At 35.6% G+C, this 122,807-nt stretch overlaps 1 protein-coding gene across 1 annotated transcript; it reads right to left on the reverse strand.

Annotated features, from left to right (window-relative positions):
* Positions 1-4,787: 4,787 nt before the first annotated feature.
* IFT80 (intraflagellar transport 80) lies at positions 4,788-110,237 on the reverse strand. Its single transcript, XM_063102998.1, has 18 exons — positions 110,006-110,237; positions 101,680-101,790; positions 100,086-100,154; positions 88,960-89,069; positions 85,210-85,299; positions 83,966-84,103; positions 50,125-50,304; positions 43,181-43,299; positions 39,179-39,253; positions 36,150-36,313; positions 30,044-30,108; positions 26,888-27,023; positions 26,327-26,474; positions 25,038-25,209; positions 24,019-24,108; positions 23,539-23,711; positions 13,869-13,992; positions 4,788-5,047 (listed from the first exon to the last, which is right to left on the reverse strand). Exons 1-18 carry the CDS (start codon positions 110,235-110,237, stop codon positions 4,937-4,939), a joined length of 2,307 nt encoding a protein of 768 aa, XP_062959068.1. The 3' UTR covers positions 4,788-4,936.
* Positions 110,238-122,807: the final 12,570 nt, after the last annotated feature.

Consider the following 122,807-nt stretch of genomic DNA (forward strand, 5'->3'; position numbering starts at 1 on the left):
GAGCTCTAAATTCCCTCCCACACTGCCCACCCCCCAGACCTTGCCCTTCCAATTGAATGGACAGCATCCTGTTTGGAAGGCCAACACTCTAATCCAAAAAGGAAAACAAATCAGCTTGGCGGCTGCATTGCATACTATTTACTCCTTTGTTTGAGTTTTTACCAACGTATAGGCAGAGGCCAATGGCCTGACCATATGGTCAGGAAGAAGGGCAATGGAAGATTGACCTATTAAAGGAATGTCCTGATGGGGCATGGCCCTGTGGAAATCACTAGGGGAATTTGAGAGATGCATCAAAGTAGGACATGTCAGTGCCTATCAGGAGTATTCCATTCGAGGTGATTGGAATCAACAAGCAGATACCCCAGTGTGTTCACTTACATAGCTGCCTGGGTCCATAAAATGAAAGAATTTGGAGGGTTGCAGCAATGTAGAGATGGGCTGAATATAAACATGTTCCTCTTGTATCCTCTAAGGAACAAAATGCTGATAAAAACTGTTCTATCTGCCGACAAGAGAGACAGAAACTGCAGATAGATGGCTATGGAGCAGATTCCCCAGAGGAAAGGCCCTACATAAAACAAGTTGGACTGATGACAGCAGCTATGGAGGGGAAGGGGCTACCAATGGGTCCTGACAGGAACAGACACCCTGGACTGGGCTTTGCTTACTCAGTGATAGTTGCAAGTGCTTAGAGTACTATAAAAGAACCAGAAGAGAAGAAATTATACCAATTTGACCACCAAGTCACATTTCTTCAAACCAAAGAACAAACTTTACAGCTTACAATATTCAACAATGGGCAGGGAGATATCCTCTTCAGAGGAATAGTTTGATAGAGAATTGGAATGTGCAATTGAAAAGTTAGTTGTCTAAAACTGGGGGTGATATAGGCATGAAGGGCTGGCTTACACACCTTTATTGTAATCGTGTGACCAATTCAAACAGGGGTCCATTGTTTAACCATGGCTTAAGTTTTCCTGCAGATGGAGTTGAGCCAAAATTTGTAGCTCATGCAACCAGGTATGCACAATAAAAGCTTTGACATACAAATAGAACCCAGAACCAAGTAGGCCAGGACATGAAAAGAACCTGAAGCACCAGAATTCTTTCAAAAGCAAGGCGTCTACTGCCCACGCAGTTCCTGGGCTAAAACTCACCACTCTATACCTTACCAGAAATGGCCAAAGTTAAAGCCCACCCAATCAAGACTTGCCCTGTCAGTGCTTCTGCATACCAACCTGTCCCCTAATCCATTAAGTTGGACCTAACTCTGAATTGGGAAGGCAGATTTGAGCTTGCCTCCTGTCTCCTTGCTGGTCAGCCATGCAGCAAAGCTCTTCCTTCTCACAAAAGCTGGTATTAGAAGGACTCACTCCTGGACTGAGGGAGTGTGTACGTTAAATAGATTCCTGTTTTTCTGGTGGATATGGGGAAGAGAGGTTGGGAGAGGATGCTGGTATGACTATGCAATTCACAACTATACTTTTTTCTTTCTTTCCCATGTTACTTCAGCTTTCTTTTTCCTACCTGATGCAGTGGTCCCAGGACCCAGGCTACAATTACAAGTGTTGGAAGCAGGGATGATTCCTAAGAAAGAAACTGTAAACATAATTTTTTAAACCTTTTTTCAGAATTCCTTAGTGCCTGATGGGGTGGGTTGTGCCTTCACCCCATCTGGCAAAACGGCCAAACAGTGAATACAGTTATATTGCTTATTGGTAGAGATAGCCCACTAATTCTGTACTTATGTAATCCTACTATATGTGGAGTGGACTGAGGGAGAGGTACTTGCTAAACTAGTATTGTTGCCTATAATCTAGACAAGTAAAGTGGCCAAACCCAATGTCCCTTCCAAAGGTGGAAAAGTTTGGGAACAAATGTAGAGAAGGAATAGTAGCTAATGGTAAAGGAATGAATAAATTGATTATGCTATGAGGGAATTCCAATTTTACATTAATGCTTCAAAAGAAGCTCAGGGGAAGAGATGATATTGTCTCTTAGCTCAATTAAACCAGATGCCTGAAAGGGTGAAGCCATGTACTGCTGATATCACTTCTGCTTTTGGAACCTGACAAGATTGAACGGAAGCCTGCAAACCTGAGTGACCTCATCCTGGGAGACATTTTGGTCATATGATGATGGCCTGGATTTTAATTAGAGACTAGATGGGACTTTGGTAATGTAACAGTATCTTTATAAACTCTGATTTCTCAGGCTACATCTACCATAATGCGATATGCTTATAGTGATATTCTCTAACACTACCATTGTTGGTAAGATTATAAGGCTGATATTGATTGTCAAATATTTTGGAAAATTACAATTGTAATTTGTAATACACATACCTAACACTATGCTCAGTTGGGTATTATCCTTTTTCAATAACAGATCCTATGGTCAAGGACCAGGAGGTGGCCTATGAGGTACAAAGAATATATCTAGACTTGGGGGAGGAGGAGGGCTCCTGGCATAGATCTTCCAAAATCCTTGGAATTTCCTTAGTGTAAAACTATCTTTGTTATGCTAATGAGGTGACTCTTGGGGGAGGGGGCCTAGATAGCTTCAGGATGGGGGCTGGTTGCCAGAAAAACCAACCACATGGTTAGAGGGCTGGAATTTCAGCCTCAGAGGAGGGGACGCTGGAGATTTTATGTAATGAAACACTGATTTTAAAAAAACTCAGGACCAGCAAGGCTGGGGGAAGCTTCCTGATTGGTGAACACAGTAATGTGCTGGGAAGATGACATACCTGAATTTTGCACCAGAAGAAGGTGGAAGTTCTGTTCCCTTCCTCTTCACCCCCACATCCCTTCTTTCTCTCAGACCTTATCTCTTCCACATGGCTGTTCCTGAGTTGTGTCTTTTTAATAAAACAAGTAAAGCATTTCAGTGAGTTCTGAGAATCATTCTAGCAAATTGATCAAACCTGACTCTGAGTTGTGGGAACCCTCAAATGTATAATCAAGTCAGACATAAGTGCAAGTAGCCTGGGGACTCCACTTGCAGCTGGTGTCTGAAGTAAGGGCAATCTTCCTGGGGACCTTGCCCTTTAACTTGCCATATCTGAAAATAACTCCAGGTAGTTAGAGTCAGAATTGACCTGAGTTGTAGGATATCAGAGAATCGTTGCTAGAACAGACATATTTCTTTTTAAAAAATTTTTTAGTACACAGACATATTTTTTCTTTTAATTTTTTTATTGTGCTAAAATATACATAATATAACATTTACCCTTCTAACCTTTTTTTCTTTTTATACTTCTTATTGAAAAATAGCAGTAAAGAAAACATATATAAACTTAGAAGTACAACTTAGAAGTAAACTGCTCAATTAGATTTCACAAACTGAACACAAAGAAAAGAACATTTCTGTAAAAGAAACCAAGACATAGTAATAAAAATGGGAGTGAGAGAGGTTAATTCCTTTCCCATGTATATATACGTACCTACTCTATAATGTACCAATTCCAAAAATGGGTTCATGGAAGACATTCTAAGGGGTATTTGTGTTATTGTTAAAAAGGTTTTGTAATAATAATAATCTTGGGACTTACTGAATTAAAGCTAGTCAAACAGGTTTATCAACTAAGGAGATTTTCACAAATTCAGATGCCAGGGCCTAAAGCCTGAACATTCTCAAGTCAGGAAAGAAATGGAGAAAATACTTTTTTAAAAAAATTTTATTTATTTTTTATTGGTTATGAATATTCATGATACAAAGCTGATTGTCACCCCTCGTGCCCAAGATGTGAAGGCCAGATCCATACCGGGAGCATGCCCATTACCACAAATTGCAATTGTACCCAATGCCCCCACCCAATTACCCCCATCTCCTCCCCTTCCCCTGCTACTCCACTTTGTATCCCAAGGTACGTTCTCTCCCTCTGCAAGTGCAACGCACCACTATGGTCTTTCTTTCCTTCCTTCTTTCTCTCTTAGACAATAGCCAAGCTATGGAAGAAAATACTTCTTGCTCGTTCTATATATGTAATTTAAAATTATGGTTGTTAAAATATACATAACAAAATTTACAATTTTAAATCATTGGTTTACAGTTCAGTGGTATCAACAGTCACAATGTTGGGCAACCATCACCACTATCCATGCCCAGAACTTGTTCATCCCAAACAGAAACTCTGTATCCATTAAATAACTTTCCCTCTCCCCATAGTCCCTGATAACCTCTATTCTCCTTTCGGTCTCCGTAAATTTACCTAATGTAGGTACCTCATGTAAGTGCAATCATACAATATTTGGCCTTTTGTGTCTGGCTAATTTCACTCAACATAACATTTTCATGGTTCATTCATGTTATAGAATGTATCAGCACTTCATTCCTTTTTAAGGCAGAATATTATCCCGTTGTATGTTTGTTCCACATTTGTTTATCCATCCATTTGTTGACAGACATTTGAGTTTCCACCTTTTGCTATTTAAATAACGCTGCTATGAACTGTGGTGTAGAAGTATCTGCATTGTTAAACATTTTCACATATCTATCCTCATGTATTTTTGTGGCATAAATAAACTTTTGGAGGCACTTTACAATTTAGAGGTCAAATAGAAATTAATGATAACATACATTTTAAAGAATCCAATGTTTTATTATCAGGAGTAATATTTGTTCATGCTGAAGATTCAGGGATAAAGTAATGGACAAAAAACTGAAATATAATCAACACTACAAAGATATATCCTAAGTATATAGGAATATTGTCCTAATATTGTTCTAATTAGTAGAAAAATATAAACGATGGAATTACATTAATTACTTTGTGCTTAATCTTTCTTAATGTAATTTTAATATTAAATACATAGAAAATGCTTATACTTATTTAAAGACTATGCCTTTTTCTTTAGCAACTAAAACATGCTTATCCTTGGTTAATCAGAATTAGTTTCAAAAGAAAACTTCTTATAGGTAAGTATGGCATTTAGTGCATTAGACCCATACTCTTACTGGACTGGCTGCTTGATGATCTCTCTCGTTCTTTCGTGATTTCCATTTCAATTTTGGCTTTGATTTTCTCCCAGTCTATTTGAAGCTGCAACAGAAGAAGACACACGCTAATACAAGGGTACTTCAAAGAGTTCATGGAAAGATAAGTAACCAATGGTAAAAATAAATAGAAAGTATGACTTCCAAAACATTAGAGAAAAAGAGGGCATCAAAAAAAAAAAAACTTTAACAAGAAGAAGTACTAAAAAAAAAATGAAATAGCTTTAATAATAAGACCAAACAGATAATTATATAATAAAAAGCAAAGACTCACTGTGATTCAAAATCTAGTTGCAGCTATTTATAAAAGGCGCATCTAAACAGTTCCATGGAGGCTTAGGATTCTGCATAGGTGCTCAGGACAAGGCTGGGGAGAAAGTAGCCTACTCTCCTCCAAACAAGAGGAAAAATGGACATAACTCTGGCCACCAAGCCATGTTTGAAACAGACTAGTTCTTCAGACCTTAGATACTGAGTTTTCCATAGAAGCCTAGCTGTGAGGAAAGATTGGGGAACATTACCTTCCCCTGAGCATATTCTGCAAAAGTGAGTCCCTTTCAACAACTCTTAAAGTGAGACAGAGCCATGTAGTCTTTAAGACAACGATGAAAAGATTTTTTTTTTTAGAGGAAACAGAGGGAAAGCTAGCCTTAGAGACACATAAAAAGTATAAATGAAAAGTGATAACATTTTTGTTTGCTTTCCTTCTATCTGCGATGCAGTCTCCCCTCCCCTAGCCCTGCCCCATCCCACTCTTAAGTTCATTAGATTTGATGCTAGCAATGGACTCAGCCCTGAGTTCTATGAGCAATTTCTTTAGGAAAAAAATTCCACCGTTTAACAAAGTTTGGAGATCACTAATTTAGGAATGTGTGTTGTCTCTGAGACAAGACATAGGAAAAACTGGTTCCTAGATTAAACTGTCTGATTTACTATGAAATAAACCCAAACCTCTGAAACTGAGACAAAAGTGAAAAGGTTTTCACCTCCATGCAGGGGAGTTGAATGAAGCAAATAGCATTAAATCAGACTGAGGTACTACTTGCTGCTTGAATAGATTTATCTTGAGTGACAGGTTAATTTAACATTAATAGAACTCCATACTTCCCTTATTTTGTGCTAGAAGTTGATGAAATTAAGTAGTTGGTTCTTTTCTATTCCAATATCCTATATCTAAATTTCTGTGAAGTAGTTTGTGGATATTTTTGGTCTCCTTTTTAAAAATAATAATTCCACTTACTTATCTATAATATATAAAATAGATGAATTAATAGAATTCCTTTTACTCATAGAAGATAACTGTCTGGTACTAACATTGAAAAGCAGAACAAATGTTAGGTTATTTGAAAGCCTAATTTTTCAATTAGGCCAAAACTTGCTATTTTTCAAATGGTAAAATACTCATTTCCATGTCTAACAAAACATTTACAAAGAGGAAGACAAAACTTGATGAATACCTTGGCATTCTTCCAGCCTTAAATTGATTTACATATGCTTCTCAAATCAGTCATAACAAAACCATATATTGATGCTACACTGAACAACTGTTGCCCCAGAAGTCCATCAAATAAATTGATGACATCTATATTAGTTACTTGTTATAATACAAATGAGGGTGTCAGCTGACAGTGATCCTAATGAAAATAAATGTTTCACTTTCACTTTGGCATTTATCCAGTTTTAGAACAGGGTTCTACAGATAATTTAGTCCTTGGATTCAAATACTTTTAATAGTAGGTTTTAGATAAGGATGTTCTCTGACAGCTGTCAAGTGACTTCTACACTAAAAGCCATCCTTTTCAATCATAGGGAGTGAGTGCCAATACTATTTGGCACTTCTTATTCTAATCCCTAGTCAATTTCTATTCACATAGAAGCAGTTTCAAAATCATACCAAATGGCTCTCCATCCTTTACCCCATCTCTTATTCTCAGCTGAAAATCAGCTTCCTACTTTACGGAGAACATAGTGCCCATCAGGCATGAATTCACTTAATTTCCCTTCCTTATACTCACAAACTTACCTATACCTGTACCCATCCTTCTCTTTCCCTTCTGTCTCAGGCCAACCTCCTCACATATATCCCTGATCCCATCTTCTTTGACTCCTGTAGGACATCAGCCTTCAGGTATTACTCATAATACCTTCTTTCTCCTGACTGACTCCTTCTCATTGTCTTTGCCTCTCTGCTGTCTCCCTGACAGCTACCACCCTCATTCTTCTTTTCATTCGTGATTCCCATTCTCTCCCTAGACCACTGTAATGATTGTGTTCCCACTACACTTCAGAAACTTTTCACTAAAGCCATCATCAGCTGTTTTCAGTCTTTATCTTGTATACCTTTTCAGAATGATTCAATTATTCATTCAACAAATATTTAGTGATTAGTATATGCCAAAGATTTCCTAAGTACAAGGATTCAGCAATGAACAAAAAAAATTAACTGTGTTCATAAAGAGATAATAAAGACAGATAACAGTAGAAGAAAGGTATAAACAAAAATAAGAATAGATATAGTATGTCAGAAGCAGTAAAGGTTTTGAAAATAGGGAAGGGAGATAGTGAGTACCAGGGGTAGAGTAGGAGGTTGCACTGTCATCAATTTACTTGATGAACTTCTGGTTGTATTTCAGATAGGGTGATCAGAGAAGCTGATGTCTCTGAAAAGGTGATATGAAGACCTCCTGAGTGAACCTAGGTATGTATCTGGGTTCTACAGATTGAAAGTTCCCCCACACTCAATGAAGCTTAATCCCCACTGTAACTGTTGAGGGTGGGAAATACTATTATGGTAATTGAAAGGTGGGGCTTTGAAGAGTTGATTAGATTGTGAGGACTGTGCCCTAGGAAATGGATTAATAAATTGATGGTTTAATGGTGGTCATCAGCATGGTTCTGAGGGCTTTGAAAGGAAAGCACATGAGATTCTCTCTCGCTCCACTTCTGCCATTTTGCCATGTGATACCCTGTGTTGGCTGTAGTCAACACCAGGAAAAGGGCCTGACCAGATGTGTTCCTTGGACTTTGGACCTCTCAGCCTCCAAAACTGCAAGCAATAAACTGTATCTTTACAAATTACCCAGTTTCAGGTATTTTGTTATAAGCAACACAAACAGACTAATATACTGGGGAAGAACATGCTGACAGAGGGAAGAGCAAGGCCCTGAGACAGGAGCATTCTCTGGACCTTGTAGACCACTGCTCTTTGAAAAATCTCTCATATTAGACAGTATATATATAATACCACTCTCTTCTGGTTTCTCCTCTCCTTGCTAAATGCTCCTTTCTTTCTCTTTTTTTCCTATATTCTTCCCCTAGACTATGTTGGGGAGGAAATATAATTTCTCCTCAACCCTCATAAGTTTGAAGTTGGGATAGACTCCTGTAATAAAAGATAGATTAAAAAGAGAAAAACAAGCAAGTTTATTAACACATCATGTAGGAGGAACCTCAGTGAAGGCTAACTCAAAGCAATGGCTTAGAACTTTGGCTTATATAGCATCTTCAACAAAGAACAATAAATTTTAGAGAAGTGACAAGACAAATGAAAGCAGTTTCAGGTTTCCAGAGGCAGGAAACTGTGGGAAGGTAAGTATGTGGGAAGAAACTAGTGGAGTAAGATTTGTTTGCAGATTCCTCTGGTAGCATCTCTGAGCTGATAAGAGTTATCCAGTAAAGGAGAATTTATATCCTGTCTTTAGGTGGAAAAGGGGAGGGGAGAGAGAGAGAGCTCTTCCTTTGTTTGCAGCTTCTTAATTACCTAAGTTCAACAATCTTATGTCAAAAAGGCATATTTTGGGGTGACATATTCTGGTTTCCTTCAACAACCTCTTAACTATTAATATTCACCAAAGTTTCAACTATATCTTTCTCACACTTTCCCTAGATCTTATCAACAGATATAGCTTCTACTACACCTAGATGGTCATGATAATAAATTTAGTTGTCTAGCCCTGATTTCTCCTTTGTCAATATCCTTTGGTGTTCACATTTATATTTCTAACTGCGTGAACACCCCACTGACATTTCAAACTAAAAAAAAAAAAAAAAAGTATATTTTCATGTATTCAAACACAAAGGTCCAAAACTTATATATTTTCATGTATTCTTTTTCTAGATTAATGGCATCTCCATCTGCCAGTTGCCTACATTAGAAATGTTGAAGTTATTCTCCAATGCCTTGCCTACCACCCCCAACCACAATTGTTCTCTTAATTTTACTGTTGAGTTCCTTCTTACATTAATTTTACCCTTTCTGTGTCCTTGTGGGACTATTATAGTAACTTCCCAACTGGTCTCCTACTCACCACCCACTAATCTACCTTTTACATCCAAAGTTATCTTTCAAGTCATTCTCTTGATTACAAACCTCCAAGTCTTCTCATTGCCTTCATCATGAAGCTTATTCTCTTAACACAGACCCTTCGACGTCTGGTTCTAACCAGTATTCCAACCACCCAGGACTCAAAGCAATCACTCAGGATTCCACCCCACTCTTTTAAGACTTCATACATTTGCTCTTATTATCATATTCTTTAACTGACTGATAATTTTGTCAAATCTTAAGTTTCCATTATTTTTAGGAATTGGGATTTTAAACGGGAAAAATGATCATGTTACTGCCTGTCAATGGCTTCCCATTATTTAATCTGTCCTATGAAACCCTCAAGTCAATCTCCTTGTTGCTTTTATTCTGTTCCACTTGAGGAACAGTTAGCTCAGTTGGTTAGAACACGCCCTTATAACACCAAGGACATGGTTTCAGACCCCAGAACCGGCCAGCCACCAAAAAAAAAAAAAAAAAATCTGTTCCACTTGAGAGCCTTCCCGCTGCCTGGAACATGTGCACGCCCTTGCTCCACCCCAACCCCAGTCAGCTTCTACTATTCATCCTTTAGAGCTCAGCTCAAATACCATTTGCTCTGCTTAGAAAAGTCTCTGCTGACTCCCCGACCCTAGATCAGGTTCCCCATTCATAAAGTCTCATGGCACCACATAAACTTCCTTCAAGGCAATTATCACAATCGAAATCACATCTGTTTGAATATAAACTTCATGATGCCAGGACCAGTGTTTGTCACCTTTATTATCATATCCCAAGAACCAAGGAGAGAACATTGTCCACAGGAGGCACTCAATAAATACTGAATGGGGTAAATAATTACCCAGCAAATGAGTTATCATTTCACAATTTCTCACTATTATAACGCCTTAAAACCTGCAAGTCAGCTTAGATAGCAGCTATGCCTGAAGTGGTTTGTCTTAACTAGAGTGCTGACTCTTCTGGATCTTCTTCAAAATTCTATACGTTCTGAAATTCTGCTCCTGAGTTTGATTTTTTAAACTCTTTTTCTTTTTCCTAGCTCAATGTCTTAAGTACTTCTTGAATCTTCTTGCACAGAGTATGTATTCAATAAATTGAATGTATTCCTTGACAGGATTTTATTTGCCAGATTTACAATTTATTTTACAAATATTTACTGAACACCATTGTAGATCAAATACAATGATTCTAAATAATAGGGTTCCTAGAAGATAGTACATCTTGAATGAATCCCAGATTTCCACATTTTAAATTAGAAATGCCCATAATAACATTTCAGGGCTCATAAACATGAATATATGTCAAACCTCTCACTTCTTCCGTTATAATTGGTAGATTCCATTCACTTATAAACTTTCACATAGCATGTATCACGAGCCCACCAGAATTCACCAGAAATCTAGAATAAATTCCTCAATGTCATTTTTAAATGATCCTTTTCTATTCAAATTTTAGTTCTGAAATGAAGGATTTATATAATCACAACTTTTGCAAAGACAGATAAGTACGGATGATAGATTGTGACTAGATTATAGACCTAAATAAAGCCAAAAGATCAGCAAGTAGCACAGGTATTCTCAAAAGCTATTCTCCTAGGGTTAAATTTTATCTCAATACTGGGAAATTTTTAAGTCAAAAATAGTTTTCATCTTAAAATACTGCTTTAAAATTTTTAGTTAACTTCCAAATGACATTTATGAAGAAAAAAAGTAGAAAACTAGAACATAGTGCATAGGGATTCAAAGTAACCTAGACGATTTCAGGATGAAAAGAAAACAAAGTATCTAAAAAGCCATGTTCTGGTTATTCCACTTTGGAAATTCCTGCTACTCTTATAAAACTGAAGTATTACATTTTGGTAGCAGTTGAGTACATATATGATGAAAAAGAAAATAAGAATGTTAAGTTTTTACTATCTAAAATATAATTTCCTATAGGGTAAGGAACATATTTTCTACGTTCTCAAAAGTACCTCATGTGAAAATATTGAAAAAATATTGATGATGATGACGAGGAGGAAGCAGAGTAGCATTAACCTGCTTAAAAATTATACAGTAAAATAAATTTAAGGTGGATGCTCAGTTTTAACATATGACCATATTTTCAAAACTGTGACAATGGGCCGAGCCCGTGGTGCACTCGGGAGAGTGCGGCGCTGGGAGTGCGGCAACGCTCCCGCCGCAGGTTCGGATCCTATATAGGAATGGCCGGTGCACTCACTGGCTGAGGGCCGGTCACGAAAAAGACAAAAAAAAAAAAAAAAAAAAAAACTGTGACAAAAAAGATCAGGTGATCTGGTGATTCTCTGGGCTGCTTGGCACTGTATTGGTGGTGGCTGCTGTCACGTTCTATGAATTAGGGCATAGCCTTACAGATCCCAGGGATACTGGGTTTTTCCTAGTGGTAGAGCAAGCCCTCATAGCCCAAATTCCCAGGATTCACTTCAGTACTTAGCAGTCTCCTACTGAAAACGAAAAAAAGTTTGTGGCACTTCTATAAAATACATTTCCTTTCTACCACAAAACCCACAACTTGTAGATCTCCTGGATCCAGAGGTTGAAGTTGCACTACTAAACTTTAAGAATGGCTCCAAAGGTCTCCCTACTCTGAAAACTGTTCTGCAGTCCAAAAATGTAGGTCATGACACCCAGTATTCTAAACATAAATGGATAATGTTAGCTTTAGCAGAAATTGTAGGTGCCTTCTCCCTCCCTTTTCTCCTCTTCCCAAGGTTCCTTTAACCTGCTGATAGAGTTTGGATATGATAGAGTTGGCCCCCCACAAAACTCATGTGGAAATCTGATCCCCAATGTGGCAGTATTGGGAGCTGTATGAGTCTTGGGAGCAGATCCTTCATGAATGGATTAATGCTCTCACTGGGGGGTGGGGATAGTAAGTTCTTCCTTAGTTCCCACGAGAGCTTGTTGTTTCAAAGACCCTGGCACCTCCTGTCTCTCTCTCTCTTGCTTCCTCTTGGCATGTGATCTGCTTGTACCCGCTGGCTGCCTGCCATTTTCTGCCATGAGTAGAAGTAGCCTGAGATCCATGCCAGATGCAGCTTTCCCAGAATTGTAAGCCAAATAAACCTCTTTTCTTTATAAATCACCCAGTCTCAGACATTCTGTTATAGCAACAAGAAATAGACTAATACACCTGCCCTGCCCATAGATGGATCAGAACATTCAGTTTCATTCTGTCCCTAGGAGTACTTCCACATAGTCTATGTATTCATCCTTTTCTGTTGCTTATAACAAAATATCTGGAACTGGATGATTTATAAAGAAAATGAAATTTATTGCTCAGAGTTTCTGAAGCTGGGAAGTCCAAGGTCCCTCTGGTGGTGGCAACAAGGACCCAGAGGTCTCACACTGCAAGATGGTGGAAGCAGAAAGAGCAGAGAGAATAACCTCTTCATCCCTCCTTTTAAAGCCTTTAGAACCATGCCCCTCACCACCATTATTAATCCATTCACTACAGCATGGTCTTACAATCTAATCACCTCTTCAAGGCCCCACCATTTAATTTCCAGAACAGGATTTCCCACCCTCTTAACAGTCACAGTGAGGACCAACTTTTTAATACATAAAACTTGGGGGACACGATTCAAGCGTCAGTGAGTTTTGGGGTGACATAATCTAATCCACTATAGTCTATAAGCTCCTAGCTCAGAATGAGATCTTATAACATTTTTTGAATAAATGAGTAAAAGGCTAAAGAAATGGTTCACAGGACCATAAGCAATGTTAGTCCTGCCTTGACATTACAGCTCTTGGGAGTCAAGCCTCTTTGTCTACATGGCTAGAGAGGGTGAGCTCTATTTCTGCTGTCTGAGCCTAGAGGGATCTGGGTAAGTGGCCACAATCAGTTATGCTCTAGGTACTGGGACAAATAGTACCTATAATCCTTGTGGACTGATATGTACTGGAATGACTTTCTTCTAATTGGAATGATAAAATCAGAGATTCTGGTAGGAGTTTGGGAGTCAAAGGTTGAGCATTCTCTGAAAGTGAAGTCTACCTAGGCAAGGTAGCTCTGTGAGGTACAATCTAGCTCCCTAGAATTCTACAAAGTGACAAAGTATGCCTTTTCTGGCCAGTGCACTCTCTGCTTATATACAAGGGGTCTTCAAAAAGTTCATGAAAATATTTGCATTATCTTTTAATTCTAGCTTTCCATAAACTCTTTGAAGAACACTTGTATTTCCCCTAAAGCAGAAGGGGCAGCTGGTGGAAGACAAAATTCAGGAGACAGAAGCTTTTATCACAGCCATCTGTATTATTTATCTAAAAAAATCAAATAGTATCCAAACTTAATACAAATTGAATAGTATGAAACCAGACTCAAATTAATCAAAACATAAAGATTCCAGAAAAAGGTTTAGTACAATTATCATATAGTCAAAATAAGTCTACAACATCGTAAGGCAAAAAGTAATTCTTTTAGAGAGTATGGCATGAATCATTCAATTTTTGTCTCATTAAAATGAATATTATGTATACTTATAAAGCATATACATTATTATCAAATACTATATAATACTTACTTCTTCTGCATACTGCAAGTACCGTTTATTAGTTTCCTGTTTACCAAATGTTTCCAAAAATTTTTGACGGTAAGCAAGAACTGTATCAACATGTGTTTTGTATTTTACAGCCAATTCCAGAGCCCTGTAATGAGTAATAAAAACAGATTATCAGCATTGCTTATGTCAGACAGTAGAGTTTTGGAGTGAGGGGGAAGGACAAATGGTTGTTCCTTCTGTTTATCCTGCAAAGTGAAGGTCATTTTCTACCTTATCCATCTTGTTAATGCCTGTTTATATTTCAAAGCCCAGATCAAACATGACTTCTCCGACCAGTTCCCCTTTAGAAATAAATGACTATTATCTTATCTATGCTCCATAGCATTTATACATACTATTATTACAGCACTTCTTTTTTTTTTTTTTTTTTTTTTCCGTGACCGGCGCTCAGCCAGGGAGTGCACCGGTCATTCCTATATAGGATCCGAACCCGCGGCAGGAGCGTCGCCGCGCTGCTAGCGCAGCACGCTACCGAGTGCGCCACGGGCTCAGCCCGTATTACAGCACTTCTTACAGTGTATTACAATTATTATTTATGAGTCTGGATCCTCCAGTATCCTGTATATTTACTGAAGGAAGATCTGGGTTTCATTTTTCTTTGGTGAGTACTACAGAGTGCATGTGTGGTAAATGTTCATTGAAAATCTTTTTGAAATCATCATAAAATTCAGGTGAATGAATTTCCCTACAATGTATGGGGTTTAACTATCTTGACCATTTTTATAAGTTAATAATGGATTTATAGAATTAAAAAATGACATCCTTATACTACAGCAAATTAAAAATCTTATGCAAATAAATTGAGGTTGAGAAAAGTCTGACAAAATGCCTTTTGCCATTTGAGTCTTAGAAAATGTTACTACCATCTAAATTTTATAATACAGTCAACTAAATTATTATATAATCTATGCAACTAAGTTATTTTTAAAAGTATTTTATTTAAATAGCAGATGAGAATTATACGAATTGCTAAAAACAGTGGTATAACACCAAAGACACAAAATCTATACACTGATGATAATCTGCAGGGAAATAAAAAGATTAATCCTCAATTCCAGGTTTACTTTCACATGTAGATTTTGCACAGCACCTCAGCCAATCCAATCCTGTGCATAACTCATATTAGCTGAATCAGGAACAAACAGGTGCATTATAGCTCTCTTACAATGTTCACTCTAATCTCATTTCAAAGTATGGATAACAGTCATCCTAATAGTCAAAAGTACATTATTTCTCAAGTTCTCTTGCTTTCTGATATGACATATGACTTATGAATAGTCCAATCATGATTTATTAGAGCCAACTATTACAAATTTTCTGTTTTAGACAAAGCTGACTACTAACTAGATTTTTTGCAGCTTGTGACTCTTCAGTAGGAAAATCTGGTTCATTCTTAGCAAGCATTGGTTTGCCATACTATTGACCATACTATAAGAGAAGGAGACCTTGATAGTGCAAAACTGGAAGTGTTCTAAATGAGGAATACATCAGCACCTACTCTGGGTTGGGGCTTTTCAAAAATTCCAAATGTAGAAAGAATGGAATATGATATCTAATCCTGCATTTAGATGCTAGATCCATTATCCACCTATCTATTATTTTCATTATGTACTAATTATCTAATGGCTAAAGGTAAACATTACAATAATATGTGTTCAACTCCGTTCCCCACAGATATGTACAATCAACTATGCTACAATAATAAAAAAATAAAGAAAGAAGAAGAAAAAATGATATGTGCTGTTTTCTAAAAGCATACACTGGGTAAAAAAATGTGTCCTTACCACATTTAGGAGGGAACTTACTCCAAATTATATAAGGGTTTTGGGAACAGAATGTCTCTAGTTTTAAAACTGTTATTTGGCAACCAAACAAATGTGACATTAGATTCTAGGGCTGGAATAAATTCATTTTAAATAGAAGGAAGTTATATAAAAAGATGGTGTAACTTCAAAATGCGATCTTTTGCATAACTTGAATGAAGCAAAATTATTTTGTATAACTGGTATAAGTTTATAAATTTTTTTAAAATTAATAATTACATAAAGGATCAATATGCATATTTGGAACTTCTAGGTTCTACCTCTCTTAACTTCAGTTTTTGAGAGCAGATTACCACCAAATGTCCAAAGTGGATATGAAGCAGATAACTTGCTTACCTACAACTCTTCAAGAGCTGCATCTTATTAGGTTACAGGCAATTTTCAAATACAAATATGAAAGATAGAAGCACAAACCAGCGAGACTGTGCTTCTCAAATGGAATAGCACATATAAACAAAATAAAATTTCTTCCCTCCTAGAGGATTTAAACAAATATAGAAATTCAGGGATCTTAAAGACAATCTAATATGAGGAATCTTCAAAAAGTCCCTGGAAAGATGCATATTATCTTTTAATTCTATTTTTCCATGAACTTTTTGAAGAACCCTAACATATTTATCATCCAATACTTAAATTTTATCCTTGAATGATAGAACTAGAATATCATTACTTTGTAACCCCTAATCATCAATGGCTGCTAACATCACAAAAACACAGACACCCAGTTATTATGGAAATATATACAATACCACCTATGATGAAGCCTTATCAAAAAAAAAAACCCTAAATCTAATCAAGTTTCTAGATTCAACAACCAGTTTGCAGCTAATTCAGGGGACAGAGGAACATGTTAAATGATACCACAAAGATGTAATCAATAGACTATGGAAAATTCTATAGCCCCAGTTTCTTCAATGGGAGATTGCAAGAAAACACAAAAAAGAAACAGGAGAACCTATAGATGAAAAGAAACTTAAGGACATATTAACTAATCACAATGTGTGGATCTTTTGGATCCTGATTCAAACAAACCACAAAACAAAACATTTACAAGATAAACAAAAATAAGAACACTGAATATAATTACTGTTCACTTTTTAAGGTACAATCATGGTATTATGGCTATGTTTAAAAAAACTTTTAGAGATACATACTGAAATATAAATAAAATGATATGGTGTTTGGGGTCTGTTTTAAAATAAATGGTAGGGGAAGGGTGGGGGAGGGGTAGAGGTTGTCCACAAATTGATAATTGTTGCATCTGAGTGATACCCATGGAGATTCATTACACTATTCTGTCTACTTTTGTGTGTGTTTAAAATTTTCCATAATAAACACTTCTAAAAATTCAGTCTTTTTGGTTCCTCCTGATTTCTTTTGCTGAATCTTCTTCTTAAACCAAATCCTTAAACACTGGTATTCAGCAGAGATCTGCCTGCTGCCCTCTTTTCTTTCCATACTTTAAGTTCTTGTAGTTAAACTTAGCCATACTCACAGCCTTGACTATTCTCTATAAGCTAATTCCCTCAGTGGCTTTCCCTCAATGTCTAGAATCTCTCCTGAATTTCATATTCATATATATATATCCCACTCTGTGCAGGGCCTCATGAACTAGATATACAAAGGCAATTAAAATTAAATAAATCCAAATTGCTGGACAGCTCAACTACTACCCCATACCCCGCCCCTGCCCGCCCCCCCAAAAAAATCTACCATCCAGTGTAGTTTTGGTCTGCACACATACCAAAAGTGGGCTTACCCTGCTGCTAAAGTATACAAACACATTCAAGCGCTGCCAGCCTTTCCTGATACATACACAATACCTAAACATTAAACAAAACAAAGCAAAACAAAACAAAACACTGTCTGATAATACAAGCCAGTTCTGGAAAACCTAGTTTATGAGAATGATCACCTACTCAGTCCTAGCAGAAAACAGAAATATATGTGGGGGAAAAAAAAAAAAAAAAGTACACCATCTACGTAGATAGCTATGCAAGCAGTCAATTAATTAATCACTCAATCACACAACTTTATCATTCATCCTATACTTGAACATCTTTGCAGATGAAGATTATTCTACCCTATAAGCAGGCTATTCCTTGGATTATGCTATTAAAAACTGATTCTTAGATTGAATCCAAATATATATTCTTACTTGTACCAGTGTATCTTGGCCATACCATTTAGAGTTGTACAATCATAATTGTCGTCATGGACATTGTTGGTTTTGTTCATTGCTGTATCTCCAGTGCCTAAAACTTGGCATACTGAAGGCAATCAATAAATATTTAAAGAATGAATAATAGGTGTCATTTATTGAAGGATTATTATGTGGCAGGCAGTATGCTGAGAGATTTTCACACACTATTTTATTTAATCCTGACAACAAATGTGAGGTTGTTGTTGTTATCATCATTTTAAACATTAGGGAAGTAGGCTTATAGAGAGCCTCAGTAATTTGTCCAAGACCACTAAGCTAGTAAGTGTAGAACTAGAATTCAAACCCAGGTCTGATTTGAAAGCCCTCATTTCTAATTACATTTGTCTTCTCCCACTCAACAGTCCTTTCCAACAAGAATTTGAAATGACCAGAACTTTATCACAGACAGTTGATTTTTTTAAAAGCATATCCTCCATGTAATATCTAAATATGCCTAATATGGTAGACACTCAATAGCTGTTCAACACTTGATAATTATTATTACAGAAAAAAATTTTCCAAATGGTTTCACAAATATCTATAATTACATATTTCAGAAATGAAGATAATACCTGTTTCTTAAGAGTTTCTTAGTAGCTATAACTACTTCTGCTGATTATCTGAAACCATTTCTCACCCAATCTTGATATTTGTGCTAAAAGTAATAGGAAACTATGAGTTTCATTGAATTAGGTCTGAGGTCAAGAGTGACATGATCAGATTTCTACTATGAAAAGATCACTATGATTGCAGCATAAAGAATAGGTAGGAAAGGCACAGAGTAGATGCAGGAAGATCAGTGATGGCATTACACAGAAAAACTTGGACCAGCTTAGATGAGGGTGCTGGTAGAGAAGTGGATGAATGACAAAAGGTATTTAGGAGAGAAATGGTTGATAATAGGGAGTGGGGAAGGGGACAAAAATGCCAAAAGTAACTCTTTATGTTTCCAGTTTTGAGCAACTAAAAGGATAAGATAGGTTACCCTGGAAGAGGACAAGGTTTATGAAGGAATAAACATAAATTTGAATTCAAACTTGTGAGATATCCAATGGAAATGTTGAGTAGGCAGTTGGATAAGTGGATTCCGGAAGCAAACATGGGCAGGACAGAGGGCTAGATGAGAGATGCTTATTTGGGAGTCTTAAGTGTACTGATAGTAATCAGAATCCTGGAACTAAACTCTTGGATCTTTATCATCTTATCAAGTAGATTTAGAGGTCTATCAGCAGTTGACCAACCCACTGGTTTATAATTAGATAAAAGTACCCGTGTCTGGCGCCCAGCCTGGTGTGGGGGTGATAACCCTACTGATGTTCACAGAGCTGTCTCATCTGGGCAGGACCCTGAGACCCCACAGGCTTGGGGGGACTGGCAAGGCTGGGGGACAGGGAGCAGCAATCATGAGCCCGTGTGCAGGTGGTAGGGCATGAAGGCCAGGCACTGTGCACCCCTACAATGTGGTCCTCATAGGTGAGGAAACTGAGGCAAAGAGTGATGGGATCTGTAGTTACAGAAGCAGGGTCCATTTGGGTTCCAGCCCAGGACCACACCTGTCACCCTTCTGCCTCAATCCAATACCCTCCCATCCACCAGCCACTCTGGGATCTGTGGAACCTGTGATCCACATCACCTCACTCACTCCCTATGACTTCCTCAAGGATTTGTTGCAGATGGGGAAACTGAGGCAGCCCCCCCCATCACCATCAGTGTCACCTGGTTCTGCCTCAGGCCCAATGAGAGTGGCCAAGTCTACTTCTGGCTGGCTGTTGACCTTGGGCAGTTGCTAACCTCTGAGTGCCTGATCCCTCACATGAGCCATGGAGGATAGTTCCCAGTCCTCTGCCAGGGATTGGAGCCTTGTTCTGGTTCATGCTCTGAAAGGCTTCCTCACCATGGGGGTATGGGAGGTAATGAGTAGCAGAAGGGTCACTTCATAGGTCCTTGGTCTGTGGGATTGTGTGTGGGTGTGTGCAGGTACAGGGCTGGGGGGTGTGGGACTGTGTGGGTGTGGAATGTGGTTTGAATGTGTCTCCTCCAAAATTCATGTGTTGAAACTAATACCCAACATGATGGTATTAGAGTTGGAGCCTTTAAGAGGTGATTAGGCCATGAGGCCCCTCCTCGTGTGAATGGGATGAAGGTCCTTATAAAAGAGGCTTTGCTCAGTGTTGGGCTCACTTGCCCTTCTGCCTTTAGTCATGTAAGGACCCAGGACTCCTCCAGAGACCAGACACCAAATCTGCCAATGCCTTGATCTTGGACCTTCCAGCCTCCACAAGTGTGAGAAATAAGTTTCTGTTCTTTATAAATTAAAAAAAATAAACAAACAAACAAAACAAAACAAAATATACACTCATACACACACACATACACACACACACACACCCACACAATTTGGATAAAAGCAAAAAGCACAGGAAAAGGAGATGCCCCGTAGACAGAAAGCATGAAGTAGCAACCAGGATTCATTCTCTTTCCTCATTACATCCTCTTTGTCCCTCTTATTTTTCCTCTCCCTGAGATCTAATAATCTTAAGGCAGGGTTACTTGCTGAGAATTGGGTGGAAAGTTGGGGAGACAGTGGGGGTGTTCCAGGAGCAGGATTACAGGATATTAAGCAAGGTTTGAAGTCTCAACAGAGAATAAGTATGGTCACATAACATAAGCCTCAAAGGACTGGAGATTTTATAAAATAGGGAAATAAAGATGAAGGAGGTGAAACAACATCCCACTGATTCCACTCACATCCAGATCCTAAGGAATGCGGAGTTGGAGAGAATAAATTGACTCCATTTGAGAGGACTGATAGACAGGCAGTATTCTCTGGTAAGAGGTAAGTTTCACTTAGATCAGGAAGTACAAGAAATGTTCAGAGGGTTATATTATAGGCTATCAGAGACAAATTTCCTCATTCTTCCTGCCATGACACTTACTTACTCAGTGCATGTATTTACAGTCAATAAATGTTTGAAGAGGAGGAGCACTGTAAAATGAGTACTGCATAAAGATTAAGAACATGAGTTTAAGTACCTAGTATGTATAGATAACATAAAATGTTTCTGTCCTTCAAAAAGTATATAATCTGAAAAAGGAAAGATGTCAAAAACATCTGTAAAGATAAATAAAGAGATAAGCAGCAATCCAATAAAACAACACTTATATAAGCAATGGTACTATCAGTACATGTTGAATTGCTTGGTGATAAACTGAGCTCCTCTTTGATATTAGAAGACTTGGGTTCAAATCCTAGATCTTCCACTTACTTATAAGTAAGCCTTAATTTCCTCAACTGTAAAATGGGGATGGGGAATACCTAATGTCATAGAGTTGCTGAGATAACCTAATGAGAAGATATACAGAAAGTATTTAGCAAAATTAATTCCTGGCACACCATAAGCACTCAGTAAGTGGAGGCTTTACTATATTAATGACAATAAAATGAAATTCCTAATTTGGTTTTAAGCTTTTTAAGATAAGGAACAGTAAAAAAAATTTTTTGTTATATTATACAGTGTTCAGAGTGCCATATGAATAGTATGTCTACGATTAATCAACATATTTTCTAAAAAACATTGGCTGTAAGAATGCTGTAAACACTATTCTTCCCTATTTCTCAAAGAACTCTGTTAGCTTGATGATGGTATATATAATTTTGTCTTAGTTATTTAATATAGTTTTAAAAATATTAGTCATACTCTACCTTTTTCCAAATTAGTTACCTCAAACTTTATAAATTATGAATAAACTGGGGATAAGAACAATGATCTATTCATTTTTGTAGAACCAAAAACATGTTTCATGATCCTTTATACAGCTAAGTAATGACAATGAATTTGTGTAAATAAAGAATAGAAACAGAGTGGCTGAATTATACCAATAATATAGATCATTAGGGCATAAATTAAACAGACTGCAATATATTAATCACAAAATTAACCATCTGCCATTTTTGTTACTTCTATTCAAGGAAAAGATAAAGAAAGGATATATATAAAAATTCTAATCTAAGGAAGTTATAAGTGAAGGGCCTTATAATTGAGCCCAGAGAGAAACAAAGATCATGAAAGACATTTCAAACCTAGAAGAGTATGCCAATTTCATAACACAGCAACTTGAGGAGTATTTGTGCACTGCAATTTTGTTCACTCAGAGACACATACCAGAGGGAACGAGCAGGAGGAATCTAATACAGTAGTACCCTCTAATCCAAAGGGATACATTCCAAGACCCCCCGCAGATGCCTGAAACTGCAAATAGCACTGAACTGGAACCTGACTGGAACACGTTTCTGTTCATGTCTTCCACCCACAAATTTAATGCCTTTTCAGCAAAACTAGCAGGAATTTCTTTTTCCTTCTTCACAATTTCACGAATAGAAGATTCATTCTAACTACATCTTAGCAACCTCAGCATACGATTTTTTTTCTTTCCTTAATAAGTCAAGAACTTTCATCTTTTCACTTAAAAGAAGCATGTTATGGCTTCTCTTTGGCATATCCAAATTGCAAGCATCACTACTCTTGCGCTTTGGAGCCATTATTAAGTAAAATAGGGATTAATTGAACACAAGCACTGTGATACTGTGACAATCAATCTGATAACTGAGACAGCTACTAAGTGACTACCAGGCAGGAAGTATAGACAGCATGGATATGCTGGACAAACGGATGACTCATGTCCTGGGCAGCATGCAGCAGAATGGTGCAAGATTTCATCATGCCACTCAGAACAGCATGCAATTTAAAACTTATGAATTCTTTCTTTCTACAATGTTCTATTTAATGTGGACTGCAGTTGACTGCAGGTAACTGAAAGGGTGGAAAGTAAAACCGCAGATAAGGGGGGACTACTGTATGTCATAGAAAAGAGCTGGCATGCCACTCTATGTCAGAAGCAATCTGTCCCAAAGCCTAAGGTAGGGGTGAAGGTTGTTGTTGACCACTCCTTACTATAAATCCTTTCCTCTTTCTTTCTTACCACCACAAGTCTCCCTTGGCTCCTTTCTCTACCTGTCTGACTATTTTACAGGATAACCTTTTGCTGGATTTCTCCCCTTTGACCCCTCCCATAAAAGAAGTCAATGTCTTCTCACTCCACACATTTCCTAGGCAACTGCAAACATTCTCTTGGCTTCGACTACTGTAGTCCATTTGCTGATGACTCCTAAATTTACATCTTCAGTTCAAATCATTCTCATGAGCTGAAAGTCCATTTAATTAACTAATATCACATATCTCTTCAAAAGTATTTCAAATTCAACTTGGGTAAAACTGAACTCACTATCTTCCCTACCATATCTGCTAAAGCTACCACCATCTCCCCAGTTACTGAAATCAGACATTTGGGATACATTCTAGACTCTTTTCTCCTTTGCACCCCAACTTATAAGCAATCACATGGTCAGAGAAGGCATAAATCTTTCATTGCAAACTACTCACAACTACTTTGTGACTCATCTTGCACAAATGTAAACTATATAAATATGAACAAATTCTTCTGGTTTGTTAGAAAACTACTAAGTACAATAGAAAATGTAATTTACTAAATGGTAGATGAACGAATACATTAAGGTTTTGAAATTGATGAAAAGCGTTTTTAATACCTTTCCCAATTGTAGAGATTAATATTGATCTGGATTGCTTGATAAACAAGGCCAGCCTGAAGAAGTACTATTTCAGCCTCCTGTATGTTCCCACTAAACATTAGTATGTGAGCCATTTTTGATTCTTTAGATGGAAGATTTTTTATAGAATTGATGTATTGAACCTTATCAATCTAAAAAAAGAAAAGAAAAATATTGAGGTAGAAAATAGAAATATTTACTATGGAAGGTATACACATTTATAGTATACAAAAAGATTAGGGATTCCTTCCTTCTGTTTGTCCTTTATCCTGAGGGAAGAGCTAGTGAGAGCTTCAGCTTTCATTTTTATCAGGAGAGAAAAGGACTCTTTTCACATATCTGCTGAATTAAAAGTTCTATTGTTAAACAAAAAAAAAAAAAAAAAAAAAAAATAGAAATATAATAAATTATGAGGAAAAAACACATATACATACATATATGCACACTCTATTTACTTACTTCACCAATTGCTGCATAGGCTATTTCGGCAGTAGTCATGTCTCGATTAGCAACTGCCATGGCAGCTAGGCAAGCCCACATGGTTTGTTCCTAAAGTGAAATGAGAACAATGATCTCAACTACATGGCTGAACTGCCTTAAAATAAACAGTGATTTAAATACTCATAATAAAATTATATTTTAACTTAAAAAATAAAATATTACTAATCATGGCAATGAAAAAAACAATAATTTGATAAATTAATTAATGTAGAAATTTCACTGTGGTCACTGTTGAAATATATTAATAACACATAGAGAACTGCTTTTGAATAGAATTTTCTAAAGATTTTCATTTAAATAAATAAAAAAATAATTTATTTTTGAATTTAATATAACTCAAGAGTATAAACCCTTCAGTGTTTTTGATGAGGTATCAATGAACATAACTTACCAGGAACAAGAGGAATAGTGAGATTCTTAGACAATGCTATTATGGCAGATTGCCACCAACAACCCATTGGAAGAAAAAGCATTTAAAAGTCATTTCACAAAGTGTATTCTAAGGGAAGTTAACTGATGTTCAATAAAAGAGATCCATAATCAAACATGTCTGGAAAATATTAGATTCGACCAAGCTGGGAAATGTTGATCCAAAGCAGAGATTCTTAAACTAAGCTTTACAAAAGAATCATCTAAGTAACTTAAAAAATATGCCCAGGACTCAACCCAGATCTAATGAATTAGAATTTTTATGAGGGTAGAACTTAGAAACCTGATTTTTAAAAAATGTTCCACAGAGGATTTTTTTATGTGCCAGTATGGAGAAACTAACTACTGGTCTAAATTACAGCCCCTTCAGAAAATAAACTACACAGCAACATCTATCCCACTATATTGCTCATGTCTTCATTTATAAAACAGAAGTCATGATCCTGTTCACAATTTTTCCAGTCCTTAGCTGTTATCACTATTCATCTTGCACAAAAGTATATTAACACACAATATATACATGACTAAGGATCTGAAATGCAAAGTACCTTAACAAAGCGGCAAAGTCTTACAGCATCTTCCCATTTTGAACTGCTTACATATTCATGGAGAATAGCAGGATATGGTGATATGCTGATGTGAATCAGGGAGCCATCAGCTCTTCTTATAGTTACCTGATTTCCAACAAAACTCACAATATGGGGATTTTTACTAAATTCACTGTTGAAAAAAAGAAAAGTGCAATTTAAAGTTATATTTTAAGCAAAAATTTTCACATATGCTAAATTTGGGAAGGGGACCCTGACATATTTATGGAGTCTCCAGTCTCCAAAATGCACTCCCCAAAAAAGTTAACTCTGGAAAGAATGTATATATTCAAATAAACATTTGAATCTAACTTGGTATATACACTGGAAGAAAATTATACAGTTTAAAGTGACAATTTTTATTACATATTTGGGAACTATTCCTAAAAGAATTTGAAGAGGCCTTTTTTTTCTGAGTTTTAAGATAAATCACATAAATGATTAAATAGCTTTAGCTTTTAAAAGTATTAAAGGGTAAACTGATAAAAATTAAGCTGAATTCCAACATTATTTTCTCATAATGAAAAGGGGTGAACTTTAAATAAAGAGACTAACTTCTTTTCTCATTAGTTTAAAAACTTTTAAAAATAAGCTGTTTTATTTTGATGCCTCTCTGGTTTTGCTATGGTTGTGAACATGAAAATAAAAAATGAACTCAAAACAGATTTGAAAGCTAAGCTAAGGTTTGGAGTCAAGAAATCTTTGTATTACTATTTTGCCAAGAGTAAAAGATCTCCTTGATATTTCTTAGAGAATTTAGGAATATAAATGTATTTACTTTTCTGAAGCATAATTTTTAAAAAAAAACACCTTTTTAGTAACCTTGCTTTTTTTCTACTTTTAATATCAACCAAAAAATTCAGTTCCTGAAAGTCTCAAAGTCAATGATCACCTGTGATGGAGCACAGTTGGGTAGTTGTCACAAGGTTGTGCATTACTGAAAAATCTTGAGAGAACCTATATTAAAATCACTAAATCACACTGAAAAAACTACCTGAGCTACCATTAAACGGCACTAAGCTTAAAATTATATTCATATAAGGGACAAATTAATAGTTAATATTATACAACACTTTCAACTTGATTCCATCACTTAAATCTCATTAAGCTAACTTTAGCTGAACAATTTACTTACTTGAATTTGATTAAAGTGAAAGATAACTTGCAGGACTGAAATCAGAGGCAAAAACATGACATTCTATTAGAGTTTTATTTATCACAATACAGAATTCTATGCAGTAAAATGTTACCTTGCATCCTTTTCACATAATGTTTTAGGCAAAATGTCTCTGTCCACGTAAACCGTATTGGGGTAATACCACAGTGTAAATCGAGTATCTTGAAGTCCACAAAGGATATTGCATGTATCACTCCATGCCAAAGTATGCACCATTGTTCCTTAATTTAAAAATAATGTTAATGTACTATTGGTTTCAATATATAAGAATTAATAATATATCTTTAAAATCAGCTGACAAGCAAGACTACATCTAATTTCTGGTATGTACAACTCTACTTTGTAGATCATATAATGGTGAAAACACATTAAAAATTTCACTTAAGCATTTTTTAAAATATTGGAATGCTTTACCTAGAACCATTACATTTTTAATTTGCAGGTATTTCTTTCAATGTCAGTTTAGCTGCAGCAGATAAAGACTTGCTAATAAAATGCTGTTAAATATCTAAGAAATGTGAGATCAAAACATTTTCACAGGTTTCTCACACAAGTAAACTATTTAATATATGACACAGTAGATCTAAGGAACTTGACGATAATTAAAATTTTAAATGTATTAAAATTATTTTACCAAGTTTGATAATTTGTTCTTCTTTCCCAAATCGTTTCACTGAGGTAATATAGAGATCTCTATTTTTATCAATGAAAGCAATTTTTCTGTCATTGGTAAGTCCTTTTTGATCCAGAGCAATTTCTAAGATTTCATTCTAAAATTAAAAAAAGAAAAGTAAATACTGGATTAGTTCTAGTGCTTGACATAAGATCATTTTAATTATTTAATTATAAGAGCATTTCTTTCTTTAAAGATAAATGTTTTTCATCTATTTATAATGATAAAATTTTCCTGTTAAATAATTTTAAACTCCCAATATACTAATAATTCAAAAGCTGCACTAAAGTGTAGTTACTTCACCTGAAATCCAAGGGAAAGATGCACCTTAAAATACAATAAGATAATGTATACTTTTATACTCTGTAAGTTGAGAAACATTCCCATCTGTCGACCTGTCCTACCTTTAGTAGACAGGGTGAAAGGGTGAGGTAAGTCTGAGCATCACATGAGAGGTCTATTTTGATTAACAAGTTCTTCATACCAAAACTTATTATAGATAGATTGCTTAACGCCTATATTTTAAAGATTCATAAAAATAAATTTCAATCTTTTGATGTAGGTATTATACTTACTCTGTGAATGAGAAGATTGAGACCCACAGTCATTAAATGATTTTGCTCAGAAAAAGCTATATACGCCAAGCATATCTAAAACTTATAACCTACACTCCTGACTCCAAGATCATCACTTTCCCCACAATAACAAAATATTTCTGGTATACAGCATTAATCTACTATACTACTAGTGAGATGAATGTATAACGTGGAAAGGGTTTAGTATGGATTCATTTCAATTTAATCCAAGAGGGATTTATTTACTGCTTACTGTGTCTGAAGACTTTGCTAGAAATTTTGGATTCAACAAGACTCATGATCACACCATCAAGTCACTATGTTTAGGTGCACTATAACACCTTTCACAACAAAACAAAACACACATAAACCTTTATCCAAATTGATAAATCAGTCACATACTAGTTCATAATACATTTTAAAGAATTCAGCTCTTCTCTGAAATATCATAATTTATATTTTAAGGAAGAAAGAAATTTTGTTCCATGTCAATTAAGGCATGCATGCATGAAATATAATTCTAGGAATTTTCAAAATGGAAACCTTTCAGAGAAACTGATCACTACAGTAAAGAATTGCTTATCATCACCATCAAAAGAATCTAGTATATTTTTTAAAACTGTTAAATAGATACAACTCTTCTCTCTAAAGAAATTCATAATCAAAGGACAATAATGATAATAATGCTTATGAACATAGAAAAAGAGGGTTTCCTCCTCATTCAGTAGGGCTTTCCCATTTTCTTCTTGTCTAGTCCTACTTTCTTACCCAGTTCTATTCCCCCTGGGTTACTCTGCAGTGGGACATGAAAGCAGTTTTGTGTTCATTAAAACCTTCTTTGCCCTACACTAAGTCATATTCATTTAATAATACACAGACTTGAATTCTAGTTTGGGTTCTGTTATTGCTTGGGAAGATCTTGGGTCTTAGTTTCTTCATATATAAAATAAAATAGACTGGGTGATTTTTCTGTTATTCTATAGAGTGTAAAATTTAAAAATCTCTGTTATATGTATTATACATGTTATATATGTTATATTATATACAAATGTACTGTGTGATTGAGCAAAGTGTGAAGGGGGAAGACATCACTTCCATTCTTATAATTAGGAATTTATAAATTTCTTACATTTAGGAAATCCTTACACTTAGGAAAAATGTTCTTGAAATAGTGTTCTTGTTTAAACATTTAAACAAATATTTATTTAGACTTGTTAAATGACTCTCATTTTAATCTGGAAAAGCTGGGAAATTTACTTCTTTTTATATGCTTAATCCTACTGAAAAGGAAAAATTCTGCTTCCACAGTCTTGATTTAAAATGAGTACAATGAAGAGGGATCTCCTATTACTAGTGCGAAGGTAAACTGATACTATCTCTTTGGAAGATAACTTGACAATACTTATTAAAATTACAAATGCTCATATTCTTTTGATCCAGCAACAACATTTCATGAATTAGTCCCACAGTTATACTAGTACATGTGCAAGAAGATATATATGACAGGTAATTCATCTAGGCAATACTGTAATAGCAAAAGACAAAACAAATGTCCATCATCTGGGTAAAGATTAAATACTGATACATCGGTAAAATGTTATACCATACAGTGAGGGTGGAAAGGATTGGGAAAGCACTTATGTATAGATATACAAAGATCTCCAGAAATGAAATATTATGTGAAAAAAGCAAGATGCAGAGCTATATGTTACATTTTTGTAAAAGAAGTGGAAAAGGAAATATATCAGTTTTGATTGTATGTGTACTAAACATCTCTGGAAGAATGTATAAAAGATTAATAGAAGTGGTTGCTTATTTGATGGACAGGAACTGTATTGATGAGTAAAAGGTGTAGTACAGAGACTTTTTCACTATATACTTTTAATGCTTATTTCTGAAACATATAAATGTATTCATTATTCAAATTTAAAACTAATAATTACTAAAAGAAGAAGATTAATTTAGAGTAATGCTTCACCATAAGTATCTAACAATGAAGTTAAAAGCATCTTTAGACCCACTTGTTTAGAAGGATAACTCAATAGAATGTGCTCCTTTGTTTATTTTAAGGCTAAAATTCAGAAACCAATAAACAATTCACAATTCAAGGTCTTTTTGTACTTCTATAGAAAATAACATTTTTTTCAGTTTAACTATATTCTTAAAACCTAAAGAAAATGCTGGCTAAGGACTAGTTAATGAGAAAACTGTAAGATATTTATTAATAGAAATAGATTTTATTTACTAATAGGAGCTAAAAGTTTAATCAAAATAGACCATGTTATTGAAAAGCAGTAAAGAGCCTGGACAACAGACTTATAAGAGACCCTTTTCTTCAATTAATTTGCATATGTAGTTCCTGTTATAGACTTTACCAGTGCTTAGTCTTTAACTGTGACATTGTTAGGCAAAATCGATAGAATGCACACTGATTTTAAATATAAAATTAATCTCTATGTTTTCCTTCTTAAAATGAAAATATTAATCTTAAAAAGGAAGTAAATAGTGGCTATTAACATTAGAAATAGCTCATGTCCATTACCTTATGAGAAAGAAGCTTCCCATCACCTAATGGTTTTCCAGTTGATGCCTCAAAAAGGAAGATTACTTGAAAAAAAAGTAGAACATTAATTAATATGTTGTATTAGAGTTTTTATTGGTAAATTTCAATGGAATTATCATAATCCTCATGAGAAATTAAGTCTTTAGACCATTGAGTATCTATCAGGACAGAAGAACAGCAGCATAAAATTCCTATTTATTAATGGGGTCACATTTCTTATGAAAACAGTGGAACTCATTACTTCTTCCTAAAACACATTTGCTAATTAAAATTGTTATTAATAATATAGCATCAATGCTCCTTAGGCTCAACAATGGCAAGTCCAAATGTGGATGCAATTTGTAATTCCGATGGCTCTGATTTAGACCAATGAAACATCACAGACAACCATATTCCACAAAGGAAAAATGTGTCCCGTGCCTACTATAACAGCAATGTGTTATGTGCTGTTCAGTATTCTCTTGTTAATACTGTAGTATAATAAATAATTTATCTGGTCTTTGTCCTGAGTTCCTGGTAGGGAGCTTCCAAAAGCCCTTAGACAGCTTTAGGATAGGGGCGATAATTAGAAAGACCAACCATGTGATTGGAGAGTTGGAACTTTCAGGTCCCTGACCTCTGGAAATGCGAGGGAGCTGGAGACTGAGTTCAACTGTGTGGACAATGATTTAATTAATCATGACTATGTAATAAAACCCCATTACAAATTCTGGATGTCAAAGCTCACTGGAGCTTTTTGGTTGGTGAACACACTGATGTGCTGAGAGGGTAACACATCCTGGGAGGAGAGGGAACGGAAGCTGTGTTCTTCCTAGGCCTCACACTATATGTATCTTTATAAAAAAACTGTAATCATAAGTATAGCTTTACTGAGTTGTGAGTTATTTTAGAGAATTATCAAATTGACGGGGTCATGAGAAGCCATGAATTTGTAGCCAGTTGGTGAGAAAAGCAGGTGTATTGTGCACTGAAAAATCTGTTGAGAGCAAATCTCATGTTGTGCTCTTATCACAATAAAATACAAATACAAATATAAATAAATAAATAACCTTTAATCCTCAAAATTGCTTGGAAGCCACAAAAAAGACATAAAATATTCATTAAGATGTGTAAATATAAATTTCACTATATAAAAACAAAATTTGGTAACATTTGACGTTAACAGCCCAATTTCCCTCAGATTTATCTCTAAACCTACTTATAATAGCACCAGTCCTCACCATACATACTCTGATTTCAGGTGAAGGAGTGTCTAGTGCCCATACCACTCTACCCCTACCACATTCTTTACCTGCACATTGTCATTCTACCTGCCCAGCTTTCTCCAAGATATTATTCTATCAACCCACTTAACAACCCACTTTCTCCTGTACCTTTTAACGTTCCTTTTCCTCTGGTTCATTCTCAACATATAAACACTTTGAAGTCACTTTCATTAAAAAAAAAAAAAAAAAAAAAATCCTTGCCAACCCTCAAGTAATCACTGGAAATGATTTGCCTCTCTTTAATTCTAACCTTCCTGAAACAACAGTCATTCCAGCTTTTACCATTCTTGACCACTTCAGCCTCACTACACTGACACAAAGGCTCTTGCCTGGATCACCAATGACTCATATCTCTCTCCAAATCAAAAAAACTATTTTTAGTTCTTACTCCAAGAGTCTACTCTTAGTCTTGACCTCCTAGCAGCACTGCACACTCCTGACCGTCTTCTTTCTTGAAACTCTTATGTAGGCATGTAGGCTATGTATAACATTCTTTTCTCCCAGTTCTCTTCTATTTTGGACAATCCCTCATTCTCCTTTGCTAGTTTGTCCTTATCTGGTGACCCCTGTTCCTAAGGTTTTGTTCTTGGTTGTATTTTCACAATATATACTTTCCCCAATATCACCTACTTTCATGACATCAACCTCTATCTAAATAATGATAAATCAAAGTTCTCTATTTCCAACCCCAGCCTTACTCTGATGTTCTGCAGTTGGTGAAGTTGTGAAAATTATAGGAGAAGGCTGGCTGGTAAGCTCAGTTGGTTACAGCACAGTGCTGATAACACCAAGGTCAAGAGTTCAGACCCCTGTACCAGCCAGCCGACCCATAAAAAAAAAAAAAAAAAAAAAGAAAGAAAAAGAAAAAGAAAAAAGTATTTGTAGAAAGAAAATTATAGGAAATAGTGTACTGAAGAAGCCTGGAACAAATGCTGCCTCTATCCCCTTCCTCTGTTTCACCAAGGCTTCTCCTAGTCTCAGATGTGACAGTGGATTGGTAGTTGTTGTTTTCTCTGTTGAAAAGATTGTTGAAAACATAAAAAGGTTGTTAGACTATTTTGGTGGTTCTTTTAAAGTAATTCTCAAATTACTTTAGCCCAAGATTCACCCTAATTGGAGTAATTTTATACGACAACATATACATATGATTACAAAAAATGAAAAGATAGACGTGTTAGGAGAAGACAGAAGTGGCATGAGTACTCAGCAAAAAAAAAAAAAAAACCCAAAAAACCAATTTATACAGATCATAAAAAATACTAAAATATGTATAACATGATATTTAATTCCAGAGGATTATACATTTAGTATATTAATTATTAGATTTTGGTAAACCATAGACTGTTGAGTTTGAGGTCACTGGGTATATTCATAGAGGAAATCAAATTGAGGTGGTCATGAGAACCCATGCCCTTGTTGCAACATTTAGTTATGTTCTAAAATTGCCAATTATGTTGAGAAAAATGAAAAAGAAAATACTATACAAATTTAAAATTAAGTAGAAACAAAAATCAGAAAAACTTGACTTCCATTTTAAAAAATGCTTTGGGCTTGGCTAAACTAGATTATCTTCATAACTATACAAACTAATAACTTTTTTAAAAAACAAAAGCTTTCCATCCTTTTGCTGACTGCCCATATTATGGAGAGCTGGGGGTACATGGATAAACTCATCCACTTTTTACCACAACTGTAAGTGAATCTGATCTACTGGAGACTGGACCTGTATTTCAGTGTTAACATGTAACAGAAACTGCAAGTAAAGGATGAGGGAGCTAAAAGAGCTGCTTCTAACCATAAGCAAGTATTCCCTAACTTCCACTCCCCCCACCCAGACATTTGTTTTAAATAATCACCCACATTAATATCATAGCATCTGTGTGGGGAAAATAGGATAATTTAATCAGGCTCTCTTGGCTCAGGTCTGGTTGGGGGGGTCAAGCAGCACATTTCTTGTAAACAAGTTATGTGTGGGTGGAGTTAGTGCGCATGTGCACCAATGTATCTTTTTAGTTAATTGCTATTGTGTGTTCTGCAGTTTGTGAAGGAGACTGGCCAGCAGAGAGAACATGTCTAAAAATAGAGCATGTTTACTGTGCTGGCAGCTGCTCAGTTTTTCTTTGGACTTTGTCTGTAGCAGTTGAGTTTTGAGTTTCTCTTTGGATTGCCTAGGTATTAGATGTGTGTGTGCTGAATAAAGACTATTATCTCTTCAACCTAGGCTCCAAGGACCTTTTTGATGGTTACCGAGCTTGTAGACCTGCGTGTGAAGGGTTAGTGGATGGGCTGGAGGGGTCTGTGAGCACCAGAGACCCAGCCCTAGCCATACAATCTGTGTCATGTGGATGGAGAGAGGAAGGAAGGCAAATGTAGTAGCTCTAATACTTAATCAATCACCCAAAGGAGTATTCAAATCCATTCAACATCTATCTATTGAGCACCTACTATAGTATAGAGTACTGTGCTGGGCACAAGAATCTTGCCTATAAAGGAGCTCCCAAATTAGGAAGGAATCACTGATGTCACATGTGAAGGCCAACTTCTTCAGGTTAAAGATTAAAAGTACTTCAATCGTGTTTCCTCTTGCTAGCATATACCTTTATTAAGCCATCAATGAATTCTAGTTTCTTTAAAGGAACTTAAAATATTTCCCCTCTCAATTTATGTAAGTTTTACAATAATTTTTAGTATTTTAAAATTTTTCTATTTACAACAACAAAACAGAACTTCATAATTATCTTGTTTAAAAATCAAAAATCAAAATTCATATAAGTAAAAGGATAATTTATTGGCACATAAATCTATATCTGTATACATTCATAATTCCTTCTAGCTCTTAAATTCTATGAATTGTCAAAGGACTAAAGAATAATGAAATAACTTTCAGATGTGAATTAACTACAGAGAAGTTCGGAGAATAAGATATATTCAGTTGGAAACACAAATACTTTATTAAAGTTTCTATCTTAAATATGTGGTGTTGAATGAGAAAAGTATAGACAACTCATAGTGATCACTAGGATTTTCAAATTTCAGTTGACTGAAAATAAAAATCTGACTTCCAAATTATTATTATTATTCAATTACACGGTCATCTTAATTCTGTCTGCTATCTGGACACTATTTTATTTCATTCTCTCTTCCTCTTTTTTAGCCAGAAAGGAAGTCCTTTAAAAAAAAAAAAACAGCAATTATCAAATGCGCTCTTCTCAGAGAAGGCCTAAGGCATGAAGAGACAGAATAGCTCTACTCAGGAGAGTTATATTTCCTACCAGTATGAGAGGTGATACTATCTGAAAGTACTGAAAATTTTAGAACGACAGTTTTCTAGCTCCTGAATTAGGTCTTCCATGGCATAAATTTACAAAATTAACACTCAAGTCATATTTTTTTGGTAATGTCACAGTAATGCACAATGTTTCACAATATGTATTAACAGAAAGAAAACATTATGTAATATTTAATATTTTTTCACTAGGCTTTAGAGATCACTTACTCTTCATGGTTTTCCTCTTATCTCAGTGGCTCCTCCTCCTCTTACCTATCTCTATTTTTTCTTTTCTTTTTTTTTTTTAGATAATTTGGATTTTATTAAAGTCCCATCTCTAAATATTCATGTGCACAGTCTTTGGTCCTCCTCTCTGTCTACACTCACTTCCCAGGTGATTGCATTAAGTGCCATGGCTTTAACCACGAGCAGTACACCAATGACTCCCAAACTTATAACTTGAGTCCCAACCTATCTCCTGAGCCCTGGGCTCATTTATCCTATTGTTTACTCTCCATCCCTGCTTGGATGTCTAAGAATCATTTAAACATACCATGACCAAAACAAGAACACTTGGTTTGCAGACCCATTTCAAACTTCCTCCTTCCCTATCTTCCATCTCATTTATCCAGGATAACAACCTAAAATAGGATGCTTGGCTCCTCTCTTTCCCACATGCTCACATCCTTACCATGGCCAAATCTTTCTGGTTCCTGCCTATCTCTCTGTCCTCTTGTCCTACCACTCTCTGCCTGGTTCATATTGACATAGTCACAAGACCTCTGGCAGTTTCTTTAACATCACAACCATTTCCACCTCAGAATCCTTGTACTTGATTGTCCTATATTTATTACCCTGTCTCACCTCCAAAACTATTCTGTCACCCTGCGTTAGTTTTATCACAGCATGTATCATTAGCTGACAATTTATTATACATACTTTTTGTTGGTTGTATATTTTTATTTGCTGGATTGTCTTTCTTGTTCACCACTGTATCCTCAACTTCTAGCAAAGTACTTAACATTGTAAGCACTCAATAATATTTGTTGGATAAGTGACTCTACGGTACAGCAATACCTTAATAAAATGGTTTGACTATACTATTGAATTTCTTAAGCTGTTCATACTTTTCTTCCACTTTATTAACTTAAAATATAAATTTAAAAAAACCAAAATAAATAGTACAAGAAGTGCAATATTTGCTTTGTTACCACATGAAGAAAAAGGGATTAAAAAAGATTAAAAATCCAAAAATTAATAAACATTTTTTAAACCACAATCTTGAATTCAAACTTTACCAACAGCCACGGAACATATAAAGATTCATTCCTTACCATTGATCTTTGATGTTGTAACACTATCTATTTGTTCTATCACTTGGATATATAGTATGACAACTTCAGTTCTTTAATTCATGTTGAGAACAAATTAAGATGCTCATTATTCTTTCATATAAAGTATTAACAGATGAGAAAATGAAAGTTAATTTATGAAAACTTTAGTGTTAAATTTCACAGAAATTTGACACGGACAATTATAAAAATGTACTTACTTTTTTCATCAGCTTTCTCTTTTATTGCTATGGTATCATTACTCAGAGACACAGTCTGTGCATTCAGAATATCTGTTCTCATTCCAGGAAATTTTGGAGAAGAAATGAAGCGCCCTTCATAAGAATATAAATAGATACCACCACCATCTACAAGAAGAAAATGCCTAAAAAATAAAGAATAAAAATATATTTGCAAATAGGAGTATACTATATTTTCATTTTTATATTAGAGAATAGTTTACTCTTTGGAAAAACCTAAATCTTACAACTAAAGTAAGTACATAGACATATAAAGAATGGAATATTTTAAAAAATTGAAGGTCAATGTTGGTTGTTTTGGTTTGTTTCCCGAGTTTTTGTTTTTTGATGGATGTAGGGGAAGAAAAATGAAAATGTCTGTAATCACTACCCTACATACTAAAATTGTGACTTCTTTTACATTATACTCATAATTCATTTTCTTGCCTAAAAAAGATCTCTATACAAAGGCAATCAGAAAATTTTATAATTTACAACTTAGTGATTTTAATGCCAGGTGCTGCTGTTTGTTTCATGAATATTAATACTTATTTCATAATTAAAGATTATGTTAAAGATAATTGAAGATTAAATACTGGTTAAAGTCTAAAACAGTGAAAATGATGCAAAAGTTAATATCAGGGCCAGTATATATTAAAATAAGACGCTTCTGACTTTAAAACCATATGGTAATTATCAATATGTCTTCATATCTAAAAACTCACATGTTTTGCAGCAACTACTCAGGTTCATTCACTGTGTTGACAGCTACATTCAAGGCTCTGTATAGCTAATCTTTTATTAACTGAAAATGTAAATATTTTATGGTTGTTATATTTTGCCTTTGAAAATTTATGAATATAGTAAAAAATAACTCAAACAATACAGAGAAAGCAAAAGACCTCTTGTGATCCTATTCCACAGGTAACTATGGCAAACAAAGTATGGATATACCATAACTTTACTTAGCTCACTCACTCCTGATAGATATTTATTTTATTTCAGATATAGTGTATATATATCTCTGTATGTCTACCCTGCTTATTTCCTTAGTACAATTTCTAGAATCACAATTACTAGATCAAAGGTTATACACTTTAAAAAATTTAATATATATTGTTAAATTGCCCTTTGAAAGGTTGTATTGATTTATAAGCATGCTCTGGTTATATTGGCGTGCCTGTTTCCCCAATGCTGAAGACATTACTTTTTCGAATCTTGTCTTAAAGGTCTTTATATTCTTGATTTAGAATAATTTATTGATACAGGAATTGCTAATTGTTCTGTCTTGCGATGGAAACAAAAAGGAAATTAATACCAAAATCAATGAAAGGTTAGTACCTAACGAATACCAGATGTACACATTTCAATTAAATTAACACTTACAGATAGGTAGGTAGTATATTTAACTGAACGGTCTGGCCCTTACGCATTAGTATGTGGCCATACACATTAGTGCATAAAAACAATATTTGCTAATCTTGACAAAGCAACACATCATGTTAGTATATATTCTTTCTTTGTCTCAGTACTAAAAGCATTCTAAACAAGACACTATAGCTTTTAAACTCCTTGCAGGTAGACACCCTGTTTCTAGGGAACAAACATCTCTAATTGTATAAAAAAGACAGGTGTGATAGGCAGTAACTAAAATAGTCTTTAATTACCTAATTCCTTATGCTATTAACATATGCCTTTAGTAAGAGCATATTTAATAAATACATTTATAAATAATGTATAAATATATACATTTATTTGGAACTGTTAGGGTAAAAAGCATTTCAGAAACACGGTTTTTTAGACAGCTGACATCTTACCTTTTAAATGGCAAAAATGACTTTTGTCTTAAAAATTTATTATAACTAAATAAATCATATATTTCAATTTCAATAAACAGATGATATAAAATTTGACATAACATTTTCTTGATTATTCAAGGTCATCAATATGATGATCATACTCTTCAGTAACTATTTAACTGATAGCTTTGATACTCATGAGAACCTGTTGGTGCTCAGAATAATTATTCTACTCAGCTACACAGTTCTGCACTTTTAGTTTTCTCTATGCTCCCAGGCAGTCATTTGTCTTCCTGTCATGGTGCCAGCCTCTAACAGCCCACCAGCACCATTTCTCTCCCAGTTTACTATTTATAAAATGCTGTGGGCTAGGAAACCTGACAATAAACACTATTAAGAGCTGCCTGGGTGATGAGTAAAGGGATGAGGAATAAAGTACATGGTTTTAGTGCAAAGGTTTTATGGGTAGCTATTTTAAGTAATTGTCAATTATATTTTCATACTTTATTCCAAGTTTTATTGGGTCATAGCTTTTAAGTCTGACCTCTGATTCAGTAGGGTATCAATATAGACTAATTGACAGTTTTCATGGAAAAATTTGGGTTCCTGAGAAGTAGTTATTCTTAATTTACTCCAGTTAATCAGCCTGGAGTTTCTTAGTCCTGTACACACTGAAGGTCTTGGTAGAGAATACTATTTTCACACTTCAGGTCACAGACCAGTATTGGCTCATAAAACCAATGAGTTTCAACCAATATTTAAGAACAAAAACAAAACTAAGCAGAGCAGAATAGAAAATAGGAGAACCATGGGGTCAAAACATTTCATTATAATTTGCCTGTTTCACTCTCATTCTCTCATGTCATATTCTGATGTTTACTTACAATGAGTTTATTCTCAGCATTTTAAATAAATTAGTAACTTTTAGATTTCTCAGTCAATTTCTAATACAGTAAATGCTGATATGTATATATAACCCATATATAACCTTCAATAACTTTTTAAGACTGTAAAGAAATTCTAAATCTAAAAAGTCTCAGAACCATGAATCTAAGAGGTTATTCTTTTTTTTTATTCTAAAACATATAATAGAAATAGATTGATTCCAAATGACTAGTGTAACATTCTGTAAACAGGATGTTTTAACAACTACTTTTACTGCTATTTGAAATATTTTAACCCCAATTCCAACAGTTAAACATAATAAATTACCTTTCTGCTTGCACAATTAAACTAACAGTTCCTTCTTTGAGATCAAATATAAGTGGTGTATTCCAGTTCTTCGTACTAAAAGACAAATAAAATGGATATTTATAAACATTTAAAATTCCGAATACTTTAAGTAGATGGGTACTCAAATAAAATGACTTTAGTTTCACAGTAATTGTGTATGTATTTCTATTACAGCACTTGGTGCATTGTTGTGAAATTATTCACTTACATGTCTGTATCCCTGACTAGGAAGCAGAGACTCTTGTGTCTCCAGCAAGACATTCAATAAATGTTTATTGTAGATACTGCAATTTGTGACTTGAGGAATCCTAAGTATAAGTCCAAGTTCTACTATTTATTAGCTCTGAGTTTGGGCAAGGAGTAGCATGGCGTAGTGAAAAGAGGATAGGTTTTTGCTGCACAGATCTGGATTAGAAATATGGTTTTACCACCTCCTGGCCATATGATCTTAACAAGCTTAACCTCCTAAGCATTAGTGTCCTTATTTGTAAAATGGGGATAACAATGACTAACATAAAGTATCTGGCAAACCGTCTGTTATATCAGGTACTGAACAAACAGAAACTATAATAAACAATAATATGATGAACATGAGCATTTAACCTACAGGTCTCCCAATGTTATTGTTGGGTCGAAAGAAAAAGATTTCTGCGAAGAATTCTGTAAACTATAAAATACTGTATAAATGTAGCTATGACCATAGATATTGAATAAATGGATAACTAAATGAACAAATAACTCCTTTTGCTTTTATATGGTAATGTGATCCAAAGATGGGATGGGGGGCAGGTAAAGAGAACATTTACAAATGGAAAAACCTATCCTGAAATAATCAAAGTTGTTTGAGAATTTAAAATAAGTTTTATTACTCCTATATATTCTGAATTTCTCTCAATAAATTTCAGAGAACCAATTCTTCAAATCAGATTAAAACTCATATTCAGATCCAGAGGGATGGGGGAAGGGGAAAGTTGCCATGAGTAGCAAACTGGTGAGCAATTAATCTTGGCTAGTGCAAAGAATCTGATACCCACTTCAGTAAGTAAACACATACATAAAGCAAAACAACAAACAAATTACTACTAATAATTAGTGATTAGTTATTACTAATTAGTAATTACCACTAGTAATTAGTCTGGAGTTCATAGGTATGATGAAGATACGTGCTTCATTACTTTAGAAAAAACATCACTGCATCCGTCATTAATTTAGTCATTAGAATTAACCTTCATTCTTTCTCAAAAAAGCTGATAAGAAAAGTAGTAATTATGTGATATTCTTTTTAATCTCCCCTTAGAAAATATGAGATTTCTTACAATTGAGATTCATATAAATGCCATAGAAATATAAAATCCCTAAGCTATAATGTTGAATATAACAAGGGTATTTTCAATACAATTATTTGAAAAATCCAATGAAAATTTAATGTAGAGTGCTCGTATTATTTTCTTTTTCTGGAATTTCTTTTGATGTAAACCAGTAAATTACTTGCATGTTTGTTTTAAAAATTATATTTTTATTACTAAAAAAGAAGCAACAGTTATATTAAGGACTTGGATTCAAATCCCAGATCTTCCTTTCGTAAAGAAATTAAATAATTTGACCTAAGGCAAGTTATTCAATCATTCTCTGTGTCCTTTAGTTTCTTCATCTTGTAAAATGGGAATAATAACAGTAAACACAAAAGATAGTATAACAATTGCTCAATAAATGACAACTGTTATTATCTAAAATATTATTAGGTTTTTAAATTTAATGAAATATGTTTTGTTGATGACAGATCTCAGCACTATTGCATTCTTACTACTGCTCCTTGGTATTTCACTTTAATAACTATTTTGCATCTTATTAAATGTCTTGGTAACCAAGAGGGGGAAGGCAAGGTCAAATCAGAAAAGAAAAAAAGCAACTTTATACTTTCCCACATATTAACTGGTATGGGAAAAGTACAGTAAAAAAAAAAAAAAAAGAAAGAAATAGCAGCTGCTAAACTTTTTTTTGTTGTTGTTGTTTTCTTTAAGAGTAATCAAGTGCAATAGTGAGCAGGTGGGATGAAAGAGTAGAACAAGGAGTTTGATCTGTAACTGACTGTGAGCAATCAATTGAGATAACTCACTAACTTTTGACCAGCTTTTGGTATTTTAAAAAGCAAGCTCTCTAATACAAGTTAACATCTAATGATAGTAATCCTACAGATTCAAACATGTCCTTGCCACTATAACTAACAGAATAAATCCCTCACTTAGGGCAGTTGAGAGCCCTTCCTTTTTTCAAATGAATAAGCTGAAGAGATCTCTTCTATTCTCCCCAACTCCATGAAAAATTAATAATTCAAACACCTATCTACACTAAGTGACTGTGAGAAGATTTTCTCACATTCTATAATCCCTTCCCTATATCTCAGCTGTTTAACCTGGTATCTTTCTTGACCTTTGCCATATTCTTACTGTTCCTCCTTCCCTTTCATGAAAAAACAAAAATTCACATAATTGAGCTACTTGTTTCTTTATTAACTCTCCTCTGCTTCTCCTATTTCATTAATCCAGACTTAGCTGTTTTCCCAAGTTGCAGAGTCTGATTAGTGGCAGATTTACACAGTGAGTGGGAATTTTTTAATATATACCTGTAGCAGTTGTTAATTAAACTGAATACCTTTGTGTTGTATATTACAACACTAGACTTTATGTATTTTAATTCATTTATTCATTAAAAAATAATTATTTATTAAGTACTTACTATGTGTTGGTCACTATAAGACACATATAGTCTCTATTCTCAATTTTACATTCAATGATTAAACTATAATCGCATAATGTTATAAATATAAGGACAAAATTTTAAAAAGAAAATCCTTAACTATTCACAACTCTTGAAGGTATCACAGTGGTTACTTGAGTTTTCTGAATAGTTGAGAGGAGTTACCTGGTTGTATGTTAGAGCCAGCTTGTACCAGTTGTTAAGTTTTCAAGAATTTTGTAAGCTGACTGTTAAATAAAGCCATTATTTACAATGAAATTATATCAATTTACAATCAAGCAAATTATATTAAAAACAAGGGCAATAAATACTCAAAACTCATTGCTTCCAGATTATTTTATTATAATTTACTATTATCTATGCACCTGAGATTATTTACATCTGTTGTATTTACATGGTGTCAATACTATACAATGGTTTGCTACTCTGCATTTCCTCCCAACTCTGCTTTCAGTGAAGTCACATTGGTAGCTTAAAATGTGTTGTGGTAGAAGTATTTACACCATGGAAATCAGCAAGCATGGCAAATCATGCTTGTTTGTTTGTTCGTTTCCAGAAAGCCAGTTGTCCAGCATTTTTCAGCATACATTGAGTTACCATTTTAAAATATCAAATACGTTTTTAAGTTTCAGGTGCAAGTTTAATTGGATATATTGAATCAATCTCTCTCTTCTAAAACAGAGTATACTAAATATATTTTCTTTCATCATTTCTGGACAACTCTGGGTCATCAATATGAACATTCATGGTTACCCTAAACTATGATATTAAGCCTAAATACCTCCTTGTGTCCTTAATGAATACCTGTCAGCCTGCTGTCAGGTTGCAATCTGTCCCCTCTTATAGTGGATAAGTGGTTCCATTTACCATCATTTATTTATGCACTCTTATAGTGGATAAGTGGTTCCTTTTATCATTTATTTATTTTGAAATCAAATTATACTAAATTCCTTAGAACTGTGAGTAAAGTAAGAGTAAACACTATCTCAGAGAAGGTATTTCCTACTATAAAGGTGAATATTAATCTTTGATGCACAAACTTTATGAGATCTATTTTCACTGCTCATAGCTCATTTTTTCTCACTTTCTCATTTGAGTAAGTTTAGGATAGGGTGAGGTTTTGAGAAAGTTAAGTTTAAGTCAAATCATGTTGACGTAAAAGCTTAAAGTAAATTCTTCATCACAGACAAAACCTTGGATTTTTAAGAAATGCAAGATGCTTACGAGAACACATAACATTGAAGAGACGTTGAAACAACTAAGTGTGCATAGTTCAAAGATGCTTTAATGACTCTATCTCGAAATTCCAGTAAATCCATTGCATCATTAAGAACGTTACGAACCTAAACAAAGAAAAATGAAATACCAACAGACAACATTAAAACACATCAAAATTTTAAGTAGGTAAGTTTGCAAGATTTTAAAACAAAAAAAATTTAATGCACTTTTCATTACCTAATTGTATAAAAAAGAATTCAATAGGAACTAGGCAAAAGAAGGCATGCTTGGGTATAAAAACCAACCAAGTACAGATATAGAAAATCTCATAAAAATAAGTAAGAAAAAAACTATAGAGATTTCTAACCTGCAAGTCAAACTGAATGATATAGCAATCAAGCAATCACATGAAAAATGCTGTAACACTGAGATATAGTCAAAGGAGGGTGGCATATAAAAGTTGGAAAAAGACTCTATGATTTCTGTCCAAAACAGTAAGAACGTCTCTTTTTAGGATTAGATTTTACTTTAAAATTAAGGTTCTAAAAAAAGACATAACTGCTTTAAAAATCAAAAGTGGAATAGGAGATCCTGGTAAAGAAGCTAATTGTATAGTGAAGAAACCATGCTGCACAGAGGGCAGAAGGTACTCCACATGTAAAACCACTGAGATAATATACAAGAAAGCTAACACTAACAAAGTGAGATTTGCTTGTGATAGTCAAAATTGTTATAAAAATTTGTAACAGACTTTGCAAGGCTTCTTACACTTAGCAACATTGGCCAAAAATTTTGAAGTTGATAGACAAACTGCAACAAATCAAGAAAAATGTTGTACAAATTAAACTTACCTAATGTCTGGTCAATACTAGAATGGGTAAGGCAGTACAGTAAGTAGTAAAAAATAGAATAAAAGATTGTAATTATACCTATAAGTTAATATTTCTTAAATTCTCAAAATGTAATCATTTTTCTAAATATAATGTGACAATTATAGTATTAATGAACAGTTAAAGGGTATGGAAAGAAAGAAAAATAAAGTTAAACTTATAAGTACTTCTTCAAAATACTTATAGCTACAAAGCATTGCTATGGTTTCAGTGTTTGTATCTCTCAAAATTTATATGTTGAAACCTAACCATCAATGTGACAGAATTAGTAGGTGGGGCCTTTGGGAGGTGATTCAAGCCCTTTAAAAGAGGTCCCAGAGAGTTGCCTTGCCCCTTCCATCAAATGAGGACATAGCAAGAAAGCACCAACTGTGAACCAGAAAGTGAGCCCCCACCAGACACCAAATCTGCCAGCACCTTGATCTTGGACTTTCCAGCCTCCAGAACTATGAGAAATAAATTTCTTTTATTTATAAGCTACCTAGATCATGGTATTTTGTTATAGTAGCCTTAATGAACTAACACAGGTATATTATATTTTTACTATCTGCTCCCAAACTCCCACCCCCACCAAAATATTATCACCATGCAAGAGTGATGGATTTTGGATGTGTTGTCCCCTCCAAAACTCATGTGGAAATTTGATCTCCAATGTGGCAGTGTTGGAAACTGACTGAGTCATGGGGGCGGATCCCTCATGAATGGATTAATGCTCTCCCTGGGGGAGGGGGGATTAATGAGTGAGTTCTCGCTCTATTAATTCCCACAAGAGCTCATTGCTTAAAAAGACCCTGGCACCTTCTCTCTCTCTCTTGCTTCCTCTCGCCATGTGGTCTGCTTGTACCCGCCGGCTGCCTGCCACTTTCCACCATGAGTAGAAGCAGCCTGAGGCCTGTGCCAGATGTAGCTGTCCCAGAATCGTAAGCCAAATAAACCTCTTTCCTTTATAAATTACCCAGTCTCAGGTATTTCTGTTATAGCAACACAAAACGGACTAAAACACAGGGTTATTTATTATGCAGCAATAAATAACTAATACAGTATGGCTGCTAAACAGCCAAAAGACAGACAAGAGTGAATATCAGTTTTTGTCTGCCCAGAATCAAATGATACCTTTTCTGGTAAATATGCCTTGATTTCTCTTTGCAGAACCACTTCTTCCACTATTCTTAGTGACTAAGTAGTTCAGATGGGGTTGACTAATTCCCCCAAACACTCCGTCTCCCTCAACTAAATTCACTTAACCTAGACTTAGCATATGAAACCCAAGGATAGGCCTTCTGCTGGAATTACTGGGAAGAAAAGCACTCTTTCTGCTGGACTTTAAGTTGGTAGAACGTAAAAGGTACCAAGGCCACAAAATGGAGAAAGCCTTTCTGAAAACAAAGCCAATTATAGAGAAAAGGAAAGTCAAGGAAGAGAAAGGGATGTGGTGCTATTGATATTTAAGCCTCTGAAAACAATAATGTATCAAGTCAGTCTAAGAGCTACCCCCTTCATTCCTTTCTCTCCCTAATCAGTCTTTCTCCTTTCTTCTTCTTCATTCAACAATATCAATTGGGTGACAAAACAACTTTGTAATAGCAGCCAAGCCAGAAAAGCTAATCACCTCAAACCAGCTTTGGCCAAGGAGTTTATGCACTGGTCTCAACTTGAAACTGGTGACTTTCAATCAAGAAATTAAGTTTGTTTCTCACTCAGCTTGCTTTTTGCCTTACCAGTAAAATTCCACTAACAAGCTATACCCATAAAATTACTGATCCATGCATAACTATATATTATAGTTGAGTCAAGATCATAAGATTTTCTTTCTGCCCTGTTCCTTAAGATAACATCTCAGACATTAATTTCACAAGTTGTTTGTCTAAGATGTTTTGCAGGACGCTTGGAGTCAAACTTGTCTGAACCAGCTGTGCCCACAGACCTATATTATGAGACTGTGTGATTGTCCAATGGATGAACTTTTGACAAAGGAGGGAAAAGGGCTAAAAACTCCACCTCCAGACCATGCTAAAGCTGCCATTTTTTGAACATGTGAACCAAAGAGAGGCATGCAGACAGCTTGCACATGTGCAGATAGCTGAAGAACCTCCTCAAACCCTTTATCCAGTCACTGCCACACATGATCCTCACTACCCCTAACCCGCTCCCCATAAATGTCTCTAGCTCCCTGCCATTGAAGAGGCAGATTTGAGATTATTCTCCCATCTCCTCGCTTGGCTGCCTCATGAATAAACCTTTTTTCCTGCTGCAAATACCAGTGTCTCAGTGTATTGGCTTGCAGCACATCAGGCAATGGACCCCATCTGGCTACAAACTCTGCCCCTAATTTTACCTTCTGACCACACAAGGTCAACCACCCTTCAGTTTAATCTTTAAATTTCCACCCCCAAGAGAACATAGGGAGCATATAACATACATGACACCACAACGTGCATGCAGGCTCATCCTCACTTAAATATGCATAGGAATAACCCAGCCTTTGTTAAATATGTACAAGTTCCTATAGCTAGATCCTTACAAGTTGTAACTCCTATCTGTTCAGGAAGCTTGGTTTATTTTAGGTCATAAGATTGACCTTGCTCCTGGTTTGCACAACCCACAATAAAACTCCTTTTTGTTAAATGCTTAGATCATTTTCTTTTGCGTTTCTAGTGACATACACAATAGAGAAGGACCCCGAAGGTGTTTACCTGAAACAAGTCTAGCTCTTGACTTCACATGAACCAACAAATTTATTCTTTTTTTTTCCCTTCATTTTTCACCTTAAATCAATTTGAGTTGAATTTATGGGGAAATGTTTTTTTGAAGATACCAACCTTGGAGGTCCATGAGAACAGGGTCCTATTGACTACTGTATTCCCCATTGTCTAGCCCAATGTCTGGCCAGTAAGGCTCACTCAATAAATATCCATTGAATGAGTGAATAAAATTATTCTAAGAAAAAACACTGAATCGGCCCAATTTAGCAAAAATGAAATCAAATGTTTTATAATCACTGAGAGAATAAAATTCCTTTTAAAAAAAAGTGTTCTAGTTCTAAAACTTTGAAAATTTATTTACAAACATTATGTTAAGTACAAAGATAATTTGGATTTGATAAGCCATTCAAAAACCTCCACAGTTATCTCACATAAAACAATCCTCTAATTGCTAGAAAGATTCCTTTTTATAATGAAAGAAAAACTGTTTTGAGATATAGTCTCATCTTGGGACATTTTTATAATTAAAGCTAGAACTTATTTTAGCAATAGCATATTAGCTAGCTCCCATGCACTATACAGACATAATAATTATGCCCCAAATTAGTTGACTGTAACTCACAATGCATTCTTTGTCACAGGCACATTACAGTTGGCACATGGAACCACACCTGCAGGTTCCATGCCTGCAGTTTCCACCAACCACGGATCAAAAATATTAAAAAACAAATAAAAAACGATAAAAGTAACAATACAACAATAAAAAATAATAGAAATTAAAAATACAGTGTAACAACTATTTACATAGCATTTGCATTGTATTAGGTATGATAAGTCATCTAGAGATGATTTAAAGTATACAGGAGAATGTGCATAGTTTGTATGCAAATAATGTGCCATTTTCTTCAAGTGACTTGAGAATCTGCAAATTTTGGTATTCACGGAGGTCCTAGAATAAATACCTCATGGATACTGAAAGATCAAGTATACTATGAATAATATATTAGTTCCCAGATTAATTTACAGAAATATATATTTACACCATTATCTAGATTCAACCATTAATTTACAGGAAATACAGAAGACAGAAGGGCATGTTAAACCACACCATGGTCATACAATCAGCAAAGTCCAGACTGTAAGAAAATCTACCAAACAATTTGGTTTCTTCAACAAATTCAGGGGGGGAAAAATAGAGCTGGAAGTGTAACCTATAGACTAAAACAGACTTAAAAGACACATCAACCCGCTGGCTGGTTAGATCATTTGGTTAGAGAGCTATCATACCACGATCAAGGGTTTGGATCCCCATATAGGCCAGCAGCCAAAAAAAACAACAAAAAAAGACACATCAACCAAGTGCAACATGTAAACCATTTTGAATCCTGACTCAAACAAACTTTTAAAATTGTGACATGTGGTAGACAACCAAAAATTTAAACACTCTGATAATTTCATATTATTATGGGGTGGTTATTATTTTTAGGGTATGCTACTGGTACTATGGTTATGTTAAGAAGAGTCTTATCTTTTAGCTGTATATACTGAAATTTTACAGATGAAGTAAGATGTCCAAATTTGCTTCAAAATAATTGAGAAAAAGGGAAAATAGAGATGGACATGGATGGGGCAGGCTTGATCATGGGCTGATGGTTATTGGGATGGGATGATGAACATATGGAAATCCATTACACTACTCTATTTGTGTATGTCTTAAATTCTCCAAATAAAAAGTTTTAAAAATTTAAAATAAGCAAACAGAACAAAAAATGCATAATGTACCTAATTATGATGACTCTGGTAATCATATTATCCAAATTAAAAAATCTCGATACTTGGGCTAACAGAATGTATGAAGAGACCTGCCCAACAAATCACATGATATATGTTTCCAAATTTTTATAGCAATCACAATAACATGAATTATAAATATTGAAGTTAGAGGCAACTAATACAGATAAGAGGAGGAAGAGGAAGAATGTGAGTCCCCCTTTCTTTGGCAGAGGATTTGCATTGGCATATTGTCTTTGGCTTCCTCCTCGTACTTTTCTTCAACTTTTTAAAAATATACTTGTTGAGTGCTTTTTATATGCAAGGCACTGGGCTAGGGGAGGCCTTATAAAAAAGACAAAATAGTACCTGTGCCCTTAAGAAACTTGTAATTGAGGAGATAACTCCTCCCACTGACGTTCTGTGACCAGTAAAACATTTTCCCCCACCTCCCACTGCCATATCCCAATCTTCCTATATTGATCTATCGAGTATTTCATTTCAAAATTACCTGTTTTTATTGTGATGGGGTTAAGGACACCAAAAGATGGCACCACAGCATACTGAATATTTTAAGCTGAAGGAACAGGGAAAACAGAAGATGCAGGAAGGTCACTCTGACCTTCACTCTACCCTTCTCCCTTGAGGCAGGTAATAAAACCTAGTAAGGTTTTCTGACCTTCCCCTGAGGCAGGTCATAAGACCATGTGAGAGGTGTCCTCCCTATACCAGGAGGAAAGGAACATCCTTATCTCTGAAGACACATGGACACAAAGAAGAATCAGAAAGAAAAACAGGACTTCTAAGTTTCCCCCAGTTTATTTCCATTAGATTTTACCTTTTCTGCCCTATCATATTTGTCCACAACTACACACTCTTCATCAAACCTAGCAGAAAAGTACATAGGTTTAACCATTTCTTTGGGTTTTCATTTCCTCATGAAGGCTCCCGTATCATGTAAAATTTATATTAAATAAATTTGTATGCTTTTCTCTTGTTAGTCTGTCTTTTGTTAAAGAGGCCTCAGCCATGAACCCAGAATGGGTAGAGGAAAAGATATTTTTTCTCCCCTACACCTCCTATCCCGCAATAAGAACTTCTTACAATTTCCCCATTTTCACTTGCCTTAGGTAATCCTTAAAAGGAAATTAAAAAAAAAAAAATCAGGTTAAATAAATTCATCCAATTATAAATAAGTAAAACAATGTAACCCTGTCAGTAACTAGCAGGTTAGGCCTGCCTTAGAATCAGCTCCAGGAGTTAAATCTAACTTGCTCCTATTTGTCATAGCTTCTTCTCACCTTCTAAACTGAATCCATATATTCCCTAAATGCTTAATTACACTATCCCTGTCCTAAACCCATAACCACAGTAGCTACAAGCATTCAGGTTCTATACCCGTGAAAGGTTCTTATCTTATGTCATAAAAAAGTGACTAGTGGTATAATTTAAATATTTCTAATGTGACTGAATTTTTATAAACTTGATTAAATATAATTAACAAAGATAATTCTTTATTCTATATATAGTAAACCAATGTTTAAAAAAAAAAAAAGCAGGTTTAATCAACCTTGGAACATAACCATACCTGCATGGTCCTTCTTTTAGTTAATGTTACTTGAAAATTTTTCCACTCCCAACGTTGCTCCACCAGATGTGCAAAAACAACATGTCCATTTCCACAGGCTCCAGCAATCTGAGTCCCGTCAATTGACCATGCAATATTAAATATGCTGCCAGTGTTGGGTTTTTCTAATGCATATGACCACTGGAGATGGAAAAACAAGAGAAAAATTGATTTATTGAAAAAAAATTTTTAACGAAGTTTTAAATTAGACACGTTAAAAGGATAATTTTTTGAAAGAACGTATATTTATTCTGGAATTATTAAAAACATTTTTCTTAATAAAATTATAGTGTACTGAACAGAAGATACAGATATAATTTTTAAAGTACACAGTAAAAAAAATGACAAAACAGTATACGAAATCTCTCAAGAACTGCAAAAAACCCACATTATTTCAATCTGCATTATTATTTTTAATAATACTGAACAAGTAAACACAAAGACTCTATAGAAAAAAAGACATCTTACTACTAATTCTTAAAGCTCTCCACAGACTACATCTATAAAATGTCTGATTACAATATTTCAAAATGTAACTAAAAATTGAAACTAAACACAATGTAACCAAAGCATCTCTGATACACATTCTAAATCATGAAAGTGTAGGTAAATGGATCTATTTCTTTTTCTTTTATTCTTTCAGGATGCAGTAAGTATAAACTCTCCTAGAATCTGTCTGAGAAAGTTATCTAGAGATATCAGTAAGCATCAACTAGGACAAAAGAGATTCTTGTGTGTGTGTGTGTGAATAAAAGAATAAGAAAAAAACCAAACTTTTTGATAGATGGTATTATATGCATTTTCTCCCATTTTTCAGATGCAACATATGTATTTGCTAGAAGAATAATTAATTTGACTAAACATACATATATTCTTGTTGGATTCTTCTTGCATTCTTCCAACCTTTCAGCCTATAGTTAAATTGTCTGATTTTTTTTGCTGTTGTTGCTTTGGGCTGGATATTTTTGTTTGTTTGTTTTACATTATTATTTTTTCAGAAATATTCATCACTAGCTATGGGCTCACTCTGACAACAAATTTGGAGGAAATGGACAAATATAAAGAAAGATTCACAATTTATACTACTATAAAACAAAACTTTAAATTCCTAATAAAATTTCATATAAGACAAAAATACTGAATAACTCTTTAACCACTCACTGACACTTTTTTAAAAACTCCCCCCACCCCCTTCAAACCCCTAACTGTTGCATAGTGGCTTAATTAAAAGATCTAATAATAAAGTTATCAAGAGAAAGTAATGAAACCATAGCTTTGCTCCATTGGCAGTATAAAAATATTAGAAACTTTCTGAGTGGATAAGGAAACTGTGGTATATCTACACAATGGAATACTACTCTACTATAAAGAAGAATAAAATACTACCATTTGCAGCAACATGGATGGACTTAGAGAAAATTATATTAAGTGAAACAAGTCAGGCTCAGAAAGAGAAATGCCACGTTTTCACTTATTTGTGGGAGCTAAAAATAAATAAATAAACACACAAACATAGGGTGTGGGGGAAGAAGACACAACAATCACAACAATTCCTTGAACTTTTTAAGGCAAGTGAACAGAGATGATGTAGTGGGGGAGGGAGGGAGTAAGAGGAACGGGTAAAGGGTCACAAAAATCAACTAAGATGTATATTGAGAAGTTAAAATTAAAAAAAAACATATATTAGAAACTCTTTTTCGAAATTAAGAATAAATTCAAGATAGATATGTATATATAATATGTGAAGTCATCTTTTTTAAAAAATAAGTGTAGCAGACTGGGAACCTCAAAGATAACAATCTGCTTCTGGCAATAAAATGAAATTAACTTATTTGTCATTTGTGTTTGACAAACAAAAATTATGAAATACTATATGACTACTATTTTACAGAGAGATTAAAAGTCATTGATATATACAAATGAGACTCAATTTATTAATATAGTACTTAATGGTTTGGACCAGGCTTATGACAGATACATTCTTCATTTTAAATCTAGTCTATTCTCATGATGTAGATGAAACAGAGATCTCATTTTAAATTGTATTTTAAAACCACAGATTCATAATTTCTTTTTTTTTTTTTTTTTAAAAGATGACCGGTAAGGGGATCTTAACCCTTGACTTGGTGTTGTCAGCACCACGCTCAGCCAGTGAGCTAACCAGCCATCCCTATATAGGATCTGAACCCGCGGCCTTGGTGTTATCAGCACCACACTCTCCCGAGTGAGCCACGGGCTGGCCCATAATTTCTTAAACTTTAAAATATGGTTTTAAACACCCAAAAAACAAATCAGCCAGAAAGAAATGTCTTACTGTGGTACTGTGCACATAACTCTGTCTTGAGCCTACCATCTGTTATGCCTTTGTGAGAGCTTTGCTCATAAGGTTATACAGTAACTAGAGGTAATATAACAATAACTAGAGGTAAGATAGTTAGAACAGTAGATAGGAACAACCTGCCAACTATAAAGGAGGATGATGTATATGTGATAAGCCAGCCTAGCCACCTGAATCAACATTTGGACCTAGTTAAGCTTGTTTACAAACTGCTTATATAAACCTGAGTTCAGCCAGGAGTTAGTGGGGAAGAACTTGGTATATGCCTTTGGGTCATCATCTGCCTGACCTATCATACTGTAAATTACCCTCTAATAAAATTCTTTTCTTTACCCCGTGGAATGGCTTATTTTCTTGTTAGGTCTCAAAATACTTTTCCAGTTTGGTAGACATTCTGCCCTTGGTCCACCTTCAGACACTTACTAAAATTAAACATAGAAATGTTTATCTAAAAACTTATGGATGCATGATTCTAAGAAGAGAAAATGTAAGAAAATGTTTAGATAATATTATCACTATCCTATATATTCCTCTGTTTTTTTCCCACAGTCCACATGAACCAACAAAAATAAAATCTGCAGCATGCAACTTAGCACTAAAAGCAAATGTCAAAGGATATAACAGTAATTTAACAGCAAAGTTAAACTAAATTCTTACATTAAAAAAATGTGTAATTACCTATGACTTAGAACGTTAAGTATTCAAAATTAAAATTAAGTGATTTCTGGTTTTGATTAGTAATCAAAAAATATGCAAGCAAAACAAAATCAGAAGAGAACAGGTCTTTAATAGTTACTAAACTGCGGGAGACAGGATTACATTTTGTTCAATCAGTAAGTTGAACAATTCTTATTCCTAAGTGTTGGGAAAATATAGGAAAAATGGTCAGGGCCCCTCAGATGTTCAGAATCTTGCCAAGCATCTGATGTAAACAGGCACGTGCACTCAGGTGTTCCTTGGTTATCGTCTAGTGTAATTGCGCATGTGTACCCAAGATGACTGGCTCTGATCCACGGGGCCTCCCATCCCGGGGATGCTCCTACTGCTGCTGGAGGATACTGCTGCTAGTGCCCCCGGGACTCTCTGCAAAGCCACTGCCACTGCAGGACCTGTAAGCTACTGGATCTCTAAGTGGCTGTCGCTGAGGAAGCTAAGGGCTGAGCTCATGTTATCTGCCAACAGCTCCTGGAATCTTTCCCAATTACCTAGCATGGACCTGCATGTGAGAGGTCTGGGGACCCACTTTGTACAATGGGTTTGGAGGGGTCTGAGGCCTAGCTCTGACAATATAAATGGAAACAGTATAACTAAAATAATAACTAAAATAATAAACATTTTGGCTTTAGTTATGATTTGCCTTACTTTACAGTAAGTCAAAAAGATCTATTTGTGCTTTTAAAGTGACTTTTCTTCCCCAATTATGCCATGGAATATTTGATTCATGTTTGTATTAATACTGTAGAAGGGAATGAGGCACCCTTCCTAGGTGTAATTGAGTAGTACCGGTAGTAAGAACCCTGAAGATGAATTTTTAAATATCCCTCTTGAAGGGGTTCAGAACACACTACCCCAATATTTGGCACCTTAGCACTTGAGAACACAACAGAAGCAGGACAATCACTCTCTGACCTCCCAACCTTTCTCCCCTGAGGCAGGTAACTCATTCTAGAGTTACCCTCCCAATGCCAGGAGAAAAGAAACATCCTTGTCTCTGAAGACAGGGACATAGAAGAATCTGAACAGCTTTTGCTAAGTTTCCCCAGGTTTATTACTGTAGGGAAAGTGAAGGTCAGGGCCGAGCATTTGATGTAAATATGCACGTGCACCCAGGTGTGGGTTATTGTCTCATGTAATTGCGCATGTGCACCCAGGTGTCCTGGGTTATGGACTTAAGTATAAAGGATGAGTGGCTCTGATCCATGGCACCCCCTGCCCCTGTGGGGGCCACAGGGAGGCTGTTCCTACTGCTGGAATCTGTTGCTGCCAGTGCCCCAGGGATGACCTGAGGCCACCACCACTGCTGCTACTGCTGCTACTGCTGAGGACTGAGCTCATGTCGTCTACCAATGTCTCCCAAGATCTTTCCCAATTTAACAACATGACTGGCATAGCCATAAAACTGGCGTAGTCTATAGCTTTACAATTACCATTAAATCATACCCCCTTTGTCCAATCATACTTCTCCATGACTGTCTACTCATCATCACACGTACATAAAAATACACAGGTTTTCCTGTTTCTTGGAGGTCTTCATTTCTGAAGGCTTCTGATTCATGTAAAACTTATATTAAATAAAATTGTATTTTTCTGGTTAATCTGTCTTTTATTATAGGGCCCTTAGCCCTAAGAACCTAAGACGGGAAGAAAATATATTCCTTTTTCTTCACTATGCTCTCACTTATGCTTATCTCTTTCTTTAACAGGATTGGACTATCCCTTACTTTAAGATAATGTCACTCAGTGTGCTCAGGTCAGTAGCATCCCTATCACCTGTTAGCTTATTAGAAATGCAAATTCGTGGGCCTTACTCCAAGCTATCAAAGCTGACTCTCTGGGGACGAGGGACTGAAAGCTTTTAACAAGCTCTTGAAGTAATTTTTATTCACTTATAGTTAGAACACTGATGCTCAATACAGGCTGCATATTAGAATCATCTTGGAAGCTTTTTAAAACAAAAAAAAACAAAACCCAAGGCCCTAATCCAAACCAATTAAATGCAGAATCTCTCGCTGTAGAGTCTGGGCATGTATTTTAAAGTTCTTAGGTGATTTTAATGAAGAGCCATTGTTTCAAGAGAAAAGCAAAATTTCTGATTTGGCTTAAGATTATCATTAGCAGCTGGCTCTCTGATAGTACCTTGCCAATTCATCTGATCACTTAAGAAAATTATATGACCTGTCAGCCTCTAAACCAGCTTCTATCTATGTGTAAATTTGGCTTCTTACATCCTTCAACGTAATTTTTTTTTTTATTTCTTATCATTAGAATTTCAAACATAAACTAAAATAGAAAGAATGGCATAGAACAGTGGTTCTCAAACTTTAGAAAGCATTACAATTACCTGGAAGAATTGTTATAACAAATCACTGAGCCCCATCCCGGATATGGCAGATGGGGAAGAAGACCAAAGAACTTGCACTTCTTTCCCTTTTTTTTAGCAGTTGGCCTGTATGGGGATCCGAACCCTAATCCTTGGTGTTATCAGCACCATGCTCTCCCAAGTGAGCTAACCAGCCAGCCCTCAAATTTGCATTTCTAATAAGTTCCCAGGTGGTGCTGAAGCTACTGGGCCAGTGACCATACTTTGAGAATGACTAGCATAATAAACTCCTATAAACCCACTACCCAGCTCCCAACAATTATCAACTAATGGCTAATTCTCATCTCATCTGTACCACTACCCATATCTTTATGGCCCAAATTATTCTCAAGCAAATCCCTGACATGTCATTTCATCACTAAATATTTCAGTATATATCACTAAAAACATAGACTTTTAAAACCTCATCTCAATACTATTGTTAAACCTAAAAATAATTAACAATCATTTCTTAATATCAAAGAATCCAGTCAGTGTTCAAATTTTTTCAGTTGTCTTCTTTGATCCAGTTTGAATCAAGATGCAAATAAGGCATAATGGTGATAGATTAATAAGTCTTAGATATCTTTTGCTCTATAAGTTCCCCTTCCACATCTTTTTCCTTGCAATTTCACTATTGAAGAAACTGTGTCATTTGTCCTGCGGCATTTCCCACAGCCTGGATTTTGCCATCTACATTCTCATGGCATGGTTTTTTACGTGTTCCCTGTCCCTTTTATTTCCTATAAATTGGTAGTTAGATTTAGAGTCTTGGTCAAATTCAGGTTTGATTGTTTTGGCATGAAAACTTCACAGGTGATCTTGTTTACTGTTGTGATTTGTTAAGTAAGGTTTGGTGTAGTCAGGTGCAGACAGTGAGGGACATTCAGACCAGAACGGTGGAAAGATTAGTTCTATTACTTACGGATCCAGAGAGAATAGAATACATACCTCAGGAATTCAGATGAGTTCAGACTACACAGGGCCCTGTGGACCACAGTAAAGGGTTTTCCTCTTTATACTAAAAGAAATGGGCAGCTGTATGGCCAAGGCAATTGTCGGAATCCTGCTGACACAGCCAATTGTATTGTCGGGTTAGGGCTCCGAGAGAGACCCTCTGTTTTGCTAGGGCTAAGTGAATATGCCAATTGTATTGTTAAAGCAATTCATAACTAAAGCCAAAACGTTTCATTATTTTAGTTATGCTAAGTTTCCATTTGTATTGTCAGGGCTAGGGTTCAGACCCTTCAGACCCATTGTACAGACTGGGTCACAGACCCCTCACACACAGGTTCACACTAGGTAATTGGGAAAGATCTTCGGAGCTGTTGGCAGATGACATGAGCTCATTCCTCAGCAGCAGCAGCAGCTTGCAGCAGCCTCCAGCAGCAGTGGCAGCCTCCCCATGCTCCCCCCCCGGGGCATCCCGGGGGCATGGGGCACCATGGATCAGAGCCACTCTTCCTTTATACTTAAGTCTGATAACCTAGGACATCTGGGTGTGACAACCAAAGAACATCTGGTCACACGTGCACAATTACATTAGACAATAACCAAGGAACACCTGGGTGTACGTGCATGTTTACATTAAATGCTGAGCAAGACTCCAAACATCTGAGGGAGCCCTGACCATTTTCCTGTATTTTCCCTACAGCAGCTATAAATGGGTTCCCTAAGATCATGACATGAGCCTATCAATGATTTAAGAGGGTCTGAATATCTAGTGCATAATGGGTGCTGTGGGGGAATAGGAAAAGTCTACAGGAAGGTGTGGGGTACCATCTGGAACACGGGCACTTAATAAGCATGTGGGAAACAAGAGAGAGTGGGAGAGACCTGTGGATGGAAGCCTTTACTGGGTCCAGAGTGTTACCCAGGTGAGTTTTCTAAGACAGGGTTCATTTGAAAGGAGTACGAGGCTAACTGTGGGATCTTGGGGGTTACATTATCAGGTTCACCAGACTTAAAGCAGAAGTAAGATGGTCAAGTGGTTCAGGGTATGGGGCCTTATCTATCTAGAACATGAATTGAGAACTAGGTGAAGACTGTCTCAAAATATGTGGGTCAACGGTGACAAGCCAGGGACAGGACAACAAGATGGATGACAAGACAGCATTAATATGAATGAAAGTTATGACATGTCTTCTAGTAGGAAGCATTTAATATCTGATTGTCTCTCTTCTTATATATGCTGTTAGTAAATGATGATTACTGCCTAGATCTACTAATTCACTAGGGTTGCAAAATGGGTAATATTCTAATCCTTTCTTTACTTACTATGATAGTTCTACAAAAAGAAATGTCTTCCCATCAACCATTTGGTTACCCTGGAGGTATACTTCACATATCAAAGCCAGGACAAATTCTTGATTATTTCCATTTAATTATCAGTTTTCAAAAATATAAATTTGAATAGTGACTGGACACTTGACGATATTAAGAAATTGTTAATTGCTTTTAGGTTTAATAATGGTATTAAGGTTAAATTTTAAAAGACTGTTTTTAGTGATATATACTGAAATATTCAGTGATGAAATAATATGATGTCAGGGATTGGCTTCAAAATCACCTAGGCCATAGAGAAGTGGGTGGTGGTACAGATGAGATGAGAATTAGCCATTAGTTGATAATTGTTGGAAACTGGGTAATGGGTAAATGCGGGTTCATTATACCAGTTGGTCCCCTGATAACCTCCAAAAGTAACCAATAAATGTTGTTTAGTATCATGAACTCATTAATTTTAACATATTTGGTGTGTTTCAATAAATATGATCCTTAAATGGGCCTAATTTTAGCCAGTGAGATCCCCTTCGAGTTGGTTTTTTTAGTCCTTTTGACAGACCCTCATAGTTTTTAATCACTTCCTTTGTTTTTTAGTATCATAAAATGTTGCAGATTCATCTTTTATATTTTCTTACCCTCATCTGGAATCAGCCTTTTCTCCACTGAGCCCTGGTTCATTTTACGAAAATATAGAAAAAGGTGTTTAGAAAATGCCCACAAGTGCTGGGGCATATTACTGAGTTGGTCATTACTTTTCTAGGTCTTTTTTTTCTAGGTCTTAACTCTAGTGCACAAAACTAGGAAATTTTTCCAAGATAAGGTACACCATGAACTCATACTGATACTTTCAATTCAAATCCAGGAAGTACAGTATTTTTACTTACCCTCATCAATCTTACCTCAGTATTTCTGTTCACCTAGCCAAAAATACCACTTTTTAAAAACACCGATATAGACATCAAGAGTAACAATACTGACACCACAAACAAATGATCACATGAGTTTTAAAATTCCCTTTTACATTCTCTTTTCCCCTTAGGCCTATTTCCTTTTCTTTTAAGTAGCAACATTATTGAAATATAAGTCACATATTATAAAATTCTCCCTTTTAAAGTATAGAATTCAGTAATTTTTAGTATACTCCAAGTTGTGCAACCATCATCACTACCTAAATTCCTTACATTTTCATCACCACAAAAGGAAACCCAATATCCATTAGCAGTCACTACAATTCCCCAAGTCCCCCAGCTCCTGGCAAACACTAACCTACTTTCATTTTCTATTCTAGTCATTTTATATAAACATTATATTATGTGGCCTTTTGTGGCTGGCTTTTTTCACTTAGCATAAAGTTTTCAGGGTTCATTTATGTTGTTGCATGTATCACTACTTCATTCCTATTTATTGCCAAATAATATTCTATTGTATGGATATAACTTATTTGTTTATCCATCAATCTGTTGATGGACATTTCCATTTTTCAGCTTTTTGGCTATTGTGAATAATGCTGCTATGAATATTTGTGTACAGGTTTTTGTGTGGACATATGTTTTCATTTCTCTTGGGTATATACCTAGAAGTGGAATTGCTGGGTCCATGGTAACTCCATGTTTAACATTTTTAGGACCTGCTAAATGTTATCCAAAGTGGGAGGGCTATTTTCTATTGGGTCTCTGCTGTGAGCACCAGGAGGAGACAACCTAATCAATTAAAGCAATTTAGATTAGTTATTCTCTGAGCAATTATACAAAGTATTGAATACACAAGTAGGTTGTTTTATTTACTTTTGAGTTTTAGAATTTAATTTTGCTTTATAATTATGTAAAATATTTGTTTCCAAAGTCAAATTTACAAGAAATATATACAAAATAAAGTATAGTCAAAAAAGTCTAACTTCTATCCCTTTTCTTTCTCCATTTCCCTCTTCTTTCTATAGATAACTATATTTTATTTTTTATCCTTACAAGTGTGTACACACTTTTATTTACCTAAGAAAGGTATAGGAGTGACACAAATATATCTGTGTCTGTGTATATCTCTAACAATATGTCCCAGAGATCATCCATTGTAGTATATGGAGATGTACATTCAATATCAATATACAGCTAATGATAGTGTGATAAATGCTTCATCTCAGCTCTATCATTTCATGAATTATGTGTGTGCATACATCTGTGGCTTTCAAATAGCCTTTCAAATATGTAGTCTATTTTATTTGTTCTCCCTCTTTTGGGGAATATATTATAGTATTCAGGAAGGTTTCTATTTTTAGTCTAATGATTACCTTTATACTAATTATTTTTTAAAATACACCCTACCCCCATGCCACATATTTCTAGGGGCAATTTACTATTGGTTCTCCACTATAAGAAATATGAAAATTAGGCAATAGCCTCACCCATTCCCTTTTCCCCATATCTGATTTTAAGTAATAACCTTTTATTCCTAGTTAATATCTATAAGGCAATCAGCAAGTTCACTCTACTTTTCATATACTCTTTCTCATTCTCCCCCCATTTGTGCAATGTTGATGCCTACAGCCAATACACACTATACTATATCCTTCATGGACACGTTCTTGTCTTAGTTCTACAAATGATTATGCATCTAATGTTCACAATCAGTCCTTATTTTACTATGTCCCTAGTCATAATGCTTATCTAAAGCTAATTCTCCAGTAGATTTCTCAAAACACTCATGACAACAACATTCCTTGAGTTACTGCATGTTTATAACAGCTTGCTTATGACCTTCGTACTTAAAGGTAAGAATGGCTATATATGAAACCTTTGGCTCACCTAATTTTTGAGTATCCTATGTAAACCTATGTGTTCTGGCATAAAGTGCTTCTGTCAAAGTCTGATGACATTCTAATCTTCTTCTTTATGAGTGACTTGGTCTTTTCCTGGGATGTTCAAAGGATATATTTTTTCTTTAAACTCTTATAGTTTTGTTAACATACATCTGGGGGTTGGCTATCTACATTAATTTCCTAGTTATCTTGTATGCCTTTTCAATATCAATTTCAAATCTCTTATGTTTGAGGAAATCTTTCTTGAATGGTAGCTTTTAGTATTTGTTCTGTTTACTGTACTGGGCTTCTCCTTTGAAGACTCTCGTTATATGTTCTTTGATCTTCTCTGCCTATTATCCCTATCACTTTCAATCAAAACTTTTTATCTCTTTTGCTATTTCCTTTCTTCCATTCCACATTCTATTTGTCTTAAGGCATGATCCATTGTGTTTATTTGCTCTTATATTCCTTCTATTTTGGTCTTCACTTCTGTAATAATTTTTCCTTTTTTTTTTATAATTCCATCCTGAGTTTTAAGGAGCAGTAGCACCTCTCCTTAAAAATCTCCTTTCTCCAGTCACCTTATTTCTTAATTTTCCCAGTTCTAATTTATATGGTTATTTCATAACATCTGTCATGTTCTTAATATCCTTCAGCTTGTTTTGAATTATTTGGTTGCAGTGCTTGTCTACGGCATACTTTCATTGTCTTTGGCAACTTTATATAACTTTACTGTGATGTTCTTCTGCTGCTCATTTTTAAGTGAAATAGGTCTTGCTGTACTTTTGAGAGGGAAGGATATTCCACCAGGATAGCTCTAAAGCTCTCTATTCTGCTGTTTTCTAAGTGATTTTTTTTAATGAGTCCGTTTTTTGAGACTATATCCTCTTCCTGACAATTTTATCTAGACCTTCTGTTTTCTTTGTTCAATTGTCTCTGTTCTGATCAATCTGGATTTTGCTCCCAGCAGTTTCTGTTTAGTGCAGGTCTTTGTCCTGAAGAAAACTTGATTTATTTCAAGAGCACATTAGGCCCATATAGCTCCAGTACTGTCAGGCCCTGTCATGATGCCCCTGTACTCACTCAGAATTGGATTCTACAGAAATTTCCTTCCAGTTTTAGCCTGTTCTCATATTGGCCTATATCACTTTCAGATATTTGTTGGTGATTTGAGAGTTCCTCTCTTCTCATGATCTTAGAAGCCTGGCTACCTTTTCTCTTCTTTCTCACACACAGATGCTAATACCACGTGTACCTGTCAATGGTACTTGGGAAAACCACATGTATTTGGGGATTTGTGGGACTAAAGTGTCACCTAGTTTTATTGTAGTTGCTATCTGTGGGTTTTTGGTTAGGTCCTCTTATTTTGTTTTTTTTTGTTTGTTTTTTTTCCCCCTGACTGGTAAGGGGATCATAACCCTTGGCACGCTGTCGTCCGCACCAGGCTCAGCCAGTGAGTGCACCGGCCATCCATATATAGGATCTGAACCTGAGGCCTCAGCGCTACCAGCGCCGCACTCTCCCGAGTGAGCCACGGGGCCAGCCCCTTATTTTCTGTTTTATGGAGAGATTTGAAAAGATTCAAAAATTAAAACTATGCCACTGTACCCACAACATGGATAAATCTCAGACATATGACTGAGCAGAAAAAGATATGAATATGTAAATATGGTATGATTCCATTTATATAAAAGCCCAAACAGGCAAATCTAATCTACAGTAACAGAAGTCAGAATAATAGTTACTATGGAAGTGTAACTGACTGGAGGGGTGGAGGGGGACCACAAAGGAAATTTCTAGGGTATTAATGTTCTGTATCAATTGGGAGTGGTTTGCTGGATATTTACATATGTAAAAAAATATTGAGCTGTACACATAAGATACTGTATATAAGTTATATCTCAATTTTTTAAAAAAACTTATTTTAATTGAAATTATAATCATGCCTTGCTTTCATAGTTTAAGAATATTTTTAGGACCATAATATTGAGATAAAATAAGTATATAACATCAATATTACCAAGTAAAAGGATACACAAAAAATGTATTTATCATAATCATAACCATGTAAAAAATGTCTTCCCAAAGACAGACTCAGAAGGTACCCAGAAAAATGAAAACATTTGATTTTTTTGGTATGTTATGATTATGAGTATTTTTTTTTACTTTTTGTTTTCATTATTTTTGTTACACAGCTGTTTTACATAAATTTCTCTAAAACTTCTGTATATCTAATTAAACTATTTTATATTAATTAGTATTTGTGCCTTCACAATGTTGGTGAGGTTTTCTGGTTTTCTTCCTTAATTCTAAGCAAATTGCAGCTAATTCAGTTTTCTTAGAATATAAAATATGAAAAATAGTAAAGAAAAATTACTTTTGGCTTGGTTTGGTGCAAATAATTTCTAAAAATAAAAGATGAATAAGCAAAAAATAGAAAATAACAGGAAAAAAGTGGTAATTATAAGAGAAATTTATAGAACACAAAAGTGATCTGTATTCATAATATGATACCCAACTAAAACACCAATGTTATTTTGAGCTGTCTATGAAGAAAAATCAATTGCTGTTAGCTTTTGAGATACTGAGCAATATATTTGTCTAATAGCAGGAAAGTCTTGAAAAACTGTGAGGCTGGGTTTTGGCTCTGGGAAAATATCACTGTTATCTCCCCAAATATCCAAGACACTGATGGTGTTCTATGGCTAGCCAAAATTCTCCCCATAAAGGGCCATCTCCCCAGGTAATAAATATTATAGTATTCCGTGCCTTTCTTCTTACTCTCATCCAAAATCTGCTCAGTTAGCCAAATTACTTAGAAAAGGACCTAATAAGAACAAGTTTAATGTGTTACTTCCATGATACTATTATATATATATACTAGTATATATATATATATACTTCCATGATATATATTATATTAACAACAATTCTTAAATAAAAGCAGTAAAGCTAATGGGAGAAATTTTTTCAATAAAAAGGTAGTAAAACCTTTCCCCAGAACATTCCACACACAATTCATTGTTAAAACTGGCCCTGAACTGCAGTTACAAAGACATGGTTTGTATCAGTGCTCTACTACTGCTTTAACAAATTACCAGGAACTTAGAGGCTTAAAACAACAGAGATTTATTATCTTACAGTTCTATACATCAAAAATCCAACATGGGTTTCACTTAGCTAAAATCAATGTGTTGGCAGGGCTGCATTCCTTTCTCGAGGCTCTGGGACAGAGTCCATTTTTGTGATCATTCAGGTGTTTGGCAGAATTCAGTCTCTTGCAGCTGTAGGACCGAGGTCCCCATTTCCTTGTTGGCCATTTATATAGCTTCTAGAGGCCACCTGCATTCCTTGACTTGTGGTCCCCTTCCTCCATCTTCAAAGTCAGCAACAACAAGTTGAGCTGCTCCTACTTGAATCTCTCCTCCTTCATCTTCTAACCCAGCTGGTAAAGGTTGTCTGCTTTTAAGGACTCAAGTGATTAGATAGGGCCACTGAATAATCCAGGATAATTTTACCATCTAAAGGTCCATACCCTTATACATATGCTAACTTCCTCTTGCCATTTAAGGTAACATATTCACAGGTTCTGGGGATTACAGCATGGGCATCTTTGGAGGCCTATTATTAGACCTTCCACAAAACTATATTAGGAAAGACATAGCAGTCAATTTGGGGATTTTTAAAAGTTTACTGATTTTTTTTTCCCTAAAGATCAGATTCAGATATGAACATAAACATACGAAACAATATTTTTACCACTTTTTAAAAGTGGTTTGGGGCTTGGGGTTTTGGCTTCCAAAGGCTTATTCACAAAGAAAAAGACACTAAATAATTTGTCCATGTTGTTACCCAGTAGTAGCAGAAGCTTCATCTTGGTCTTGTTGGTACCGGATTATCAAGGATATCCAAAAGAAAACATTTAAAAATTATCGAATGAGTTGTTTTAAAAAACAAAAGAACTCGGGTTTACAATATCAAGCAAAATATGCATTTAGTATTCTATTGTGATAAATAATCTTATTTTAAAATGGGCAAAGGAACTGAATAGACATTTTTCAAAAGACATACAAATGGCCAACAGGCATGTGAAAAAATGCTCAACATCGCTAATCATCAGAGAAATGCAAATTGAAACCATAATCAGACAACATCTCACTCAAATTAGAATGGCTATTATCAAAAAGACAAAAAATAACAAATGCTGGTGAGGATGCAGAGTAAGGGGAACTCTTATACATTGTGGGTGGGAATGTAAATTAGTACAGCCACTATGGAAAACAGTATGGGGTTTTCTCAAACAACTACAGATAGAACTACCATGATCCAGCAATCCCACTACTGGGTTGGCTAAGGAATGGAAATCAACAAGTCGAAGGGACATCTGCATTCCCATGTTCATCGTGGCTTATTCACAATGGTCAAGAGTTGGAACCAACTTAAATGTCCTTCCTACAGATGGTTGGATAAAGACAACGTGGTACATTTACACAATGGAATACTACTCATCCATAAAAAATAATAAAATTCTGCCATATGCAGCAACATGGATGAGCTTGGAGAAAATTATGTTAAGGGAAATAAGCCAGGCATACAGAGAGAAATACCACATGTTCTCACTCATATGTGGAAGCTAAAAAAGTTATCTCATAGAAGTAAAGGGTAAAATAGTGGTTACTAAGAGACTGGGGGTGGGAGTGGGGAGAGGAAAGTCAGTGAATACAAAATATTAGAGAAACAGGAAAAATAGGATCTAAGGTTCTATAGTAATATAAGGAGACTACAGTTAACAAAGTACTGTGTATCTTTGAATAGCTAGTCAAGATGATGTTGAATATTCCTAACACAAAGAAATGACAAATGTTTGAGGTAATGGATAAACTAAGCACCCTGATATGATCAATGCACATATTATGAATGTACCAAAATATCATATCGTACTCCATAAATATATATAATCATCATGGATCAGTTAAGAAAATAGGGAAAGGATGGTACAAAGTTACAAAGTTACAGTTAGATAGGAAGAATAAGTTCTGGTGCCCTGAGGTGACAATAGCTAATAATATTGTATTAGATATTCAAGATAGTCAGAAAAAAGGAACCTGAATGTTATAGCAACAAAGAAATGATAATTGTTTAGATGATATATATGCTAACTATTCTGATTAGATTATACACTATATGCACGGATGGAAACAAACTGTACCCCATAAACATGTACAATGAAAAATAAAATAAAAATTCTACCATGTGAATTGCAAAAAACAAAAAATAATTGAGATTATACTAAGAAAAACAAAACTATCGTTTTTCATAAATATTTCCTAACAGCAAGAACTATTAGACTATGACACAGATAACTTCCTCAGAGAAAATATGGACATCTTAGAATACTGAGGAAAAAAGTCCTTAAGGAGAAATTTTAAATTGACAAATCAATAGTCACTAACAGATGATCCAGAGCTCAACCGCAATTTTAACCAAACTCAACTTTTAAAATAAGAAAATTCAAAGGAAAAATTAAAAGCCAGAGATTTAGAAATTTTAAAACTAGCCTTCTCAAACTGACTGATCAATTCTAGTTATAAACTAGTTAAAATGTGGCACTAATATAAGCCATTAAAAACTAAAACAACATCTTTTGTCTGTACAATGACCCACTAAAATGCAACATTTATAAAACACCTATTGATTTTTTAAAGATTAAAAGTAAATTCTGTAATAGAAATCTGATTTTGTATTGTTTGCTGAGTTTCTCAATTCTGGACAACAGGGTCTCTCACACTGTAAAGGAAGCACATGCAATTTCTTTACTTAATGGTTTATACTGTATGGCTTCTATCAAAGATGGTTTTACACCAAATCTGATAATGTAATTCTAATTTTATCACTGCCTTTCATTATAAAGTCAGAAATTTATTTGTTAAAAAGAAAAGCTCTCAGAGGCTTAAACTAAAAGCTTTTGGTGAACTAAGCTACAGTGGCTTTGAAACACAAATGGCAATTTGTTGGGTTGGCTGCCTCCCTCCTCCTTCATTTACTAAGATGTGGCCCTCACCAGCAATCCATATGGTTACTGTGATTGCGTTCTGGCAGACATGTTTATACAACCTACCCCAACCTGCCTAGACACATCTTATTAGACCAGGCATGTGCACCTAACCTAGGCTGGGCCAGTGATCCCTTCCCCGGGAGTGTTTAAAACTGGGACTAAGATTCTTGTTTCAGTCTGGCTCCTCTCTTGAATAGAGATGTACATTTGAGAGCTGTTAACACTGATCATTTTCCTGAGACCTAGCTACATCCTTTCCCTGGATTCTGGAAGATATCCCTGTACCCTTAATAACTAATGCCTCCTTTTGCTTAATGGTGTCTTCTACTTGTATCCAACTATAATAAAATGTACAGTAAGTTTGAAATCATAGGATCAGCCACACTTCTCCTGCACTGCTTGAGTTTTTCCCACTTCTGACATACCATGTGCAGTGTTGCCTCTTCTATATAACAACCTCGTGTTAAAAAACAACACAATACTCATAAGACGAAGCAAGCAGGATGTCCATTGCCCATGGAAAAGATATCATATAACTATAGAGTTGAAAGAAGAGAGGTGATCGTTAAGCTCAGCCAACTTGTAGATAAGAAACCTAAAACCTATATGAGGCCTTCAACTTTGTAAACTTACCACTGGAATCTTGACTCCAGAGCTCTACAAACATATTAATGCTACTCCTAAATTAAAACAAAAGAATAAAATAATGAAAAAAAATAATAAGCAATCATACTAGACAGTATGATATAGAGAACAACAATTAAGAATGTTTCTATAAAGTGTTGACCTATCAAAGGATGATCCATCCCTTTGAGGGAAAAGACTAGATTTTTCTTCTCTTCTATTCTGTCAAATTGCTTAGGCATGCAGGTTATTTCCCAATAGGGAAATAAATATTTAAACTTAAAAACATGACTTTACTAAAATGACTCTTAAAAGCACCTCCCCAATGCCAACCTCACCATTCTCTTTACTACTCCGATATAAATATACTACATTCAAAGGATCCTCAAAAGCATAATCTTTGGCCAAGTTCGATGAATTCGATTCATAAAATTGTATATTGACAAATGAATTTTAAGTAGAAAATAGATGCAAAGTTTCTTACATTTCTTTAAGGCACACTGATTTAAGATCAATATTCTCTTTCATATACCAGGAATTAGCAAATTACAGACTGTCTGAAATTATATGTGTCACTGACAATGAAAAGTTACATATGAGAGTTAAGACCAGATATTGCAGATGATGAATCATTGCAATTATTTTAATTGCATAAATGAATAAATGAAGAGAGGGAAGTCTTATTACAATGAATAACTGAATATTCAAAGCAAAGAAAATGAGAATCACAAAAATTATTCTTATACAAGCAATAGCACCACCTGCTGATAAATAAAAGCAATAATGTCAGTTAATTAAAAATGAGGTCAAAGGTACCTTATATATACATCTTTTCCCTTGAATTCTACTGTTTAATATATTGTAATTCATTAATATATTGTGTATTTATTTATAACTGTGTTAATTTGAACATTAGTGCCCTACATATTTGAATCTTACATTTCTTAAAAATCAAAGGTAAAAATAAAATTTATTATGACATCTAGGAAAATTATGGTACTATATAGCTTTTAATTTTTATTCTATAAATAATTCATTTGTACCACAATTTATTTTACTTACCACCCAGTAATGTACATTTAGTTTATACATTTATTTTGATATTCCCTGATCACCTCACCTAAAATAATACTATCACCCTTTCCCAACTTAATTTTTTTATAGGATTCATTACCATTTAACATATTATATATTCATTTTATTTGTTTGTAGTCTTTCATCTGCTGGAATAAAAACCCTCAAGAGCTGGGAATTTATTTTGTTTATTGATGTTTGCTTAACAACTAGGGCAAGTGCTTGGCACGTAATAGACTCTCAATAAATATCTCTAAGGGAATTAATGAATATGAAAATAAATGAACAAATGACTATGCAACACATTTTTATACTTCCTTAAAGTTATACGTAGCTGTGTCAAAAGTTTCAAGGCTCTTAATAGATTTTGCCAAATTATATGTGAGAAAAGTTGTACCAATTAATGCTCCCTTCAATGCTCTATAAAGAGGCCCATTTTCTCATTTTCTGATATCATTACACTGTGATTTTTATTTGCGTGAAACTCATTACTGAAGAGATTGAACAAATTTTGGGGTTCTGGAGGTATTTACATTTCTTTTTATCCTTTGCTCATTTTTTTCAATTCCAGAATTTCTATTTGGTTCCTTTTTTATAATTTCTATCTCTTTATTGGTATTTTCTATTTGTTCAGGCCTTATTCTCCTGTTTTCCTTAGCTCTTTGAGCATATTTAAGATTACTGATTTAAAGTCTTTGTATAATAAGTCCAACACAGGGGTTCAACAGAGATGGTTCTGTCAATTTCCTTTTTACTGTGAATGAACTATATACTTTCCTGCTTCTTAGTATTTCTTGTAACTTTTTGTTGAATACCAGATATTTTAAATATCATAATGTGGTAAGTCTGAAAATCGGATTCTTTCTCCCACCCCCACCCCCAGGGCTTATGTTGTTGCTTGTATCTGGCCTTGGGCATATATGTTGCACTTTGGATTCCTCAGTATATGTAAGAACTCTCCAAAGCCCTTATTCTTCCATGTGTCTTCCCCTTTAGTCTCCACCTTCCCAGGCTTGTCCCATACACCGCTCCATGCCTAAGGTGACTCTGGGTAGTATATGTCTTTACCGGCTTTCAACAGAGGCCCTGGGGAAGCCACTCCAGCTCTGAGAAATTTTCAAGGGGGGGCAAAACAAAGAGAAAACTCTGTGCCAGTCCTTCAAGGAACCATGCAGGTCAAAAGCACAATTTTTGAGAAAAAACAATTTTTTTAGAACAAGGTGCATATTGTGCCCCCTGGCACCAGCAAGCCACGCCAGAACTCAGGATGCCATCACTATAGCTACTGCCAGCTGGGAATGGAAAATGGTAGGCAGATAAGCAAAAGTGCCACTCAGCTTTCTTTTCAAAATTTAGCAGCCTCTTTCTCACTAAGCACTGCCCTGGTTACTCATAGTTTTTAATTCTAGAGCTCTGAAAAAGTTGATTCTGACATTTTTTGCCATCTTAATGGTTGTTACAGTGGAAGGACCAATTCTTGAAGCTGCTTACTCTATCATATTCTGTGACATCACTCCTCCCGTTCTAATTTTCTTTGAAGAAATTTTGAAAGACCTTTATTGCATTTGTATAATTGATACAAAATCACTAAGAAAGGCTTACACTACATAAAGTCATATAAAGAAGGAAAAGATAACCCAAATATCCTATGCAGCAAGAAATGGTAGTATACCTTTAGCTGTGTAGTTAGAGATATGGGTATATAGTTTTATAAAAGTGGGATCACAGAATAACATGATCTCCTATATACCTAGTCTTTTTACTAAGTAACTTACCATGGGTATTTTTCCAGGTTATTAAACATAATTTTTCTTCCCATTTTTAACGAGTTGAGGGCACTGCACTTTAGGTATAGAGAATAATAACTCAATCAGTCTCCTCATGGACATTTATTTCTAATTTTTACTATTAAAAAAACATTGCAATGAAAGTTGTTATGCATTTATCTTTGTGTACTTGTACAATGATCTCTTTAGGGTAAATTCCTAGAACTAGGATTACCAGGTCAAGGGATATGTACAACTAAGATCTGGATATGTATTATCAAACTACCCTTCAAAAAAATTTAGTCAAACCACATTTCCATTGACAGTGTATAAATGAGGGGGCTCATTTCCTCTTGCTCAAGTGAAACAGGTTTTTAAGTCATTATTAATTTTTTCAATCTATTAGGTAAAAGACATCATTTTACTTCTTTACTTCCTTATACTTACTTTTTAGTTGAATTGAACATCCTTTCATGTTTTTATTGGCCATTTACAGTTTGTGAACTGACTACTCATGCCTTTTGGCTATTTTCCTGGACAATTTCTTGAATAGTGAATCTCAACCAGGTAGCTCTCTCACTCTATTCCACCTTGAGAATCACTGCACTAGTTTAGCATAGCTCTCAAATATGCAGAGGTGATTTTTAAAAACTCATGCTCAATTATTTAAAATATACTTTTGGTATTTAAGGAATGACAATGGCAGAACAGCTGCTATCAGACCAGCCTTCTCACAGAGATAACACTTATACACTCCAGACAAAATACAAAAACAATTATTTAAAGACTGGACTGGACAGCAATCAAAAGCAGGTAGCTACTTTGGAAACAGTTTGGCAGTTCCTCAAAAATTTAAACACAGTTACTATTTATCCCAGCAATTTCACTCCAAAGTGTATACCCAAGAGAAATTAAAACCTATGTCCACACAAAAACATATGCATTCATAGCAGCATTATTCCTAATAACCAAAATTTGAAACAATCCAAATGTCCATCAACTGATGAATAAACAAATGTGTTATATCCATAAAATGAAATATTACTTGTCTACAAAAAGGAAAGTACTGATAAATGGATGAACCTTGAAACTGTGCTAACTGAAAGAAGCCAGCCACAAAAGGCCATATAATGTATTATTTCATTTAAATGAAATGCCCAGAATAGACAAATCTATAGAATAAGAAAGTAAATTAGTGGTTGCCAGGGGCTGGGAGTGGAGTAGGGAGGAACAGAGATTGACAGTCAATGGGTACACGATTCCTTTTAGAGGGGAGGAAGATGTTCTAAAATTAGTGTGACGATGGTTGTACAACCTTATGAATATATTAAAAAACACTGAATTGTATACTTCAAATTGGTAAAATGTATAGAAAGTAAATTAATCTCAATAAAGTTGTCTTTTAAAAAAGTAGCCAGAAATTTGAGAGGAGTCGACAGTTGAAAGAAGGGAGCAGTCTTGAGAGAATTCCCATTTTTTAAACAACCTTTTACCTGAGAGCAGAGGTGCCAAGATGATAGCTAAACTTCAGGTAGAAACCTGCACTGTTACTGAGACATCGAGGGGACAGAGTTCTGGGTGACCACGATGGCTGGAAATTGAGGGGAAGATCCTGGAAAGAATAAAGTCACAAAGATCTCACCTTCTGACAACCACATGAGTCTGTGTCTGACTCCTATCATAGGAGATAAAGCCTTTAGTTTGAGTTCAAGCAAGTTAATTACCTTTTAACACACACAAAAATCAGTACTCTTTAGAGAAACATAACAGAATTGAGTCTCTACTATGCATTATGCACAATGTTCAGGATACAATCCAAAATTATTAGCCACACAAAGACAAAAGAAAAACAATACAAGGGAAAAAGCAATCAGTGACAAGATGCTAGTACTAGCCAACAATGATTTTAAAGCAGCTACTATCTCCAAGGCCTTAATGAAAAATATGCTTCTTAACATAATAACAGAGAAAATTTCAGCATAGAAATAGGAAATATGAAAAAATAACCAAATGGAAGTTCTAGAATTGAAAATTACAATATCTGAAATTAAAATTCACTGGATAGACTGAGAAGTTTAGACATGACCAGGGAAAAAATTAGTAAACTTTAAGACAAATCAAAGAAAATTAACCAATTGGAAAAACTGGGGGAAAAAAGATTGAAGAAATAGGAGGAGAGTCCTGTTGACCTGTGTGATAATATTAAAAGATCTAAAAATTTTGTAATTGGATTTCCAGAAGGGGAGAGAAGAGAAAATGGAGCAGAAATGTTATTTGAAAAAATAATGACCCAAAATTTCCCAAGTTTTGTAAAATCATAAATTTACATTTTCAAGAGGTATAGATCCCCCAAACAAGACAAATATACATAAAACCACACACTGCCAAACTGCTAGAAACCAAAGACAAAGAGAAAGTCTGCAAAGCAGCCAGAGGTAAATGCCACTTTCTGGAGGACAATGGTACATATAATCATTCATTTCTCATCAAAAACAATACAGTGGGACAACATCTTTAAAGTGCTGAAGGGAAAGAAAACAACAAAACAACCTGTCAACCCATAATTCTAAATCCAGTGAAGATGTCCTACAAGAATGAAGAGAAAATAAAGAAACTTTCAGGTAAACAAAAAGTAAGAAAATTTATCACCAGCAGATAGACACTGTGAGAGATGCTAAAGGAAGTTTTCCAGGCTAAAGGAAAATGGTATCAGATGGAAACTAGGATCTTTAGGAAGAAAGTAAGAACACTTGAAATGTTAAATATGTGGGTAAATGTAAAAGATTACCTTTCTCCTTCTTTTAATTTCTTTAAAAGGAATATTACTTTAAAGAAAAAATTACACTATGACAGATGTAACACAAATGACAACTACAGTGTAAAGGAGGAATGGGTAAATGGAACTATGTGGATGCAAGATTCTTATATTTTATGTGAACTGGCATAATATTTATAAGTACCCTGTGAAATGTTAAGAATGTATATTGTAATCTAAACAACAACCAATTAAGAGGTCAATGCAAAAAGATATAGCTAAAAAGCCAACAGAGAAATGAATAGAATTTCCAATCCTGGACAAAAGAGAATAAACACACTCTACTATATTCTTCCCACTAATTACAAGTGAAAACAAAATACATAATGCAACTATCAGAGGACTCTGAAAGGACGAAAGACAAAAAAGGAGGACTGGCTAGGGACTTCAGGACTTGAGAGTGGTGAGTGCCCTGGGTTTTGTGTTGTTTTTTGTTTATCTGCCTATATATCCTGGCCTGAAAGCTAGGTACTGTACAGACAAAATAAGCACCAAGTAAAGCCCACTTTCTCAGCCAAATGGCAGGGTAGAAGGGGGCTCTGCAGGACAGAACCCCTTTGACATAACTACTGTACTCTGGCACACACCAAAAAAGAAGCCATGGCGCTTTTCCCAATAGGCATTATGAGCTGTGGAGACAGTGGAACAGAGAGTCCTCTTGAACATTCCCACTCTGCACTCGAGCAGAGGTGGCACCTTTCCCGTTGTCCACTTGGTGCTGCAAAGACAATGAGGTAGAGCCCTGTCAGACCATTCCAGCCTTGCAATAATAAAGCAGTGGCACTCCCCAGTGCATGCTATGAAGACTGTGACATTTGACTCTGTCTACTGTCTCCTGTTTGCACTAATGACAGCAAAGAGGCAGCATCTAACCCCCTCTCAACAAGAGAATTGGGGAAGGGTTACGGAGAGGAGGGAGCTGGGAAAAGGGATTCTTTAAACCAATGTATGAAAGAAAGTTTTATAGCACTACCAAACAACCCATACATGAAACTGACCAGAATTAACACAGTAAAACTGAGAACTGAACTATAGTGTGGAATACCATAACACATAGGTTTTAAATTTGCCTCTGGGTTGAAAACAAGTAGGGCAGATCAGAATAGCACTGCAATGGCTTTGAAAACTAAGTTGATATTTGAACCACAGTCCACAAAAGCAAGCCAACATGTGTTCTGAACCAATACAAGTAACTGCCTGCTCAAATAGAAGATGTAAATATGATCTAGAGTTTCATATCAGCTTAGTGAGGGTCTTTTTGACAAAAAAAAAAAAAAAAAACACAACATTTTTTTGAATGTTACGATGAAATGTATAAATTTTTTATGATGAAATGTATAATTTTTCCACGAAAACTAGATTTATTATATAAAAACAGAGTAATGCACCTATACAAAAATGTAAGGATCACTGCTTTTTAAAATATTCCTGTCATCAATCTAGTTACATATATGCACATTAAGAAACGCATTTACACCCAAACCTAATCTATTATTAATATCCTTCAAGTATTTGCGTTTTCTCCTCCCTATTGGAAATATTTCTTGAAAAACATTTTTTAAAAATGCTTACAAAAATGACATTTTTCTAGGCTGAATACTTTAACAGATAACCTGAAAGTTTATACCAACATCATTCTTTGAAGTTTATATTATAAATTACTATCCAATTTCTGTCAAGGAAGCCTAGATAAGAGTTTTTAATAAAATGTTGATTAAGAAACACTGCGCTCAACTAAAAGTGTGTGAACAGCTCAAACACTAAATAGAAATTTGATAAACTTGTGGAAAATGCTAAAGTATAAATCATTCCTGAGGACTGGATTTTTACAATATCTAACACTGAAATTCTTTCACAAAATCCGGCCCTCAATAAATGATTACCACATTATTGATACATACATTAATTATAACACTTTAAGTTACAGATAAAGAAACAAACAAACAAACAAAAATAAGGAGCTACATTTAAGGGTATTTTTTCCAGGCTTAAGAAAACATGTACCTACTTTTTAAAAGAAGCCTTAGCAAGGTTTTCCAAGAGAGAAACAACTGAGTGGGAAAAGCAGCTGACACAAGCTGACAACTTTTTGGCTCTAAATTGACACCTTAGAGTAAGCTGGAACCAGAAATTACCACTTCTACTAACATGGTAAGTAGAAAAGGTGAAGAGTCTCAATAAGCATTGACCTTTCTACCTTTCATCATACTAACCTGTCTTGACTCTCCAGATAGATTAGTTCTCATTACTAGGAACAGCCTGTACCTACTTGTAAAATTTATTACAACTGTAATTAAGTAAGTGAGTGTGTAATTAATTATTTAATATCTGTCTTATCAACATGTAAGTAAACTCCATAAGGCCAATGTCAGCTTAGCATTTGTTAAAAGATATGCAAAAAGTATTTACACAATTTGTTTTTCACTCAAAATGCTTATAACTTTTATAGTTCAGTGAGTAGAATTATTCCCCAATAAAAATATATATGTTCTATGTCACCTTAAAAATAATTTCCCATGTTTTAACTTATACATATTTCTAAAATAGCTTCAAGGGCCAGCCCGTGGCTCACTTGGGAGAGAGTGGCCTTGGATCCCTATAAGGGATGGCTGGTCAGCTCACTTCAGAGACCACGGTGCTGATGGCACCAGGTCAAGGGTTAAGATCCCTTTACCAGTCACCTTTAAAAAAAAAAAAGGCTTCAAAAAACAATATTTTTTTTAAAAGGAAGGAAGGCTGAATTACATGATTAGAGAATCCAATTGACTTTGCAAGCAAAATAAAGAATAAGGCTAATTTTTCCGCTTTTCAAAAATTACACAAAGCATTTTCTTTATTGGAAAATTTTTAGAAAATGCAGATATGCAAAAAAGAAGAAAAATCACCTATCACCCCAAACTCCAGAAATAACCATGATTAAAATGTATTATATTCTGTCAGGCTATTTTTGTATATACAGACACATACCAATAAGAACATCTGATGCATGAAGTTTGTAACTATTTTTTCCTTCTGACTACATATCTTTCTAGGGAAAATATAGGAAAATGGTCAGGGCCCCTCAGATGTTCAGAATCTTGCCAAGCATTTGCTGTAAATATCCACATGCACCCAGGTGTTCCTTGGTTCCTTGGTGCTGTCTACCCGAACCAAGGCCCAAGTCCTGGCTTTTAACAGAGTCTATTCCTCTTCTATCCTCCAAAGAGAGTGCAAAGAGAAAAGAGATGTTCTCAATCTACAAAGCCATATCAACTTCAACAAAAATCTGAAAGAGAGCATTAGCTTTGGGGCTTTGTTCAAGCATGCCTATTAAACGGGCATCCTTTCCTTCTTTGCATCCTTCCTTCCAGCCCATTCATCTATTCAACACACTGTAGAGCACTTACTGTCACTTAGTATGTTTCAAGCATTGCACCAGGTGACAGATATACCACAGTGAGCAAAAACAGACACACAGGTCCCTACTCTTATGGAACTCATCATCTCGTGGAGTAGACAGACATTAATCAAATAATTATAGGTCAATATACAACTTCAACTGTGATAGGTGCTATGGAGGACAGGTGAATGTTGCTAAAAGACTTTACTACAAGAGGTTTTTTTACCTAGTCAAGAAAGTCAGAAAGAAATTCCCTGAGAAGATAATGACTGCGTATGTAATATAATAGCATATGGGCACCCAGGTGTCCTGGGTTATGGACCTAAGTATAAATGACTAAAGACTCTGATACATGGTGTTTCTCAGGACACTCCGGGAGGCCACTAGGGCAGCTGCTCCTAGCTCTGAATAAAGCCTATTAATTTTTTACCCACAGCTCCCAGGATTTTTTCCTATTACCTAGCTCGTAGACCTGCATGTGAAGGGTTTGTGACCCAGTCTGTACAACGGGCTTGAGGGGTCTGTGAGCCCTAGCTTGACGTATCTCAAAAATATTTTCATGGCATTATAAAAGTACATTGTCATTTTAAGTAACTGTATAATAATTCATTATAATAACTATATCCCATAATTATTAATGTCCTACTGTTGGAAACTTAGATTGCTTTTCATTTGTTAAAGTATAAATAATTCTTCCCTGAACATTCTTTATCCCATTATTTCCTCAGGATAAATTGCTGTAACTGGAATTTCTGGTTTAAGGTACATGTATATTTCTTGAGCTTTATATATTATGTCAAACTATCTTCCAGAAACGTTTGAACAAATATGTACATATATTTCCAGGAACTGTTCTAGGAATATATAGAATCTAGTCTAATAAAGCAAATTATAAAATCTAAATGATAACTGTATGAAGGGAGATATTATAGGGCTAATAAAAACCCTACGAAAAGAAGAAAAAAAGATTGCACAAATGAGTTCCAAATATTTTTTGTGAAACTATACAAAGCAGAAACAAAAGAAAAAAATCCACTGATAATTCAAAGAACAGAAGTAAATGCTTAAACAGTATTTACAACTAGTTATTCTGAAAGAATCAGTTTAGAAAATTAGACAGCATCATCACACTCATCATTAAACACTATAAACATTCTCTCTGTAGCAAAATGGCAGAAACATCACAAAAGTAATTTTAAATGAAGCAGATGCCAAAGAAGAATCAGAAGAATAAATTATATGAGTTTTTAAAAAACAATCTTTTCAATTAGACTATTCTCTTTTAGTATCACCTTCATTATAGCTTACTATTTGTTTAGTCCGTTTTGTGTTGCTATAACAAAATACCTGAGACTGGGTAATTTATAAAGAACAGAGGTTTATTTGGCTCACGATTCTGGGACAGCTGCATCTGGCACGGGCCTCAGGCTGCTTCTACTCATGGTGGAAAGTGGCAGGCAGGCGGCGGGTTCAAGCAGATCACATGGTGAGTGGAAGCAAGAGAGAGAGAGGGGAGGTGCCTGGGTCTTTTAAACAACCAGCTCTTGCGAGGGCTCACTCTTTACCGCCCACCCCCTCCAGCATTAATCCATTCATGAGGGATCTGTCCCTATGACTCAAACTGCCACATTGGGGATCAGATTTCCACATGAGTTCTGGGAGGACAATACATCCAAACTCCATCCCTATTTCATCTCCAAAATTATTGTTTCAACAGTAGGGTAAGCACCACCCCTTTTTGAACTCAGAAGGAATACCAAACATCTCATATATTCTATATATGTCTTTCTCCAAGTGTGATCTGAGGACCACCTACATAAAGGTAACAGGAAACTTCTTAAGAATACACCTTCTGGGCCTCCATTCTCCTGAGATTTTGATTCAGCACATCGCAAATAGGGTCCAAGAATGTGCACTTTAGCAATAACTCAGTGATGCTTATGAATGCTGAAATTTAGGTAACTTGATTTATTATTGTAATCATTGAACAGGGTATCTGATAAAATTATATTACACCAAGCCAGAGTAGTTTACACCATAGGAAGGCATTATCCTCAGGTCAGCACACAGATGGTAAGGTACTCCAATGGACTTGGATAATTATTCTTGACTCTTCCTACTCATATAGGAAGGATTTATCTCCTGAACCTGTCCGTTTCTTTCCATCTCTACTGCTACTCCCTACTATCCAGGCCATCAATATCATCTTGTACTACTGCAACAGCCTCCTAATTAGCCATCCTGCCTCCAGTCTACCTCCTCTCATCTATTCTCCATGCTGACCTCGGAGTATGCTTCCTAAAAAAAAACAAATCTAATAAGGTCACTATCTATAATGGGTCAGTGGCTCACCATTGCCCTAGGATAAAACCCAAACTACTAGAGGCTGGCTGGTTAGCTTAGCTGGTTAGACAGTGATGTTAAGGATTTAGATCCCCATACTGGCCAGCTGCCAAAAAAATCCAAACTACTATAGCCATATTGAGCTTTTAATTTTTCTGATAGACTATAATTCCTCACCTTTGCATCTTCTATTCTCTCTCCTGTATCACTGTTCCTTTGACATCAAAGCAATATTTACAATATTTGAATACTATCATTTACTACCCACCATCCATGGCTCTCCACTGACTAACATACTGGTTTTTCCAATTTCACTGTTTTGGCTATTCAAAAGGAATCTTATACTGGATCCTCAAACAGTCAAGCTGATCAATGTGGAGCTTCTGTGGTTGTGGGTAGTGAGGGAGATCAGGAACTTAACCCCTTCACCTATTTTCCACCCTATAGCAACCCTTAAAGGGCTCCACAGAAAATAATTACATTTTTAAAAACTGAAATCTAGACTTTTACATGGCAAACACACATCTTAATGAACTACTAATTTTTCAAGCCTCAGCTCTCCAATCAATGTCCCACAGACAGAGTTAGGCTCTGCCATAGTCACAGTGTTTGTATGAAACAAACCTCTTGAATAGTACTGTGCTATAAGTCTTATAGTCTGATTCTCCACTAGACTGTCAACAACCTCAGTGAAAGTCTTTATATCTGTTTCATATTTACACCCCACTTTCTAGAACACTGTATGAGTAGAATATATTTAATGTCTATTGAATAAAAGAATACATATTTAAAATGTTTTTCTCAAGTCTGTATAAAATTATCACAATATATTCAATCTATTCAGTTTACTTTCCCAGAATTGTTAACATTCTAAAAAAAAGATTTGGTACTTAATGAGGTAAATCTTTAATTCAGTCATCCAGATCAATTAAATCCCCCAAGCTTTTAAAATTTTTAAATATTTTAATCAAATTATCCTTAAATTGCCTTAATAAATTATTGAATATCTATTGTGTTGTACAGATAATAGAAAATCATTAAGCTATGGGATTTTTTAAACTAGGGAGTCAAAATAATATACATCAGACTAAAATGAACAACATAAGGGCGTAATATATTGTGAAAATGAGACTACGTATTCTATAGACTTAGAATCATAGATTGAAAATCAGAAATAAAAGTCCTAAAGTGATGAGATTATCTGACCTAATATACTGATGTCATAAATAAGAAAGGAGAGACCTAGGTGAGAGGAAGTTAAAAAATAAATAAATAAACTTTAGATTGTCTATGGAAGGCATGATGAAAAGAAGTCAAACATGAGATGGATCTTAAAGAATGGGTAGAACTCATTATATATAAGACAGAGGTAAGAATATTCCATAAAAAGAGAAAATGAGTGAGTATATTAGCAAGGGTCAAGAAATGTTCATGAGTCAGAATTCAACCTGATTTGAGCACATGTACAAATTAGGGAGTTGTTGGGGAAAAGACTGAATGAATTTTCCAAACCAGGTTTCAGAGAGCTTTTAAGGCCAGGCAGAGGACTTCATATTTTATAAAAAAACAAGTCACTGGAAATAATAAGTCATTTATAAAGCTCTAAAAATTCTAAGTTAACTGACATATTTTGCATTTTATTTATCCATTTATTTTACTTGACACATTGTAATTGTACATGCTTATAGGTTACATTATGATGTTTTGATACATATATGTTGAATAACGATCAAGTCAGGGTAGTTAATATAAACATCACCTCATGCATTTATCATTTCTTTGTGGCAAAAACATTCAAAAGCCCCTCCTCTAACTATTATGTAATATACACAACTTAACCTTTAACCATAGTCACCCTACTGTGCAATAGAGCACCAGAACTTATTCCTCCTATCCGATTGTAATTAGTATCCCTTGGACAAACTCTCCCTGTTTTCCCTCCTCCCCTTTCTCTCCCCAGTCTTTGGTAACCACTGTTCTATTCTCTGTCTCTATAATATCAAATATATATATATATATTCACACACACACATATATACACACATACACACTTACATATATATATATTTTTTTTTTTTTTCTTTTTTTAGATTCCATGTATAAGTGAGATCACATGGTATTTGTATTTCTGTGCCTGGTCTACTTCACTTAACATAATGACCTCCAAGTCCATCCATGTAATGAAAGAAAAGCAAACAACAGCATTTCATTCTTTTTTATGTCTAAATAGAATTCCACTTTGTATATATACCACATTTTTTTAAATCCATTCATCCATTGTTGGACACACAGGTTGATTCCATATCTTGGCTGTTGTAAATTGTGCTGCATTAAACATGGGAGTGCAAATATCTCTTTGACATACAGACTTCTATTCCTTTGCGTATATACCCAGTAGTGAGATTGCTAGATTATATGGTAGTTCTATTTTTAATTTTTTGAGGAATCTCTATACTGTTTTCAGAAATTCTCTCTTCTGATTGATCTAAACTGTTGATGATGCTCTCATTGTATTTGTATTTCATTCATTGAATTTTTCAGCTTCAAGATTTCTGTTTAGTTCTTTTTTATGATATCTATCTCTGTTAAATTTTTGATTTAGATCATGAATTGTTTTCCTGATTTCATTGGTTTGTATGTGTTCACTTGTATCTTGTTTGTATCTTGTTAAGTTCCCTTAAGATTATTATTTGAAATTCCTTTACAGGTATTTTGTAACTGTCCTTTTCTTTGGCATCTGTTACTGAAGACTTATTGTGTTCCTTTGGGGGTATCATGTTTCCTTGCTTTTTCATGTTTCTTATCTTGATAACTACACATCTAAAGGAGTAGGTGCTGTTCCCAATTTTATGGAGTAGATTATGTAGAAATGACTTTTTCCTGTGTGTGGATGCTAGCTAGGGTGTCTGCTGGATATGCTGTGTTGACATTAGTTTTGTGTGGACTCAGTAGTGTAACCTCTGTGCATTTTCTTTGGTTGTAATCATCTTCAGCAATATCTGCAAATGCCTCAGTGGTGTAGACTGTGGAGGTTTGTGCCAACACTGGCTCTGCTTTGCTGAGTCAGACACTCCAGGCTAATTGTTAGGCCAGATGGGTGCAGGGGCATAGGACCAACCAGCTGTTTGGTAGTCTCTCTGAGGTGGAGTCACTACCTGACTTACTGGTTCTCAGGCCAGGTGTGGGCATGGAGCTCTGAAGTTGTCTCTCCCAGGGGGTGGTGCACTGCCTAGCCAGCTTTTGGGCTGGATAGAGGTGTGCCTAGGTGCAGGGTGGGGGGTCAAGTGCTATGCAAAGCCCTGTCAGAAGAATGGATGTGACTGCCTGGCTAGGAGCTGGCATGCACAGGCACAGCAAGGCCAGGTGGCTCTATGGAGGCCAGCCAGAGGAGGCAAAGCCACCACAGATCTGCTGTCAAGCAGGGAGCAGGGGTGCACAGGTACAACAGGGTCTAAAGGCTCTGTGGAGAGCTGCCAATCAGCTGTTGAGCCTGGAGCAGGTCTGCAAGTGTACAGCAGAGCCCAACAGCTCTACGGAGGGCCACCAGGTGAATGCAGGGAAGGGGTAGGCATGCACTGGTACAGCAGGGCCCAGCAGTTCTATGAAGGGCTGCTGGATAAGCTGTTGAACCTGGAGCAAGCCTGCAAGTGTGCAGCCAGACCCAATAGTTCTGTAGAGTCCTGCTGTGCAGAGACAAAGTCACTGCCCAATCACTGTCAGTCAGAGAACAGGTATAAACTAGTGCAGCAGGACCCAGCAGCACTGTGGAAGGCCACAGGGGTAGGGAGATCTACCGCCAGACTGGCACCTGTGGGCTCAGCAGCCAGCAGGTTGTGCTGGGTGGGTGAATGTGAATGTGGTGGACTGCAGCTTACTGGCAGATTCCCCACTGAGAAGATCTGTCTGTTTTCCTAGTGTTGGGAGGGAGTGCCATGTGGGTTCAGATGCTGGGGTCTCTCAGTCTTTCTGTCTGGCCTAGGTTCCAGGCAGCCTGGGTTGTGGTCTTGCCAGCACCCGTATGAATGTGGTAAAATGAAGATGGGGCCTCAGAATGGAGTGAGTCAGTTTTCACTGGCCCCCAGAGCAGGATGTACTCTTATGAGCAGGATGTACTCTTATAAGCAGGTTCAGTTTCGAGACAGTGCTGTGCTATAGCCACTTAGGTGGGAGGCTGGGGGTTGCTCTACCTGTGCTTCCTCTATGAAGCCAGGTAGCTGCACAAACTTAAAGCCACTCTCCAAACTGGGTTTGGAGCCTGTGAGGACTGGAGTATTGCGGCAGGGATTGCTGGTATTTGTGGCAGCAGTGGAAATCACTGGGGCTTTAACAGCTTACCTTCTTTCCACCTGACTCTGAGCTGGTCCCTGAGGGGAGACAGCAAGGCAGAGGCAAGATACCTTACTCTGCTCTCTGATACTAGCCTAGTCTTCCATGCTACACAACAATTTTGTCACTCCCCTCGTGCTCTACAGTGTATTTCTTCAGCCATTCCGGTTAAAATATAGTTATTTGTTTTTTTGGTCTCTTTTTAGGGGGAGGAAGACCACCAGACAACTCTAGTTTGCCATGTTGCTCCACCCTCTCCTTATTTTGCATTTGAGAAAAACAAGCCACAGAACAATTAAGTGATTTCCTCATAGTTAGGAATAGTATGGAACAGCCCCAAACTCTTTTTGCCACACAATGTTGCTGTATTGGGGGCACTACAATGGAACAGCTCATTCTCCAAGTACAATGGGCAAGTGTTGATGAGCTTGGCTGTTTGCCTTGGTTCTAAGCAGAATTTGTATGAAGGAGGACAAATTCTCTTGTGAGGAAAAATTCTCACATGTATTCAAACATGAATTCTTGACAAAGAGAAATATGTCCTCTCATTTTAAATGATCATTTAAAAAATTTACTATTAATTCCTTGCAAAAATAAGCAATCAAAATTTTGTATAAAACATATTGCAACAAAGAAAAGTTTAAAACTGAATTCTCCAAATTGAATGGGCATAAATTTTAATACTTTACTTCACAATCATGCTCAAAATAAATATTTCCAAGAAGACAAATAGAAGAGAATATGCCCATTCTTCAAATTTAAACTGTTTGTTTGGTCCCATAAATCTGGGATTGAACCAATATATTAAGACAAATCAGAAAGATTCAGTCAAATATATTCATTGAAAATGTTTTTTAAAGATTGAGAAACATGTGTATTGTACATTTATGCCAGCACATTTGTGATTGCCTACCACTATAACTTACCCCAGTTTTATCACACAAGCGTAAAGTATGAAACGATCCAACAGCAAATAATTCTCCATCTGGAGCCCAAGCAACTGAAGTAATAGGATGCTCATGAGGTTGTGAATTGTACAGCAGGCGGCCATAACTATCCCACACCTACAAAAGCAAAATTATTTTTATCTTTTATAACAGTTACTACAGCTGGAGCAAAGGGAGTTAGAATCTCTTCTTTTCATGGACCTGGTGCTGTGATGCTAATAGTGGTGATCACTGGATCTGTGCACAGTGCAGCCAGTCCAACATGTGTCTCCAAGACAGGCACATCCAATCACCATATCATCCACATGTAGTGTGTTCCCTGCCTGCATTTGTGCATCTAACTGTAGTTCCCACATCCAAATGGGAAGGTGTGGCATTATTTTATATTACCCTTGGATGAAATCAAATTGCATTTTTTATAAAGGGAAAATTAAAGTTTCTTGGTTTTGAATAAAATTATATACTGGCCAGCCACCAAAAAGGAACGTAATATGAATAAAATTATAAAAAACAAAAACAAAAAAATAACAGTCACTACATTAGTACAAACAAGTTTCTCCTCCAGTAAGTTATCAAATAAAGATTTAGAAATCATTACCTTATAATGTTACTAATTAAATGTCTTTACTATCATACAAAGGAATAAAAGCTGTATTTCTTGAAACCAAAAGATCTCAAAAAAGAAGATATTTTATAACATTGTCATAATTTTAGATTTTATTCAGTCTTTGGTTAAACATACAACCTACCCATTTTAAGTCCTTTTGAATTTAACAGAAAAGTTTTGAGATGTTTAGTTTTTTGCTTACTTTTTTTTGGCCTAATAAGGGCTCCATCAACTTTTTCTAAAAGCATTTATTTAGACAAAATTTCCTCTAACTATAGTTACCTTAAATCTTATTCTTCTCCATAAATTACTTTGGTCTGAAATTGATCAATGTTTAGTAAACCAGTAAAGCTGGTTTTTAAAACTTAAATGAACTGATTTAAATTGAGTCATTAAAACTAGGGGCTGTATTGATGTTGCCATTTATTAAATCAAATTCTGTAGGTCAATGAGACAGTCTTTATAAAGCTGTGACTTTAAAACACCACCTAAAATTATGAAATAATTTGCTATTGAGTGGCTAAAATAAAACACTAAAAGAATATTCTTATATGCTAAATACTTTTCCCCTAAATTTGATTCTTTCAACCAGGTGATAAATCTAAACATTACATACCTTATATTTACAGTCTTCACCAGCAGATAAAATAAGATCATTGACTGAGTTCCAATCTACTTTTAAAATAATGCCATCATGAGCTTTCCACTATAAGAAATAAAATAAGAAATTAATTATAACTTTAAAAGCAATGAAGTTTTTTTCTATAAGAAAAGACATTTTGCCTCTACCACATTTGCTATTTCACTTCTAATTTACACTAATGAAAACACCTAGCACTATGACATCTACTATATAGCTTACATCCTTATGAATTTCATTAGTCTAGACTCCAGATGAAAAATCACTTGCTGCTGATCTATTTCAAGCTTGTCATTTGTGTTAAACACTGAAATGAATATGCTATATACTCCAAAAATGTCAGCTGAATTCAAATCTTGCTGTCATCTTTGTATAGTTGATCCCATTACTGATACTGCCTTCATGCCTTGTTGACTGATTCTTTTATTTTTTTTAACTTCTACTGCACAAACATCTTCTTTAGTACTTTCTTCATTCTTTTCTGCATATTCCCCTAAGCTTCATTCTCTTTACCTTCATGTGTCTGGTTCACAACTGGACTACTTGGAGAAACTTGTCTGGCATTTGCCATATAACAAAGTGATGTTTCCCACAGATAAGAATACATTATATATATATATATATATATATATGAGTATATATGTCACCCAGAAATTGGCAACCTAGAAAGTAAGAATGGATATCTTGCTCTTAAATCTAATTCATGTACCCATTTATCGCTATTACCACACATGTAATTAAAAGCTACCATAAGCAGAATAATATAACTAAAATGAATTAACTTTCCTTGAAGACTATAAGGTATATTTTAACATCTGAGCCAATTAACTTCATATCAGAGGGTGACAGATTTTAAGGGCTTTCTCAACTGACCCTTCCCAATCTATTGTTCTTAATGTATACAGAATAAAATATTAAAATAGGATCAGATACACTCTAAGAATAAGGAACAATTCATAGCTTACTTTATTTAAAATATAAAAAAATGTACATTTTCAAAAATGAATGTTTTGATAATAAATGTTAAAAAAAATAATCTTCACAATTAACTGCCAAACTAATCCAATATCCTGAAATAAACTGCAAGGACAAATACAATATATACAGATACACATATATACACAGATTCTCAAGAGTTTCATTTTAAAGCTACAAAATAAATGTTTGCATATTCAATAACTATGAACAAAATATAATTTAATTTTTCTTACACTATAACTTAGCCTATCAACTTATTACATATATTTACATATTATGTATATTACATAGATAATTTTCAATTATTTCTCAATTTATTTCACATTTTGTGAAATTCCTTTGAACAACAAGCTCCTTGAAGGCAGAAACTACGTTCTGTTTCACTTTGAGTATCTCATACCTAGCATAGTACCTAATATATAGTAGGTATGCAGTACATTTTTACTGAATGAATAAACAAGTTTCCTCACTATAAAACCAAGTTCTGGGTATCTAGAAGGTCTTAGAGGAAATAAGGAATATACACTGCATTCCACAAGCAGGAATTAATTAAGCATTTCTTTTTGTGGATAATCCAAATTTGAATATGTGTTTATGCCCAAGGAGAATTGCTGTAGTTTTAGTTTCCCAAAGGGAATAATTTGCATTAAGTTACTAATTATATTTAACTCTCTTTCATTCTAGCTGAATTTTAGCAATGAGTACTTTTCCTTCTCTTCACTACCCGCTAGCCCAAAGGTTCTACTGAAACACTAAACCATATTTTAATTGATCAATGTTGATATAAGTGGCTTCCTGAGTTTCATTTATATGAGCCTAATTACAGGTATCTAAACAAACTCACATAACTATAAACTAAAAGATTCAACTTGCCTGTTTTTGCTCTATAATTTCAAAGCAGACTTTCAGAGTAAGTAATTGGAAGGACTTTGTCCAAAGGCTGTCAGAACTAGTTCTCCTTCCCAGCTTCTTCCCTTTGCCCAAATTCTATACCTTAGTTGCCTTAGGGTAGGGACTTGTATCTTCTACTTCTTGTTTGTCCCCACAATTCTTATCAGAGTGTTGTAAACACAGTAAAAATGTAAATGCATGTCAACTATATGAAACACATATAGCATAATCTATACAGAAATTACTAATATGGAACCTCAAAGTCATATCTATCTCCTTACTCCTCGAAATTTACATCTACTCATGTGTTAAACCTGATGCTTCTTCAAACACTTTTATACCTGCTGTAGCCTGTTAGTCTCCACCACCAAATCCTTACCCAGGATCTAGTCATTCTACATCTTTTTTCTGGCCTCTCTAGTTGACTAAAAGGTAGAGATGTCATAATAATTCATAATAGTATAATAACTTTATAATAACTACTACTCAACGGTGAGTGCTTACTGCCTGATAGGCACTGTCCTATGCACTTTGCAAATTAACTCATTTCATCCTCACAAGAATCCAATTAAGTAGGTATTAGCATCACCAGCTAAGATGAGAAAACTGATGTTCAAAGATATTTCATAATTTGTCTAAGGTCACATATAGGTAAGTGAGGATTTGAACCCAGGTGACTAATTCCAAAGCCTGTGTTCTTTTTTTTTTTTTTTTTTTTTTTTAAAAAGATGACCAGTAAGGGGATCTTAACCCTTGACTTGGTGTTGTCAGCACCACGCTCAGCCAGTGAGCGAACCGGCCATCCCTATATGGGATCCGAACCCGGGGCCTTGTTGTTATCAGCACCACACTCTCCCGAGTGAGCCACGGGCCGGCCCCAAAGCCTGTGTTCTTATTAACTAAACCACACTGTGTCATCAAAATGTGAAAAAAAAAAACAACCAAATTAATTCTGTCTTTTAACACTGTAATCAAATAACAAAATCTAGGATATAGACTTTGTTTTCCATTTATTGGTCCCATCCTGACCTGTCTTAACTGCCACCATTGTTTTGCTTGTTTTTGTGTGGTTCTCCGTTTGCCTCTTTCTTTCACATTTCTGAACAATCATTTTTCCTGGTCCCTGGTCTCAGAACAATCTTCCCTCCCTTCCTTCAAGATTCAGCTCCTAACTTAACTCTTCTTCTTTTCTAAATGATACAAAAGAAAACATGAACTCAACATTTATCTTTTAGATAAACATTCTCTATATAATAGGCAGTTATATACACATAATTTGTTCTAAGTATTTTCTGTTGTTTTTGGGGGGTTTTTTTGGCAGTTGGTCGGTAAGAGGATCCAAACCCTTGACCTTGGTGTCATCAGCATCATGCTGTTCTAAATATTATACTGACGACTCCCCCACTCTAAAAATAGTAAAAGAATGCTAGGCTCCTAGAGAAAGCTCAAGTGTTTGAACAGATAATGATCACAATGGTGATGATGATTTAAAAAAGTCTACGCAAGCTCTTTAAGTTTTATGATTTAGTCCTGTTTTGTCTCCAATCTATACATTTGAGGTTGATTCTGCTAAATTTAAAGATGCCTAGTTATGCCAAGTCACGTGACAATTTAGCACCTCAAACATCTTTATGATTTACTGGTATAATATGAGTTGAAATAAGGGGGAAGTAAACCTTGTCGGAAACATAAACAGGTATTTCCTGCTCTGTAATAAAGGCTGATAAAACTACATACACACTTAAAGGCTTCAGATTGTAAAAAGAACACCCAGAAGAAAGAGACTCTTAAGCCAACTGCCCTCTAGTTTAGAGTCAGGCAAATTCTGATAACAATTTACAAATGCCTAAGAATTACCTGTAAAACTTTAGCATTTGGTTGAAGAGGTTTAATGATCAGCTGCTTGCCTGCTGTGTAAAGAACTTTTTCTGAATCAGGGCCCCATGCCACTGAATACACCGGGGTTCCTGTAAAAAGAAAAAAAACTGATAAACTTTAATTATTAAGCCTTCTAAAAAGGGAGATTGTTAAGAAGATCAGAAAAGCAATTTAGAGTGTTATTTCATTTTTTCCTTATTCAAAGACCCTTTCAAACTGGAGGATAGCCTGGTATGAAAATATATACTTGGATAATATTGACCATTGAAAATCTACTGTGAGCAACCGACTTACTATATTTGTAACTATTTTGGATCTTGCTAAGAAAATGTGAAGTTTTTAGAAATTCCAGATAGTGTGCTATTGAAATACAGGGGCCTTCAAAAAGTTTATGAAAATCCATATTATGAAAAACTATACATGGACTGTGAGTTTGGATGTGTTGTCCCTGCCAAAACTCAAGTGGAAATATGATCAACAACGTGGCAGTGCTGGAAGCCATTTGAGTCATGGGGGTGGATCCCTCATGAATGGATTAATGTTCTCCCTGGGGGAGGACGCGTAGTGAATGAGTTCTCGCTCTGTTAGTTCCCGTGAGAGCTGGTTGCTTAAATTAAAAGACCCTGGCACCTCCTCTCTCTCTTTCTTGTTTGTTCTCGCCATGTGATCTGCTTATACCCACCGGCTGCCTGCCGCTTTCTGCCATGAGTAGAAGCAGACTGAGGCCCGCACCAGACGCAGCTGTCCCAGAATCATAAGCCAAATAAACCTCTGTTCTTTATAAATTACCCAGTCTCAGGTATTCTGTTATAGCAACACATAACAGACTAATACAGACTGCAAAATTTTTTTTGTACCAAAATAAACTTGTTAGAACATGTCTGAACAGGATCTAGTTTGAGACACTAAGAAGGATAAGACATCAATTTCGAAAGAGCCCCTATCAGAGCATCATGAATCTGCTAAAATTGAAGAAAGAACAAACATCAAATTTATGGTGAAGCATGGATGAAAGAATGATGAAATCATTGATGCTTTATGAAAAGTTTATGGGGACAATGACCCAAAGAAATCAGCAGTTTACAAATGGATATTGTTTTATGAAGGGAAGAGACAATATTGAAGATGAAGCCTACAGTGGCAGACCATCCCCAACAATTTGAGAGAAAAAAATTAATCTTGTCCATGTCCCAATTGAAGAGAACCAATGAATAACAGCAGAAACAATAGCCAACACCATAAGCAAATCAATTGGTTCAGTTTACTCAACTCTTAACTGAAAATTTACAGTTGAAATTTCTGCTGGATGGGTGCCAAAACTGTTGTGCCCAGATCAGCTGCAGACATGACCAGAGCTTTCAATGGAAATTTTAAACAAGGGAGATCAAGATCTTTAAACATTTCTTTGAAGAATTTTAACAGGAGATGAAACATGGCTTTACCCATATGATCCTGAAGACAAAGCACATCAAAGCTATGGTACCAAGAGGTGGAAGTAATCTGGTCAAGAGCAAAGTGGTCTGGTCAAGAGCAACAGTCATGGCCACAGTTTTTTGGGATGCTCAAGGCATTTTTGCCTGTTGACTTTCTGGAGGGACCAAAGAATGATAACATCTGCTTATTATAAGAGTGTCTGGAGGAAGTTAGCCAAAGCTTTTAGCAGAAAAACACCCAGGAAAGCTTTACCAGAGAGTCCTTCTCCACCATGACAATGCTTCTGTTCATTCCTCTCATCAAAGAAGGGAAATTTTGCCAGAGTTTCAATGGGAAATCATTAGGCATCTACCTTTACAGTCCTGATTTGGCTTCTTCTGATTTCTTTTTGCTTCCTAATCTTAAAAAATATTTAAAGGGCACTGATTTTTCTTCAGTTAATGATGTACAAAAGACTGCATTGACATGATTATATCCCCAGGACCCTCAGTTCTTTAGGGTTGGACTAAATGGCTGATATCATCACTTACAAAAGTGTTATGAACTTGATGAAACTATGTTGAAAAATAAAATTTACATTTTTTATTCTTATCTTTTAATTCCTTTTTTCCAGAAACTTTTTGAAGTCTCCTCATACATAGAATAAAACAAATACACTTCATTTTTCTAAGATATAAACAGATTAAAAAGTCTTGGTTTATCATTTCCTATCAACAGCTATCAGTGTTTAAACTGATTCAATGTAGAAGGCAACTTAAATTTTCTATATAAAAATACACGTTATACTCGCCTTATAGATTAATTCCCATTCCTGATGTTTCAACAGACAACAGAACTTCCCCTCACCTGCTGCTTCCCCTCATCTGCTGCTTAAGCAGTAGTCTAATAGATAGAGATCACCACACCCCAAAATGATCTATCCCTCCCACTTATGAATTCATAAATGGCAAATTAAATATCAGATTAGAGAAGTTTTGCTATCTATCAGGTGTGGCTTTAGCCTTAAAGCTAGGCTGAGAAAGGCACAAATATTCCATAACCAGGATAAGGTTGACTCCACTTCCTGGAGAAAAGTTCAAGTCTGACTTACCTACCCCACTATAAACTACATTAAATGGTACTGTTTTCAATATCCAATAGGAATTTAGAGATGGCATTTTCTAACTCAATTACATTTATGGACAGTGTTTCTTAATTTGATTACTTTCTCGGTTACTTAATATTTTCTGGAAGGCTATACTTTATATGAGCCTAGTTTTAAAAAATGAATATCATATCTATTGAAGGCTTTGGTTATATGGTAGTAAATAATCTGCATTCCACTTGCCTGGCCCAGCCACCTATTCTTTAAAAAATGAATCAAGGTTATACAATTAATCTATGAAATATTAACCCATTTATATTTATAAAACAAAGCTTTTAAAAATTGTTTAGGGTTCCTAAATCAGACTATTGTAGTAACTGACTTTCTGTGAACGAATAAATGAATGAATGAATTTTTGAGAAATTTACATTCTCAGTAATATTAAATATGAATTTAAGGACTTATGGGCAATCAATATGATTTAATTGTTTATTTAAACGGAAAACCCAACTGACGCATAATCAAGAAGGAATAAATTTCTGTAAGATATATCCTTTTGTTCAAGAGACACCCTACTCCTTTTGTGCAACTTTCTCCCTAATCAAAATACAATTCAATAATGAGCAAGTCTCAGTGGTGTATAGGGGTTAGAAAGTTTAGTTTAGACCTAGTCCAAAAAAATCTTGAAGCATGCCTTCCACAGTTTAGACATTACAAAAGGTCTAAATATCCTGTTCAGTCGATGACATCTAGAGTTGTTCTGAATCAAAGGAACCTACAGAAATTATTCTCAATGAGATGACCAACCTCAGAAGGTACTCCTTCTTCTGCACTTGATAAATACATTCTCTGCTAATTTTCTCTGGGAGTAGCCAGGTGCTGACCTGGGCTTTAAAAGTAATCCAAAAGAACAGAGTTCAACTTTAATAAACACCCCAAAAACGTAACTAAAAATTTCAGATATTTCAAATGTGGTTCTTGGTGAGGAAGGGAATGGGGGCGGGGGGGTCTTATTAATTAGGACGATAGAATTATAGGTGCCTTCTTTATTTCCATTATACTTCTAATTTTTATACAAAAAAGTAAATTAATATATTTTAATTTGTAGCCTATCAAATCTTCATGAATACATGAAGTAAAATTACACTTTCCTGGGGTATATATTAAGCCATGACAAACATCTGCCCCCAAGGAAATAATTCAGTAAATACAACTCCTATTGAGTTATACAGGATGTGACTTCAGGCCTTCAGTTGTGGTAAAAGGCATAGTTGGGGTATAGGATGAGGAGCAGGGGCTGCTTTTGTCCTGTTTAACATCTAATATGTGGCCCCATTAAGTCAGCTGTGTCATCATTTCCTTGTTTATAAACCTTTCTTCAGAATACTTATCTTGCCTGTTGGGATAAGAAGACAATTCATTTCCTGCTTGCTTATAAGACAATTTTAAACAATAATAAAGTTAAAGAAACAGCTATAACTTATAGTACAAAACAAAATAAGCTTTAAGAGGAAAGGTTAAGTAATCCCTTTGTTATAACATATGGTTTTTAACCATATTCCTTCAAACAAAATACAAGCAATGGAAGCAAACATGGAGTTCTTTTTGATAAAAAAGCAACCCTAGATATGATCTACAGCTAAGTCTCATTAATACAACTCTCCCTAACCACTAAAAATTCAAAATGGATTTAACATCCAGAACTAAGAGAAGTGTTCATTATACTCATCCCTTATATTTATAATAAAATATTAAGTGTGAATTTACTATATACCTAAACATTTTCTTTTCCAAAAAAAGATAAACTACATAGCTATACAACTTCCAGTTTGGGTGGTTTTGATGAAGATGATTATTGAAAGTGAATGAATAGCTTCACAAAGAAAATAATGATTTCTATTATGATGAAATCCATCCCACTAGAATCTGAAACAAATCAAAGCATGAATTATTCCCAGTGCTATGCTTCACTTTGCGAAGTCAATATGGAAATAACAAATTTAGCCTTTAGATTGAATTACTTTAAAACCATTAGCAAATTATGTAACAAGATATTAATTTCATCATTAACAAATATAGACAAAAAACAAAAAATAGTTTTATAATAATTAATTTCTTGCTTTTTATATTGGGAATTTTTTATCTATGCTCCATTTCAGTTAAGACACTAAAAATGATCTTGTTTTTCTGACTTTGTACACTAAAGTCATGTGACCTTTTTGACATTTTTTAAGAAACCACATGCACCTGGGGTTGTGTTAAATGTCAGACCCTTATCTCTCTGTAAAACAAATTATCTAAATTCTTTCAACCTGTTGAAGGCATTTTAAACCACAGAAGAGACAAAAATGTATTTCGATTGTTTTAAGGAAGTACATTGTCAAATATACCATGTTTTTCACATTCATACTATAAAAGTATCCTCTAAAAATATTGTTTTTGTATGTTTTTAAGAATGCTTTTGAAACAAACTGTTCACTATAATAATAAAGCATTAGCTATCTTTGCCTTAAATGCAGTACAGGTCTATATTGAGTGAACATAAGTAAAATACTCAGAATAGAGTCTGGCACTTATGTAAGCACTATCTGTTAGCTTCTACTACTAGAAATTATTTTGTAATGCAATAAGCAACCATTTGCTTACTGTGTTGTTCATGGTAGTAAGCACTGTGATTTTTTTTTCTTTGTATTTTTCTTTGTATTCTTTGTATTAAGAATTCAAAAAACCAAAAATGATTTCCCTTTCATTCTATTTGTAGAAGACATGAACTAACAATAGGTAATCAAGTGGAATTTATTCCCCCAAAAGCCACTTTTTGGTTATGTATTTTTAAAAAGTTTAAATAAAGCCATTTGTTTCTTTAGTTTTGATCCTCAACCACCTCTCTCTTAGGAATTTCATCTTCCCCCACAGCTTTATTTTTCAGCTTTCACCTTTATGTAACTGGCTCCCAAGTTAATATTTTAGCCTTACTTCTGAGCTCTAACACATTTCCACTTGCCTCAAAGACATCTTCAAACCAGAACTTCGAACTCAACATATTCAAAACTATCATCCCTCCACATATATTCCCTAATATATTCCTCTCTCTGAATTCCCTTACAGGGTATCCACCCCTCTCAGCCCCTGGGAACCTTTCACTTTTTTCAACAACCACTGTCATTGCCTTTGTTCAAGCGTTAATCAGCACTAGCATAGAACCTTTCAGTAACCTCCTTACTTGCCACCTGCATTTAATCTTTGTCTCCTCTGATTTATCCTACACATCACTTCTAAGGTAATCTTCCTAAAAGACAACGATTATCTCTTACTCTCCTGTTCAACTTTTCTTTTTAAAGGTTTTGTATGGTTATAAAATAAACTCCATCCCCTTCATTTAGCATCCAGGACTGTCGGTGTCTTGGCCTTTTGGCAGTCCTATCTCTCACACAGCCTGCACCCTGATGCAAGGGGTCTGCTCCCACTCACCTGACTTCTATGCCTCACCCTTTTCTGCCTCTATGCCCCTGACCATGCAAACTTCCTCCACAGCTACACTCCAGTGCCAACAAGGCCATTGCCTTACCCACTTCCTTCATCCTTCAAAGCCCAGTCAAAAGATGATGCAATACAAGGGTACTTCAAAAAGTTCATGGAAAGATTCATATTATCTAATTCTATTTTTCCACGACCTTTTTGAAGTGCGCTTGTACTTGCCAGGAAGTCTTTCTGATATACCTTTCCTCCTCCCAAATCATTAATTTGTGTCTTCCTATCCTCCTGCAGACTTTCTAGCAATGGGCACATCCTGCCTTGTATTACATTTATTTATATTTCCAGTTTATCGTCTTACTAAATTTATTATAAACAGATTCTGTGTTTTGTTGTTCTATTCCTCCATCTGAAGATAGTGCAGGGGAAATGTCCTTAAATGTTTGAATTTTACTTTACCCAATTTTAATTTATAATTAAAATATACAATGTAACACAAGATAGAGACTAATTATAATTATCCTCAACCTACACATTATTTTTCTCTAATAAGGAACAATATCTCCTCATAAGCACCAGTAACAATCATTTTTAAACTAAGTCAAACTTGCCCCCAAAAAGTTGAGATTAATGCATCTTCTGTATTAGAGCAGAAGGTTATAAACTGTGACTTTTTCTTTCTGAACATCTGGCTCCAGTAACCAAGAAATGAATTCAGGAATTAATTTCTATTCATCAAGGAATAAGTGTAATTAACATAAACATGTAGAGAAAATCACAAGGATGCTTTTGACACCGTTTACAGAATTCCAAGTTTTACAATAATTCAGGTTTACATTCTGTAATGTAATATAAATGAGCAAAGTGGGTAGAGTGTAAGAAAAATAAGCAGAGAAGCTTAAAATATAACTAAAAATGAAGCAACTATGACTGAATTCCAACTGATTGTATTTATGCCAGAAAGCAGGCCCAGTATTGCCAGATCTTCCAATTTTCAAAAGAAACAGGAAACCCAAATGTGTACGTGAAATGTCATGATTTTTAATGTTGGTCCTGCACCATGCTAGTAGACCATCTTCAGCCACAGGCCACCTGTCTGTGACCTCCAATTTTATAGAAAGTCCTTAATTTATGAACATGGGTTTCCAACCTGCCTTTGCAAGTTTGAGAACTCTGGATGCATTTTCCCCATAAGAGTAAAATAAGTACCAGTTTGGTTTCCAGACCCATTATACAGATAAACTATAGTACTGAACAAACAGCACTATTATAACCTAGCCTCTATGATTAACAATATTTACATTAACCAACTTATTTCTAGTTTCCACTTTAGACTTTGGATAGTCTGAAATGGTGGGTCCAAGGGTAGTAAATGAAAGGAGATGAATGGTAAGAATTTTAGGAAATAGAAGGAGCATTAGTGGGGCACTGGTGAAGGATCTTGGGAAAGAATTCAAATCTTCTATGATGAATAGTGAAATAAGCTTGCAGAATTTCTCTGAAGATCTATATCACTGGTAGGCAACAAAACGCATAGAAGAAAGAGAAAAGAAAGGAAAAAAGGATATGTCTCAGCAGCAGCAACAGCTGAAAAGAACTATAGCCCCAGCACCACTATTGGAATTTCCTATAGTCTTTCCAAGGTGCTGGTGATCCCTGGAAGAATTCTGTCAATTTTGCCTAAGTCATCCTCACAAAGTGAGAATGTCAAATAAGTAGCCTTAAAAGAAAAATATAAAGCCAAAAGTAAATTCCCTTGCACACTAGAGTAAAGTAAGATTTATTTTCTTTTTTTTTTTAATTTAATTTTATTTTATTTTATTTACTGAATCAAAATCGATTATACTTATTTCTGGGGTTGAACATTGAGATATGTTGATTAAATCAATATTACTAGCATATATATTGTTACAAATCGTAATTATTCTTTATGCCCCTTGTCCAACCTCTCCCCTTCCCTTATTCCCTCCCCCTCCCCCCTCTAACTGCCCTAGATTTCTTCTCTCCTTCTGAAAGAATAATGATTACTCTGTGAACTTGTTGCCTAGATGATCTGTCCAATGCTGAGAGATGTGATCAGGTCCCCCAATATTATCACAGAGCAGATGCTTCTTCTGTCACTCTGAAATGGGTTTTGTGGAGAGAGACATCCTCTTCTTTTCTTTGTCTCTGCTGGTGACTCTTCTTGTGTCAATGCACTCCAGTGGTGGCGGACCACCTGCGTGGTGGCTGTGGCGTCTAGCTACTTTTGCAGCAGCCATGGTTACTGTGGTGGCTGTGGTGGGCCACCCATGTGGGGGTGCTGTTTTTGGCATGCTCCTTGGCACTGGCGGTAGGCCTGGTTGTGGGGTGTGTTTGGTCCCCTTCTCTGTGCCTCTGGTCCCTGGGAAGGCCCCAAGGTGCTGGCACCATGTGCCTGGTTGTGGGAGAGGGGTCCAGTCCCCTTTTCCATGTCCCAGGTTCCTGGGCAGGCCCCAAGGTACTGGCACAGTGTGCCTGGTTGTGGGAGGAGGATCTGGTCCCCATCTCCACGCCTCAGGTCCCTGGGCAGGCCCTGAGGCACTGGTGCAGTGTGCCTGGTTGTGGGAGGAGAGTCTGGTCCCCTTCTCCATGCCTCAGGTACCCGGGTGGGCCCCAAGGTGCTGGCGTTTTGTGCCTGGTGTGGGAGGAGGGTCCAGTCCCCTTCTGCATGCCTCTGGGCCAGGCGGGCCCTGAGGTGCTGGCATGGTGTCCGTGGTTGTAGGAGAGAGGTCCAGTCCCCTTCTCCTTGCCTCGGGTCCCTGGGTGGGCCCCGAGGTACTGGTGTGGTATGCCTTGTTGTGGGAGGAGGGTCTGGTTCCTGGCTTCATGCCTCAGGTCACTGGGTGGGACCCAAGGCACTGGAGCAGTGTGCCTGGTTGTGGGAGAGAGGTCCAGTCCCCTTATCCATGCCTCAGGTCCCCGGGTGGGCCCTGAAGCGCTGGCTCAGCATGCCTGGTTGTGGGAGAGAGGTCCATTCCCCTTCTCCTTGCCTCGGGTCCCTGGGCAAGCCCCAAGGTGCTGGTGTGGTGTGCCTGGTTGTAGGAGGGGGACCCAGTCCCTTTCTCCATGCTGCAGGTCCCCAGGCTGGCCCCGAGGCACTGGTGCAGTTTGCCTGGAAGTGGGAGTGGGGTCCGGTCGCCAGATTCAAGCCTCCAGTTCCCAGGCAGGCCCCAAGGTGCTGGTGGTGTGCCTGGGCCAGAACTAAGCTTTTTGTCCTTTGCTTCTAACATGGGGGAACTTCCTGTGGGAACCAGTAATTGAGCTGTGTGGTTGTTTAAATTGCTACTTTGCTGCTATTTCCCTAGGGAAGGTTTTTTGTGCAGCTCAGGGTTTAATGGTTGACCTTATAGGTAGGTACTTCCGGCTCCCTGGAGACCCGGTGGATCTGTGTTCTGTAGAATCTCTGATCTGGGCCTGAGTTTTTTCATCAAACTGCACTCCGTGCAACTCTGCATTCCTGACCAGTCTCCTCTGAGTGGTCCTGTGCTGACTGGGGGGCAGATCAGCTGTCCTTGCTGTGTTCCAGTGTTCCCCTGGTGGGCCCGTCTCCCCCACCGCCTGTGCTGCAAACACTTCCCATGGGATGGGCCCTGTGCCAGTCCCTTGCAATGACTCACCGGCCTCTGAGTGGCTCCCTTTTTTCAGTTGTTCTGGCTCCTTGCTCCTGTGTCGGTCCACGTGAACCCTATTAGCGGTCTTGCTGTCCTGGGATCCGCCAAGGCCCTCTTCTCTCTTGTTGCCTCCAAGTAACTCCATCTGAAGGGCACAGCTGCAGCTTCTGCCGGCTCCTGCTCCATGCGCTTATCAGCTCAAGCCTTAAAGCAGCCACAGCCCAAAATGCTCAGTCAGAGCAGCTTTTTCTTTCTTTCGTGACAGTTTCTCCCGCCTTTGTAGGTCTCTCCTCCTCTTCCCCTGAGCTCCAGTGGCCACAGCTTGGCTGATGTTACATTTTTATACTTGTAAATTTGGTTGATTTGTGGGAGAGAGTGATGCTGCGGACCATCTATTCCACCATCTTGATTGGATCTCAGATTTATTTTCTAAAGGTACTTTTTATTACTAAAGTAACAATAAATTGACTTTTCTTTAACTGAAATTCACCCATGACTGCTTCTATAAACTCTAAATTTTCTATTCATGGGTAAATATTCTACCTGGAAATTATCTGTAGCAAAGATTTAACCTCAGAAGAGGTTAAATACTACCTAGTATCTGGTTACATTTGCTAACATTTTGTTAATGTACAGCTAAAGTAATTAAGTTATTTTACATTATCCTAAGAGTAAACATGATTTTTTAAATGAAATTTGGAAATTTCTGGAAGTCAGTTATTGAAGAGGCTTCACAGTATGACTTTATCATATAATTCTGAAGAAGAGTCTGCAAGTTATTTGGCAACCTGTCTCTGAAGATCAGCTGATACGTGGTCAGGTCAACATTAAAATTGCTTTATTGTTCCTAGGTTAAACCTAATTAGGAAAATTAATCTGCTACACAGAAAAAAATCATATGTAACCTAAATCCCAACAGGAATGACCACTGGATTGACTTTATGGCCACTCCATTCCATTAACACAGAAATTTTAAATGCTCCTCTAAATAGTATGATTTACCAAGTTTCAGATCATCAGCGTGTCTGTTCACACACAGTGTATGTGTACACAGAAATCAACATAATTTTGAAATGGTGTTAATACTATGAAGTTATTAGGACTTTTTAAGTAAGAAGTTACTCTTAATGTCTTCTCTTACTATGATTTACTTAATTAGACACCTAACCCTATTCTATACAGGATATACTTCAGAATTATTTAAAGAGACTTATTTTACATTTGGCCTATAACTGCCTTTATCTAGATTCACTAACATAAAGAAAAAGCCCATCTGATTTCTTATATTTCTTGGCTTGATTATTATGGTCCATCAGGCATCATGGAGTAAGAAGAAAAAGTGTAAATAGAAAGACGATATATCAGATTTTGAACTTGACCAAAGTCAGTGTCAACCACTATTCTTAGATCGTTAGTAAAGGAAAATTTTAAGGCATTTTTGTATTCTTCAATTTTCAAAAATTACCAATTATAAAACATACCTTGCTGAGCTAAAGTTGATCTAAGCATCCCAGTCTTTGACCAAATTTTTACTTGTCCATCTTCTCCAACTGCACAGAGAAAAAACAATTGATATTTTTATCTATGTAAAATAAATTTAAACATTAAATCTGCATATAAAATCAACAGTATGTGTGTGCATATTTAAAATTCCGATACAATTGACTCTAATTAAATGACAGAGTACTTCATAACTGTAAAATTTAATAGAAACTACTTTGAAACAATTTTATCAAAGTAGTCTAACTTCCATGACTAAAATATTAATTTTTTCCTTCAATGTTACATTTATGAGTATTGTTACGCAAATTATACTTCCACTGTAACTGTAATCTCCACTTTAGAACTCTAGGAAAAGTGTTTTCAGTGTGGTAAAAAGAATTGCAGCCAAATTCCAGTGAGTTGAGGACTGAATGAAGTGACGTATAGACTGCTTTTTTGAATAGTTTGGCTGAAGAAGGAAGAAAGAAAGAGGTAGTTGTAGCTATAGAGAGTTGTTTGTTACGGGAGGAATTTTTATTTCTTCTCAATTTTTAGGATGAGTGATATCTGAACACATTTATATGCTGAAAAAGAAACCACTGGAAAAGAAGAAGTTAAAGATACAGGCACAGAAGAGACAATTTACTGAGAAAAGTCCTAGAAAAAGCCCAGAGTATAGGTGTGGTAGTTCTAAAACAAGTCGACAAATTCTTTGTTATTCCTCCCTTCCAGAGGTGCAATTTAATTTCCCTCTCTTTCAGTGTGAGCTCTACTCAGTGATGTGCTTCTAATGAACAGAATATAATGAAAATGATGGAATATGATTTCAGAGAGTGGTTCACAGAAGATATTACGACTTCTGTCTTGCTCTTTTTTGGATCACTAGGAGAAGACAGCTACCATGTTGTAAAAAAAAACTCAAGTAACCCTATGGTGATGTCCATGCAGCAAAGAATTAAGGTCTCCTGTTAAAGTCAGAGAGGAACAAAGGCCTCTTGCCAATATCCATGTGAGTAAGCCATCCTGGAAGGGGATCCCCCAGCTACAGTCAAGGCTTCATATGACTATAGACCTAGCCAACAACTTCACTGGAACCTCATGAGAGACCCTTAAGCCAGAAACAAACAACCACCTAAATTGCTCCTTGACCTGCAGAAACTGTCAAATACTATATGTTTATTATTTTAAGTCACTAACTGTTGGAGTAATTTGTTATGAAGCCAAGGATAATTAATACAATAGGCAAAAATGAGAACCCTTAGAATATGGCAGGGAATAAGAGAGAGATAGAATAGGGATACACGTCAGTTAAATGAGAATATTTTGAACTTTAGAATTTTAAAGAATTACAACTTTTATTTACCCCGTACTTGTCCACTCAAAAGCCTTCTTTGACAGAACAGTCTCCAAAAGTTACATGAGGAAACAATATGACATTCTGAATTATATCATTTATGCATCAGTCTAGAACAATACGTGCCAATTATTTGCTGTTAGACATTGAAAGACACTATTGCTAAATAAAAATATTGTTTCTTTGGAAATTTTTCTTTAAAATGTTCATTTAAAATGTTATTTTTGCAAACAACTTACCTGTAACTAATGCTGTTCCTTCATAATTCCATCTTCCTGCAAGTACTGCTCCACAGTGGGCTTCTACACTTTTTTCCACCCTTCCTAACTTGGAAATCAGATGAAATTTACCTAAAAGAAATTACATTTGAGGAATCTATTTTATTTACTTAATTTATTCAGTCAACAAACATCTGTTGAGTACCTACGACTAGAATAGTTAGCACAGTACTAGGCACTGGAGGCCTAAGGGCAAATAATATAATTATTCTTAATCTCAAGGAACACACAAATCTATTGGGAAACAGGCACAAAAACAAAATTATAAAACCTTGAAACAAGTGGTATAATAGATATATGTACATAGTGCTGTGAGAGTTCAGAGACAATAAAACTCTGTTGGGATATGGCCAAATGGGGCCAAGAGAAAAGTCAGGAAAGCCTTCTATTTCAGCAGAATTTTTCATTCTTCACTGTTTTTACAGGCTATAGAAAAGCTGGAAGAAGGTATAAAGGAAAGGAACCAAAATAGGTAAATGAATAATCCCAGGTTTTGAAATACTTGCCTTATATGATTTTACACTGTTCTGAGCACCAAGTAGACAAAAAGCAGACCACTTCGTTGCTGTACTCAAAAAGTTTACACATTTATAGGCAAAATAAAAGACATAACTTTAAAGGACATAAGCAAATTATATAAGAGATGTCAAGGGTACAAATCAACTGTGCAAAGAATGAGTGACATAGGAAGATGAGTAAAGATCAGTGCTACAGATTGAATGCCTCCCCAACATCACTGGAGTTTAATCCCCACTGTAAAGGTTGAGGGTGGAAAATCCTATTATGGTAATTGAAAGGTGAGGCCTTAGGGCCGACCCATGGCTCACTCAGAGAGTGCAGTGCTGATAACACCAAGGCCATGGGTTCGAATCCTATATAGGGATGGCCAGTTAGCTCACTGGCTGAGCGTGGTGCTGACAACACCAAACCAAGGGTTAAGATCCCCTTACCGGTTATCTTTACAGAGGAAAAAAGAAAAGAAAAGAAAAGAAAGGTGAGGACTTGAAGAGGGGATTAGATTGTAGGACCAAGCCATAGTGAATGGATTAATAAAGGTGGTCAGGGGCCTGGTTCTGAGAGCTTTAAAAAGAGTTTTTCTCTCTGCCCTGCCATTTGCAATGTGATACTCTGCCCTCACTGTTGCCACCACCAAGCCTTCACCAAATGTGTTTCTTTGACTTTGGACTTCCCAGCCTCCAAAACTATAAGCAATAAATTTCATTTTCTTTATAAATTACCCAGTTCCAAGACTTTTGTTATAAGCAACAGAAACAGACTAATACAATCAGATACAATCAGTATGGCTTTTTAATGATCACTAAATCTAGTAATAACCCATATATAGCTGGAAATAAGATAATAAAGTACAGTGAAGCTAGAAACCTTTCCCCAAATCAAAATCTACATCTATATCTATATTTATTTTTTGTGGCTGCCTAATCAAATTTTGACTCAGAGGATATATTTTGTTTAAATTCACTTTTAACTTGGGGCTTTTTAAAATTCTGACCTAATGTTAATAATTCAGTAAAAATACATTAAAGTCAGGTGGTTAAGATAGCTTTAAAGCATTTAACATCTAGCACCCTGGCCACCTACCCATTCCCAGACAAAGGCATTCCCTCTTTTCTACATACAGCATACTTTATTTGTAGCTCTGTTGCAGCATTTTTTTATTGGGCTGTGACTCCTTTCAAGACAGGGACCATGTCTTAGTGATATTTTTATTTGTAATAGTGCTTTTACATAATCAACACTTGTTAAATTTAAACAAGTCGGTATCTAAACAACGGCCTACTTTGATGTTCTTTTCTTTTTCACTCATTTTGATGGCTTTCTTCACCCATCATTCATTTTCTAGGCCTTCAACAATAATCTACCCTTTTCTCTAATCTAACCAACAACAAGCACCATCTACTTTTCACCATATCTTCCTTTTAATTTTATATACTGCTGGGTCATTTTTCTAATGTAACAAGATTACTTTGAATTTAACTGTGCTATTTCTTTATGAGACTAACCTAAAATGAATTAGAATTACAAAGAAAATACAAGGATGAAAACAGTCTCAAAATAGGAAACTGTAAAGATGACATATAGTAAGTGGAAAGCTAATCCTGTGGTCATTATTTACTTTATCCAAGTCTGTTTCATTAAATGTTAGCATACTGCCTAGCACATAATATATACAAAATAAACAATTGTTGCACATAATGAATGAATCCATTATCAAAGATTAACTAGGGCCGACCGCGTGGCACTCTGGAGAGTGTGGCGCTGGGAGCGCAGCGGCGCTCCCGCCGTGCAGGTTCGGATCCCTATGGCCGGTGCGCTCATTGGCTGAGCGCCGAGCGGGGGATACCAAGCCAAGGGTTGCGATCCCCTTACCGGTCACAAAAAGGACAAAAAAAAAAAGATTAACTAAATAACCCTCGACCAGAAATGTAAAGTCCAGAAAATGTCTTTCAACCTATTCCACTTCTTTAGAAATTTTATATATTTAGATCACTGATATTTCTTATTCTAAAATACCTAATGATTTCCTGATAAGTGCTGAAATTACTCGATTCCCATAACCTCACAGAAGACATATCCTGACACAACTGAGATCATCTTTTTTTGTTTGTTTTTTAATAAAAGATGACTGGTAAGGGGATCTTAACCCTTGACTTGTTGTTGTTAGCACCACGCTCTCCCAAGTGAGTTAACCAGCCATCCCTATGTAGGGATCCGAACCCGTGGTCTTGGTGTTATCAGCACCACTCTCCCAAGTGAGCCATGGGCTAGCCCTAAACTGAGATCATCTTTTTGCATAGATTTTGCACTCAATAATTCTCGGGGCCTTTGTATTTTGTCTCATTGTTACAAATTGCTTAAATAGCATATCCAAGCTAAGGCATACATCAAACATTTAAAAACACAAAATTATCCATTTATCTATTTTGGTTCTTCTCTACGACTTCCCCAGCGGTCCTATGACCTTTTTAAAATGCAAGACCAAAACTAGAGATCAATTAATTTAATTTCTTGTTAGTGGTTGGGGTTGAAATGAGAATGTAACCAGAAGATTCATTATTAATTTATTAAACAAACAATGGATGATTCAAATTAAAAAATGAATATTTAAACCCTGAGGAGTAAGATCAATGTCTTGTAATTAAATAAAAGAAAAATGAATCCAAACTAAAAAGAGTAAAAAGTTATAAATGAGAAAAAAACAGAGGAAGTAGATTAAAAATATGCAAAACACATTTTTAAAAATTAAAAATGCCTTGGAACAGGGTGTTAGGGAAAAGGGCACACGAACACTTTTAGAAACTTCTTAGTAGTAGAAGAGTTTTGGCTGATGGCTACAAAAAGCCACAAAGAGATTGTAATGGCTAACTTCTGATACCAAAAAGAATGAACACACAAATTCTTTTTAAAGTGGGATTTCAAAATGAACATATTAGCTAATAAGAGAGTATGGGAATTATTTTAAGATATCTAATACAATGTAAAAAAAAATCAACTTTCACTAAATATAATTTAAGGAGTGTTTAATGGCTTTACAAAAGATTTTACACCAGAATTCCTTTACATAGCAGCTCCTCTAATATATTTTAAAGAATTCAATTATTTTTTAAATGTAAATCTTTAACACGTTGTTAAACATCTCCTCTACAAAGTGGGATGCAGCTGCACGAAATATTCAAAAAGATGAAATAAAGTTGAAGAGAAAATTACTGGCAAGACAAAATACTTGGCAAAAGTCTGCTCTATGTACTTCAGTCTGCTCCTAGTCTCAGAGATTTTTTTAAAAATGTTATCACAAACACAGAAGAAGGTCAGACAAAGGGAACACCGGAAGAGTGATGAACAAATTCAAAAACTGTACCTCCTTTTCTGCCAGCATTGTGGGAGAAAAACTAAGAGGAGAAAGTTAGAGGGAAATAGAAAAAAAACCTCTTGAGCAATGAACTAAATCTTGAAGGAATTTTTTTAAAAGTTTTAGGTTAACATCACACAAGATGAACAAGTTCTAGAGATCTGTGTACAACAATGTGCTCATAGTTAACAATACTGTATTGCATATTTAAAATTTTGATAAGAGGGTAGATCTCACATTATATGTTTTTACCACAATAAAAAAAGAAAAATACTGGGTTAAAAAAGAACATAGCACTGATATATAAAATGACCACAGATGTTTATCTGACAGGAGACCCCTTAACCACCTACTGATGGCATCCACCTTCTCAGAACATTTCCTTTCCATTTCAGATGCTGTTTTTCCCCTTCCACTTCTTTTCTTTGATTTATCATTCTTTTTTCCTCTCTTTCATAAGATCTCAGATATTCCTCATCCTAGCCTATAAGAAAATACTCAACTACTCTACTTCGGTTCTTTCTTCTCCCCACATCTAGTTGGGGCATGTTAATGTTATCTTATTTGTGTTTTTACATAGTAAACGTAAAAATAAAATTAAACATTATAATTTCTCAAGAGTCATGATATATTTTCCATTACTATTCTTGCAGATTTATCTTTCAAATTACATTTGTTTTACTTTAGGCTATCAGAAAGTGTTTTATCTGAAGCCAATGTGAAATAGAGACCAAAGCAATTATTCTTTAGTTAATTGTGATTAAGTAATCTTGATAATTCAGGGAAACACTCAGGCAACAGAAATTATAAAGACTAATTATGTTTACTAACCCAATTCACCGGATAAAAATCAATCCTCATATACTGTTGAGTTTAAAAAGAAAAACGCAAAGAAAATATATGGTATGCCACTTTCTGTGTAATAAAAAAGGTGACATGAAAAAATATACGTCTATCTGTTGATTTTTGCCAAAAGAAACACTGGAAGGACAAACCAGAACCAAAGAGATCACCTCCAGGGTATAAAGAGAAACAGTGCATATGCGACTGGATGGGTGAGGTTAACGATATTGCTCTGAGTATTTTTTTTAATATAGTTTTGACTTTGTGAAAGCACACGTGTTAATGTTTTACATATTTAAAAAACAAACAAATCAATAAGGATGGGGGAAGAGAAGATCTTAAATGGAAAACAAATAGAAATAAATACACCTAACTGTATTTCAAATGAATAACATAGCCACACTTAAGCAGTGGAGTAACACAAGTACCTTTTGAACACAACTTTGACTTTATATCCTCAGTTTAAACATTTTTTTTAAAAAAGTAAATAATATTAAACTCTAATCAGGCTAATTTTTGCAGTAGTATGGTTTACAATTCTGAAACTACTGTGTATTGTAGAATTAAGCAAATGAGAAAATATATTGAGGATAACGGGGACCAGATTTCCTCACTATTTTCAAGTATAGAAAAAGAAAAGACTAGAATTGACCCTGTGGTACTGAATTAGAATTGGGGGTATCAGAATGAACTCATGGTTGTTAACATAGGTAGATAGGAAGAAAGACATAGAGAAATAGCTATAGAGATGCATTTTAAAATATACATTTGTATTAACATTTCATAGCTCCTTATGCTGAAAAGGGCTTGAGTAAACACACCCCATTGGAATGAGCACAGCTAACACTCTCCAAAAAAAGGGACAGATCTTCCTGGAAAATGGCTGATTTGGCGGTTAGGACTGCAAAGTACAAGATAAGCCTAGAACATCTTGTGCCAACAATGAAGTACTCAAAAAATGATGAGGACGCCTGCCTTGGGTTGAATGTCCCCCCAAAACTTAATCCCCACTGTAAGTGTGGAGAGTGGGAAATCCTATTATAGTAATCAAAAGGTGGGGCCTTGAAGAGGTGATTAGATTGTAGGACCATGCCATAATGAATGGATTAAAAATGGTGGTCTTGGGTGTGGTTTGCAGGGCTTTAATAGGAGAGTCAATGAGAAGGTTAGTGTTTCTCTCTGCTCTCTCTGCTCCACCATTTGGAATGTGATACCCTGATGAAGTCACAACCAAAGAAAGCCTTCACCAGATATGTTCCCTGGACTTTGGACTTCCTAGCCTCTGAAACTCTAAGCAATAAATTTTGTTTTCTTATAAATCATCCAGTTCCAGGTATTTTGTTACAACAGAAACAGACTAATACAATACCTAAAAAAAAAAAAAATCACTGGAGTTGGCTTGATAGGGCTCCCACTGGTCAAATCTAAGACAATTTTTATATCAAAACCCAAAAATGATTGTAATAGAATATTCATAAAATACAATAAGAATCTAGGAGTCTGATCTGACATAAAAAAACAAATAAATGGGCATGTGACAGGAAGGTCTTCTTTGGAGTAGAATACCAACTAGTCAATATGGAAGGAATTATGGAGTTAGAAAAATCATAATTTGGCAACCATCTTAGTAATAAATGATTTACCAATAGTGCTAAGAGAGTGGGAGGAAGTTTGAGGAGGAAAGGAATATTTTTATACAATCTAAAATATTCTTTCACAAATTATCAAAAGGGAAAAATGGAAAATTTACAGTGGATTAACTTAAAGAACACAAATTTACCAACTAAGTAAAGTTAACATCACCAATAAAGGGTCAAACCAACAACATGAATCTCCTAATTTAATACCCTGAGTATTCCTCCTAAAAATGTGTAAATTAAATCTCATCATAAGGAAACATCAGAAACACAAATTGAGGGACATTCTATAAAATAACAGGCCTGTATTTTATTACACTGTGAAGATCATAAAAGAAAGACTGAGGAATTGTTCCACATTAAAGGAAGCTAAGAGACATGACAAAAGCAATGTATTATCCTATACCAGAAAAAACAAATTTCTATAAAACACATTATTACGACAATTGTTCAAGTTTGAATATGAACTGTAGGTTAAATAATAGTATTTCATCTATGTTAGATTTCCTGATTTTGATCAGTGTATTGTGATATAACAAAATCCTTATTCTTAGTAAATGTATTAAAGTATTTATGGTTAAAGGGCATGTCTGTAAATCACTCTCGAATCTTTCAAAAAAAAAAAAAAGATATGTGTATAAGTGTGTGGAGAGACAGAAAGGAGAGCTAATGGTAAAATAAATGGGACAAAATGTGAAACTAGTGAATTTAGATAAAGGATGTATAGGAATTACTTGTACAATTCTTACAACTTTTCTGTAGATGTGAAATTATACCAAAATAAAAAGTTTTTTTTTAAAAAAGTAAACCCTTCAGTTTATCATCTAAAGTAAACTAAGTTCTCATTTAATCAAGTTTCAGAAAAATTAAGTTTAAAAAAAAAAACTTCCACAAGTCTCTCTGTAAATGAAGTGCAATCTGATGTCATTGTTTGTTATAACATCCCTTCCCTCTTCTGATTACGAAAGCACTCCTCTCTTTCTCCTCCCTCTTCCATGTAGGTGGCCTGAGGCTTGACAGACTCAGTCAATCCCATTCTTTTGACTACGTGATTTACTCAGTGATGGGCACAGGACACAAGCTCACTTAGGACCCTCTCTGCAACTCGCCTGCAAGAGGTATTGAGGAAGAAGCACTCTTTTCCGCTGCTATTTTGTATCTAGTATGATGAACCCAGATCTACTGGCCACCGTCATACTTACCATGTGGGGAGAGCCTATCCAGGAGATGGCAAGAACAAGGGCCTGATGCAGCTATGCTTGAAGATCTACCCCTAAAACCTAAGTGAGCCAAAAAACTGCACTGAACATAAGTTAGCCAAGTAAGTTTCTGTTACTTTCAATGACTCTACCCCTAATTGACAGGATAGTTAAAGAATAATACAGACAAAAACATTTCAAGTATTTATAAGAAAACAAAAATAAAAACATTCCTTTAAAAATATAGAAAAATTATGCTTTCTATTCACCAGTATTAAAGCTATGGTTATATTATATAAATCTTGAACTCTGTTACTGGAAATTAACATGTTGGGAAATAAAGGATACATTTAATAGATAGCTTACTAAATAACTATTTTTTTAATATGATAATGTTATTAAGTTAAATTTGAAGAAATTAGAAACCAAAACTCTGAAGACAGCTTAACTCAATTCATAGGAGCACAGAAAAAGTAAGGCCAAAGACTCAGATTCAGTCCCAGTACATGCCAGTTTAATTTGCCTTCTTCCATGATAATAGTTTTATAGCCCGTACACAAACTAACCGACTATACAAAAAAAACCCAAAATATTTATTTTATTGGATGAAGGTATAAATGGATGAAGGTATGGAGATCCACAAATATCAATTTTGTAAAATAACTCAAAGCATAAGTCATACAAATATATTATATCTTTTAAATACAAAGATGAGCATGTAACATTTATTAAAAACTTACCATCAGAACTTGTGAGGACAAAGCTTTCTGCCTGCGTCTGTTTCTTTATGCCTAAACTTTTTGGAAACCAGTGAAGATCTATAGGGTAAATATCATCAGGAAGCTTCACTATCTGAATTGTTTCACTTGTTAACAAGTTCCACTTCACTATTTGGTGATCATCACTACATGAATACAGTTCTTCAGCAGTAGTCCAGCCCACACAGCTGACTAATTCTTGATGTGTCACCATGTTAAGAAGAGAAAACATACAAAATTCTTAAATCTTAATAAATAAAATAATTCACAGATGCAGATTATAAGAAAGTAAAATAGGGTCAAATGTTTTCAAGCTTCTAAATGTATTTTTCATTTTATGACTTTGACATTGTTTCCACAGAAAGGAAAATAAGCATCTATCAAAAAAATTGTAAGAACAGAAAGCAAGAGAGAAATCCAGATTCCAAAAGGGGGGGGGAATATCTGTGCAAAAATTTTAAACTTGTGTAACAGAACACTCCATAAACAAGGCCAAAAGGTATACAAAGGAAACTTAATAGATCAATACATATAAAAAGATCTACCCCGAACTGTTAGGGGATAGGCAGGGAGAAAAGGGAACTATACTTTTTTACTTATATATCTGTATTATTTAAGTTACTGGAATAAGAATGTATTATTTTGTTAAGTTAAAAAAAATCAAGTATTAAAAGAAGACTGAAATCTAACTGTAAAATACCTCCTTAAATCACACATTGTATGAGTTCACCCAGGAAAAAACCCCTGGCTTAACAGCTGCAACTAAAATCTTACCAAACTTTTTTTTCATTTTATTTATTTTGTTTATTTATTTTTAATTGACAATATCAAACTTTTTGACATTAAAGTCAGGAAATAATTCAATTATAATTTACTGTACCTATTACACGCATAGTGCTGTATGAGATATGATCCCTAAAATTCTTAATTTAATCCATTTTTTAGTCTCTGATTTATCAGAAGGATTTCTTTGTAAGTTAAGATGTTCAAATAGTCCTAAAGGCTGCTTACTCTGGCAGAATTGTCTAACTAGAAAACGCATTTTAGTTTGTCATTTATGAAGGATGTTTTCTCGCTTAAATCTGGATTTCTATAATGCCAGATCATTCCTGGTTCGATTATTTGTTCTCTTAGTGTTATTATATAACCTTTTTAGTTCCTTCTTTTCTCACCAGTGCTTTTAATTAACTTATCTGAACAATCAAATTTTTTCCAAGGAAACAGAGACAATGTGCCATAATTATTCTAGGATGTTCCAAGATTTTTTTTTTTTTTTTTTTTTAAAGATGACCGGTAAGGGGATCTTAACCCTTGACTTGGTGTTGTCAGCACCACGCTCTCCCAAATGAGCTAACCGGCCATCCCTATGCAGGGATCCAAACCTGTGGCCTTGGTGTTATCAGCACCACACTCTCCCAAGTGAGCATGGGCTAGCCCCCAAGACTTTTTAATGTTTCAAAATATGATAGATTAAACAAAAACCAAAAAGATAAAAAGATTATAGAAAGATCTTAAGAGTCTGCACAAATAGGTAATAAAGTGGCACTGGAACACAATCTAAACAAAATGACCACTAAACCATTACTGAAAAAAAAAAAGCTGTTCCTGAATATATTGCTGTCATCTAAACAATGTCAGATAAAATCTAGAAAGAAAGAAGCTTAGGTAAAACCTAGAAAGGGGGAAAACACATACATACAAACACACACACACACACACACACACACACTCTTTCTCTCTCACACATCCCAAACCAAAAAACATTAGCTTATCCTTATATAAACTGCTGTAAGTATATATCAGATGTGCATGACGTTATCTTCATACTAACAGGTCAACTAAAATTATGGAAGAAATGAGAGAACTGCCAGATCACAAGAATCTAAAGAGATTGTTATTCTTCAGCTTGTTTGTTTATAAAAGCAAACAAAAGACATGGTCAAAATCTATAAAATTACATGAATCCCTGAGAGTATACTTTGAAAAGATAGCAAAAATGATTTAAGTAAAAGTAATTACATCCTCAATGAAGAGTTAAATAAGTAGACGAGATAATATAAATGAAAATACATATAAATTCAAAAAGTTTGATCAAATATTTAAATCAGTGCTTTCTTGTTTTTGATGAAGGACCAGATTTTTCTTTATTTCAAATCCATTGCAAATCAACATTATGTAAAATAAAATAAAAATTAATTACTAGAAAAATAATCTATTTGGATGTTGTAACAATGCCAAACTACTACAAAAATTTCTCATCACTTTCAGTTTCTTCACTTATCTTTTCACAGACCCACACATAATACTTTGAGGAGTAATGGTCTAAATGACTAAGAATTATGATAACAGGGCCAATCATATCTCCTTGACACATAATTGGGGACTCTTGCTAACAAAATATAGGGTCATGTGTTTGAGAAAATATTAACTGCCACCTTCCCATGTGAAATAACAAAGATCTGACTGCTCATTTTTCCCCAGCTTGTCTTTCACTTTATCATGTGTGAAGAAATAGAGCAGAACTCAATGAGTACACACTAGATCACACTAGCAAAGTAAAATTTTTTTTCAAATATTTCTCTTTAAGATCCTACTTTTTAAGTACTTAAGTACAATACTTAAGTAGAGTAAGAAAAATGTCAATAAGCATTTGAAAGTAAGCTTTAGAGCAAATAAATTGTTTTGGAGAATGACTTGCAACACATGATCTCAACTATTTGAAAAACAATTTAAACTACCATGAAAGGAATGAAAAAAAAAATTCATTCTCCAACTAAAATACAAAATAGAAGAAAACTTTTAAGAATACTATAATCAGATGATCACAATAAGGGTTATAAATATTAAAAGGATATGCTTTGGTTCCTTTAAAAGGGATATCTTCAGTCTCATGTCTCTACTTGCAGCAAAATCTTAAAATGTCCCTTGATTATATTCACTGTGAAAATAAAAGCAGAGAAAATATAAATTCAGCATTAAAAACAAACATATGTGCACACAAAAAAAGGAAATAAAACATCTTTGCTCCCCTAGGAGCACTGCAACACCTTCAATCCTTCTGACATTAAATACATGGAAAGAAAACTAGTAGATGTGCCAATCCTGCAAGGAATGATTGAGGGCCTTGGGTTGAACCTTACCTGCCTGAGACAGTCCTACAAGTCCGAAACACCACCAGAATAAGTAAATCTGGTCAGGTAAAGAATTTCCAAAGGCTATCCTAAGGCCAAATCAAAAGATTCTACAAACTGGGAACTCCTCAAACACAGATCAATTTTGGTCCTGTCCAATGGATATAAATTAATTAATTCCCAAGGTATGATTGAGGGCTAAACTAAATTTTTAAGGGCCTTAATTCTAGAACCTGCATGGGAATAATACAACATCATCAATCTAGTGGCCCAACCTAGGGTTTACATTCTGTGGGGGGAAGACACACTGCCAAACAGTTATGATTACCACAGTGGCAATATAAAAAATAAATGAATTATTTAATGAAGAGGTAATAAATTGCCTATTAAAGTCGTATAAAAATCACAGTATAATTGCCAAATAAAAATCCTGAAAAAAAAAGAGTAACACTCCCCAAGAATTACCATGTCATTCAAAAGATACAAATCAAGAAAATGCCAAATTGTCTGAGTCTAATTTACATTCACAGAATTCCTTCTGAATAATCACTAACCTAAATAGAAAAAATTAAATCAAATGAAAGTGTAAGTAAACAGAAAAAAATCCTCTTTACCAAGTTGAAAATTACTGCTAACTACATCAAAGGAGGTGCTGACTATAGATAAGAATTCCGAAGGCCTCCCTTAGATAATTTCTCATTCCCCTGAATTCAGGAAGACTTTTAGATCAGCAAGGTGCTAAATACAGCTGTATTTCAAGGCACTCTTTTCAATTCTCTTTCTTCAAGTTCTTTTAAGGTGATTTCTGTTGAACTTCAAAAGTATGAAACTATATGTAGCACTGTCAGAGCTATAATACAGTCTCTCCCAGGCACACTTCAAGGTTCACTTTTTGGTCCTTAGGAGTTCTCTGTTGTCCTCAAAATTCCTTCTTCCTTCCATCAGAACTCCTTCAATTAGGGATAACATTTAGTTTTGGGAGCTTGCGTGTGTCCAGAAATTTATCCATTTCCTCCAGATTTTCAAATTTGTTGGCGTATAGTTGTTTATAGTAGTCTTGAATGATTCCTTGTATTTCAACTGGATATCAATATGCAGGAGAATGAAACTAAACCCATACCTTTCACCATACACTAAAGTCAACTCAAAATGGATTAAAGAATTAAATATACACCCTGAAACAATAAAACTTCTTAAAGAAAACATAGGAGAAACACTTCAGGAAGTAGGATTGGACATAGACTTCATGAATACGACCCCAAAAGCACGGGCAACCAAAGGAAAAATAAACAAATGGGATTATATCAAACTAAAGAGCTTCTGCACAGCAAAAGAAACAATTAACAGAGTTAAAAGACAACCAACAGAGTGGGAGAAAATATTTGCAAAATATACATCTGACAAAGGATTAATATCCAGAATATACAAGGAACTCAAACAACTTTACAAGAAAAAAACAAGCAACCCAAATAAAAAATGGGCAAAAGAGCTAAGCAGGCATTTCTCTAAGGAAGATATACAAATGGCCAACAGACATATGAAAAAATGCTCAACATCACTCAGCATCCGGGAAATGCAAATTAAAACTACACTGAGATACCATCTCACCCCAGTTAGGATGGCTAAAATCCAAAAGACTGTGTGATAAATGCTGGCGAGGTTGCAGAGAAAAAGGAACTCTGATACATTATTGGTGGGACTGCAAAATGGTGCAGCTTCTATGGAAAATGGTATGGAGATTCCTCAAACAATTGCAGATAGATCTACCATATGACCCAGCTATCCCACTGCTGGGAATATACCCAGAGGAATGGAAATCATCAAGGCGAAGGTATACCTGTTCCCCAATGTTCATCAGAGCATTCTTTACGATAGCCAAGGGTTGGAACCAGCCCAAATGTCCATCATCAGATGAGTGGATACGGAAAATGTGGTACATCTACACAATGGAATACTACTCAGCTATAAAAAAGAATGAAATACTGCCATTTGCAACAACATGGATGGACCTTGAGAGAATTATATTAAGTGAAACAAGTCAGGCACAGAAAGAGAAATACTACATGTTCTCACTCATTGATGGGAGATAAAAATAAATAAATTCACACACACACACACACACACACACACACAAAAAAAAAAAAAAAAACCGGGGGGGAGAAGAAGACATAACAATTACAATTCCTTGAAGTTGACACGGCAAGCATACAGAAAGGACATTGCTGGGTGGGAGGGGGAAGAGGGAGGAGGGAGGGAGGTTTCGGTAATAGGCCACAATAATCAACTACATTGTATATTGACAAATTAAAAAAAAAAAAAAAGTGAGAGATAACATTTAGGGGCCAGCCGGTGGCTCACTTGGGAGAGTGTGTTGCTGATAACATCAAGGCCACCAGTTTGGATCCCTACATAGGGATGGCCGGTTGGCTCACTTGGGAGAGCGTAGTGCAGACAACACCAAGTCAAGGGTTAAGATCCCCTTACCAGTCATCTTTTAAAAAAAGAGATAACATTTTACAAAATTCTGCTTTTTTTTACTCAGCTTATAAGGATTTTAAAAGAAAGGCAGATAAAGTGCTGCTTCTGGAAATGACAAACAACACAATAGATAAAAAATATATACATGAATATTTGAAAAAGTTCATTGAAAAATGGAATTGAAAGATAATACCAATATTTCCATGAACTTTTTGAAGTGCCCTTACATATAAAAGTTTAATATACTATTAACAATCAGAAACTTAAGATCTTTGGCAAAAGCATTATGTATTCTACATTAGAAAACCTCAGACTGCTGAAAAATCCCCTATAAATTGTAAAGGCAGTATGATTTTTATAAGAAAAGGATCACCACCCATTCAGAAACGTGGTGCCAAGGAATCAGAGAAAGAGGATGGAGGCATCCTAACACTGGGAAGATTCTCCCTTGCTCAGGAAGATCTTGCCTGTACATCCCCTTTAGCTGAAATCATCTGCATGAATGATATGTGCATTTTGACATGGAATTGAAGAGAGGAGGAATAAGAGGAAAGCATATTAGAACATAGCCAATTTAGGGAAGTCCAGAGCTGTCTGAATACTGCATTAAGGCATTATTACCTGCCCAAAGGCATTGGTCACAGAGGATCTGACTAACCGGCAGTATTGGGGCGGGGTGGAGGGTGAGGGGTTGGATAACAGAAAAAAAATTTTGAGGGTATAGATAACTTTGCAACTTTATACAGGGAGCATGTAGCAGCAGCTATGCCTTTGCTACAAAGCTACTAAAAATCATTTATAAGTTGTCTTTGATCCAGTGTGGGTCAACACTTATGATGCTTGAAAGGTAAAAACATGCCCTGCAAAACCTGACAGTCCAACCACTAAAATATACTCCAAATCTGGTCACTTCTCAGCACCTCCGTCATAGTCCAAAGCCACCATAAGCTCCTGTCTCAATTACTGCAATAGCCCCAGAACTGATCTTCCTTCTCCTACACTTAGCTCTTCAAATTCAGCCAGTAATCCTTTTAAACGTAACAGAACATGAAGGCCTGTATGGCTAAAACAGAGTGAGTGAAGGGAATAGCAGACTAAATTAGGGAAGGAGAGAGAGGACACAGATAATGTAGGGCTGGAGAAATCACAATTAAAGCTTTCGTTTTTCTTCTAAATGAACTCAGAAGCTACGGAGGGGTTATGAACAAAGGAATGATATGATCTGACTTACATTTTTTTTTTTTTTTTCAAAAGATGACCAGTAAGGGGATCTTAACCCTTGGCTTGGTGTTGTCAGCACCACGCTCAGCCAGTGAGCCAACCGGCCATCCCTATATGGGATCCGAACCCATGGCCTTGGTGTTATCAGCACCGCACTCTCCCGAGTGAGCCACGGGCCGGCCCTGACTTACATTTTTAAATGGTCTCTATGGCTGGTATGCAAAACAGATGTCAGGAGGAAAGATGAATAAGAAGCAGGGAGGTCAGTTAGGATTTCAATAATCCAGAAGAGAGATGAAAGCAGCTTGGATGAGGAAGGACAAGGAAGGCAAGAGTACAAGTGGTATAAAGTGGTCATATTCTGAATATACTTTGAAGGAAGATATCACATGATTTGCTGATGAACTGCGCTTAAGAGAAAGAGTAGTTAAAAAATGACTCTAAAGTTTCAACAGGTAGAATACAGCTGCCATGTATTAAAAAGAGGAAAGCTGAAGAACAGGTTGGAAATCATTATATTTAAAATTCTCTTTTGGAGATATGTTAAGTTTAAGGTGTTTATTAGACATCCTAATGGGGAAGTCAAGGAAAATTTTAATATCTTATTCTGGAGCCAAGGGAGAGGCTGGAGTTGGAGAAATCAATTAAATATTAGTTTGAGAGTTGTTGGCACAAAGATCACATTCAAAGAGATGCGATAAAATGAAATTACCAAGGAGAACATGAAAAGGTGGTAGATTCAATGGGCTGGAAGTCCTACTGAAGTCAGAATTGTCAGCCTTAAGAATCTACAGGAAGTAAACTAGCAAAAACAAGTCGAGGTATTCAGATAATAAGATGCTTAAAACAGATTTTGAAGAGAGTATACATATTGGTAAAAACAAGGCAGGCAACAACTGTGAAAATGCATGGCCAAGGTCAAGGAACTGAGAGGCCTGAGAATGAACTGGATTGATTTGTGGATATTTAAATCACTGAGAATAATTGGGCTTACTGGTTAGCTCAATCGGTTAGAGCTCAGTTGGTTAGGTGCTGATTTCATCAAGGTCCAGGGTTCAATCACTGTATTAGTCTGTTTTAGTGCTGCTATAAGAGAATACCTGAGACTGGGTAATTTATAAAGAACAGAGATTTATCTGGTTTACAACTCTGGGACAGCTGCATCTGGCTGCTTCTACTCATTGCAGAAAGCAGCAAGCAGCTGGCAGATACAAGCAGATCACATGGCAAGAGGAAGCCAGAGAGAGGAGGTGCCGGTGTCTTTTAAACAACCAGCTCTCATGGGAACTAATAAAGCAAGAACTTACTCACTACCCCTACCCCCCAGGGAAAGCATTAATCCATTCATGAGGGATCCGCCCCCATGACCCAAACCGCTCCCAACACTGTCACATTGGGTATCAGATTTCCACATGAGTTTGGTGGGGGGGCCAATAACATCCAAACTCTATCAATCCCTACACTGGCCAGCTGTCCAAAAAAAAAACACACAAAAAAAAAACCACAAAAAAAATCACTGAGAATAACAACAAGAATAGTGGTGGAGATAGAAACAGCCAGGTAGATACATTGCCCAACAGTGATGATTACTTATAGTGGTATTGTGAAAAGTAAGTGAGCTACCTAAGGAAGCCATTTTATAACCTCTTATAAAATTTATATAACATCATAGCATAATTGGTAAATAAAAACTTGGAAGAGTAACATTCCCCATGCCATGCCGTCAAGGCCATGCCGTCAAGGCCATGTATAAGAAAGCAACAAGACAGAAGGAGCCAAGATTCTTGACCTTGTGGAGAGTCATATCAGCCCTGTTCCATTACTTGGACTTTTAAGTGATAGAAAATAAAGTTTTATCATATTTAAGTTACAGTCATTAATAGCTACTCCTAATAATAAATTAATGCAGGAAATTAAGAGTTTTTGAATGTGGAAACTGAGGTAAGCAGGGATGTAAGGTGTGCTGGAATAGTCCCAAAGGTCTCTTAAGGGATGGTGGCTAATAAATTAAATTGTATCCTTCTTTTTGGAACTAGTCTCTTGGGCAGTTAGAAGTGCTGATGCAAAGTTTTGTAAGGGAATAACAGGCAGTCTTGCTAGGAGCACATAGAACTCTATGGGGTTGTTTTTTTCAATCCTGCTAAGGGTGTTAGCATTTACATACTTCAGTAGGCAGAGAAAGGAGTTGCAGAGAGTTATAGAGGGAGTAACTAAATATTCATCCCTCCTAATATCCCCCACCTTAAACAGTGTGCTCAGTCCTTGTACCTCTTCTGTACCTATACTCACTGCCATGGTGAACTCACCCAGTTACATGATTTAATATAAATTTAAATATATTCACTACATAGTACCAATTCCCAATTTCATCTCTCCAATTCACACCTCTCCATGGAACACAGACTTTTATATCTAACTATTTGACAACTCTATTTGAATGTCTAACAGATATCCCAAACTTAACAGGATGCAAACCAAATGCCTGATCTTCCCTCCAACTTGGCTCCTCCCACAGTCTTAACCATCTCAGTAAATGGCAATTCCATTCTTCCAGAATTAGTACTGACTCTTCTCTCACATCCCAAATCCAAGTTGAAAAAAAAGAAATTTTGGGCTCTATCTTCAAAATATGTGACTTTTCACCACACCCACTGCTATGGCCCCACTCAAATGTGCCATCGTCTGTCAACCAGAATTACTACAATAGCCTACAATCTATGCTTATCACAGCAGCCAACATGACTATTTTAAATTAGACCATGGCACTTTTCTGTTCAAAACTCTCCGATAACTTTCTTTCTCAGATTTAAAGTTTTTACAATGATGTCCAAGGCCCTTATTGATCTGGACTCCCATTGCGATGATTAATTTTATATGTCAACTTGGCTAGAATACAGTGCCCAGTTGTTTGGGCAAACACTAGTCTAAATGTTGCTGTAAAGGTATTTTTCATAGGTGATTAACATTTACAATCAGTTGACTTTAAATAAAGCATATTCCTGCGTAATGTTGATGGACTTCATCCAATCAGGTGAAGGCCTTAAGAGCACAGACTTAAGGTTTCCCAAAGAAGAAGGCATTCTGCCTCCAGACTACAACACAGAAATTATTCCTGAGTTTCCATCCTTCAGACTCAAAACTGCAACATCAACTCTTATCTGAATTTTCAACCTCCTAGACAGCATTGCCGTATGGATTTCAGATTTGCCAGCCCCCAGTCATGTGAGCCAATTCCTTAAACTCTCTCTGTAGACAGAGAGATAGATTATCAATATATCTAGATCTATCTATAGGGGATATTTATCTATATAATCCTATATATCTATAGGATATAGAATATATAGTATATCTATAGGATATAATATATGTATATTATATACGTATATAATCCTATAGATGTATATGTATATTATATACGTATATAATCCTATAGATGTATATGTATATAACATACATATACATATACACATCCCCTATTGGTTCTGTTTCTCTGGAGAGCCTTGACTAATACACCCATTATTTCTCTGACCTCATATCCTGTTTCTCTTCTCTTTCACTCAAACAGCTCCAACAACACTGGCCTCTGTTTTTCTTCCAACATATTAAGCATACTCCTGCCTCAGGGCCTTTATACTTATTGTACTCTTTGCCTGGAATTCCTTCCCGCAGATAGTAAGTAGCATGGCTTACTCCCCTTTCCTCCTATATCTTTGCCCAAAAGTCTCCTTCTCAGTAAAGCCTTTCCTGTATACCCTATTTAAGTCCATCTGTCATACTATATATTTTACTTACTGTTGCCCTTCCTAAAATGTAATTTCCATGATGGCAGAAATTTTTGTCTGTTTTATTCACTCTTATATCTCCCTGCTACTGGAACCTTACAATAAGTACAAATAAGTAAATATTTGTCCAATGAGTGAATGGAGAAAAAAATGAAGCCAGCAGGCAGAACTCATAAGTGTACAGGTTAAAGGTATATAACTGTAGATAGATAGGTACAGTGTATGTGTGTGTGTGTGTATAAATGTATATAAGAGTAGAGGTTAAAGGAAAGAAACAGAGCAGTAGCTATGAATAACTTAAATTAGGGTAGACTTCAGTATGTTTGGAGGCAAAGGACAAAGAACCAGCAGACAGGGATAGATTGGCAATACCACAAAAACAGAGGATAACTAAGAGAGCATAGTCCCCTTCAAAGTCATTGGATCAAGGCCCTGATGATGGGGTACTTCTATTTTTAAAAACTTACAGATTGACAATTCATAGAAACATAAATACAGATGGTTAATGGGCAATCAAAAACATGAAACAATGCCCGATCTCTATTATAAAGAAATGAAAATTAAAACAACTAGATACCATTTTTCTCTTATCAGAGTAGTCAAATGCAAAATACTCAGAAACCAGTGGTGGTGTACAGAAAAACAGGTACTCCCATACATTATCAAAGGGTAGGTAAATTTGTGCTGCCTTTCCTATGTTTGGGGAATTCCCTACCTTATGAGTCCTTCTTCCCAGTATAAAAAAAAAAAAAATTATTTCCTCTCTAAGCCTCCTTACACCTGGGACACAGGCAAATAACTTACGCCAATCTTATATCTGTGCCATATTTTGAATAAGAAGGTACTGACTCAAAGAAGAAGCTATTATATAAGGAATCTATTCTGGGAAGAATTCCTAATCATAGGAACTTATCATATACACATGAATGTACCCCAAATACACACATCTGTTCATTACAGAACTTTGTATAAACTATCAAAAACTAGAAATTCAAATGTTCATCATAGATTATACACCCCTGTTTGGATATATTCGTTTATAATAAAACACAATTAGCACCAAGAAAGCAGAATTAAGAATTAGACCTCGCATTATGCTAACTGAAATAAGCCAGTCACAAAAGGACAAATATCATATGATTCCACTTACATGAAGTACCTAGAATAGTCAAATTCATAAAGACAAAAAGTAGAATGGTGGCTGTCAGGGGCTAGAGGGAATGGGGAGTTGTTGTTTAATGGGTACAGAGTATCAGTTTTGCAAAATGAAGAGTTCTGTGGATGAATGGATGAGGTGACAGCATAACATGATCTATACACTTAAAAATGGTAAAGATGGTTTAAAAAAAAGAAAAAAGAATTAGATTTAAGAAACAAAACTAAATAGAACATATATGTATCAAAACATTAGATTGTACCCCATACACAATTACAATGTGTCAATTTAAATAAATAAATAAGACAAAACTAAGAGGTAAAAGCACTAACAAGAAAAATTTTAGGTGGGAAACAGGGAAGGCATGACTTGCTAAGAAGAAAAACCTCAAGCAGTGAACAAATATAAAGGACAGATAAGAAATGCAAGAGCTAGATCATAATCATACTTATACTAAGTCCTGTTTGGGTTATTTGCATATTGGCTAGCCCTAGAGTGCTGATATTAATAGAGATAGCTGGCTTGCTTAGCTGGCTTACTACCCAAGGCTCTGTTTTTCAAAAAGTGCAGTTTTATCAACGGTTTCCTAAGTTGATAGCTCTGATCAGGCTCCTTATCTCTTCTACAGTAAAAAAAGCAGAGAGAGAGACAGATATTTTACACAGATTGGTCCCATCATAGAACCACCTGCAGACTAGGGCTAAGATTTCTTGTACAGCGGGGAAGAAAGAGAGGCAGGCTCAAAATTTCCAGGCAGAGACTCAAAGCATAACAACCAAAGGAAACAGGCTTGTGAATGGCAGTGTAATTCAATTAGAAAAGACCTCCAACCCCACCCCACCCCAATTCCTGTATGCATTTGCTGAAGCATATGTTTAAGCTGTGGCATTTATCTTTCTTTGCAATTCTAACTATGATTAATAGCCATACTTGAGTATCATTCTTATTGGCTATATTAATATTCTTTTGCAGGATGGCCTAATAAATTCTAACCAATAAACCACATGATTCACAAA

Source organism: Cynocephalus volans, chromosome 1 (assembly GCF_027409185.1).
Source record: "Cynocephalus volans isolate mCynVol1 chromosome 1, mCynVol1.pri, whole genome shotgun sequence".
Classification (NCBI taxonomy): domain Eukaryota; kingdom Metazoa; phylum Chordata; class Mammalia; order Dermoptera; family Cynocephalidae; genus Cynocephalus; species Cynocephalus volans.

Excerpts from the sequence above, each read along its gene's own strand:
- IFT80 (XM_063102998.1), bottom strand. The coding sequence starts at position 110,237 with ATGGTGACACATCAAGAATTAGTCAGCTGTGTGGGCTGGACTACTGCT. Across the intron at positions 23,712-24,018 it reads CCTATGCAGCAATTGGTGAA|ATTGATAAGGTTCAATACAT; the intron begins GTAAGTAAATAG and ends TTCTTTTTTTAG. Across the intron at positions 13,993-23,538 it reads AATCTCTACAATTGGGAAAG|GGCTCTGGAATTGGCTGTAA; the intron begins GTATTAAAAACG and ends TACTCATTACAG.